The sequence below is a fragment of the Mus caroli genome, unplaced genomic scaffold, assembly GCF_978045245.1.
Source record: "Mus caroli unplaced genomic scaffold, Mus_caroli_1 scaffold_13, whole genome shotgun sequence".
NCBI lineage: Eukaryota > Metazoa > Chordata > Mammalia > Rodentia > Muridae > Mus > Mus caroli.
Window position 1 is genome coordinate 20,576,347 of NW_028227268.1, and position 124,891 is coordinate 20,701,237.

Here is a 124,891-nt window from a genome sequence, read left to right on the forward strand (position 1 = left end):
GATCTGGGGCTCAATATGCATAGTTCATTTTATGAGGTATTCACCAGAGAAGACTGCTTGAACAAGGGTTTATGCCAATAGAAAGTCTTTATTAAGCAGGCCAGAAACTACACAGGGTGTTCAGGATCCCAGTGTAGCCCCCAGCCTTTTTCTGGGTGTGCTTTTAAGCACAAAAACCACGTGCTGGGTTGGCATACTTCAATTAACAAGAACAGTTAGCCAGAAGCAAAACTACAGAAGCCAAAAAGCAAGGTTAGTACATTTAGAGACTACAGATTTTGATGGATTAGGCCTTTGTTTTAGATTAGGCAACTGAGGCAGTCGATGAGCTGAGTTTTACAGCCCAAATGGTACTTTCATCATGGAGTCAGTCTGGGGGCCTTCTACGGCCTGGTACCCTGTTATGGTCCATACTGACTTTAAACTTGAAATCCTCCTGCCTCAGCATCTTGAGTGCTGGGATTATAAGCGTGAGTCATTACTCCCCGATTTTGTTTTGTTTTGTTTGTTTGTTTGAGGCAAGAATTCTCTGTGTAGCCCTGGCTCTCCTGGAACGCAGAGACCCATCTGTGTCTGCCTCCAAATGCTGGGATTAACCAGTGTGTCACCATGCCAGGCCCTGGATTTGTTTTGTCTTTCTCTTATCTATATGTATTATTTGTTTGGGGTGGTTTGTTTGTTTGTTGCATGGTTCTCTGTCTCTCTGTCTCTCTGTCTCTCTGTCTCTCTCTCTGTGTGTGTGTGTGTGTGTGTGTGTGTGTGACTGAGGATCCAATCTACCACTCTACAGTCTGTCTAGCATCGCGGTCTTAACTTTATCAAAAGTCACAGGCCGGTGCTGGAGAGATGGCTCAGCATTAAGAACACTGACTGCTCTCCTGAAGGTCCTGAGTTCGAATACCAGCAACCACATGGTGGCTCACAACCATTCGTAACAAGATCTAACCTGATGCCTTCTTCTGGTGTGTCTGAAGACAGCTTCAGTGTACTTATAATAAATAAATAAATAAATAAATAAATAAATAAATCTTTAAGAAAGAAAGAAAGTAAGTCACAGGCCACACTATTGGTCAGACCCACATGATTCCTTGGTCTTCTTAGGATGGACTCCAAATTAAAAGAGAGGTGAAAATCTCCCTAGTTCAGGGATGGTTAGGATGGTCTTCCTAAGTGGAGGTGATGTATCAGACAAGGACACAGTGACAGAGCAGCAGGCTTGAGAGGTTTTTGTTGTTGTTGTTTTGTTTTGTTTTTCGAGACAGGGTTTCTCTGTGTAGCCCTGGCTGTCCTGGAACTCACTCTGTAGACCAGGCTGGCCTCGAACTCAGAACTCTGCATGCCTCTGCCTCCCAAGTGCTGGGATTAAAGGCGTGCACCACCACTGCCTGGCTTGAGAGGTCTTAAGAGCCTCAAGTCAAGGGACCCCCCCCAATAGCCTTTCATGCACCAGGGCTCATCAGCCCCAATACCTTTTACCTCTACCTGGCCCCAGTTCTGCCTTGTAGGAAGTTCAGCACCAGACCTTGAATCCTAATTCTGTGTTTAGATGTATTTTTTGTGGTCCTTTAAATTCTATGCCTGGGGACTAAAGAGATGGCTCAGCGGTTAAGAGTATGTACTGTGGGGCTGAAGAGATGTTTCCAACTGTTAAGAGCGCTATAAAACCTTTAAACATAAAATAAAATTTTACAAAATCTACAAAACCTGTCTTCCTTTTATTCCCAAGAGCATTCGATTTTCATTTGGGAGACCTTGGGTCAAGCTCTGGCTGCGTTTCTGTGTCATGGGGACCAGGTGTCTGAGAGCCTTTAAGAGGTTCATAGTAGTAAGTAGGCTTGGAGCCCCACCTCTAACTGTCAGCTGCCTTGCTATGTAATCTTGGTAGAATTATTTCTCTGTTTTCCTAGGTTTCTTCTCATGCAAACCTGGGAGGCCAGACTAACCGGCTCTAGGATTAGCCCAGTGTTCTGTTTCCCGGAGCACCAACCAGTTTCCAATCTCCTAGCCTGCCTTTAAGCAGTTGGAGCTGTCCCTGGTGCTGAACTTTTGAGTGTTGCGCGCCTGGGTTAAGTTCTGTTCCCAACAGATCCGAGCTGTTCTCAACGCACCTAGAGCCTGCTGGGACCAGAACACCACAGAAGCTCAAGAAGCTGGGTGAGGAGGACGCATCAATGAATAAATCACTTGCCATGCAAGCATGAGGACCGAAGTTCAATTCCTCAACCTACATCTGTTTATCTAAATCTCTGGGGCAAGAGATAAGATGCTCTGAAGAGACCCCCTCTTTCTCCCCACAGTGCTTAAGGTCAACCTGTGGTCACATGTATCACCTAAACATAGTTTTTAGGAAAGTGTATTGTTGTTTTAAAAATGTATCCTAGTTCTCCAGGAATAAGCTTAAAAACCTTTGTTTTCGGGAGCTAGAGAGGTCTTAAGAGCCTCAAGTCAAGGGACCCTCTCCCCCCAATAGCCTTTCATGCACTAGGGCTCATCAGCCCCAATACCTTTTACCCAATACCTTAACCATGGCTAGAGCCATGGTTAAGAACACTGGCTGCTCTTACAGGTGACCCAGGTTCAATCTTCAACACTAATATATACACAGTTCACAACTGTCTATAACTTGGGGCTGGAGAGATGGCTCAGAGGTTAAGAGAGCTGGCTGCTCTTCCAGAGGTCCTGAGTTCAATTCCCAGTAACTTCATGGGGGCTCATAACCATCTATAATGAGATTTTGGTACCCTCTTCTGGGCTGCAGGCATACATGCAGGAAGAACGATAAGTCTTTTTTTTTTTTTTTTTTTTTTTTTTTTTGTCCTGGGGAATCCAACGCCTTCTTCTGGCTTCCTAGGACACCAGGCATGCATGTATGCACAAGCATGCAGACAAGACACCCGTATATGGCCAGACAGTGGTGGCACTTGGGAGGCAGAGGCAGGCGGATTTCTGAGTTTGAGACTAGCCTGGTCTACAAAGTGAGTTCCAGGATAGCCAAGCCTACACAAAGAGACCCTGTCTCAAAAACAAACAAAAACAATTAAGCCATACCCATATTACACACATTTAAGAAATATTGTGCTTATTTTTAGGATTCATGTGTGTGGCATGTATATGACACAGAACACATGTGGAGGTCAAAGGACATCTTAAGGGAGTCAGGTCTCCTCTCTCTCATCTTGTGGGTCCCCAGGATCAAATTCAGCTTGTCAGGCTTGACAGTAAGTGACATTATTCCCTGAATTATCTTGCCAGTCCTACCAAAGGTATTAAAAGGCTACATATTTCTGTTGGATTTTAATATTTCTATATCGGCTTTATCTCTTTGTGTTTTCCCAGACAGGGTTTCTCTGTGTGTAGCCTGGTTGTCATTGAACTCACTTTATAGATTAGGCTGGTCTCAAACTCACAGAGATCCACCAGCCTCTGCCTCCCAAATGCTGAGATCAAAGGCATATGCCACTACCACTAACCCAGCTTTATCTTCTTAATATTTTCTTTGGGTATATTTTCTTCAGCACATTACTCTTTCAAGCTTTCTGTATTCTGTTTTGGTAAAGATCCTACAGCTGGATTTTATGCTTGTGTGCATTTGCACATGCAGGTGTGTGTGCAGGTGTGTGTGTAGGTGTGCATGCAGGTGTGTGTGCAGGTGCACATGCAGGTGTGTATGCAGGTGTGTGTGTGCAGGTGTGTGTGCAGGTGTGCATGCAGGTGTATGTGCATTTGCACATGCAAGTGTGCGTGCAGGTGTGTGTGCAGGTGCACATGCAGGTGCGTGTGCAGGTGTGCATGTATGTAGAGGACAAAGGTTAGTCCTGGATGTTGTCAGGCACCATCCATCTTGCTATTTTTGTTGTTGTTTTAACTTTTTATTGATTCTTTGGTTTTTTTTTTTTTGTTTTTTGTTTTTTTTTTTTTTGGTTTTTCGAGGCAGGGTTTCTCTGTGTAGCCTTGGCTGTCCTGGAACTCACTCTGTAGACCAGGCTGGCCTCGAACTCAGAAATCCGCCTGCCTCTTATTGATTCTTTGTGAATTTCACTTCATGCACTCCAATCCCACTCTATTTCCCCACCCCTCCATATCAGCCCTCTGCCCTTAAAGCCTTCCCTAAAAGAAAAAAAAAATATCTTACCACAAAAGCTATGGTGATTTCCCTCCTTCTTCCCACCTCGCTTAAGGCCAGCCTGTGTCACATATATCACCCAAATATAAAGAGATTTTAGAAAATGTATTATTGTTTTAAAAATGTATTCTATTTCTCCAGGAATAAACTTAAAACCCTTTGTTTTAGGGGGCTGCACAGCTCTTCTCGCAAATGATCATTGCAGGGAGTTATTTGTCTGCCTCTGGCTTCTGTTACACTATCAATATTGGATCCTCACCAGGTCTCATCTTGGGTATCCTGTTGTTGCCCTGTGTAGTGGAGATCTTGCAGCTTTGGTTCTGCAGGGGTAGGTGTTGGGGTGGACCTGGGTCTGGGTGGTAGCTGAGTTGGCCAGCCCGCCAGCTCCCCCAGTGGGCGGTAGATCTGTGGTAACCTGACTACTAGCATGCAAAGCACCAATGACAAGTCTCATTTTCATCTTTTATATCCTGTCACTTTAAAGCACCTAGTCATGAAGATGGCTCCCCTGGGTGCTGGAGGAGGAATTATCACCCTTGTACTCAAGTACAAAGATTCAGTAAGACAAAGCACAGCTGAGCTGGGGCAGCTCTTCCACCTTCTCACAGTGTTCCACTTTGAAGGCAGACATCTTCCAGACATACCAGCATCCTTTACAGGGCAGGCTCTGAGACACTGAGAGGCCTGTTTAAATTCCCTCAGCTTAGCTGGGCAATGGTGGCGCATGCCTTTAATCCTAGCACTCGGGAGGCAGAGGCAGGCGGATTTCTGAGTTTGAGGCCAGCCTGGTCTACAGAGTGAGTTCCAGGACAGCCAGGGCTACACAGAGAAACCCTGTCTCGAAAAACCAAAAAAATAAAAAGAGGGAAAAAGAAAGAGGTGAATGGTCTTGAATGATACCTAAGATTGATACCATACACACACATATACAAACACACACACACACACACACATACATACACACATACATACACACACACATACACACATACGATGAATACATTAAGTATGTTAAAAAATAATATGGTCCTGGAGTGGTAGGTAGGGAACATCTTTAACCCTAATACTTGGGAGGCAGAGGCAAGTGGATCTCTGAGTTTGAGGCCAGCCCGGTCTACAGAGTGAGTTCCAGGACAGCCAGGGCTATATACAGAGAAACCCTGTCTCAAAAAAGAAAAAAAAAGGTCCCTCAGCTTAGTCAATGACACAACCAGGGTTAAACTTGTGTCTGACACTAAAACTCCAGCTGATCCCACTACAGATGCCTGGAGTTGCCAGGCTATCTCATCCCCACCCTCTACAGAGAAGCTCAGCTGGGTCACACACATACCACTCGCAGAGGGAACTATTTGTGCTCTCTATCCAGTAATAATCCATGTGTGGACAGAAGAGATGATTTGTTCATTTAAAAGGGATATTAGAGTGAAGCTTAGTTGCGCTTTGTATTTTCCTTCATCTTGACTCAATACAAATGGTTCCTGGAAGGACAGGGAGAGACACGACCCAGGAGAGTGCTCGGAAAGATAATTCCAAACAGCTTGTAAGGAGGGGAAGGGCCATCAGATGGTCAGGTGCTGCTGCCAGAAACCCCTTGGCCTGTCTCTTGGCAGACACTAGAAGAGAACAATGTATAAGTTTTATTGCCAAATTGTCTCTGGGGCCCACTGAGACCCCAAGCTGAGGAGAGACTGTCTCTTCTTGCTCCTCTGGACTCTGGAGGACCTACAGGGGCTCCCCATGAGCCTTGGTAAGAATGGCCTCCACTTCCCATACTGCAGGGGGGCTGCCCAGTTGTCCTGGCAGTGGCCACAGTGGCCACATTGTGAGGTGGTCCGGGTAACAGGCAGGTGTGATCGGAGTGGGAGGTGACAGAAGCGTTTGGGTGCAGGGGCATCATTTTGGGCTTTGCCTGCTCTCACACCCTGCTGGGATTTTCTTTTACCACACCATCATGGGTAGTGCCTACCACTGGGAGGCCCGGCGTCGGCAGATGGCATTGGAACGGAGGAAGGCGCTGATGGCACAGCAGCAACAAGAGCAGGTGCAGGAGAGGGGCTTGGTCCATCATGGTCCACCATGGGGCATCAGGGAGTGGGGAAGGATGAAGGACTCCCTAGGAGTGGATCACTAGCTTGTGAATGTTGTCTGCTGGGGTAGGAGGCAAGCTAGTTCAGTTTTGCGAGAGGTCTCCCACTCTTTTGCCTGGATTGACTAGGAACTTCTGGGCTCAGCCTCCAGTGACTGGTTCAGGGTAGTGTGTGTATAGGGCCGGAAAGTTGTGCTGTCTGATAGTGTAGCCCTCAGCCTGTATGCTGCTGAGTCTGCAGTGTGGCTAGTGGGGCTGAGGTTTATGTAAGCTTAACTCGTGTGTAAAATAAGAGCACCCAATTTACATATTGGGAAATGTTTCTAAGCATTTTTTTTTGGCATAACTTGAGTGACTTTTTCTTTTTTTTTTTTTAAAGATTTATTTATTGATTATATGTAAGTACACTGTAGCTGTCTTCAGACACTCCAGAAGAGGGAGTCAGATCTCATTACGGATGGTTGTGAGCCACCATGTGGTTGCTGGGATTTGAACTCCGGATTTTCGGAAGAGCAGTCGGGTGCTCTTACCCACTGAGCCATCTCACCAGCCCTTGAGTGACTTTTTCAACTGTATCTTCTTGGGGAGAGGAGCAAGGTCTCACTGTGTAGTCCTTTGTAGACCAGGCTAACCAAATTTCCCAACTCCAAGTTCTGGGATTGCAGGCATGTGCTATCATGTCTGGCAGATAAAAAGTTTTTTGTTTTTGTTTTCTTGAACCTCAGGTTTTTTTTTTTTAATGAAATGTTTTCTCTCTCTCTTTTTAAAGACTTATTTATTTTATGCATATGAGCACATCACCATTACTCTCTTCTGGAGTCAGTGCTCTTAACCGCTGAGCCATCTCTCCAGCCCGAACCTCAGTTTGTTTGTTTGTTTGTTTAAAGATTTATTTTATGGATATGAGTACACACTGTGGCTGTACAGACAGTTGTGAGCCTTCATCTGGTTGTTTGGTGTGGGGTTGTCGGTGTAAGGGAAGAGGGGGGGAGGGAGAGAGCCCATGTCCAGCCAGAGTTTCTGTGCTCTGGGCAGGCAGGCGCAGGAGGACTGCCGGATGCTTTCCACTCAGCCCCAGGTGGGCATCTGGCTGTGTAAAGCCACTGACCCCACATGGCAGGGGTGGGGGGTGGACAAGGAGCAGCCCCCATACTAGCTGCCCGCCCGGGGCAACACTCTCGCCCCGGAGATACGGGAGAGAGGGCAGAGGCAGAGAGGTTCCCACGCAGGTAAGAGTTTTTAGTCCGTCTGTGGCTGGAGTGTAGGAAGGCCTTCTGACAGGAGATTGTTAGGCACGGCTCATTAGGAGAAAGCCTATCCCATCATCCAAGCACAGCGGGCCTTGATGAACAGAGACAGTCTATGGTTTTAGAGCTTTATTGTAGAAAGGCAGGGGGAAAGAGAAAAGGTAGAAGAGAGAGAGAGAGACTGGCCATGGGCAAGAGGAGAGAAGGGGGAAAAGGAGAGAGAAAAGAAAGGCTAGAGTAAGAGGGAGAGAGTAAGGAAAGTAAAAGCTTAAGAGATCGAGGAGGGGGCTGGTGAGATGGCTCAGTGGATAAGAGCACCCTACTGCTCTTCCAAAGGTCGAGAGTTCAAATCCCAGCAACCACATGGTGGCTAACAACCATCCGTAACGAGATCTGGCGCCCTCTCTGGAGTGTCTGAAGACAGCTACAGTGTACTTACATATAATAAATAAATAAATCTTTAAAAAAAGAAAAAGAGATCGAGGAGGGACCAAGCAGCCCCTCTTATAGTGGGCTTGTTATCTTGCTGTTGCTAGGTAACTGGGAGGAGTCTAGCCTGAAGGTCAGAAGCTTGGGACATTGTGTACCTGACTGAAAGCCATGCTTCTCCTGTGGGGGCTGCGGGGGCAGTAACTTCGACAGGAGCCAGGGGTCTAGGAGACATGAGGGAATGCCTTCTGTCCCATGTAGGTGGGAATTACCAGTCATCAGGTTCTACCTGGGTTCAGACCTCAACTTGACTGGAGACAAGACTGTCTGTGTAAAGCCCAATGCCCACAGTTTGGGAATTGAATTTAGAACATCTGCTCACTCTGGTCAACCCCGCTTGCTCAGTCCCAGCTTTCTCCATCCCAAAGATTTATTTATTACTATACACATAAGTACACTGTAGCTGTCTTCAGACACACCAGAAGAGGGTGTCAGATCTCATTATGGGTGGTTGTGAGCCATCATGTGGTTGCTGGGATTTGAACTCAGGACCTTCGAAAGAGTAGTCAGTGCTCTTACCTGCTGAGCCATCTCACCAGCTTTTTGTTTGTTTGTTTGTTTGTTTTTTCGAGACAGGGTTTCTCTGTCCTGGAACTCTGTAGACCAGGCTGGCCTCGAACTCAGAAATCTGCCTGCCTCTGTCTCCTAAGTGCTGGGATTAAAGGCGTGTGCCACCACACCTGGCACTCACCAACTTTTTTATGTGAAAACAGTTTTGAGTGAATTTCACCACATAGCCTTAGTTGGCCTGGAGTTTACTATGTAGACTAGACCAGACTTGAACTCATTGAGATCCACCTCCCTCTGCTTGAGTCCTGGGATTAAAGATGTATTGCACCATGCCTGATAATGTATATATTGAAGATTTTTGTTTTGTTTTCATGTGTGCTTATGTACAATGTACATACTTGGTACTGGAGGAGGATGTTGGATCCCAAGACTGGTGTCATGGTTGTGAGCTGTCATACGGTGTTGGGAATTGAACCTTAGCCCCATGGGAGAGCAGCCAGTGCTCTTAACCACCGATTCATCTCTCCAGTCCCCCAGATTTACTTTTTATATGTTTGCCTGTGCGTGTGTGTGCTTGCACACCCCTAAGAGGACAAAAGAAGGTGTCAGATTCCTGGAAGCTGGAGTTTACTATGTAGACAGCTGTGAGCTGTCTGATATGGGTGCTGGACTTAATGTGGGTCCTGGAAACTGAATACGGCTCCCCTGAAAGGACAGCAAACATTCTTCACTGAGGAGCCATCTCTAAGCCCTGAGCTCAGATGCTTCTAATAAAAACTCAGTGTACTCCTGACTGGAGAGATGACTCAGAGGTCCACAGGCACCTGCACAATACATGCAACATACTCCCCCCTCCCACATACATACAGTTAAAAATAATAAAAAGCAGGAGCTGGAGAGCGAGAGCATGGTGGGGAAGAACACTGGCTACTCTTTCTTTCAGAGGACTCAGGTTTGATTCTTAGCACCCAAAGGCTAACCTTTAGCTTGTGGCAATCCTCCTGACTTTACCTTCCAAGTTCTGGGGTAGTAAGTGTGTGCCACCGCATCCAGAAAACCCGTTTTCATATACTTAGTGAACTCTGGCAATGGAATTACAGGCAGTTGTGAACTGCTAATGTGGGTGGTGGGAACTCAGGTCCTCTGAAAGAGGAATGTATGTGCTCCTAACTATGGAGCCGTCACTCCAGCCCCAGGAACTGCTCTTTATCCCTCAGCCTCTAGTTCAAAGGATAGAGACAGACTTCTGGCAGTTTACACTTCTCCCTTGCTCCACTGCCCAGTTTATCTTGTAGGTGAGTGATTAGGTGAGGAGAGATGATGTCAACTGCTGGTTTTTTGTTTTTTTTTTTTTGCTAGAATGCAAAAAAGCAGGAAGAGAAGAAACAGCATTTTGAGAAAACATCTCAGCCACACCAAGATTCAAAAGGACCCCAACAGGACTCAAAGGAACCCCAACAGGATTCAAAAGGACCCCAACAGGACTCAAAAGGACCCCAACAGGACTCAAAAGGACCCCAACAGGATTCAAAAGGGCCACCACCTGCACAGCCAGAACAACAAGCACAGCCACAGGAGAAGGCACAAGGACAGCCACAGCCGCCTGGGCCAAAGTCACAAAAGGAGCAAGACCCACCTACACAGAGCATCTTCAAGGATAGTCTCCAGAAGGACACTCAAAGGCAAGGACTACAGACTAAACCAGCCGGAGCTCAACAAGATGGCCAGCAATCCTGTAAAGTGTGCGATAAACCCCCCATCCTTCCAGGCCGCTGTAAGTGTGCCAGCTGCGAGGGCAGGAGGTGAGGGGGCCCCTTACACGCACCCCAGTCCTGTAGTTTAGAAGTTCTCTTGGTCCCTGTCCTGTCCAATCTTTCCTGGCACCCTTGTCCTCTAACAGCCTTAAGTGTCCTCCTTCTGAATAGATTTCCTCCAACCTAAGTTAGTAAAGAAAGAATAGAGTGATTGGGTAGGTGTCGGCCATTTTTCTAGGGCATGGCAGAGAAGGTGGGGAATGTTGTAGGTTATCGGCAGATAAAATTTGATCCCTATAATGTCTGGAACAGGGAACCACAGAATGCCTTCCTAGTGGAGATTCTGTGCCTAGCCACAGGAAGGGCCTATTCCTCCCCCCAGCCTCCTCAGCGACTGCCAGTTGAGTGACTTGTGCTTTGTCTTATCAGGTATCACGAATGCTTGCCAGTCTAGCTCTTCTAAATATTCCCGACTCACGGTGAGAGGTAAAGGGGCTCTGGCTAAGTGTTGAGTGCAGGTCCTCCTGTGCCTGTGGAAGCCAAGGGGGATTTCTTAGCATAGGTCCAGGGAGAGAACTGGAATCATTTCAAAGTCACTTCTGGGTTTTGTTTTGAAATTATTTTTGTAGTACAGGGAATTGAACCCAGGGCCTTGTGCATACTAGTCAAATGCTTAGCCCTGAGCTATTGTCCCTATCTGCTCTACCCTTCTTAAAAAAAATTATTTTACTTAAAAAAAAAAAGTAGTTACCTAGGTGTTTTTCCACATGGGTGGGTATCTGAGGAGGCCAGAAGACAGCAGGAGATTCCCTAGAGCTGGAATTAGTTGTGTAGTTGTAGTTGTGAGCTGTCTGGTGTGAGTGTTGGAAATAGCAAGCCCCGCCCCCCCCCCCTTTTTTTTCTTTTTCAAGACAAGGTCTCTGTGTAGTTTTGGCTGTCCAGGGACTCATAGAGCAGCCTGGCCTTGAACTCATAGATATCTGCCTGCCTCAGCCTCTGTTGTGCTGGGACTAAAGGCGCATCCTACCTACCTACCACTTGGCCTGTGAGCTCCAGCCTCCTACTTTTTTTAGTTTGAGGCAGGATCTTATTATGTCTCCTGGGCTCGCTTTGAACTCACTCAGTACCTCAAGCAAGTCTTGAACTTGAGATCTTCTTAATTCAGCTTCCCAAGTAGCCAAGATTACAGGCTTGAGCCATCAGGCCAGACTACCAGCTGGTAACTCCTAACCACTGTATGAAATGGGAGGACTGACCGGGGCACAGGTCCCGAGGGAGGGCAAGGCCACCCGTGCCGGTTCTCAGCAGTGTAGGCTGAAGAGCAGCAGCTGCTCTGTTTTATTTCACACGTTGATATTTTACCATTATCTCAAAGCAGCAGCACATCCAGAAACAACTGACTCGTTTTGCTTCCTGTCTTTTTTTTTTTTTTTTTTTTTTTAGTCAACTAATTACATCCAGCAGTGGTGATCCAGAGATGGACTCCAAGACCTGATGAAAGTGAAAATAAAAACAAAACCCAAAAATCAACCAAACAAAAAACCCAAGCACCACCAAACAAACAAAAAAACCAGACAGCAACCACACTTTCTTTCCACCCAGCAATCTTTCAAATCCAAAAAGCCAGCTGCATTTGGAAAGGAGGCTAGCTGGAATTAAAATGTAATTCCTGGAAAGAACCAAGAGACTGGTTAATGAGGAGGAGGGAGGAGGGCGGAAAGACCCACAGTAGAGGTGAAGGATGGGAGAGCAAGCCCATGCTGTATGTGGCCAAGCCTAGGGAGAACATGGTCTTGAGCCCCCACCCCCATGCCCACCCCAAGCTTGCCCTTCTTACAACTATGACCACTGTTCCTTATTGGGATGATAGGCTTCATGGCTTGTAAATGAGCATCGCTTCTTGAGATACAGCCTGAGAAGGGAGGGGCTGCAATACACTAGAGCAGCTGAAGAATCAGGGGTTGGGGGTCTTACACAGTTCCACGCCCATACTAGGTATTGAGCTGTTAAAACAGGGGAGGCAGGAGGGGACTGAGAGAATCCAAAAGAGAGATGTTGCAGCAATGGGCTCAGGACACGTGGCCCTGGAAAGGAGAAGAGCTTGCCTGCTAAAGTTCTCAAGCTTTTTTCTTCCTAGGTGTCACACCTTTCACTTAGCAGAGGGCCAGGAGGTTCCCAGTCCAAGCTGGAAGAGGAGGCAGGGCTGGAGACCCTCAGTATCAGTCTCCAGGAACACACAAATCCTATGAAGGCCTTTCTGCTCCAATTCTGAGAAAGCCTCCCTCAGTCACAATGATGTGGGGGAACCAATGGGTCATTTCGCATTAACACGGAGTCATCAGCTCAGGGTCAGGAGCTTTGCGTTGGGGTAGTCTAGGGATGATACCTGAATGGTTATCAGTGGGACAGTGTAGAGGCTGGCTTGGAAGTAGAATAGTAATCAAATGTATCTAGGGATACAAAACGGGAGAGAGCAAGCCTTGTGGATAATCACTCAGAAGCCAGAGAAGTAGAACATGATTCGAAAGGCTTGGAAGCCTGTGTGCCTATCAGAACAGAAAAGTCTGTAGCCTGAGGAGGTAGCCAGTTGGTAAAGTTCTCTCATCTTGCACGTACCAAGGCCTTAGTTTCATCCTCAGAACCCAGGTGTACTGGCTGGTATCGTACGTCAACTTGACACATGCTAGAGTCATCACAGAGAAAGGAGCCTCAGTTGAGGAAATGCCTCCATGAGATCCAACAGTTGGCCTTTTTTTAAAATTAGTGATCACTGGGAGAAGGCCCAGCTCGAGGTGGGTGTTACCATCCCTGGGCTGGTGGTCCCGGGCTTTGTAAGAAAGCAGGTTGAGCAAGCCAGGAAAGCAAGCCAGTAATCAGCTGCACCTCACCACCCCGACATATGGCCTCTGCATCAGCCCCGCTTCCAAGTTCTCATCCTGTCTGAGTTCCTGTCTTGACTTCCTCCAAAGATGGACTGTGATCTCGAAGTGTAAGCTAAATAAACCCTTTTCTCCTCAACTTGCTTTTTGGTCATGATGGTTTTTTTTTGTTGTTGTTTGTTTTGTTTGTTTGTTTTGTTTTTCGAGACAGGGTTTCTCTGTATAGCCCTGGCTGTCCTGGAACTCACTTTGTAGACCAGGCTGGCCTCGAACTCAGAAATCCGCCTGCCTCTGCCTCCCAATTAAAGGCGTGCACCACCACGCCTGGCTAGGTCATGGTGTTTTTGCTGTAGGAATAAAAACCCTAACTAAATCATATAAGAAAAGCTGGCACAGTGGCACATGCTCGAGATCCCAGCACTTGGGAGTTGGATACAGCTAGCTTCCCTGGAACATGACTTTTCTTCTTAAGGATAGTGTCTAGTACAGGGACACACACCTTTAATCCCAGCCCTTGGGAGGCAGCAGCAGTCAGGGCTATACAGTGAGACTCTGTCTCAAAATAAAACACAGTAAAAAGAAAGGAAAAAAAAAAAGCAATACCCAAAGAACACCCAAGAAAGTGCTCTGACCTCCACACACATGTGCACAAGCATGCACACACACAGATTCTTCGTGAGATGTTGGTACACCAGCTCCCCTTATTTTTCTGTCCAGGAATGCCCCTTTTCCTTTGGCACGGCTAAAGAACAATTTATTGTTAGAAATCTTTTACATTCGATGCTTTATACACTCTAATCTCAGCTTGACTTCCCTGGGTCTCCTTTTCTTTGTACACCTTAGCCCTGGCTACCCAGGAGGGAAAGCTTGGTGCAGACTTCCTCCCCATCTGTGTAGCCCCAGGCTAGTTACCCAGCTCAGTTACCACCCTTTCCTTGCATTCTTCTTACTGCAAATTCAGTTTTCCCCAACCACACCGCCCTTCGCCTTTGCACCTGTCTGGAGGGCAGACGCTAGCTAGCTTTAGAGAACACATGTTTCTGCTCTCCTGCAACACAGACATCGTATCTCCACCTGAAGTCCAGTAGAAAACTGGGGGTTACCTGTGGTTTGGCGTCAGTGTAGTGACAGGCAAGGGAGGAAATTCTGGTGAATCTGTCACTCTTCAGTCACATCCCAGAGGACAGCAGAGGGTGGGCTTGATGCAGAGAATCCATGAGAGCCCCACAGCTTTGGCCTGGTATCAATAGCTTATGTCCTTCATGCTTTCTGAACACTGCCCCTGGGCCTGCTCTACTGCCTGTCTTACCTGTGTCCACTCACATGGGCTCTGGATGGTGGGCTTAGAAACTTTTCTTTAATAAATATCTTTGCAACTGGCTCTGCCTTTGCTCTAGGGTACACCCGATGGCTTCTCCTCAGCTCCTCGGCTTCTGCTGTGAAGAAAGCGTTGGAGCTAGACTATCGAGAAGAGTTTAGATGGTGTAAATCTCCCTTCCTGGAAGCCAGGGATAGTATCCCGAACCAGGAAGGATGAGGGGACCTTATTGTCTACCATTTACTGAGAGAAGTAGTCTATTACCATCATTATCACATGATCAAAGCAGACAGCACAGGAGAACATTTATAGTCACCCAAGAAGACTTTGGAAACAGCACTGGATATCCCCAAAGCCACTTATTACTGGGAGGAAAACTTGAAAAAGATTCATCCATGCTGCAAAGTCTAGATAAAACTACAGCGTTTTCTTCATTGCGATTGAAGATCCACCCTTGGCGGAGCTGGGTAACCAACATGCTCAGTCCCAAGACAATGCCAAGGTAGACCTTCCTCCACACACAGACCATGGGTAAGATCCATCAGAAATGACTCCGGGGGGGGGGGGGGGGAGTCTGAGGACTCAGGGACTATGAATTGTTACAGAAGCTCCGTGTGCTGAGGGTGTTAGGGGGAGGCAGAGCCCAAAGCAGGACTTTTCCTTCAACAAAGTCACTACAGTCTTTCCTTGAGCTCCATGGAGCTGAGCTGCAGATCAGCTTGCAGGTGCCTGGAGTCCAGGGGCAGCAGACAGATCAGGCTGGGCGGGGCAGCTCCAGGGGCAGGGACATGTTTTCTCTGCAGTCTACATATTCAAAGCTCTGGAAGGGCAGCTGTTGTGGATGGCTTAGGAAGGAGCAGGTCAGAGAACCCCTGGAGAGGAAGCAGGGCTTGTGGTAAAATCTGGGAGGGAAAAGGACAGCTTTGGCCTTGGCTCTACTGTGTGTGTGAGGCTGTCTCCCTAAGGACCTCCCTCCCAGTTCCTTCGGCTACCTGCTCTGCCAAGATACTGAGGCAGCTGCCCGACCTGTGTTCCCGAAGCTCCAGACAGGGCGCATAAGCAAGACCTGTGTAGGATAAGATCTGGAACAAGCCCTAATCTCTGGAGCTAACAAAGACTCATGATATCAGCTACCAGCGCTCTTTCTTTACTCTGTGAATTATGGCTAAGTCGAGACTGAAGTGGGAGTGGGGACACAGGAGTTCCACGCCATACTTACTGGATATTCAAAAAGAATATGGTGGACTCTGATTTTCGGCCATGTACAGATTTTGCTGAGAGAGAGAGAACATTGAACTTTGTTTTACAGTGAGCAGGTGTTCAGGAAACTCCAAGGAGACTTACAAGTCACAAGGCACAGTTTTCTTGCCTCCCATCAGGAGCCTCTAAGATGTCCCTAACTCTTATTCTCTAGGATGAACCTGGTCACCTGGCCATCCACGTTATTGGCCCAAGCACACGCTGACCTCTTCTTGGCAGAAAACTAGGTATTTTTCTTCCACAGAGATTCAAGGAGTCCGATTCCCATAAAGATTAACAAAATTGCACCCTGTTATTCTAATCTAGGCCCAACAGCAAGAGGCTGTGGACTTTTACCCTTGCATATTGCAGTCCTACCCACAAGAGGGCAGGCTTGAGGCGGGTCCCTGAGTCTGAAGCAACCAGGAAACCAGTAATCAGAAAGTGGATACTTTTAAAATTTAAAAATACATTTGGTTGCTGGGCAGTGGTGGCTTGCACCTTTAATCCAACCATTTGGAAGGCAGAAGCAGGTGGATCTCTGAGTTCGAGGCTAGCCTGGTCTACAGAGCAAGTTCCAGGACAGCCAGGGCTACCCAGAGCAACACTGTCTCAAAAAGCAAGAATCATTGAGTGTAGGCACACTTGAGTAATGGTAAATGTCTGGATATCAAAGGACGACTTGTGGGAGTGGGTTCTCTTTCTCTTCCTATCATGCAAGACTGGAAGATTAAACTCAGGTTATGGTGGCAAACACCTTTACCTCACCAGCCCTTCAGTGACTAGGTAACTGGGTAAGGAGAGAGGAGACCAAAGGGCACTCACTATGTGTTTTCATCCGAAATCCTGCTGGCAACTTCGTAAGGCATCTGTCAAGCAGAGGGGCACAAGATTAGCTGTACCTCAGGCTGGCCCCTCTCCGTCACCACATTACATGCCTGTGTAGAGGGCTGGCCAGGAAGAGGGGCGTTACCTGCTCACTGGCCAACGGGCCGACGTGCAGGTGGAGGCTGCTGGTGACCTGGCCTACCACAGAGGCCTGGTGGAGCACCTCGGCTGTCAGCTGTGTCACTGTGATGGGATAGAAGTTGCTGTTGAAGATGTTCAGGACATTCTGGAGGTGACAGCAAGGAAAAGCGTAATTTTAACTTTTTTTTCAAAACTTATTTTTAATGATGTTTTTATTTATTTATTTATTATTCTATCTAAGTACACTGTAGCTGTCTTCAGATGCGCCAGAAGAGGGCGTCAGATCTCATTAAGGATGGTTGTGAGCCACCATGGGATTGCTGGAATTTGAACTCAGGACCTTCGGAAGAGCAGTCAGTGCTCTTAACCACTGAGCCATATCTCCAGCCCTTAATGATGGTTCTTAAAACACGTTAACCTCCCTTGTAGCCCACTATCCACCAGAAGTAGTGGAAAACAAAGGATATGGGGGATGTGGACCAGTTTAGAAAGGCTCTTTGGAGCAACTCCCATCTGTGCTGTCTGGAAATCAGCAGTTCAGTGCATAGGTCAGCAGCGGCAGCTCTATCTACTGGCAAACACTTCACGGATACACTAGCAGTCCAGTTCAGTAGTCAGGTTAGCAACAGCGGTGACATGATGACCTCGCAGAGACAGCCAGGACTCAGCCTCAGCTCAAGCTCTGCTGTGCCTCTCTCAGGGAAGTGAAGATCAACGAAGACTTGTGACTCACAAGCATTACACAACTAGCTGTACCAGCAAGCCTAGCTCAGCCTCCACACCTCTGTCCAGTCCTATTTATACCCTCCAAACATCACGTGTCCTCCACATGCCTTGCCTCAGCACGTGCAGTCAATCAGTGAGTCATCAGAAGTGGCTAGAGCCTGGCGTGGTGGCGCACGCCTTTAATCCCAGCACTCGGGAGGCAGAGGCAGGCGGATTTCTGAGTTCGAGGCCAGCCTGGTCTACAAAGTGAGTTCCAGGACAGCCAGAGCTACACAGAGAAACCCTGTCTCGAAAAACCACAAAAAAAAAAAAAAAAAAAAAAAAAAAAAAGAAGTGGCTAGAAATGGCAGCACACCAGCACAAGGGTTTTTCTGGGTATTTCTCTCTCTGTCTGTCTCTCTCTCTCTCTGTCTCTCTCTCTCTCTGTTTCTCTCTGTCTCTCTCTGTCTTTTTCTGAGACAGGGTTTCTCTGTATAGCCCTGGCTGTCCTGGAACTCATTTTGTAGACCAAGCTGGCCTCGAACTCAGAAATCCGCCTGCCCCTGCCTCCCAAGTGCTGGGATTAAAGGCTTGCGCCACCACCACCTGGCTTTGGTGTTTCTCTTTATAGCGTCCTGAAAAACACAGCTCAACTATGCAAGGTAGACCAACACATGCGTGTTACATGTTAGCCAAGTATCCTTCATACCCATCCTTTCATGTGCTTGCTTTAGCAGAACATCTTCTCTCCCGTGTCCACTTTAAGGAAATGTTCCTTTGCGCGTTTGTCCCAACATAACATCATCCAACCGACTTTCCACTTCAGGAAAGAAACGGTGACGATGGAGATCACAAGCAGCTGCATCAGCCTGGCTCTTTGGCCTGAGTCCCATCCCACCCTTTTGGGCCTCAGGTTCAAAGGACTCTGAAGGCTCTTAATGGCAGGGGTCACCTTTAAGGGTTCTGTGGTGCACCCCTACAGTCCCAGTCAGTCTGGAGGCTGAGATCACTTGAGCTTAGGAATTTAAGACCCAACTTGAATCTACCCATCAAAGCTGCTGGCTCAGGATCCGTGTGTGTGTGTGTGTGTGTGTGTGTGTGTGTGTGTTTCAAGGCAAGGTTTCTCTGTGTAGCCCTGACTGTCCTGGAACTGACTCTTGTAGACTAGGCTGGCCTTGAACTCACAGAGATCTGTCTGCCCCTGTCTCCTGAGTGATGGGATTAAAGATGTATGCCACCACCACCTGGCCAGGCTGTTTTTTTTTTTAAAGATTTATTTTTATGTGCACTCGAGTTTTGGCTGCATGCATTTCTGTGTGAGGATGTCAAATCACTCGGAACTGGATTACAGGCAGTGTGAGCTGCCGTATGGGTGCTGGGAACTGAACCTGGGTCCTCTGGAAGAACAGCCAGAGGTCTTAACTGCTAAACCATTTCTCTAGCCTTCCAATATCCAGTTTTACCCTATTCTGTTTCTCTCCATTTTTTTCTCCTAGACATCCCCAGGACTGATCTGGTCCAGATTCTGACCTTCCACGATTCGGAGTCCCAATTCCATACAATCTACTACGGAGCTCATGTTGCCTCAGAATCGTCTGCATACCACGAGGTCCTTGGTATCTACCCCTTAGGCTACATGGTGGTGCTTTGGAGAAGAACGTAGGGGTGAAATGAGGAGCGGCTACCACGTACCGTTGTGTTGAGCCATACATGAGTGTCTTCAAAGGTTACTGTGGAGGAGTTGAGGCCGACAGGACGCACAGCAATGGGTCGGGGATACAGGAAAAAGATGGTAAGGAAGAAAATCAGCAGGCAGATGGCCACCGACAGGAACACAAAGAGCTTCCTGCATGAAAGAAAGCAGGAAGAGAGAAATCTCAACACCAAAGAAACCCGGAGGGGACTCAGACCCCCAGACATGTTCTCTTTCACATCATCTGGCAACTGCACACTTAGCCCTCTAGCTGTGGTTCAGAACAGGATTGGAAGGCAGGCAACCTGGCTTTCACCCCAACTCTCTATCCCCATTGACATAATGCCGAGCGACACTATCTAACCTCTTCAAAAGCTCAGGATGTCTGTAAGTGGAGATAACTGTATTTCATAGAATTTCCTATGGTCCACAGAGAAAAAAACAACTGTTCCTGGCACACAACAACGTCTCAACGAGTGCTATGATCACTACTAGAAACCAGTCCACGATTATTTGAGAGCTCTGAGTTTTAATATTTAACTAAAGCCAATTCTTTGAATGGGATACCACTTACCCATGCTAATCAATCAGAGATATGAATTAAAAGAGACAGGACTCAGCATTTTATGAGGGGCACTGCTTGTTTCTAATTTTATCACAGAGGGACACTTGTGGGAGTTAGTTTGCTCTTACCATGTGAGGCCTGGAGTTTGAACTCAGGTCATAGACTAGGGAGCAAGCACCTCGACCTGCTGAGCCATCTCTTGGGAGATGTACTTTTAGTACAGTGGCTGGGGTGGAGGCTGGGCAACAGCTCTCAGGTAGAAGCTGAGGGTCTTTGGAGGAGGTTACGGGGATCTATGGTAAATGGATGCTGACCACATAAAGGTTCATGGGCACCACACTGAAGCCCAGGGCTGCTTCTGAGGTTCTAAAGTGGTCCAGAACAGAGATCTGAACAGCTTGTTTTCAATCTCTCCTAGGAAGAAACATAAACTGCAAAAGCAAAAGTATGGGCAACCAGGGCGATTTATTCTCTCTTGGAAGGACTTGTACAGCCATGAAATGGCCTTAGCTATACCTTAGCTATGATCCATGTTGCCTTATATTTTGTTATATTTTGACTGACATATAAGTGTACATATTTATAGGGCATGATATTTTAACATATGTCACCTACATTATGAAACAAAGTTAATTAGCAAAACTATGGCATTGGCTTTTTATTGCTAAAGATCAAACCCAGGGCCTCGTGCATGCTGGCTAAGCAAACACACTATCAGTGAGCTACAATCCCACCCGCTAATACTACCATTCTTAAACAAACAATCCTTGGAAACATGAATGGAGTGTAAGTTTGAGCACAGTGAGACTCGGGCTTCTAGAGGAAAACAAACAAACAAACAAACCGGGAGATCAAAAGAGGGGAGACAGGGGCTGGTGAGATGGCTCAGCAGGTAAGAGCACCCGACTGCTCTTCCGAAGGTCCTGAGTTCAAATCTCAGCAACCACATGGTGCCTTACAACCATCTCGTAATGAGATCTGATACCCTCTTCTGGTGCGTCTGAAGACAGCTACAGTGTACTTACATAGAATAAATAAATAAATCTTAAAAAAAAAAAAGAGGGGGGACAAGTAAGGCAGCCCCTAAGGGATGTATGAAGCTCACGTGCGTCTGGGCTTCAGCCTTTGGTCTCCATAAGGGATGAGGGCTACCAGCTGCTTCTCTTGCTCTGCAGAGGGAGAGGGAGAGGGAAAGAGAGAGAGAGAGAGAGAATGAGAATGTCAAGGAGTAACCATGACAAACATTTCCTATGCCAGCCTCCCTCAAGCGCCCCTCCACTCCATCTTGCAGTGCCAGGAGCACGCTGCCTCTGTCCCATGGCAGGATTGGGAACACTGTCAAAACTGAAGTTGACAGCCCAGCTTTCAGCTCGGAGAGGAATGGGGACTTCCATAACCAGATATGAGACACACTGAGTCACTAAAAAGTCAGAGGTGGCCCTGTTCCTTTGGAGAGGTCTTTTTTTTTTTTTTTTTTTTTTTTTTTTTTTTGAGACAGGGTTTCTCTGTGTAGCCCTGGCTGTCCTGGAACTCACTTTGTAGACCAGGCTGGCCTTGAACTCAGAAATCCACCTGCCCCCGTCTCCGGAGTGCTGGGATTAAAGGTGTGCACCACCACGCCTGGCTTGAAAAGGTCATTTTTAACTTCCCAAATCCCAAGACACTGGCTTGAGGAACAGACAGACATGAAACTTTCCTCTAGGAGCTGGGGAATAGAACCACAGCAGGACCTGGGTACTTCTTGGCCAGCCTGAGAATGCATACGGAGGAGAGGTCTACCTACTCCAGGAGATGCAGAGGGGCAGATCTGGATCGACCCCTGGTTTCTAGAGTGTTTCCAGAGCCTTGGGCTACTCACCTTGTGGGATCTCCCCATTGCCTTGGCAGGTAGGACAAGTCACAAAGCTGGAACTAGCAGCCTTTTCATAAGGCATACAGGAGTGTGCTGGCTTGCTGCTACCAGTGCTGAAGTAGTTGGCAGCCTGGCTGGCCATGGCTGGGTTATCAGGTAGGATAGGCTTGTACTCATCCTTCCGAGAGGTGAGCTGGGAGACTGTCTTACCCATAGTCCAGTGGAATTTTTCACTAATGAGAAATAAAACAAGGTTCAGAGCTATTAACCTGTTAGCACTGATGTGAGGGTTTAAGTTTTTAAGATTGGCAAGAAGCCCTACCATTATCTAAGAAGCTTTTGCTTAGGGAAGAACGGTTTGGGAGGTGCCCTGGAACTCTTTTTTTTTTTTTTAAGTAAGAGTTCAATTCAGAGGAAATCAAAGAAAAGCAGAAGTTATTCCACTTTAAGAGATTTCTGCAAGTGAATGTAGAATTTTTTTTTTTTTAACCAGGAAAAGCTGAGCTGTCCTTTATATTAAAGACAGGGAACCTAAGTAGGACTAGGAGCGGGAAGCACAGCTTCCTACTATGGAAGGGTCCTTTTGTCTTTTCTAATCAAGTGGTTACTCTGTAGAAATCCCAGAGCAGACAGGCCTGAAATCTGATTGGGAGTGTAGAAGGCAGGCATCTTTATATTCCGGAGTTTGGCTGGAATTTAAGAGGTCAGAGCTGCGCACGCCTTTAATCCCAGCACTCGGGAGGCAGAGGCAAGCAGATTTCTGAGTTCGAGGCCAGCCTGGTCTACAGAGTGAGTTCCAGGACAGCCAGGGCTATACAGAGAAACCCTGTCTCGAAAAAACAAACAAACAAACAAAACAAAACAAAAAAAAAACAACAAATAAAAAAAGAGCTGTGGGGCTGGTGAGATGGCTCAGTGGGTAAGAGCACCCGACTGCTCTTCCGAAGGTCCAGAGTTCTAATCCCAGCAACCACATGGTGGCTCACAACCATCCGTAACGAGATCTGGCACCCTCTTCTGGAGTGTCTGAAGACAGCTACAGTGTACTTACATGTAATAAATAAATAAATCTTAAAAAAAAAAAAAAAAAAAAAAGAGCTGTGGCTAAGAAACCCTGTGAAACTGGACTGGGAAGGAGCCTAGATCCTGTTCATTGCTCTCTGGGACCTCGGAGTCTGTTCTTCCTAAGGCAAAGTCAAGGCCAAGTCTGAACTTTCCCCCAATCCCTGAGTAGTGGCTTGAATGACGCAGTAACTCCTTAGGATACTCACATCTTCCTGGGCTAAAATAAAGACCCTTACTCACCTGGTTTAGGTCTGGGATTCCAGGCTCTGCTCAGCGCCAAGATTGGGTTTTCTGGAATGCTCCTTTGGGGAGAAGGGCCTCTAGGGTAGGGTGGAGGTGAACAGCTCAATTCAGCAGAGACCTGAGAGAGTCAATGTGCTGAAAGTGGGGAGCAGGGAGGGTCAAGTCCTCTCTACTAGGGGACTCTGCTATGGTGGGCAAGGTACGAAAAGGTAGGATTTCATCGAGGAAGGATTTTAAATCCCACCTCACTGGCCGTTAGTCAAATTTGGGCACTACGCGTTGGGCGCTGAGTAAGCCCAAACGTCTCTGAATTCTTGCTTTGAAAAGGGTAAAGAAATGGGGTCCCGGGGACGCCTTACCAGGTGACAACGCCCTCAGTAAAATCGAAACTGCGGGAGCTGCACATTTAACACAAGCTCGGAGTCCAAGCCGGGCTCGGCCCCGCCCCTCGCTCCCGCCCCGCCCCGCCCTCTCCTCCAGAGCGGCCACTGGAAGACACTTCCGGCTCTGCGAGTCTCACAGGACAAATGTTGCTATCGCCAGGACCAAACTAGTTCAGGTACGAGTTTCAAAGTTCACGTATTCACAATTCTTTTTTTTTTTTTCTTTCAAGATTTATTTATTTATTATATGTAAGTACACTGTAGCTGTCTTCAGACACTCCAGAAGAGAGAGTCAGTTCTCTTTATGGATGGTTGTGAGCCACCATGTGGTTGCTGGGATTTGAACTCCGGACCTTCGGAAGAACAGTCGGGTGTTCTTACCCACTGAGCCATCTCACCAGCCCCTTCACAATTCTTTTAAGTGGCTATGTGCAAGTACAACGGAACGAAAAACTGGACCCAGATGGACAGGTCCCTCCAAATCTACCCAATTACCGACATCATGCGGCTCTGCCTCTACCCCAAACCCCAGGAAGGCATTTTAAACAATAAACAGCTTGGTTGGCTTGCAGTTTGAATTGTGGTTTATTTAGAAGCATTCAAGAGTTAGATTGTAAATAAACATATTATGAGTAATTAAAATCGCCATTTATTATAAATACCAACTAAGTTAAATAATACTATTTTAACTATCCCCTTTGAGCTGGAGTTCAGATACCTTTTCTCAAACATGAATAAAATCTTTAGTGTTGTGTTGCCTCTTCTTTCACCATCTGGACCCAAAGCTCCCCTTTTAAACTAAATGAGACCTAGAACTCTGACAGGACCTTCTTCCCATCTAGTCTAACGGTAAACTAACCTTTCTGTGGGTTAGCCCCAAAGCACTACTTCCTGTTCTCGGCTTTCTAGGGCTGGACACCTCAAAAGGGGATTACACACATTCGGAAAGTCACCAGCATTTCTGTGTCCCCTCCCCCACACCCGACCTTACTGAGTATTTGCACATGCTTGTTCTCCTGATCTGCTGTGACAGTCGGTAAAAGGATGCCTACTAACTTTCCCTTTCTGTAACAGGTGCCCCCCCTTATAGGATTAGCAAAATATTTCACACTATCCAGGATTTTCCTTAAATAAAATTTATGCAAAATTACTTTGACAGACACTGCTCAATGGGTGCTATGGGTTAACCTGCATGCCTCCTGTCCTTCCAGGTTCCTGCCAGGCCTTCTGAAAGCAAAGTGTTCCTCATTTCTAAGTCTTTGAGGAATATGACTTTCTTGATCTGCTGTCTTTATGTAGCTATGAGGCTTGCGATTGGTTATAGAAATTAGGTGAATAATTCTTGAAAACATTCAAGGTTAATCTTTAAAAAACAGAAAAACCAAACTAATATTTAACAGCCCATTAAAAACATCCACATGAACCAAAGGAAAATACTCAACTTCAATACAAGCAGAAGGAAAAGCGATCTAAGGAAGTCCAAGTTACACGCTTCCACAGACTACAGCGGCGAGAGTTCTGTCCAGGTGAGTTGAAAACTGTCTTCCTACCATTCATCCCATTTCTACAGTGAAAATTTAAGTTCTGGCCTTTGATTTGCTCCAAAAAATACTGTAACAGGTACTGTTTTGACAATTCAGAGACATAGATTCATCAGATTAAAAAGCAAGCAAGGGCTTCCACCCACACTCAATGACAGCAGAGAGACCACCTCTGAGCGGCAGGCAGTTATTTAATACAAGGTCAGTCCTCAATAGCGGTGGCTGTACCAGTCGTTGTTATTCACTTGAAGGAGCTCTGTCACAACCTGCAGGATATTGTAATTGTGTTTTCTCAGCAGCCTTAGGTTCAGCTGCCTGTCGCAGAATCCCATTTCAAAGAGATGGGCCATCAGGGCTGCGGTCTGATCTTCAGAAACGACGGGCTGTGCAGAGACAAGGAGACATTTTTCTGAATAATTTGCTTCTTTGCAAATCTGTATTACACTGTCATCCTAGTCTTTCCTCCTTATTCAAAGTGTTGGGTAATTAGATGCAAGGGCACAACTTTCCTGTTTCCCTAACAAGTCACTGGGGTTGAGAGTGCTTCTGACTTGTGTGTGCGTAACTGAAGGAGAGGGTGACAGGAGGAGGATGCTTCAGAGGACCTTCTGAAAGCAGCATGCTCAGGCACAGTGGCTCATACCTGTGATTCCTGCTTGGAGGAAGGACATAGGTTTGGCATGAGCCTGGGCTACAGAATGAGCCCTTGTATCCAAAACCCCAAACAAACAAAATCACCCATTCTTCAGCCAAGTAAAAACTGAAGAGCAAGCTGACGAGAAGCCTCAAAGACTTTAACATAAAATAGTGGTAATGAGCAAATATGAGCAAGAGAGACTTCCTGAGGATGGCTTGAGACAGAACCTCACCAGATATGCAAGTAAGATGGGCGTAGACTTGTGAAATTATATTTTGGGCAGTCTTTTTGACTTTTTACTCTCAAAACAGAAGTGATCTTATTAAGAGGAAGCTAACACCCATTTACAGAAACAACCCCCCCCACCCCCAAACTCACAGAGATCTATCTGCCTCCCAAGTGCTGAGATTAAAGGATGTTACCATCATGTCCGGCACATGTTCTTCTCTTTACCATTACTACCTCAGAAATCTTTCCTCTCATCTGTACTGATAACATGTTTCACTGCTAGGCTTGCCAACCTCAAGTCTCTTTTATTTTATTTATTTATTTATTTATTTTTTTTTTTGGTTTTTCGAGACAGGGTTTCTCTTTATAGCTCTGGCTGTCCTGGAGCTCACTTTGTAGACCAGGCTGGCCTCGAACTCAGAAATCCGCCTGCCTCTGCCTCCCGAGTGCTGGGATTAAAGGCGTGCGCCACCACGCCCGGCTTCAAGTCTCTTTTATAAACACCACCTTCTGCCTAGTGTAGACATGTAGACTAATATTTACCTTCCTTCCCCCACGTAGCTAGCAAGGCATACTTGAATTGTCAAATTCCTCACCATTAGGTCACAGCTCTCTGCAGCATTTAGCACTGTCTACTGACCTCTTATAAACCTCCCCAAGTTCCAGCAGTGGCCCTGTTTCTTCTAAGTTCTGTTTTAGTAGAATCCTGTTGCTTTGATACTTAAAAGGCTGCTTCTGCCTTTTATTTTTCCTGGATAATCTTATCCAATCACACAGCTCCAGCTAGAACCTGTATGTAAATGACTCTCAAACTTCAGCCTCAGGTCAAAACTGTCCTCTGTAATGGAGGCGCACACAGCCAACTGTATGCTGCATGATTTCACTTTTAATCTGGATAAGTTGTAAACTCAACATTAAGAAAACTGGCAAGTAATAAACTTGTTTTACTTGGGGGTGTATTTATTATGCTTTTTTTTTTTTTTTTTAATTTTTTTGAGACAGGGTTTCTCTGTGTAGTCCTGGCTGTCCTGAAACTCACCCTGTAGACCAGACTGGCCTTGAACTCAGAAATTCGCCTGCCCCTGCCTCCCAGGTGCTGGGACTAAAGGTGTGTGCCACCACGCCCAGCTAAGAGAGGAGGAGATTTTCAATAAGGATACAGGGGAAATGAGTGGTGGGATTAAACATTCCTAGCCAAAATGAGGAGCTCAGGACAAGTTTATTCAGTCCATTAACGGCTTTAGCCAGTAGCCAGCCCGGTTTGTTTGTTTCTTTTTTTTCTTTCTTCCTTCTTTTTTTCGAGACAGGGTTTCTCTGTGTAGCCCTGGCTGTCCTGGAACTCACTCTGGAGACCAGGCTGGCCTTGAACTCAGAAATCCGTCTGCCTCTGCCTCCCAAGTGCTGGGATTAAAGGCTTGCGCCACCACGCCCGGCTTATTATGCATTTTATTTTATGTTTGTGTGTGGGGTGCTCATGTGAATGCCAGAGGACAACTTGAAAGTCAGTTCTCTCCTTCCAGGGATCGGAACTCCAGGTGTCAAGGCTTGGCAGCAAGCACCTTTATTCACTGTCCTACTTCCTTCTTGTAATGCTTGATGAGAGTACCTAGGCTAAAGCCTGAGATATATCCTTGCATTCCTTTGGTAAATCGCCAGCAGGTCTTCATACTCCTATCTCTCTTATGTTAATGGAGGTGTAGAGCCACATGCCTTTAATCCCAGCTCTCAGAAGCAGATGAATTTGTAAGTTTAAGGCTAGCCTGGTCTACAGTGACAGCCAGAGATATGTAGAGACTCTGTTCCAAAAGCAAACAAACCCATAACAACACAACAACCCTCCCCTTCTATGTCTTCAAATAAAACCCCCGCACTTAGAGTTGGTCTTTTCTCTCCTCTTTAGATCAAATCCATCACCCACTCACTTACAACTCTTACTAGCCAGCTACACTATTCTCTTTCAAAGGAGAAGACAAGACCTGTAACTGAACCTAGGGTGCTAAGCAAGAGTTCTACTGTTACTAAACTACATTTGTACCTTTTTATGGTTTTATATTCTCAAATTTTATTTTGAAAAAAGGTTTTACTATGTAGCCCAGGCTGGCCTTGAACTTGCAAGTTTTCTGCTTCCTGAGCAGCTGGGAATATAGGTGAGAGCTACCATATCCAGCATTACTTTTCTGGGGTACACTTGCTTTGTGCTTCAGATACTAACTCCCAAGAAGCCTTAGTCCCAATAGGTGGAGATGCACTAGCACAATGTCCTATCCTGTACTGGAAATGTATATACTCTGCCAATTCCCTACAGCTGTTTGACAGGAATGTGTGTCTTATCATCCCGTAGTATGTCCACTACGTTGTTGTAGAACAGCAACTCTGTACATGCAGTAGGTCTTCAACAAATCTTAGGTTCTTTTCCTGTTTTCCCCAGAGTAGCTTAATTAATTAAAATGATAGGAAACGGCAGGCAGGCTGTGTGTTCATTAAAGAGAATGTCTACACATAGTCCATGCCATGTTAATTGCCAATCCAGACAGAAGGACACTGCCATTTGCACTGGTGCCTTGGGGGCTGAAGTTAAGGAAAAGAAACCACACACTGACCTGTGCAGTGACTGGTGGCCCAGAAAACAGGGCCTTGTACGCAGAGGCAGCAACAGACAAAGCCCCCTTCACCAGTCCTCCAGCAATGCTGCTCCCATTGTGGTGCCTACAGAGGAAAACCAAATTATCTCCCCTAATAAAACATGACCTTAAAAGATAATGTGGGTGATAATCTTGAGATGAAAAATAAGGTATCCTTAAGAGAGAAAAAAAAATCAGATGTAAAAAGAGAGAATGAACTGTTTTCATAGCTACAGATCTTGGTTTGCTGCAGGGCTCTGGCTCGGCTGGCAGAAGACCTGAGTACTGCAGGAAACGCACAGCCCTAGTTACCACGCCAGCTGAAAATTAATGTGGTCATGGGCACACCTGGATATCAGCCATCTGTCTGTACATCTCAGAGAAAACCTGGTGAAGGAAATGTGATTTTTCTGGATTCTGATCTGAGACGGCAGGGACCAGAGAGGCAGCGGTATGTAAGAAAAACAGCTAGATGCACCTGGGGCTTGGCCTGCCTGTCGTCTTGGGCATTACAGGTGAGGTGGATTTTAGGGTAATCCCTAAAAGTGACACACTTCAGCATAAGCTTTAGCTCTCTGTCGGTGGTGCTCATAAGTGTCAGAAGTAAGAACAAGGAGGAATGAGGGTGCTCCTTCCTGTGCTCGAAAGGTGCTCATTTAAGGTGCTCGCCACCTGCTCTCAGAGGCTCATTCAAGCAGAAGCAATGCTGGGATGTCTTCCTGTTTCTCAAGAAGAGACTTCACAAGGTCTTTACCTTGAGTGGTCACAGCTCCTCTGTCTGCTGTTTGCGAGTCCTGTTGAGCCTCTGGGCTCTAAAAGCAAAAGAGCTGTTGGTTAGCTGTAGCACCCACAAGCTATTATCAAGGCAGGCGGCAAGTTAATGGGGGTGTCTGAAGTTTTTTTCTTCTTTCTTTACCTCTTTTAAGTTTTAGAAAGGTCTGTGGCTGATTTAAGTCACAGAGAAAGGCAAATTGTCTAGAAATGCTGGAGACATCATCGAGTAGAAAAATAACTCTCTAATCCTGTAACCCTGATGTGTTAGTTCGCAGAGTTTTAGGTTGGGCATTTTTTGTAGAGGAAGTGACTTTGAGTGGGGAACCTCCTGACTCCTTCACAGTTCTACAGTCCTGAGACCTCTAAGAAGGGCACAGTCCTGAAGGCATCACAAACCAGCTGAGCTGCCGCATTAGTCTGTGAGGAAAAGCAAAACTGGAGCTGGAGCCCAGGCTGGCTTGCTTCCAAGGCTGCGCTCTTCCCACCACAGTACAGTGCCCACCTCTGCAAGATCTGCAGACAGAGTGGAAACCCAAGCCGGGTGTGGTGGCTCACGCCTTTAATCCCAGCACTCAGGAGGCAGAGGCAGGCAGATTTCTGAGTTCGAAGCCAGCCTGGTCTACAGAGTGAGTTCCAGGACAGCCAGGGCTATACAGAGAAACCCTGTCTCAAAAAACAAAAAACAAGCAAACAAACAAAAAAGAATGGAAACCCAGAGCATGAGGGAGGCGTACAGAAAGAAGGAAAGGCCAAGTCTCTGAACAAGGCCACGGGTCTCAGAAACAGAGAGCCTCTTCATACCTAGTGTCCACTGGAAAGGAGCAAGGGAGACAGGTGAAGATCAAGCCTGGCTTACCTCCTCTGATGTCATCAGGGACTGGGGGGACTTCGTGCATGGTAGCTGGTGAATCCACTCCTGGTGAATCCACTCCTGATGACTCACACTGTCCACAAGGGGCGCTCCTTTAGAAAGAGAGAACAGTGAAGGTGAGCTGAAGAGCAGCCACAAGCACTAGGAGAGTGCAGCAGCGTGGCTGCTGATCCCATCATGTGTGAATCTGGAAGTGTGACAGTCAGAAGGACTGAGTTCCACTCTCCGATGTCCTTTTTAGCCACAATCCAGCTAGAGAAACTGGCGTCATTCAAGTCACCTCTCCCTTCCTGAGCACTATGTATTATATTTAGGGCTCCCGCATTTTCTATAGGAAGAGGAGAGACAATGACCCAGCTCCAGTAGACGTGGTATTAAGTTACTTAATACATACCCTAACTGCTGAGCAGGCCCTCACACTCACCAAGCAATGCTCTCATTGGAGCTGACAAATCCTCACCTACATTAAGTTACTTAATACATACCCTAACTGCTGAGCAGGCCCTCACACTCACCAAGCAATGCTCTCATTGGAGCTGACAAATCCTCACCTACATTAAGTTACTTAATACATACCCTAACTGCTGAGCAGGCCCTCACACTCACCAAGCAATGCTCTCCCTTGGAGCTGACAAATCCTCACCTACATTAAGTTACTTAATACATACCCTAACTGCTGAACAGGCCCTCACACTCACCAAGCAATGCTCTCCCTTGGAGCTGACAAATCCTCACCTACATTAAGTTACTTAATACATACCCTAACTGCTGAGCAGGCCCTCACACTCACCAAGCAATGCTCTCCCTTGGAGCTGACAAATCCTCACCTACATTAAGTTACTTAATACATACCCTAACTGCTGAGCAGGCCCTCACACTCACCAAGCAATGCTCTCCCTTGGAGCTGACAAATCCTCACCTACATTAAGTTACTTAATACATACCCTAACTGCTGAGCAGGCCCTCACACTCACCAAGCAATGCTCTCATTGGAGCTGACAAATCCTCACCTACATTAAGTTACTTAATACATACCCTAACTGCTGAGCAGGCCCTCACACTCACCAAGCAATGCTCTCCCTTGGAGCTGACAAATCCTCACCTACATTAAGTTACTTAATACATACCCTAACTGCTGAGCAGGCCCTCACACTCACCAAGCAATGCTCTCCCTGGAGCTGACAAATCCTCACCTACATTTTTGTTACAGTCACTCAACTTAAGAATCAAAACATAAAGGGATCATCCAGAGATGTTTGTATTTAAAGATTTTTCTCTTAGTTATAAAAAAGTCAGTAGACAGTCTATGTTCAGGGAAGTAAGGGTAACTAAAACAAACATTTGTTTAAATCTCAAATTTACAAGTGCTGAGAAATCTGAGTATAATTTTTATTCACCTAAGTTTAGATTATAGAAAAGGAAGGGCTGGTGAGATGGTTCAGTGGGTAAGAGCACCCGACTGCTCTTCCAAAGGTCCAGAGTTCAAATCCCAGCAACCACATGGTGGCTCACAACCATCTGCAACGAGATCTGGCGCCCTCTTCTGGAGTGTCTGAAGACAGCTACAGTGTACTTACATGTAATAAATAAATCTTTTTTTTTTTTTTTTTTTTAAAGATTTATTTATTTATTGTATGTAAGTAAACTGTAGCTGTCTTCAGACATTCCAGAAGAGGGCATCAGATCTCATTATGGATGGTTGTGAGCCACCATGTGGTTGCTGGGATTTGAACTCTGGACCTTTGGAAGAGCAGTCGGGTGCTCTTACCCACTGAGCCATCTCACCAGCCCTAAATAAATCTTTAAAAAAAAAAAAAAAAAAAAGAAAAGGAAGGTTTGGAGATGAAGCTGGTCATTCCAGCTCGGAGAACAGGGGGGCTGAGGTGCTGAGCAGTACCTGGACAATGCTGCTGGAAGTCCTGCCACCTCGGGGACTAGAGGCACCGTGTCCAGAGGCTGTGAGGTTGTGAGGATGTCGCTGATGCTCTGCTCCTGTGGCTGGCTCTCCCTCTCTGGGAGTCTCTCTCTAGCCTCAGTTGGTTCCTGCCCAGACTCGATCCCAGGTTCACCTTCAGCCCCTCGCTCCAGGCCTGGCTGGGAGAGCGCAGAGCTGTACATGGAGTCCCCCAGGGGGCGGCTGGTATCAAAGCACTCAGGAAGGATGATGATATAATCTTCAGAGGAAGCAGAAGACTGACTTTGAACTTCTTCATCTTGGACTTCCTCCTCTTCCTCAACGACTTCTTCCTCAACAATGTGGACAATCTCCTCCCTCTCATCTCCACGCGGTCCTTCTTCAGGCAAGGCAAATTTCACTAAGGGATAAAAGTAACCACTGTGAGGGAAGAGGTCGCACAACAGGCACAGTGGAAAGAACCAGAGGAATGGGCTGTTTCTGAAGCCATGACTGTATTCTGTCTCAAGGCGATGCCAAAACAAATAGATGGGAAGTCAATAGAAACAGGTGTGTGGGCTCAAACAGCCAGGCTTCCAATGAGCACTGTGAATCCTACTGTCCTTTTTTCTTTTTATTGTGGAAGTTAAGACTGAGATAAAGCTCCATCAGAACTGATAAGCTATGGAGACTATGAGATGGCTCAGCGGTTAAGAGCACTGACTGCTCTTCTATAAAGGTCATGAGTTCAAATCCCAGCAACCACATGGTAGCTCACAACAACCCGTAATGAGATCTGACGCCCTCTTCTGGTGCATCTGGGGACAGCTACAGTGTACTTATTTATAATAATAAATAAATCTTTAAATTAAAAAAACACAACTCGTAGGCTAGCTATCAGTGCCAGAAAAAGGACTCGAGGTAAGCACTTCATGTTGTCTGCTCCTTAGAGAAGTGATGCAGTCGGATGAGAACACTGGTAAATCTTAGGAGTGGGTAGAAAGGCCTCAAGATCCTATCAGAGCAGTAACTGTGAATAACTGGTTTATCCTTCCACACCTTTCTTCTATTTGTATGTACAAAAAAAAGCATTCATGTGCATGTTCACTTTAAGCAAAAACAGGAAAATCACGTTTAAAGGTATATGCAGGTCAAATTTCATTCTTTTTTTTTTTTTTTTTTTTGGTTTTTACGAGACAGGGTTTCTCTGTATAGCCCTGGCTGTCCTGGAGCTCACTTTGTAGACCAGGCTGGCCTCGAACTCAGAAATCCGCCTGCCTCTGCCTCCCGAGTGCTGGGATTAAAGGCGTGCGCCACCACGCCCGGCTCATTCTTTTTTTGTATGTTGTGATATATACTGATTATACCAGAATGTGTGCATGTAGGTCAGATGAGGACACCAAGTGTCTTCCTCAGGGCTCTCCCTGAACTTAAAGTTGACCATTTTGGCTAAGCTGGCTGGCAGTGAGCTCTGGGGATCTACTTGTCTCAGTTCCCTGATGCTGGGGTTACAGGCAGATAGGGCTGTGTTTGGCTTTTAGCTGGGTAATGAGGATTGAAACTCAGGTCTCGTTTACAGAGTAAGGGCTCTTCCCAAGCCCTCAAATTTGGTATTATTATGATGCAATAGAAACTGAATTTTTTTGGATAGTTATTGAGACGTATGGAACTGGCTCTACCAATTTGATACAGTCTGTTCTGAAGGTCTTGTGCATGTTAGTGCACAAGTGTGCAGGTAGATAAGTGAGACTGCCTGAAGACCAGAGAGGAGGCCAACACTGGGTGTAGTTCCCTAGAAGCCATTCCCACATCTTTTGTTTGAAATGGTGTTTCACTACATAGTTGGCCTCAAACTTAAGAGAAGATGTGCCTACACCTGCACCCGGAATTCTGGGATTAAAGGCATTTGTAAATGTCTGTCCATCTACCTTACTTTTGAGACAGGGTCTGCCACAACACCTGAGGTTTTACTGAGTGCTGGACATGGAGCTGAGCTCCCCGAGCTTGTAAGACAAGTTCTCTATCCACAGCCACTCTCCAGAACCGCAAAGGGGTTTTTATGGTAGAATTTAATGCTGGGGACAGGCTGGCATTCTTGTGTTATCTCCCACTTTTCAGATTGCTGCCCTTGGGAGAAAGGAGAAGACTCAGCTGCCAATGGAAGCTTTTGCTGAGGCATCCTGTCAACTTACAGGAAGAATCCTTTCTGCAGAATCCAGGCAGCACAAGTGGCTGCTGTCCCTCAGTGGAATACAGCTGTAATTCCCCTGAGAGAGGACAGAAACGAGTTAGGGTGGCTTCTTTGTTCTCGGTGCTCTAGTAAGCATGGTCAAAAGCCCACCAAGATCAACCTCCCTCCCTCCTCAGCAAGGAATCTAGGGACACTCACTCTGTGGGGACCTCTGCCTGCAAGGAGGGTTGTGGTCTGGAGCAGCATCCAAGGTAAGGGATCGAATTACAGTCTCACATACAAATTGGGTCCCACTCAGGTCTTCTTCTGTTTCTTCGACCGAAGCAGGGGTCTCAGCTTTCCTCTTTGCTGATACAGTGGAATCTGAAAGACATACAAAGCCTGCCTGTACTTAGTGTCTGAAGAGCTGAGAGCTCTCACCAGTCAGTGCATCCTAAGCCTGGGTGGGGGAAGAGCTGCTCCTGCTGTCATGAGACGTAGAGAGTGAGGGATGCCATGGGACATCGATTTGCTGAGGTAGAGGTAATGAGGAATGGACATGTGAGGAGAGGTGGATGGAAAGGGAAGGCACGTGCTTTACAGATATTTAACCCCTTACCAGGAGGTGCTTTAAATCCCGCCCCTTCACTCTCTTCCTGTATCTGCCCCAAGCCTGGCTTCTCTATTAAAGGACTGTCATGTGGCAGAGGAGACATGCAGGGAGTCATATCTGGAGAATGAAGACAGGAAAACCATCAACCGAGAGAAAGCATGACATCATAAACAATCAAGTGTCCAGAAGCAGCAGTTTGTAGGTTTCTTGCTTCCTGCAGGGTTAAAATAAACCCAAATATGCTCCACCACCTGTCATGTCATCAAGAACTTTTCTAGCTCACCAGGAATGCAACTAGCTCTGGCTGATCAAAGCTGAGTCACAAACAAGTAAATGGCCTAGAAGGTCAAAGCCAATATACAAAACTATGAAGAAAGGAACAAAGGGAGGGAATGAAGAAGGGGTCCCTTTACAGTACGGCAGCCCTTACACACGTGTACTGTGGCACTGACAGACGACAGGGAAAGGAAGAGATGGACTATGGGTACAACTTCACTGTCACAGCATGGGAGGGATCCTCATCCTCTAGCACTGCACAGCAGACCCAGAAGAGACCGTGTAATGCCAACACCTAAACAAGATGAATGAAGTGACAGTCTTACCCACAGGGGTGTTGTGTGGCACTCTCTCCAATTCTTGGACAATGTTTATATCCAGCAGCTCAAAGGACAGCAGGTCCTAGAAAAAAGAGATGGCCAAATAAAGGTGTCTGCAGCACAAGTGGGAGCCATGCTCTTTCCTGAATGGACCTTCAGGTCTCCTGGACATTGCCTGGATTCAATTCTATTTAAATTCATGGCCCCCCTCAACCAAGTGACTAGAAGAGGTAAAAAGGAACATGGTGTTCTCAAACTCTAACTGGCAGGGGGAGAAGAGACAGTGGCCAGGTGAGTGAAGCAGGCTAGGCTTACAAGACCACTGGAGGGAAGCCGTGGGGAAGCACAAGCCTGAGCTTCACACTCAGGAGCAAACAGTTTAGAAACTTGCTCCACGAACCATCTCATCCTCATGAGATACTGGATCCAGCCTGCCCATCTCTAACTCCCCAGGGCCATGAAGGCTACAGCACCTTCTCAGTAACAAGGTGAAAGCTCGTTTGTCAGTACTCACTCTCTCTGCCCTTGTCCCTCCGAGCTCCAACTGCTTACCTGGGCAGTCAGGAGGTCCACAGATGGAATGTACAGCTCCCTCTCACTGGCAGCGCATCTTGTCTTCTGTGAGGCACTGGCTCCTGTCCCTTCTGTCTGCTTTGTCACCTCACCCAATGGAATCTCTTCTTCAGCTAGAAGAAAAGCTTCCTATAGGGACAAATAATTGGGATATATTTTACGACCTTGACAGAGCTCAAGCACCAGGCTGACAAGGTCTCCCCTAAAATAAAAACACAGCAGAACCTCTACATTTACATTTTTTATTTTATTTAGGACGTCTAGAAAAGCTGCAGAAACAGTAAAGAGTTCACATACTGTTCCTTCACCTACCATCCTCTATAACCTAATGAAAGTACAGTTAGCCCAAACCAGGAAATTAACACTGGTTAGCTCTAAGTTCAAACAGTGGAGTCTGTTCCACTAACAAAAAAGCAACAACAGACTGCAGCAGGCAACAGGCAGATGAAGATGTCTTTGGGCTCAGGGATACTCTAGGAGATGAGTGTTAAGGAGAAACGCTACCAGGAGTTTAGTAGCAGGCCAGGTTGCCTTTCTTTTTGAGCCAGGGTTCCTCTGTATAGCCCTGGCTGTCCTGAAACTCACTTTGTAGACCAGGCTGGCCTCGAACTCAGAAATCCACCTGCCTCTGCCTCCCAAGTGCTGGGATTAAAGGCGTGCACCACCACACCCAGCCAGGTTACCCTTCTTTTCCTGGTGCAGCAAGCACCATTACAGACAAAAGTCCTCTGGGATTGCCTGCACCGGCAAGTAGATCTCTTTGAGTTTGAGGCCTGGTCAATAGACTGAGTTCTAGGACAGCCAGAGCTACAGAGAAACCTTGTCTTGGAAAGGAAGGCAGACAGGCAGGCAGGCAGGCAGGCAGGCAAAGAAAAGGCTTAGCCTTAGCTTCTCTAGAAGCAATGCATTACTAAACAATGAATGTTTCTCAGGCGTAGCCTTACATGAGATCCTTAGGTCTGGTCCCTTCCTCTTTCTCTTGCCATCTTGGCCTAAGTGTGTTTTCTGGTTTGTTTGTTTTTGCTACACTGTATGTTGTCAGTCCAGTCTAGAGGCCTGAAAGCACTGGATCTGCCTAATCACAGATAGGAACTTCTGAAACTGCCACCCAAATGACCCTCTCTCTTCAGAAGTTAACTATACTATATTCTGACACACTGATGGGAATTCAGAAACAGTAAACTGTTGGGAAATCTGCAAGAATAACAAGCTACCAGTGAGTTCTTTTACGATCAGGTCCCTCTCTCAGTCCCTAGCAAGAGCTAATCTTTTTTTTTTTTTTTTTTTTCAAGATTTATTTATTTATTATATGTAAGTACACTGTAGCTGTCTTCAGACACTCCAGAAGAGGGCGCCAGATCTTGTTACGGATGGTTGTGAGCCACCATGTGGTTGCTGGGATTTGAACTCTGGACCTTTGGAAGAGCAGTCGGGTGCTCTTACCCACTGAGTCATCTCACCAGCCCCACAAGAGCTAATCTTGAGCCTGCAATATTCTTGCTTCAGCCTCCGAAGTGCAATGGACTACAATATAAGCACGAGTCACAAGCCTGACATTCCTATGACTGAGGAAATAACCTAGGCCTGGGCCAATGGCCAAAGTGCTCACCTCTTGCTCACAGGAGAAATCGTCAGCTTTGCTTGAGCTAATCCTGTCCCTTTCAACATTATCAGGGCTCTCAGAGGAAGGAAAAGGATCCACTATGATACTGCACCAAACCCGAGGCCCAAACTGCTGGCCTTTGTGAGAGAGACGCCAGTGTGAAGTGTATGTCCCCTCCAAGGTTGGAGCGATGAACTCCACAGACACGACCCCAACGTGGCCAGCCTTCAAGCAGGGAACCAAAACATCTTTCTTCTCTGTAGAAGCCAGAGTCAAGTTTCCCCACATGAACTTGAGCTGAAAGGAACAGGAGGATGCTTGTCAGGTGTGCCCTCTGCTATTGCACATCCCCGTCTTAACCCTCAGAAGGAAAACGTACCTTTGTGTCTGTGTTCCACTTCACATTCCCCGTGTTTTTCATCCTCCAGTGTTTAATAAACCTGGTTCCTGGCTGAAGATGAGTCCCATCAGGCAAATTCTCATCCACAAATGCTGCGCTGAGTGTTGGCATAACTGGGGCACAGGGCTGCAAAGGAAGCCTGGACAGATATGCAGATGCTTAGTCACTGGCTACTGGTGTGATGGCCTCCAAACATGCCACACTGTGACTACAGAGAAGGGTGTACTAATCCACTTGACTTAAATACGAACACTATTTAGGTTGAGCCTGTGAGAAGGCTCAGCCGGGAAAGGTGCTTGCCATGCAAGCTCAGAGACCTAAAATCAATCCTCAGAAGGCATAAAGATCGAAGAAGAGAACAGATCTCACCAGCATGTCAAGGCACACATGCCCAGACACACACACACACACACACACACACACACACACACACACACACACGATCAAATTCCAGGCCATAAAACAAAGAAACGCTGCCTAATATAGGGTAATTACAAGTGTTCATAAATATAACTGGAGACTTGCTTCTTGGTTTCAACCCTGCCAGACTGCCTCCAGAAAAGTCTGAATTATCCCTGTTCTAAGCCTTGTTAGTTCTTGCTTTCTGAATGAGGCATCAAAGCTGAGTGTCTAAAATAACTCCTGAACCAGCTTGGAAGACAATGGGAAACTTAAAACAGTGGGTGCTAGGAGACACACAGGTAAACAAAGGGTGTTCACATTCCTGTATCAGAGAGCTGGATGGGAAGCCACACCCCTGCCCTGGCCTTGCACTTACATCAGGGTGTTAGACTGCAGCAAGCTCTCAGGTCGGCCCAAAGGGGACTTGGGACTCTGAAGTCCATGGATTGAATTCCACAAATGAATCTTCCTGTGGAGTTTAAGCTGCTTTTTAAGCTCCTTGACCTCTGCCTTCCGCTGTTTCTTCTCAGCCCGCAACCTTTGCTTTTCTGCTTTCACAAAGTTCTTGTCCACCTGTTTTTGGAGCCTGTGGGATAATGAATGAATGCCTTGAAACATTTGGCACTGCATTCATGTCAACAATGCATCTAGTTTCTTTCTTTTTTCTTTTCTTTTTTTTTTTAAAGATTTTATTTATTTATGTTATGTGAGTACATTGTTGCTGCCTTTAGACACACCAGAAGAGGGCATCAGATCCCATTACAGAAAGTTGTGAGCCACCATGTGGTTGCCAGGAATTGAACTTAGGACCTTTGGAAGAGCAGTGAGTACTCTTAACATCTGAGCCATCTCTCCAGCCCAGCATCTAGTTTCTTAATTTCTTTCATACTTATCATTTCCATTTGATGAGTCTCAGACAACTGTTTCATTACACATCAATTGAGAAGGAACAAGAAGAAGGAGATGATCAATAATTTTGTGACACTATATACTACCATTGCACTTTTCTTTTGCTATGAGACTGACTCACTACATAGCTTAGCCTGGGCTAAAACTCAGGATGGTTGTGAGTGCTGGGGATTATATCTGATTTTTTTTTCTCTTGAGATAAGGTTTCTTTTTGTGTCCTGGAACTTGCTCTGCAGAACAGGTTGGCCTCGAACTCACAGAGACCTGGCTGCCTCTGTCTTGTGAGTGCTAGGATTAAAGGCATCTTGCCAGATTTTTAAGATAGATTTATTTATTTTTAATTCATGTGTATGAGTGTACATGTGTGCCTGATGCTCACAAAAGCCAGAAACGTGTGTCAGATCGCCTGGAAATGGAGTTACAGACTGTTGTGAGCTGCCAAAGTAGATGTTGGGAAGTGAACCAAGGTCCTTGGTAAAAGCAGACCGTGCTCTTACCATGAGATATCTCTTCAGCCCACTCAGATATTTTCAACAATAGTGTCAGCAGAGTCAAGAAGCCAAATAAATGAGCAGCCACAAGCGTATGGCTTTACCTGACTTGTTCCAAAGCAGCAGGCAGACGAGGAGCGGAATACTTTGAGTAAAAAAATGGCTCAGAGGATATCACAACAGGTCTCCGCAGCTTTAACAAAACATGGTTAGTGTCATGGGCGTATGGTCCAGCTTCACAATCTTCACAAATGTTGTAGGACGGGCATAGGCTGTGTGAAAAGACCAACATAGTATGCAGCTATGCAGCAAGCTATGCAGCAAGAAGTCCCTGAAGTAGAGGGCAATGAACCAGCTTAAGCTTTATACTGGCTCCATTACCAGCTGGATGGTAACTTTCAATTGCCACTTGCGATGCCAAGGTTTAAGTTCTTCATTGTAAAATGAGAAAAGTAACTCCCACTAACACCTAGTTCCACGAAATAGTTTACAGAAACAAGTAAGATACAAGAACATTTTGAACGGGGCAAGGGTGGGGAGGGCTATCTATCCTTAGTGACCTAATTTTGACGGAGGGAACTTAATTTGCCTGATTCTGTTAACCCAAATGCGTATATGAATAGCACTCTCAATAGTTCCTGCTATTATCCTGTGCTTGTAAATCAAAGCTACATTACCTATGCTGGAGAAAGAAGATGTACAGCTTCCCCTAAACTTCCCAGAATGCTTGTTGTCCGCTGCCCCTGCCCAGGAACTGCTTACCTACACTGGTAGCGCACACCAACGATCCTCTTCTGGCAGTGGCTACAAGCAATATGCCAGCTGAACTGGTTCTCTGGCAAAAACAGGGCTTCCTCTGAAATAGGCATTGAGACTTCTGTGGGGGAGGAACTCAAGAGTGGCTTCTGGAGCACAAGCTTCTCCTGCAACCTCTGTTCAAGTTTCTCCACCGTTTCCTTAACCACTTGTTCTCTGAACTACAATGCAGAACACAAGGTAGGAAAACTCAGTTCCAGCACCAGGAAAAGTGAGAAGAAATAGCTCTGGTTCCCTGGTTCTGGTGTTAACTCAAGAACATGGCTCATGGCTGCTGGAGGAATGCACAGAAATGTAACAGGCCCCTTCCTCTCAGGGAAGCTGATTCTTCCTTGAGACAATGCTGTTACTGTGTCCTTTTGAAGCACAGACATCTGTCTGTCTCCCTCACATCCTTAGAACTGGATCATCAACTTTTATGATGCTTCAGGCAGGTTAGAACTTCCTCCACTACATCTGCTTTATGTCAGAAGTCATAGCTGCCACTCCCCTGCACCAGAGGCTGCAGCCATCTGGGTTCACCTTTCTACCTGTGCCAACAGTGCTGCTAACACCCAGGTCAGAGAGGACACTCACCATCTCCAGGTAGCTTGTAAACCAATCTGGGGGCTTGTCTTGCGGCTGGTCTGTGTCACAAGGAGCAGAGGAACATGGCTGGGAGAAAACACAAGAGAAGTTACTTTTTCTAAATTTTTCTAAAATGTATTATTTCTTTAATCAAATGTCAAAAGCATGTGACATGTGTAGGTTTTGTTTTGTTTTGTTTTTTTTGTGAAAGAACACAAATCAAAATGTCTATTCTAGTTTCTTCCCTTTCTCTTGAAGTAAATCAAGGCTGCTAGTTTCAAAAACAATCAAATCTTTATACGTGAGTGTGCAGTGTGTGCATATGGAGGCTGCAAAACCTTAAGTGTTATTCCCCAGGCACCTTTTTAAAACAAATCTTTCTGAGGCAGACTCATTCACTGGCCTGGTACAGCCAACTAGGCTTTAAGTCCCAAGGATCCTCCTATCTCTGCTTCTTCAGTCCTGAGATTACACATGTATGACACATGGCTTTTATGTGAGTTTAGGCACATATGTGGCAATCAGAGGACAGCATTGGGTGTTGGTTCTTGCCTTCCACCTTGTGTGCAACAGAGCCCTTTTCTACTGTTTACTACTGCACACGCCACGGTAGCTGGCAGGTCAGCTTTCAGAGATCCTCCTGTCTCTCTTTCCATCTTGCCATAGGAGCACTGGGATTACAGACACATCAGGGTTACAACATGCCACTATGCCTGTGAATTGCGGGGATTTGAACTCATGTACTCATGCTTGCACAACAGCTCTTTCCCCAGTAAGTCATCTTTCCAGCTTTTTGCTTTTTTAACATGGGTTCTGGGGATCAAACTCACAGTCTTGTGCTTTCAAAGCTATTTCCCCAGCCTCTTTGCCCAAATCTTTGATGACCATTCGAATGTTATAGGAGAGACAATGAGATGTAAGGTTAGAGTTGGTCAGATAGGCCCATCCTCTTCATACCTCTGGCATAGGCTCCTCTGTGGTCTTCATATCTGATCCCAAGACTCTCACCAGTGAAGAATAATGTGCAAGTGGCTTCTTCCCTGTCCTGGCAGCTGCTTGGTTTTCTACTACATTTTTGGGGAGTGCTTCATTTACAACATGGTACCCTTCGTGGACTTGCATCTGTAGTTGATTTCCTTGCTTAATGTTAGCCATCTAAAAGTGTGTTACAAGAGCATGTTACAAAATAAAAATACATTGTGACTTGGGAGGCAGAGGCAGGCGGATTTCTGAGTTCGAGGCCAGCCTGGTCTACAAAGTGAGCTCCAGGACAGCCAGGGCTATACAGAGAAACCCTGTCTTGAAAAACCATAAAAAAATAAAATAAAATAAAAAATAAAAAATTGTGATTTTCCTTTTCCAAATGAAATGTCAAAGCACCAAAATACAGAAGTATAGTTAACTATTTTTGTTTGCATTTCTTTTTTTTTTTTAATTTATTATTATACATAAGTAGCTGTCTTTGGATGCACCGGGCATCAGATCTCATTACATGTGGCTGTGAACCACCATGTGGTTGCTAGGATTTGAACTCAGGACCTTTGGAAGAACAGTCAATATTCTTACCCGCTGAGCCATCTCACCAGGCCTTGTTTGCATTTCTAAGTGAACAGGCTAGGCATGCTTAATTAAACTTAATCTTTGAGGTAATAACATGATGCCACAAGGTAAAAATTAGCACCTGGCATTTTATGACCAGCAGTAACCAAAATACTGTATACTAAGGATACTATAGAAAATTACCTTTAGGCTATATAAAGTGTATATGAAACAAATAAATTTCAAATTTAGCCTTGAGACCCATTCCTAAGACATCTCATTATGAATGTACAAATATCCCCAAATCAAAAAAAAATTTTTTTTTAAGATTTATTTATTTATTATATATAAGTACACTGCAGCTGTCTTCAGACACTCCAGAAGAGGGCGCCAGATCTCGTTACGGATGGTTGTGAGCCACCATGTGGTTGCTGGGATTTGAACTCCGGACCTTCGGAAGAGCAGTCGGGTGCTCTTACCCACTGAGCCATCTCACCAGCCCCCCCCAAATCAAATTTAATCAATTTAAAAAATTGAAGCATATCTGGTTCCAAGCATTTTTTTTTTTTTTTTTTTTTGGTTTTTCAAGACAGGGTTTCTCTGTGTAGCCCTGGCTGTCCTGGAACTCACTTTGTAGACCAGGCTGGCCTCGAACTCAGAAATCCGCCTGCCTCTGCCTCCCGAGTGTTTTTTTTTTTTTTTTTTTCCCAAGCATTTTAGATAAAGATAGTTAACTTCTACATTAATATCTAGCCTGATGTTTATCAAGAATATTAACTACAAATGGCTTTAAGTTAAAATTTGAAGAAATTTTTAGGTGAGATTTTGCCATCTACTGGGCTCTTCTTAAATTATTTTGTTTTCTGTTTTGACATGGGGTCACCTGGGTTGTCCTGGCTGGCATCCAGGTAAAAATCTTCCTGCTTCACCCTCTGAGGTGTATATTACCCGTTAACTGCCTGCTCTGTAAGACATTAACTCTAATTTCAACTTTCTAAAAAACAAAGTTAATTCCAGCCTGATACTAATCATGGCTACTTAAAGCTTTTCCCTATAGCTAAGCATTTACTTTTCCCTTAACCTGGGGTCTTAGGAAGCTCAAATAGTCGTATCTTTGTGAAGAACATCTTCCTAATAAAGTATTATGGAAACTCCAATAAGCTGTTTGGTTTTCATGAAGGTATATAAATGTTTAAGAAGCCGGGCGTGGTGGCGCACGCCTTTAATTCCAGCACTCAGGAGGCAGAGGCAGGCGGATTTCTGAGTTCGAGGCCAGCCTGGTCTACAGAGTGAGTTCCAGGACAGCCAGGGCTACACAGAGAAACCCTGTCTCGAAAAACCAAACCAAAAAATAAATAAATAAATAAATAAAATGTTTAAGAAAAATTAGGGACTGAATAGCTAAGAGTCTGCCTCTCTGTCTTGTAACTGCTTTCCTTGACCTATGGCCTTGAGATTCCTCTTAGGATAGGATACTGAGCACTTGTATAGCATGCATGAGGGGCTGAGCGCATCATTGCAAAAGAGGAAAAAAAATCACCTAAAATTTCCTGTACACAATATATTTTATTTGAAATTGGGTTTTATTATGTTGCCCAGGTTATCCCTAAACTAGGCTCAAACAATCCTCCTGCCATTTCTTTTTTTGCCATTTTTTTTTTGTTTGTTTTTGAGAAACAATCTTATTACACAACCTAATCTGTCCTTGAACTCAATGATCCAGGCACTTTGGCCTCCAGAGTGATGGAATCACAGAAGTGAACGTCCAGGGCTGTTGCTGCTTTCTTTTTTCCTCTTTATTTTATTATGTATGAGTGTTCTATCTGCATGTACACCGAATGCCACAAGAGGGCATCAGATCCCATTACAGATGGTTGTGAGCCAAGCCATCATGTGGTTATGTGGTGGCTGGGAATTGAACTTTGAACCTATAAGATCAGCTAGTACTCTTAACCCCTGAGGCTTCTTTTTAAGATGGTGGCATTAAGTCCCACAATGAGATGACACATCGCCTCGAACTGTAGTAGGAACTGCCTGCTGCTGAGTCATTTGCCCTACTTACCATAGACTCTCTAACTAACGGGAGTCATTCTATTCTTAGTACTTTCCAGGGGAGTTTAGTTTCAATAAGTATTTTTCAAATTACTTGAAAATAATATGAAGTAAACATTACCTTAAGTGCTTCTTCATATTCGCCTAAAGGGACAAAAACAAAAGTCATTTTTTTTTTGACTAGTTTTACAAATTACACTAAATATCATATGCCCTACTGTTTTTTGTTTTTTGAGGGTGTGGAAGAGTCTAGCTATGTAGCTCAGGATAATGTCAAACTTACAATCCTTTGTGTGTTGGGATTACAGAAGAGTCATACCATACTTGGCTAATCCTATAGTTCCATTGTAAAACAAAGACTATAGTTAATAATGATGTATTGTATTGAAGAATCTTGCTATAGATCACAGCTACTTTTACCCTGAAGTGGCAGAGGCAGGGTGTAGGGTGGCAACTGTGAGATGATACATAGTTTATCCCCCCGCCCAAGTAACCTTTTAAAGCCACCTATATATTTTGTATCAATGTTAAACTCCTTAAAATATATATAAAATTCATTTTTAAAATCCTATTCAAATTCCTAGAATCTTCATATATGGACTCCCTTATTATTAAATGGTGCTCTTCCTTCTGGTCATAACAAGATTTCATTCCTGACCTCTTCCCCTATAGCTATGACAACCAGAGCAGAGTGTTAGCCAGGACTCTGGCAATGGAGCTATTGTTACTCCACTGGGGTGTTAGAAGACCCTTGCCTGAGATTCCACTCCTTTCTCTAGCTGCAAGAGGTCTTGAGAGATGATAGCCTATTTATAGAATTGAAGGATGGCTAAAAGCAGGTCTCTACGATACAGTAAGATTGCAAACCACGATGGGGTGGGACCTTGCAGTGACCTAGCTGTTTGTGTCCTCCCACACTCTTGTACATAACTCTGCTCTGCAAGAAAGCCCAACAGACTCACTGCTTCCAAGTTGGACTTTGGTGAGATTATACTTTGATCTGTTGTTGGTGCCCACCTGGGGTGGCATCTCCTCTGGAAAAGTTATTGCAACGCAATCCAGTGCCAAGAGAAGCTATTACAAAGCAGCTTCCTCTCAAGTCCCTCTGTGCTGTGCTAGCACAAAATATCAACCCAAATCTTCTGACTATGCTTTGTGAAGCCTAAGATTCAGTGAACTTCCTGGACTGTGTTGAGACTATCATTTTACCTGGTTCACATAAGGATGTGGGGACTACAATATGGACTACAACCAACTGCCTGATAAACACGGACATGACTTGCCTGTGCATTGATATTCACATAGATGCCAGGTCAAAACCAAATGCAATACCAGCAGAATGAGTTGCATGTGACAAACTAGCAGTGTATCATTCTCAGAAGATCAGCATCTTAAATATCATGTTGGATAAGACCTGTTCTTTTTTTTTTTTTTTAAAGATTTTTTATTTATTTATTATATGTAAGTACACTGTAACTGTCTTCAGACACCCTAGAAGAGGGCGCCAGATCTCATTATGGATGGTTGTGAGCCATCATGTGGTTGCCGGGAATTGAACTCAGGACCTTCAGAAGAGCAGTCAGTGCGCGTAACCCCTGAGCCATCTCTCCAGCCCCATAAGACCTGTTCTTATGACCCATACAAATGTACTATCTTCTATTAAAAACATTGGATTACAATAAAAGTCCCCTATGAGGCTGAGGATGTAGCTGAGCTGGTAGAGTGCTTGCCTAGAAAGCACCAGGCACTAAGTCTGATTCCCAGTACTGCATATTGTGGGGGTGGAGGCATAAGCCTGTAATCCAGTACTCAGGAGGTGGAGGTTCAAGGTCATCCTAGGCTACACACTGAGTTAGAAGAAAGCCGAAGATACCCTGAGACCCTTCCTCAGTAAGAAAAAAAAGAATCTCCTACAAAACTAATGCCACAGATGATGACTGGGTACAACCTGGGTTTACAGTATACCAAATTCTATTCTAAAACGTATGTTAGAGCAAAGCATGGTTTAAACGGAAACATCTCAATGGACAGATTAATTTGTTTGAAACAGGGTTTCACTATGAAGTCCAGAGTGCCTTTAAACCAAGGGTCCTCCTTGCCTCAGCCTCCTCAGTACTGGACTTAAATATAGATACTCACTCCCATGTCAGGCAAATAAATATTAAGTAAAGCTAACAAGATTTTTCCCAGGAACTTACCTTGACTATTGATGGATATCTATGAAGAGAAGAAAAGCAACAGTGAGTTCTAAGTCTCATCACCCGCGCATTTTGTTAACTAGGACCGGTCTCACAGCAAACTCCCAGGTCAGGTGGTCAGTATTCCTACTATGCTTAAATAATGTGCTCTATTTTATCTTAGTGGTATTAACACGTAGCATAGTGTAGGGCTAGGAGCCCAGGATCTGGACCCCTACTTCAGTACTTTTGTGCCTTTGGGCAAGCTTTCTAATCTCTCAGAACTTCTGCTTCCTTAAGGGAAAATAAAGATGACAACATACCAGATAGACAGTACTGCTAGTCTAGTCCACTTTAACCACTTCATAAAGGGTTCCCATTTAGCTCCACCATCATCATAGACTAAATGTCAAGTCTTGCTATAATTTTAGGTTCTTTCTCTGATAGTCTCCATTTTTCTCAACTCCAGCTCAGATGCCCATAGTTAAATTATTGTTGCTGTTTCTCTGTGTAGCCCTGGCTGTCCTGGAACTTGTTCTGTAGACCAGGCTAGCCTCAGAGATCCAGCTACCTCTGCCTCCCTGCCCATAGTCTTCATGAAGTATGCAACTATCAAATACATTTAAACAACTAGGCAAATGAGATAAAACTATTATGAACTTTTTTCTTTCCTTCCCCCCACCTCCCTATGGGTCTCTGAGACAGTCTTTTGTTCTAAAGCCCAGGTTGGCTTAAACTTCACAAGTACTGGAAAGACAGGTGTAAGCCATTAAAATGGGCTTTATTCTGAACTTTTAGCTCCTTAGCACTTTAGAAAAGTTCCCTGTTCTAAATCTCTAATAATGGAGTTCAGATACTTTACCTCCTCGTTCTCCTCATCCAGGTATTTTATTTGGATAGTATTCAGATCAAATGAAACTTTTACCTGCAAATGAAACAATTGGTTCAGTGTATCTCACTATGTAAGATTAATCCTTTTGACTTTCTTTTATGGAATATGAACTTTCCAAACATTACATGCATTAGCAGTGATGGTGGGGCTGGAGAGTACTCTGCCTAAGCCACCAGTAGTGTGGCGAGACTTGTGGGCCTTTCTAAGACTACTCTTGCAGCCTGCAGACAGCAGCCCATGAATCTCCAACTTACATATTGAGGCAAAACCTCTTGAACCAAGAGCTCCCAATCTTGCTCCCAGGATGCTCTCTATGGGCTTCCTAAGCAATTACAGACAGGCCATAACACACACATTTGTATGGGTGCTGGGAATCCAAACACTGGTGCTCACACCTGTGTGGCAAGGGCTTAACCCAAGGAGCCCTCTCCCTGGCCCCTTATGTTCATTTTTTTCTGTGATGCTGGGGATTCAATGCAGAGCTTTGGAAATGCTAACTGAGCCCTTCACCAAGGTACATAACACCTTAATATAGCTTTAAAAAATAACTTAAAACAGACTAAGAGAAAACACCTGTAAGTGGTAACAGATAAAGGGGTAAAACTTAGCCGGGCGTGGTGGCGCACGCCTTTAATCCCAGCACTCGGGAGGCAGAGGCAGGCGGATTTCTGAGTTCGAGGCCAGCCTGGTCTACAAAGTGAGTTCCAGGACAGCCAAGGCTACACAGAGAAACCCTGTCTCGAAAAACCAAAAAAAAAAAAAAAAAAAAAAAAAAAAAAAAAAAAAAAGGGGTAAAACTTGCAACATACACACACACACACACACACACACTCTCATGAAAACTGATAGCAGGAGGAATAATCCAGTGCAGCTGTGCACATCCTTAAGCTTTTACCCCCAGCATGCAGGAGGCAGAGGCAGGTGGATGTCTGTGTGTGTGTGAGGCCAGCCTGGTCTACATAGTAAGTTCCAGAACAGCCAGAGAGACTTACAAAAATCAACAAAAACCTAACAGAGTAATACAAGTAAAAATGTGCACAAAATATACAGAAGAGGAAATAGGAATGCCTAATAAATAGATATAAACATATTCAACTTTACTGCTAGCCAAACAGTCTAAACAGAGACACATCTGACACATTATTAAGATGGTAAACACTTTTTTTTTTTTTTTTTTTTTTTGAGACATGGCTGTTTCTCTGTTCAACAGCTCTGGCTGACCTGGAATTCACTTTGTAGATCAGGCTGAGTTTAGACTCACAGAGACATGCCTGCCTCTGTCTCCTAAATACTGGGACTAGAGGTGTGCACCACCACACCTGGTGATGAATATTTTTTGAAGTTGTAATATTCAGTGTTGTCAAAGATTCAGGGCAAGGAACAAAGCTTAGTGGCAGAATGTTTGTCCAGCATGTAGAAGGTCCAACATTTGACCTCCAGCACCACAAAATAAAAAACAAAACACCCTTCAAGGCATTGAGTCATTGTTTCTGTGCATTGGTATAATTATTCTGTGGACCACTTGGCACTATCTATGAAAATGCTTTTCATTTGATGCATTTGAGTGTTTTGCCTTCACATATGCCTGTGCATCACATGAATGCGCTGCCTGCAAAGGAAAGAGGAGGATGGCTGACGTTCTGAGACTGCAGTTACAGACAGCGAGTGGTGAGCTGCCACCTGGATGCTGGAAATCCAACTGGGTCCTCTGGAAGAGCTGCCAGTGTTCTTAATCACTGGGCCATCTCTCCACTCCCTATCTGTCACACACACACACACACAAACCTTTGGATAGACTCTACTCTATAGAACCACACATAAGTTACTCATACTGAGATGTAGGTCCTGTCTATTTTATAATGGGAAAAGAAAGAAAACCTTGGTGGGGAAATCAGTAAGTAATGGTTCCATCCACAGCGTCCAGCAATACTAAGAACACTGTGTACTCACAGCTTTAAAAGACTAAGATTTCTGTGTCTCCTGAAGAGGAACTACAGCTACAACATACTGTTGGGCAAGAAAGGCAAGATGCAGAACACTGCTTCTGTACAACCCTACCAGAGAACCGCACGAACATGGAAATGTGGGAAGGTCCTCGGGCTGTTTTCTCTGGTTATTTAAAGAAGACGTGAACTGCACATGTTCCGGGCTGGAGAGATGGCTCAGTGGTTAAGAGCACTGACTGCTCTTCCAGAGGTCCTGAGTTCAATTCTCAACAACCACGTGGTGGCTAACAACGATTTTCAATGAAATCTGATGCCCTCTTCTGGTGTGTCTGAAGACAGCGACAGTGTACTCACATACATAAAATAAATCTTAAAAAAAAAAAAAAAATTCCAGCCAGGCAGTAGTGGTGCACACCTTTAATCCCAGCACTTCGGAGGCAGAGGCAGGTGGATTTCTGAGTTCTAGGACAGCCTGGTCTACAGAGTGAGTTCCAGGACAGCCAGGGCTATACAGAGAAAAAAAAACAACAAAAAAAAAAAAACCAAAAAAAACAAAAAAAAATTTTTTTTCCAATTAAAAAAAAAAAGGGCAAGCTGCCAACTCACCCAACAGCTGCTAGAGAAAGAAAGAAATCTGGTGCTCAGATCATTTAACAGGACCCCACTGCTTCCTCAATAGCCACCTGCCTAGGGCAGGATGGAGAGAAATTGCTGGAAGACAGGGAACTAGACTGTAACACACTGGAAGGCCCCTTTCCTAAATGTCCTTCCTGTTGAAGTTACCCACATAGATAAACCAGGTAAAGACATATTTGTAACCAAAAATGGTTACATTAAACACAGATGCCCTAGTAGTAAAACATTGACCAGGGCAACCCACAAACCAGAAGAGTACAAAGGGCAAAGCAAGATGAAAGACACGAAACCAAAGCACAGAACAGAGGCGCTGCTGCATGGGCACCCATGGGAGTTGCTGCATTGCTTTCTGCCAGCTCTGAGACAGCCAACCTTTGACCCAGCAATAAAGCAACTGGCCAGTCTTGCAAAACCCAAATCCCATCCTCGTCAGGTAACAAACACAGCAGTGCGTCTGCTCTCCAGTCAGACAACACCCGCTACGGCCTGGCTGCAGGGAAGGCCAGCCTCATTTATCCCCAGAATGTCTCCAAACCCTAATTCACTGAAAATATCATTTTACCTCATACAAGAGAGAACCAACTCCCAAAATTGTCCCAGATTTTTGCTCTCTCAAAAAAATTAATATATGTAATTTTAAAAATGTTTAAAGGAACATAATTGCTTCTCCCCTTTCTCCTTGTACATATTCTCTACTAATACCAAATCCCTGTAAAAAATGACTTTCCAAAAGGTCCAGAAATGGATAAATTGCTCAAAATAGCTACATTTTGAAAAATATCTGTGTATAAACCACTGAGAAACAGAACAAAGTGGTACTTACCATAGCTTCAACATCAGCCCAGGTTGTATTTTCTGGATCCGAAACCAGAAAGCTTTGAGTTTCATTTTTAAAAGTCACATTTAGAGTAACCTGTGGTTCCATGCTGTCAGGCTGGAGCTGAGAGGATAGGTAGATGAAAGGAAGAGGAAGGGATTAAAAACCCACCCAGAGGCTTCAGCTCTGATATATAAGTTAGACTTGGAAGATCATAGTGAATAAGAGAGACAATGTCCCCATGATGACATTACTACCTAGTAATGTGTTTTCTACCAAATCTCACTGTTACACAGGATTTTTCCTTCTCAAAAATAAAGACACTAATGCTCAAACTACTGCTATAAAGATTTGCACTTATGTTACAGTTACCACTTATATAGAACTAGTATGTTAGAGAGAAAAGCCAAGTTGGGCACACACCTGTAGTCCCAGTTACTCAGAAGTTGATGCAGGATGGTAATGGAAGTCCAAGAGTTCTAGGTCAGCCTAGGAAACAATGAGATCCTATCTTTAGGATTAAAGAGGTGGGGTGTGGGGAGAGTAAATGGCTGTTGAAAGAGTTTAAATTTTATCCACATCAACAAAAAGTCCCTTAACATGTTTTAGGTCTCTAAGATTTTCACTGCCTATTTCAGTGCTTGGATAGTTGAGCATCTGTAGCATAATCCAGCAAGGTGGATTAACAGACAAGGGCTCTGCCTTGGGGAGTACAAATAGAAGGAATTTCCAATTTTAGGTAAGGAGTTCAAGAATAGCCTGGGTTACGGAATGAACACTGTCTCCAGAAAATAAGCAAGCAAACAAAACACCAAAATAAAGCAACAACAACAACAACCCACCAAAACCTCTTACAATCACTTATGGGAATCTTTAAAGGTGTTTAAAAGTGAGGAAAGGAACTTGCTGAGTCCTTTTGGACCTATCAGCTTCCACAATATCCAACTGGGAGCTAATTTAGTTATCCAGTATTCCTTCCTTTCAGCTGTGTGGGTGGGGGGCTGCAAATGGAATACAGATGTCTAGATGATAGGGAATCACTCTACCACTAAGCTACAACCTTGCCCCATGACAATGTCTCTCTTGACAAAATATTCATCCTTTCATTCTTAAATATTTATGAGAAAAAAATGTAAAACCCATCATTATCACACCTAAGAAGCTGGCAATTCTTTAATCAATTATCTACTATTAAAGTCGGTTTGACTGTAATGAAGGACTTTGCTTATTGATGAGCTGTGACTTTAGGGGGGAAAGGTAGTTTAAGTTGTTTAACGCTACAAGTAAACTCACTGGCATTAAAAAAAAAAAAGTCACCTCTTAAAATATTCAGCACATTTTTCAATCTGCATCTAGAAAGGACCAGATTCTGCTCCACACACATGAGGCAAACAAGATTAAGCCCTAGACGTTTCCAATGTCACAGGAAGGGAGGCCATGGGATGGGAAGACTCAGGGTTCCAGACACAGTTCCACCACAGACTAGTCATCGAGCTGTGAGAAACACTATCTCTGAGCTTCAACTGTTTAATCTATAAAAACAATACTATTTTGATGACCTTAACAGTGTTACCAAAGGAATTTAATAAAATTATGGCCTAGGAGATTGGGAATAAGGCCGAACCAGTCAATTATGTGCAAAGCTGTGGGGTTCATTTCTAGCACCACAAAGTGTGTAAATTCTTATCAACAGAAACAATTCTTTATTTCCCTAAGATAGCTTTTAGTTTATTATTTACTAATTTTTGAAGGAGACATACTCTCACTCCGCAGCCCATGCTGGCCTGGCAATTGCTATAGATTTGCCTGCTTCTGCCTTCAGAGTGTTGTACTATGGATACAACTGTCATTTTAAGAGCCTGTAGGGCTGGAGAGATGGCTCAGCAGTAAGGGCGCTGCCTCCCCCCCACCCCACAAAGAACCCAGTTCAATTCCCAGCACCCGTGCAGCAGCTTCCAACTGTCTGTAATTCCAATTCCAGGGGAATCTAACACCCTCCTATAGACATACAAACAAGCAAAAACACCCACGGTCTCAAAATAAATAATTGAAACAAAAGAACCTTGTATTCTTAATTCTGACTATTTTATATACTCAACTATTCATTTTTTTCCATCACTTGTCTTTATCTAGAGTTGACTTCGCTGCCAAGCTAATGCTAATCTCTAGCACCCACCCTGCTGACAACCAGCAAGCATTTACCTGAAATGCAATTCTTCCTTCTTAGGAGCTGTAAAATTTAAGCAGACGCTCACTCATCAACTCCCCAGCACGTTCAAGTTGGTTGGTTGGTTTGTTTTTTCTTTAAACCAGAAAAACAAAGTGACCAAAATGTAAAAATTCTGAAACACACTCACACTTTCCAACTTCAAGAAATACTCTTCCATCTTTTCTGTCTGGAAGGAAACTAATCCTCCCGTTCTGAAATTACACAAGTGGGAATTAGTTTCCACACTTTGGAGCAACCAGCTGTTCTGCCCATGGGAGAAAACAGGAAATAGGCGGAGTTTAGCTGGCCAATATACAAGTCTTCATAAAGGGCTTACGTGTGAAAATCCTTTCAGCCAGAGCAATCATCTTGAACTTGTGAAAATATCAAAAGTACAGTTAACCACATCTATACCTGAAGGTTTATCTCCAGCAGTCAGGTAGCTGGGCCTAAGCCTGCACTTTCCTAAATGGCACTGTAAACTCATGCCTATTGACTCACGTTCATGTGGCTAAGTCAGCTTTTCCTCACGTGATTATTTTTCAACCCCGACAAATAATTTTAATAAAGCCAACTTGGGAATCTGAACTTCATTTTCTATTCCAGAAGCTGGCACAAGCAACCTGAGCTTTAAAATGTGTCATCTGAAAGGTGGGTGTTTGACATAACGGGAAAAACGATGCCTAACTTGGAAGGTCCTAGCTCAAGATATCTTCCTTCAATAGAGCCTCAAAAATAGGAAAGGGATAGAAAGAGGAAGATGTATGTCCTTCCTTGTCGCAGACTTGAATCCCAGTCTTCCAGTAATGGTTTCCCGGAACTCCATGTCCCCAGGACAGTGTCACCACCATCGAAGCCCTCTTTTTGTTCTGGGGGGGATCGAGACCTTTTCTTAGCAGAAACTGGCCTTTCTAAGCCATGAACTGTCTCCCTCAGGCAGTATCCACCCCCCCCACTATCGATGACAACCCAAGCGACTCCCTCATCTGGTCACTGAAAAGACTGGCTGCCCCTGAACACGGAAAGTCACTCCTCTTTGCAAGATTTTCCCCTTGAACTTCCCCGAGCACTCTAAGAACGGCGTGTCCCTACTTCTAGGTAACAGTGGTAGCTTCCTTACCAGCTTTCCGCCCACGGGGGGCGCTTGCCAGTGGCCAGTGCAAGGACCGTTCGCGGCCAGCTCGCCTGCTATCCCTGCGGGGTGAATCTAACATGGCGGACAGAGACCGGGCCTAGTCCCATGTTTCCCGGAGTTTTCCACAAGATGATTGGCTCCTTCTATCTGCCCCTCAAAATCACCTCTCTACCGATTGGTCAATGCTGCGTTGGCAAGGGAGGGACAGAAGCTCTCTGAACCGCATAACAATAACAAACACCCAGGCCGAGGGGCGGAACTAGCGCGCAGAAGTCAGCTGGTTGGATTTCCCTTTCCCAAGCCGATTGGCCACCCTCTGCTTTTCCCAGGTCACTGACAGTGGCGGACTAGTTACCCGAGAATCGCGGGGCTGGACGGGAATTGTAGTCTTCCTGGAACCCACAGCTCCTTTTAGTCTATTTTCTGTGCACAAGAAACGAACACAGAACGCTGCGATTCATAGCAGCTAAGCCGCATAACTGCGAGGAGGTCTCCGCTGTACCGACTGGGTTCCTGTGGTACTCGTGCCTGCTTCCGGTGTGGGAAGCTCTTTTCCCGTAAGACTACACTTTCCAAGAGATGCTGTGGAGAAGGCCTTTCGTTCCGCAATGCATGCTGGAATTGGTAGTTCTTCTTACGCAAGTCTCTTATTTACCGAAACTGGAGACTTCCATGGCAGGAAGGCTGAGGGAGGGATGAGACCTCGTTTTGCAACTGCTTTGGGCACTACCTTGCGCTCATATTCCGGCCTCAGGGAGCGATTCCCACCCTTTGTACAGAACTACTGTGACGTAATAAGCAGGCGTAGATGCGAAGGGGCTGCCTAAGAGAAACCTCAAAATTCTTTCTCTTCCGTCTCTTTCTAGTGACGACATACAGGAAAAAAAAAGACTAGGTAGCCAATCGCAAACCCAGAAACAGTTTCACCCCCCGCCCCCAACTCGCTCCTCCCTTCCCTTCCGCTGACGTGTCTGGATCTTGTGTTCCGAAAGGCTAGCGCTAGGCGCCAAGCGGCCGGTTTCCTTGGCGACGGAGAGCGCGGGAATTTTAGATAGATTGTAATTGCGGCTGCGCGGCCGCTGCCCGTGCAGCCAGAGGACCCAGCACCTTTCTGGGGGCTGCTCCGGCATTTAGGCCTCGGCGCTCGGAAGTACGGATCTTTTTTCTCGTAGAAAAGGTGAGACAGCCCTGAGGAACAGAGAGGGTACCCCGGAATATTCATATGAAAGACAGGAAGCTGCTGGTGGAGACGGGTGTTTACTGATTAGGAAAGTGCCTGGGGCGGAACCAAAGGGTCCCAGAGGTTTTCAAACAGGACTCCTGGGAAGGGTGCAGTTTGTGCATTCCCGGGGGCAGCTGTGAGGAAGAGGGCAAAGGATCTACGAGGGGGAGGCCTGGCAGTAATGGTATCTTGAAGGTTGAATACGGATGCGGGCTAAAGGATGAGAGGTAAAGGCGGGCAGAAGTGTGGCAGGGAAGAGGGGGAAAAACGGAGTTTGTGGAGGGAAACTCCTGAAGAACTAGACCCGTGTACATTTCACAGAAGGTTCTAGAAGGGAAGTACATAAAGGAATGGCAATAGTAATGAATGCTGTTGGCAGAGAAGACGTGTTTAAAGAGAGCCTTAACAGGGAAACATCCAGAAGAGGTAGGGCTTCAGCAGTTTTTAAGTGTTCCTTTTGGCGACTTTTAAAATAATATGTGTGCTTCTTTTTTGTTTGGTTGGTTAGCGTTTATATTGTTGGTGGTTTGGTTTGGTTTTGGCTTTTGTGTAGCCTTGCCTGTCCTGGAACTAGGTCTGTAGACCCGGCTGGCCTCGAATTCACAGAGATCCACCTGCCTCTGCCTCCTGAATGCTGGGTTGTTGATTAGTTTTGAGGCAGAGTCTAGTCTCATTTATATTAGCTCTGGCTGGCTTGGAGCTGTGTATAATAGAACAGGTTGGTCTTGAACACTCCTCCACCTGCCCCTGTCTCTGGGGAGGAGGGGATCAAAGGGTACCCACTACCATGCTCAGCTTAGAGTTTTTGAGACAGGGTCTTCTGTAATTGGGTTGTGTAGCTCTAGGTGACCTTGAACTCTATCCTCCTGCCTGTACTTCCTGAATGCTGAAAGTACAGGTTGAAACCACCATATATGATCTTTTGGCCTCCCAAAACTAGCCCAAAATGACTGCTGAGCTTCTGAGTCCAAGCCAGCTCCTCCTTCAACTTCTCCAGGCCCTGAAACTATAGGTATGACACCACTGGTTTTGATTCTAAGCAAAAGAACACCAGACTCTGGGGAAAGTTCATCTATACCACTTCTGTCCAGTCACTCCATTGTAGCTTTTTTGTTTTTTTTGGTTTTTTTTCCCCTTGAAGAAAGGAAGTGACCCAAGGAAGGCTTTAGAGGCTACATATCAAAGAGTAGAGAATTTAGATTGCTAGCTACAAAGAACAACTGCTAAGAATTTTATTTATCCATTTATTTATTGGTGTTTGTTTGTTTTGTTTTGATACAGGGTTTTTCTATATAGCCCTGGCTGTCCTGGAACTCACTCTGTAGTCCAGGCTGTCCTGGAACTCAGAAATCCACCTGCCTTTGACTCTCAGTGCTGGGATCAAGTATATGTGCCACCACTGCCTGGAGAAATTTTTATTTTTTAAAGATTCATTTTTTATTATCTTTAATTATGTGTATGTGTGTGCAGAGGTTCTGACCTGGATCTAGCGTTCCAGACATCTGACATGGGTGATGAGAAGAGGCACATATTTTTAACCACTGAACCATCTCTCCAGACCCTGAGTTTTTTGTTTTTTAAGATTTATTTATTTATTTTATGTGAGTACATTGTTGCTGTCTTCAGACACACCAGAAGAGGGCATCTAAGTTCATTACAGATGGTTGTAAGCCATCATATGGTTACTGGGATTTGAACTCAGGAAGAACAGTCAGTGCTCTTAACTGCCGAGTCATCTCTCCAGCCCCCGGATTGTTTGTTTTTTTTAAATTTATTTATTATTATATGTAAGTACACTGTAACTGTCTTCAGACACCCCAGAAGAGGGCATCAGATCTCATTATGGATGGTTGTGAGCCATCATGTGGTTGCTGGGATTTGAACTTGGGACCTGTGGAAGAGTAGTCAGTGCTCTTAACCGCTGAGCCATCTCTCCAGCCCGGTTTTGGGGTTTTTAAAAGAATTTTATTTATTTATTTATTTTATTTATGTGAGTACATTATCACTGTCTTCGGACATGCTAGAAAAGGGCGTCAGATCCAATTACAGATGGTTGTGAGCCACCATGTGGGAGCTGGGAATTGAACCTTTGGAAGAGCAGTGAGTGTTCTTAACTGCTGAGCCATCTCATTAGCCCCTTTTTTTTTTTTTTTTTTTTTTTAGTGAAGTTTTTTCATCAACTCTGTTGTTGGTATAATTCTAAAGCACTCCAAATTTCAGTTTTTCTTATTTAGAAATGACAAGCCTGGTGCAGTAGTTTAAACCTGTACTCAGGGGCTGGTGAGATGGTCCAGAGTTCAAATCCCAGCAACCACATGGTGGCTCACAACCATCCGTAATGAGATCTGGCGCCCTCTTCTGGAGTGTCTGAAGACAGCTACAGTGTACTTACGTATAATAAATAAATCTAAAAAAAAAAACAAAAAAAAACCCTGTACTCAGAAGGCTGAGGCAGGGTGATTGCTTCAAGTTGGAGGCTAATCTGGGCTGCATAATTATTTCCAGATGTGTGTGGGCTGCAGAGTGAGAACTCCTCCAAAAAGCGTGGATGGGGGTGACTTACCTTCAGTAATTCCAGCACTAAGTGGGTGGAGGCAGGAGGATCAGAGGTTTAAGACTAGCCTTGAGTACATAAGGTACAAAGCCAGTGTGGGTTACATGACGTCTCAAAAAGGGAAAGAATGTTGGTAAGGAAAGCTACTGTATTTAAAAGCTTTTTAATGTAGTTTAATTGCATGTGTTTTAAAATTTGTGTTAAAAGTTCACTGGAACTGGAAGAAATGGATTTATCTGCCGCTCGAATTCAAGAAGTACAAAGTGTCCTTCATGCTATGCAGAAAATCTTAGAGTGTCCAATCTGGTAAGTCAAGAGTTTGCTCAGCTGAAATTCTTCATGTGATTACCTTTCATGCAAACGAGTAGAAGAGGCTTAAGAGAGTAGAGAAAAACACTCTATATTAAAAGGATTTTGTATTTTTCATCACTGAAGAGTTTTAAAAATACAGAAAGGTGGTCTTCACCCTGCCACCCCTCCACCCTGTCCAGGCAAAGCCTGACTTGCTGTGTTCTTCCTCAGGGCAGGATTCTGGCTTTTTCTCCAGGGGTGGGACCAGCCTGATCTCTTAGAATTAATGACTCTGGTAATTAGCATCAGAATAACAATAGCATGCTTGGGGTTTGTGAGGGCCTTTGTCAACCTTTGAGGGCCAAAACCTGTCCTGTAAATTTACATGAGAATGCCCCTGTCCTCAAAGCTTTTAGAAAGTCCTGTGTGGAATGAGGTTTGAAATTTCTCTTTCTATGAAATTAATTGAGGCCTGATCTTTTGATCTATTCAGTCCTTTCCACTTTCCTGCTTTTTGTTTTTGTTTTTGGTTGGGGGTTACACTAGATTTGATTAGACCAAATCAGTCTCAAACTCACCATCTTGCCCAGGCTGGCTTTGAACTCAGATCCTCCTGCTTCAGCCTCTTGGGTGCTAGGGTTCTAGGCATATACACTACCACACCTGGCTAAAAGAGTGAGTTTTGACCAGTGTTTATCTGTGTAAGCATAACTCTTACCTCCAAGATAGGAAATGTTTCCATTACCCTAGAAAATTCTCTTGTGTTCTCAGTGAGTTCTTCTCAGGCCTACTAGGACCTGTGGAAATGAGGTTTTAGTGTGTGATTTTGTGATTTTTTAGAATTTTGTGCACTAGGGCTCAGAATGTAGCTAGTATAATGGCTTAGCTAGCACACCGGGAGCCCTTGGTTCAGTTTTCATCACTGTATAGTTGGACCTAGTGGCTGACATCTATAATCCCACCAGAAGAGTGAGACTTGAGGAGCGGGAATCAGGTCATCTCTGACTGTGAGGCTAGCCTGGGCTACAGATGACCCTGATTCTTTTTGCTTGGAAGTAGAGAAACTTGATGAATAGCTTTAGGCTCCAAGTTCAGTTTTCAGCCCCAAAGATAGATGATAAAGAAATGGATACTCGGGGAAAATGAATCCTCTGGCATAAGGAATGTTAAAAATCCAAGGCAAGGGCTGGAGAATGCTCTTCCAGAGGATTTGAGCTCAATTCCCAGCACCCACATGGCAGCTTACAACTCTGTAACTTCAAGATCTGACATCCTCACACAGACATGCATGCATCGGATCGCATTACAGATGGTGGTGAGCCACTATGTGGTTGCTGGGAATTGAACTCAGGACCTCTGGAAGAGCAGCCAGGACTCTTAACCACTGAGCCATCTCTGCAGCCTCCTAAACCAACTTCTTAGACATGGATCCTTTAATTTTTTTTCTATCATTCTTTACTATATGACATACTGTGTAATTTAGTCATCTTCCTTCCTTCCCCAGAGAACATAAATTCCTTTGGGACAGAAGTTTATATTATCTGTAGTAATTAGTATCTAAGATATAGTAGACATTCAATAAACTAAGTAAGTTGGGGTTTTTTCATGAGCCACCATGTGGTTGCTGGGAATTGAACTCAGGATCTCTGGGAGAGCAGTTAGTGCTCTTAATCTCTGAGCATACTTCCCCCCCTCTTTTAAATCTTTTTAATTTTTTAGTTTTTTATTTATTCTTTTTCAAGACAGTCTTCCTGTGTAGTTCTGACTGACCTAGGACTCACCATGTATGCCAAGCTGGCCTTGAACTCACAGATATCCTCCTGTCTCTGCCTCCAAAGTGCTAGAATTAATAACATGTACTGTCATACCCTACTTAAATTTGAAATTAGTTCTTAAAAACTTTTTTAAAATTTTATTTATTTATTATATGTAAGTACACTGTCTTCAGACACACCAGAAGAGGGCGTCAGATCTCATTACAGATGGGTGTGAGCCACTGTGTGGTTGCTGGGATTTGAACTCAGGACCTTCAGAAGAACAGTCCCTTAACCAAGAGTCAGTGCTCTTAACCTCTGAGCCATCTCTCCAGCCCCTGAAATTAGTTCTTAATACTTTATATATTTATTTTAGTGCTGGGGGTTAACTTGGGGACTCGTTGCTATGTTGTTGTGTTGTTTTGTTTTTGTTTTTTTCTGTACAGGGTTTCAGTATGTAACCCTAGCTGTCCTGGAAATCACTGTGTAGACCAGACTGACCTCAAACTCACTGAGATCTGTCTGCTTTTTACTGGGATTAAAGGCATGTGCCACTGTGCCCAGCTTTTAAATATTCTTTAATAATACGGTATTAGAGCACAGCATTTAGAAGTTGGGGGCTGGAGAGATAGATGTCTCGGTGGGAAAACTTTTACCATGAGAGCATGAGGACCAAAGTTTGGATCCCCAGCACCCCCTAAATGCTAGACTGGCAATGACAGCTCTAGGTTCAAGTGAAAGGCCCATCTCAATGCTTAGGGTGGAAAGCAAGGAGGGCATCAGTCTGGAACCTCCACAAGTATGCACATACACCAACATGTCAAAAAATATCTTTTTAATTAATCAGTTAGGGTGCTTGTTTGTTTAGGGGGGTTGTGTTTTGTGGTTTTTGTTTTTGTTTAGCTTCGATGGATAAATGCAACTAAATTTGCCTCTATGCTTCATGGGGTTGTTATTTATGTTCAGAGTCAAGTTAATAAGGTTTAGGTAGATGTGTGTGCTTCCAGAGACAAGATTTCAAAGTGCCAGCCACTCTACAGCATTGCAGCTAAAGAAAAACAAGTCCTAGTGAGATTTACAACCAAGTCTAAGAAATATCAAAGCCACAGAGGCAGAAATAACACTTCAAGAGAAAGATGGGCTGTGAGAAGCCTAAGCTACTGAGGATAATTATAAACAGTGATCAAAAAGTCTTCAGTAACGTGCCATTTGGGTCCATTTATTTTACATTCCCGTGGGACTCAGTCATAAAAGTGTAATGTACTTTCTCATTCTGGCAAATTAAACCATCAGTTAAAAATTCAGGCCGGGCGGTGGTGGCGCATGCCTTTAATCCCAGCACTTGGGAGGCAGAGGCAGGTAGATTTCTGAGTTTGAGGCCAGCCTGCTGGTCTGCAAAGTGAGTTCCAGGACAGCCAGGGCTACACAGAGAAACCCTGTCTTGAAAACCAAAAAAAAAAAAAAAAATCAGATACATGGGCTGGTGAGATGGCTCAGTGTGCCGACTGCTCTTCCGAAGGTCCCGAGTTCAAATCCCAGCAACCACATGGTGGCTCACAACCATCTGTAACAAAATATGATGCCCTCTTCTGGAGTATCTGAGGACAGCTACGGTGTACTTACATATAATAAATAAATAAAATAAAATAAAATAATTCAGATACATACAAACTAAAGATGCAAGGAAGAAAGTTACTGCTAAATTTTCAGTTGTTCAATGTTCCTGGCCTCTTAGTGCACTTTCTTGTTCTCCTTGAAACGGGGTCTCAAAGGTCTCAGTCGCCCTATCTCAGCCTCGTAATGCTAGAATTATGGGTGTGCATTTGCAAGCTTTAGGCTTGCTTTTTGTTTTGAGATGGGGTCTCACTGTGTAAACCAGGCTAGCCTCTACTGCTCAGAGGCCCACTCCTCTGCCTCCTAGTGTTGGGATTAAAGGTATATGCCACCATACCAGATTTGCTTTTAATAATTTTAAAACTAGTTGTTTTTAAAGCTTAAGATCATTTATATAGAATGTTCTATAGTGGGATGTTCAACCTATGTGTGTGTGAGTGTGTGTGTTTGATTTGTTTTGTTTTCCAGTTCTTGGGATTGAACTGAGGGCCTTTTCATGGTCGGCTGCCTTACACCTACAGTCCCAACCTACCTGGGTGAATTTTAGTTATGTGAACCTTCTTCCTCTGTATAGGAAGAAGGAATAGGAAACGAATCCTATAGGCACACTCTCCTTCTGAGTTACACGCACAGCCCATGCAGTTAGTTCTTAATGATAACTGATTAGAACTAAAAACTGTTACTTGGAGCTTTTATCGCAGCTATTGGGAGACAGATCCAAGGAGATTTCTGAATTGGAGGTCAGCCTGGTTTATGTAGCAAATTTCTGGACAGCCAGGGCTACATAGACACCCTGTCTAAAACCAAAATAAAAATAAATAAATAAATCTACCTACCCACCTAGAAAAAAAATAAAACAAAAGTTGTTCTTCCCATCAGCCTCCCAAGTATCTGGAACAACCAATATGCACTACTATACCTGACTCTGTGGCAGGTCCTTATGGTGTTTGTTAATCCTTGATGTGTGTGTATCGGGTGGGGGAAGTTGTTTTGTTTTGCTTTTTGCTTGTTTGTTTGTTCCCCCCACCCCACCCCACCCCCACAGGATTTCTCTTCCTGTAGCCCTAGCTGTCTTGGAACTAGCCCTGTAGACCAGATTGACCTTGAACTCACAGATCTACCTGCTTCTGCCTGTTTGTTGGTGTTAAAAGCCTAGGTCATGACTGGCTGGCTGGCTCTTTTTACCTTTTTAAATGTGACTGTAACATTTTTTAAGTGCTGAAATGGGTACCTAGTAGTTCTGGGTTTTTTTTGTTTTGTTTTGTTTCCCCCCCCCCAAATCTAAATCTAAATGCTGTTCCCAGTGATTCATCCTGTTAAAACTCAAAAGTACAGATACGCAGTAGGCTGAAAATACTGTGTGGCACGAAAAGTGTCTAAAACATTTGAATTTTGTAGTAAACATTTACTCTTATCAGAAGCTAGAAGAGAAACATTTTAATTTTTTTTTTTTCCGATTTTCATTCCTATTCATCTCCAAGCTCTTTCTACAACAGTCACTACCTTTTTACATATGGGAGTTTTCATCTGTTCAGAGTTGGTGTTTACAGTGTGTTTATATAGCTTGGATCATAATTACCATACTGAAATATAATTATTTCAGAATTGAGTCAGTGGTGAGAATGAAAGCCATCTGGTATCATGACTCAATCCAATTTCTCTTTTACAAAGAACTTCCTTTGGTGTCTAGCCTGTCTCAGAAGCAGTAGCAGAGCAGCCTCCTCTGTGGACATTGTATTCTCACAGTGACCCCACAAGACTGCCAAGGGGGACTAAGGTTCAGGTAGAAAGCTTGGCTCAGGTTGTTCTGCTCCAGCCTTTAGGCTTAGTCAGGTGTGGTCGTTGCCCTCTGCATCGTCAGGACCCCATCCTATTACCACAAGCCCTACATTACTAAGCCCCTTTGGGCAGGCTCTTCCCTCCCAGCCTTTCCTGTGATCCTGTTCTACATGTAACAAAGGGACTGTGTTTCTCTCATACTAGCAAGTCATCTCTTTAGTGTCTTACATGGCCCTTACCACTAGAACTCAGTGTCTGTATCTCACACAGAATAAAGTACAGACAATAGACGAGTTTCCTGCCTGGCTGGGCTCCCAGCTACCTCTGTCCTCTACTGCAGGCCTCCATGATGCCCTCTCAGCAGAGTGGCTGGCATGTGCTACCACCAGGCACGGTCCTGCTCAGCTTCACTTCTCTGCTGTCTCTGCTCCTTCTCCAGTGATTGCAGTTTGTCCCTTATGACTCAGCTGTCCTCTGACGTCACTTCCTTGTTTGTGTATTTTTTGTGCCGTTCTATATAGACCTGCTCATGTGCACTGCGCTGTGTCCTTTTGTCCTATTTAGATTTTCCTTCTAGCACATTTCTTCCTTCTGGATGATAAGTTTGTGCAGCTCGTTTTCCTATTTTATTTGTGCAAATGCTTGAACTTGTCCTACTCAGTTTTAAAAAGTCAATCCCAATCCATGCCAACACAGCGCTGTGAGGTGGGCTGTTAAGATGTCTCAGCAGGTAAAGGCACTTACCACCTGATGGCCTGAGTTTGATCCTTAGGACGCACAGATTGTTCTCTGGCTTCCACATGTGCACCATGGCAAGTGCACACACTCACATATCGCCCAGTACATACACAGTACATAAGTACATTTTTTTAAGTACTGCGAGGCAATCGAAAATATATACACTAGGCTTCACATAACCATGGCTAGGGTACATACACTCCAAGATCTCTAAAGGGTGTCTTGTAACCTCAGATAATACTGAACCCTGCATACACTATGGTGTTTTTCCACTCCCCCCTCTCAGTGCATACCTACCTTTGATGAACTTTTACCTTTTCATTTAAAGGAGCATTTTATGCCCTTGCTGTGGTATGTCTAAATTGCCAGCTTGATATAGTGGCATATACCTAGAATACCAGGATTTCAGAACTGAGTTATGAGTTCAAAGCCAGCCTGAGTTACATAGTGACACAGAATCGGTGGAGTGGGGTGACAGGCATCATTGCTTGTTAGCTCTGGGGCCATAGTAAGTCAATTTAATGTTACTGGAACACAGACACTTTTATAGCCTAGCACCCGATTTCATGGCAAACTTCTACTGATCTGTTAGCAGTTATGAGTACAGCCTGGATATACTGGACTAAAGCAGAGCTAGGCTGGGTTTAGTACCCAGTAACACACAAAGGTATTTAACACTGTACAAAGGGATGATGATTCAGATTCTGGGGGGATGGAGCAATACTGACTAAAAATCTTCTACATTTAAAAACTCATGGATGTGCCAGTGGGATGGCTCACAAGCCTGGTGACCTTAGTTGGTAACACTCATAGCTGAGCAGTGGTGGCACACGCCTTTAATCCCAGCATGTGGGAGGCAGAGGCAGGTAGATTTCTGAGTTCGAGACCAGCCTGGTCTACAGAGTGAGTTCCAGGACAGTCAGGTCTACAGAGTGAAGCCCTGTCTCGAAAAAAGAGGAAAAAAACAAAACACTCATAAAGGTGCTAAGAGGACTAACTTCACTTGGTTGTTCCCTGTCTTAGTCAGAGTGTCTATTCCTGTACAAACATCATGACCAAGAAGCAAGTTGGGGAGGAAAAGGTTTATTCAGCTTACACTTTCTACATTGCTGTTCATCACCAAAGGAAGTCAGGGCTGGAAGCAGGAGCTGATGCAGAGGCCATGGAGGGATGTTTCTTACTGGCTTGTTTGCTTACTCTGGCTTGCTCAGCTTGCTTTCTTATAGAACCCAAGACTACCAGATCAGAGATAGTACCACCCACAAGGGGCCCTCCACCCTTGATCACTAATTGAGAAAATGCCTTACAGCTGGATTTCATGGAGGCATTTCCTCACCTGAATGTCCTTTCTCTCTGATAACTCCAGTTTGTGTCAAGTTGACAGTAAACCAGCCAGTACACTCCCCGACCTCTACTTATGTACTCACACACAATTAAAAGGCAAGCAAGTAAAAACTTACAATGGATTGGAGAGGTGACTTAGTGGTTAAAAGCACTTGCTGCTCTTTCAGAGACGCAGGTTCAGTTTCTAGCACCTTCATCAGGTTGCTCACAACAGCCTGTAGTTTCAGGGAATCTGACACCCTCTTCTGGCACCCAAGGACATTGCATAAATGTGCCCACATATACCCACAGGCACACGTCCTCACAAAAGTCAGTCTTTTTCTTTTCTTTTCTTTTTTAAATTATAACTAAGGGAAAGCTTGCTATAAAGCAAACCTTTCAGGGGACTGGATTGATGACTCACCAGTTAAGAGCACTGAATGCTTTTCCAAAAGGTCCTGAGTTCAAAATCCCAGCAACCACATGGTAGCTCACAAGCATCCGTAACAAGATCTGATGCCCTCTTCTGGTGAAGACAGCGACAGTGTACTTACATACAATAAAATAAATAAATCTTAAAAAAAAAAAAAAAAAGCAAACCTTTCTGTCTTTTTTTTTTTTTTTAAGGGTTTTGTGTGTGTGACTGTCCATATCAAGGTATGTCACATGTGTTTAGGTTCCTAGATAGCCCAGGAAAATGTATCAGGTCCTCTAGAGCTATAGCTCCTGACAGTTGTGAGCTACGTGATGCGGGTGCTGGGGACTGGTCAGGTCCTCTGCAGGACTAGCAAATGCTCTTGACTGCTGAGCCATCTCCCATCTTTTCAGCCACTGGTTTGACTGGGGGTGGAGGGTTCAAGGGTGGCCTTGAACTTTCAGTATGTCCAGGATGACCCAAATTCATTCAAATTCATTCTCCTGCTTCTATTTTTCAAGTTCTGGAATTGTGGGACTACACTACCACACTAAGGACAATTTGTGTGTGTGTGTGTGTGTTTGTAGAGTCTAGTTAAGATTCAGGATATGCGTTGGAAATGATGCCTGACAGAGTGAAAATAACCAATGTGAAAGAAGTATCAGTTGTCAAGCCAGGGCCTTGAACTTGGTTGGGAGGTGCTCTGCTGTTGAGCCTCATTCCCAACTTAATCTTATAGATGCTGGCAGTAATCCAGAGCATTGAGGAGACCGGTATTTCTGTCTGCTTTCTGAGTGCCTGATGAACGGATCTTTTGTTTTGTTTCCTTTGAGGCAGGGTCTCAGTGTGGAAGCCTGACAGGTCTTGAACTCTCAGAATCCACCTGCTTCCTTTCTGCCTCTCCAGGGGTGGAGGCACCAGCACACCCACAGGATCAAATTTTCTCCTCTGCAATTTGTTCCTAGCAGGGCAGACCTTTGATACTGAATTATTCTAAAATAGTGGTTCTGTTGGAGTTCGCCAAAAGACCCTTACTCACAAGAACCACAAAGACTGCCGCCATCGCTGCAACCCACATGAGGATTTTTATTGATCCAACATGTTGGGGACTTCCCTCCCAGCACGCAGGCCAGAGGAGAGACCCAGAACAAAGAGAGAACACACTTTTTATACCTTTGTAAGGGGCAGATTTGAGCAACAGAGTTTCATTGGTGTAGCAAGTAACCCTTTCAGGCATTGGTTGGTTTGTATGGTGACTAAGTAACCGTTTGGCCTACTGACTCACTTTGCTTGCCCCCATGGTGGGTTATTATGATTTGGTCAGCAAAGCAGTAATTCAGTTTGAACTTATGGATCAGCTATTAACGCCACAGCTCTTAACGTTAGGGGAACTCTCACAACAAGGTCAGGGTGGTTTTTGGTCTTTGTCAGAATGCAATGTGGGGCGGGGGGTGGGGGCAGGAGAATTGCTAATCTTATTATGGTTATTTCTCTGAGGACAGCTAATATTGTTTTGGCAGCTTGTAGGCTCAGTCATTTTGACTGCTAAAACTGTTTTTACATTTGTTTAGTCAGCCAGCTTCCTTATCTGGCTCTGCACTTGGCCTGCTAGTACAGTTTGGAAAGCCCTTTTCGAAGGGGGAAGGTACTGGGTGGTCTTAAATTCATTTTGAATATTACAGTTATCAACCTTCCTAATGCTTTGACCTTTAATACAATTCCTAATGTTGGGGATGACCCTCAACCATAAAATTATTTTTGTTGCTAACTTATGATTATAATTTTTCTACTGTCGTGAGTTGTAAATATCTGCGTTATCTGTGTTTTCCAATGGTCTAAGGTTTATTCAACCCCCAAAGAGGTCACGACCCACACAGGTTGTGAACCACTGTCCTAAATCTATATCCAGGCTCAGGTACAGCAACTTAAAGCTGAACCTCTTTAACCAAAAACAAGTGTTTGTTTGTGTATAAACAACTACTAAGCCACACTTATTCTTCCTTTCTAGTTTGGAACTGATCAAAGAACCTGTTTCCACAAAATGTGACCACATATTTTGCAAGTAAGTGAATGATTTTGTAGATCCATTAGTAGCTTTTGCACGTGTTCTTCACTGCACAGCATTTGTTTCTTCAGTTAAATGACGAGAAAACTAGTCTTGTTTCCTCAGGGAACACCTAGGAATTCCTCATGTATATTGGCTGTAGCCATCGTTCTTGATAAAGTTGTCACATAGTTTATCTGTGCATAAGAAATGATATAGCCGCCGGGCGTGCTGGTGCACGCCATTAATCCCAGCAATCGGGAGGCAGAGGCAGGTGGCTTTCTGAGTTCGAGGCCAGCCTGGTCTACAGAGTGAGTTCTAGGACAGCCAGGGCTATACAGGGAAACCCTGTCTCGAAAAACAAAAACAAACAAAATCACATAGCCATGTTGTACGAGGTTCTGTTGGATTTTGGTGTCCAAGGGTGAATGTAGGTTGAAAGCAGTTGTGAAATGAGCAGCTCCGTTTCAGCCATCACCCCCTTCTTGTCTCCGTTCACTCCTAAGTGACCGTGCGCTCTTCCTGAGTAGGAGGTGCAGTGTGTGAGTTTTGTGGTGTTGATGAAAACAGGGATCTGAACAATATATATTTATTTTACAATTCATTCATATCAGTAATTCCAGTCACATGTAGCCCTCCATATCTAGAGATTATATATTGGCTGAATGAATCACCCATGGGTTGAAAATATCCTGGAAATCAGGAAACAAATTGCATCTACATTGAACATACACAAACCTTTTCTCCTTTTCATTTTTCCCTAAAGTATATAAAATCATAGCCATGTATCATTTAATTTACAAATAAATTTCTATTTACGTGTGTATCTTTGCTTATGTGAATGTATGCATGTATGTGTTGGATCTCCAGGAGCTGGCGTTACAGGTAGTTGTAAGCTGTCCAGTGTGGATGCTGGGAAGCAAGCTCGGGTCGGCTGCCAGAGCAGCAAGTCCTTGTAACCACTGAGCCATCTTTCCAGCCCTGGATCATTTATATTTTATTACATTACCTATTCTAAGTAAACTATGTATCTTTTTATGTAAGGAACTTGAGTATCCAAAGATTTTGGTATCCATGAGACCTATCTCACCCATTCTGAGGGAAGGCTGATAAGAATCTTGGTCTTTTTTGTTGTTTAAACAGTTTCTGATATTATAGTTCTAGCAGTCTATGAAATTCAAAATGAATCTTAGGGTTAGCCTGCAACTGTTGACAGAGATGCTTCACAGGGGTGCTTTGTTATGTTTTCCTTTTTTTTTTTTCTTCTTTTGTTTTTTCAACTGTGTGTCCCTGAGTAGATTTGAGCTCGATATGTAGACCAGATGGGCTCTGAGCTTCCTGTGGTCCTCCTGCGTCTACTTCCCAAATACTGACGATACAGGTGTGCGCCACAGCATCTAGCCTTTGAGTGAGGGCATCTAAATCAGTCATGATAGCTTACACCTTGTCTTAGTTACTGTGGCTGGGATAAAACACTGTAACCAAGAGAGATTATAGAAGGAAGCGTTTAACTGTGGCTTACAGTTCCAAATGGACGCCGGGATCACAGCAGGGGCCTGGCAGGGGGTGTGACTGGCATGGTGCTAGAACAGTAGAGCTCACATCCTGACCCAGGAAGCAAGAATAATGGAAATAGTAATTTTTGTTATTGTTATTTAACAACTTTCTGGCCGTCTGGCTTCTACATGTTAAACTATATATTGTGTAGGAACAGTTTCTTTTTTCGATTTTATTTTTCATCATGTGCACTCATGTGGGTCATGTCAGAGCATGTGTATATGAGTGTAGATGCCCATGGAGGCCAGAGGAAGGTGTTGGATTCCCTGGAGTAGGAGTTCCAAGCATTTTTGAGCTATCTGTGGGTGCTGAGAACTGAACTCGGGTCCTTTATAACAGCAATCCAAGCCCTTAACTGCTGAGCCATATTTCTAGTCCTCTTAATGGCATTTTGGGACATGATGGGAACATTCTAAGATAGGGCTAATTTGAGGTAATAGTCTACTGGGTTCTGTCTTGTTCATGGTTCTTTACCCCTCCTCTGTTTTCCTCCCCTCCACTGTCTCTGTGTTGTCCCCTCTACAATTCCACCGTCCCTGTTGCCTTGATATTTCTACCTTGCCTCTGGCCCAGAGCACTGGAGCCAGCCAGCTATGAACTAAAATTGTAAGCGAAAACATTTACTCCCAGGAGTGAGAGTTACAGACTCCATGTGCCCATGTGTTCCATATTTACTGTACCTTAGTTCAGGCTGACACATTGCAAGTGCTCAGGAGGCGCATCTGTCTGGGAGCTGTTTTACCAGATAGTGCAATTCTTAAAGCTTACTCCTCAGGGAGTTTATGGGTCAGTAGCAACAGCATCCTGTAAGAGCTTGCTGTTCTCTTAGCCCTATCCAACACTACTGAATAAAGCATTTAAAGATAAGGAATTTAAAAAGAGGGAAATATATGTTAAGAGACTTGGCCATACACTACATTTGTCTCCTGGTTCACTATTATCACTAACTTTTCAATTTCTTTCATCTTTCTTGGTTTTCATTAATGTTGGTATCTGCTTTTTATTCCCTGCCCTATCATGTCCGTTAAAATAGCAAGGATTTTCCTTTGCTTTGGCACTTACTCTATCTGGAGTGGTACCAGTTATGAGTTAGTTGTGTGCCTGAGTCACATCGTTAATTATCACCACTGAATCTCTACTGCTTGTCCATGATCCATTCCAGTTCCTTTTTGTGTGTGGAGTGACTTTTGGGTTGAGGAAATGACTCAGTTGCCAAAGTATGCACCATACAAAACTAAGGTCTTTATGTGCCCAGGACCCAGAGCTAAGCATGGCTGTGTGTGCCTGGAATCCCAGGGCTGGGGAAGGAGAGATAGGAGGGTCCCTGGGCTTGCTAGCTAGTTATTATAGCCAAATCAACAAGCCCCGGGTGCAGTCAGAGATCCTGTCTCAAAAAATAAAGTGGAGAATGATTGGATTAAGAGCCCTGGCTATCACTGAGTGTGGTGGCCTGCACTTTAATCTCAGAATTTGGGAGGCAAAGGCAGGTGGATCTCAGAGTTTGAGGTCAACCTGGTCTACTAAGTGAGTCCAGAATAGCCAGGGCTACACAGAAAAACCTTGTCTCAAAAAAAAAAAGAAAAAAAAAGCAACCAAACAAAAAAAGAGTCTTAGCCATCCTGGGACTCATTCTCTAGATCAGGCTGGCTTTGAATTCAAAGAACCTTTACAAATGCTAACCACACATGTAGCTTCACAACAAGATTATCTTTTCTTTTATCTCAGTCTCTCTCTCCCTCTCCCTTCCTCCCCCCCCCCCACCCCCGCCCCTTCTCTCTCTCTTAATAGAGTTTCTCTGTGTAGAACCTTGTCTGTCCTGGAACTTACTTTGTAGACCAAGCTGGCCTTGAACTCAGAGAAATCCACCTGCCCCTGCCTCCCGAGTGCTGGGATTAAAGGCGTGCGCACCGTGCCAGAGTAGAATGATATGATTTTAGTTACTGTGGATCTGTAGTGAGATGCAGAGTTTTTGTTTACTTGGTCCAAAAAAACAAACCTGGGGTTTATGTATACTAGACAAGCACTTTATCTCTAATACATACACACATACACAACACACACACACAGGCACATACTGGCACGCATGTTTATATATGTATGTGTGTGTGTGTGTGTATATATACATATATATATATATATATATATATATATATATATATATATATATGTATCTGGCACCTGGTCCTGAGCCTTTAAACTAATATAACCATTTTATATTAACTACTTAAGCATTTATATCTGATTATGCAGCATGAAGTAATTATGAATATATCATTAAATATGCTGCATTAATTTTTTTAGTGTTTTACTTGATCATAACAGTAAGTCATATGCAGGTAAGTGCAATTTTCATAGGTCATTTCTTATATCATTTGATTTTTCTGCTTATGCAGCATCTAAAAATAATTACTGAACAATCATTGGTTGTAATTTACCTGCCATTACTCTTTAAATGACTCTTAAAGGCATTCATGGCTATTGCCTTTTGAGTGTTCTTTCTATAAAAGAAAAAAAAAGTAACTTAAATTGGTTTTCTTTCTTCCTCTCTTTCTAATTTATAGATTTTGTATGCTGAAACTTCTTAACCAGAAGAAAGGGCCTTCACAATGTCCTTTGTGTAAGAATGAGATAACCAAAAGGTACATAATTTCTGTACTCATGGGTGGTTGGAAGCAACATGGCAGGAAAAGGTAGAAATTAATATGTAAGTAATATTTCTATGAAACCATTCACCAATAGAAAAATATACTAATGTGTTTGGGGACTAGAGGTGCTTACTAAGTAGACACAAGGCCTCTGACTTCGCTTGACAGTACCACATAAATCAGGCATCTTGCCTGACGTGGCTGAGCAGGTAAAGTTGCTGTCAAGCTGAAGACCTGAGTTTGGTTCCCAAGACCCATGATGGAAGGTGAGAACTGACTCTTCAGCCTGTCCTCTAGCCTCCAAGCATGAACTCTGGCATACACGCACTCTTTCTCTAATCAATCCATTAATTACTTGTTTTTTGTTTGGGTTTTTTTTTTTTTTTTTTTAATTTAAGAATAAGGGCTGGAGAGTTGACTCAGAGATTAAGGGTGTTTGTAGTTTATGACTGTCTATGAAGTTATTTCCTTGGAAGTTTTTATGAGACATCTGCTGTCAACGTCTTACCACCTTTTGCCTTGTTCTCCCACCCACATGCTAGTCAGCCCCCATCCTGCTTAGCTCCCAACCGCAGTGTGCTCAGGTGCGATGGCCATAGATAACACACTCAGTCTCTCAGATGGAGCTGCACTTAGGTCAGCCGTACATCGCCTACCACGGTTAGTTCTGTTAGGGCACATGCTTTATCTCTTTCAGTCAGTCCTGTTTTGCCAGTGTTTAGATCATAATAGGCTGTCAGATATTTTTAAAAGAAAAATTAATTATATTCTTCCTAAGCCTAAGTCTCTCTTCAGATTTTGGTGTCTATTTTCAAAATGACAAAATTACTATTTGATGGAAGTCCGAGGAGAAGTGCTGGCAGTAAGGGTTGGGTTGGGATGTTAAGGATCAATCGTACATTCTTTCTGATGTTGATTTATATCTACTCTGTATTCAGGGTAGAATTTTGTGGCAGGGATGGGTTAAGACAAGGTCTCTCAGCCGGGCGTGGTGGCGCACGCCTTTAATCCCAGCACTTGGGAGGCAGAGGCAGGCGGATTTCTGAGTTCGAGGCCAGCCTGGTCTACAAAGTGAGTTCCAGGACAGCCAGGGCTATACAGAGAAACCCTGTCTCGAAAAACCAAAAAAAAAAAAAAAAAAAAAAAAGACAAGGTCTCTCTTTGGACTGGAAATGACCATGACTAACCTCAAACTAGAGATCCTCCTGCTTCTGCAGAGACACAGGAGTGTGCTACTCTGCTGGTTTTTTGGTTTGTTTGGAGCAGTGTCGTGTAGTCCAGCTTGGTCTTGAGTCTATTCCTCTATCTCTGTCTCCTTCCTGCATACTGGGGTCACAGGCAGACACAGCCATGCTACGCTCAGGACTATTCTGTTAGGGAATTTAAGGCTTTTACCAAAGTATTTTAAAAATCTGTATAGTCAAAAAGAGAATGAAAACATACAGACACCCCAAATCAAAGCCAAATAAATATACTCATGAAGTTTATTGTCATGTCACTGATTCAGTGATTATAATGTGATATCACTAGTAGGACTGGGTTTGTACTGTGCTGGGGATCAAATGACTAGTTCTCTGGAGTTGTGCTTTCTGATTTCAGGAGCCTACAAGGAAGCACAAGGTTTAGTCAGCTTGTTGAAGAGCTGCTGAAAATCATGGCTGCTTTTGAGCTTGACACGGGAATGCAGGGTAAGTGTCGTACATCCTGAGGCAGTGCTCGAGGGGCTGGCCTAAAACCTGAGTGCATTTGAAGCTGTTGTATGTGAATAGGTGATAAGACTGGTCTGGTTACATTATGTTTTACTTATTGTACTTATTTATTGGGAGGCCCGGAGCACAGGCTGGGACAGATGTGTCTGTTTGTATGGAACCCAGAGGTCATCTGCAGGGATTGCTCCTCATTATTTTTTGAGACAAGGTTTCTCAGGGATTGAACTGATAGAGTTAGTGTTGGCGCTGTGGCCTTTCCTCACTTTTCTTCCACCTTTACATGGTGTTAAACCTGAAAATTGTGAGGGAAAAGACCAAATCCATGATTGTCTAATTAGAGCTCGCTTTATCCCAATACTAGATAGGACAGTGGACACTGGCCAGGTACATACCTGGGCTTCCCAGAGGATGGCATTGAATTCTGTTAGTCAGGTACTCATACAGACAGAACACACAGGCTATATACTTCCCGCCTGCCTATCAAGCTTGTCCTCTGTAGTTGGGACAGCCAATCTTACAGCTCCCAGCATTCCAGGAAGTTCTCTGTCCTTGGGCAGGTGGGGCTTACAGGTTAACTTTAGCCCTCACCCATCATTTACGATCAAACTCAGGTCCTCACGCCAGGGCAAGCACTTGTACCTGCTGAGCTAGCTTGTCAGCCTGCGGTTTTAAACAACTCCTATTAGTCTTGCATTTTATACGTCAATCTTAAAGTGTTTTTCTGTTTGCTTGTTTTTGTTTGTTTGTTTTTGAGATAGTTCCTGGCTATCTTAGAACTCTCTGTAGACAAGGCTGACCTTGAACTCAGAGGTCTGCCTGCCTCTGCTTCCTAAGTGCTAGGATTAAAAGGTATGTGCCGGGCTGGAGAGATGGCTCAGTGGTTAAGAGCACTGACCGCTCTTCAATAGGTTCTGAGTTCAATTCCCAGCAACCACATGGTGGCTCACAACCATCTGTAATGGGATCTGATGCCCTCTTCTGGTGCTTCTGGTGTGTCTGAAGACAGCTACAGTGTACTTACATAAATCTTTAGAAAAAAAAAAAAAAAAGGTATGTGCCACTACCACCTTGCCTAGCATGTATATCTCAATGTTTCTGAAATTGGGAGCATTTTAGAGAAATGTGGTAAATTTTTTAGTGAGCAAGTTTATTAGTTTTTAGGTATTTCAGAGGTAATAAAAATAACTTAGTAGTCTTTGAATTTCTAAACAGGACTTTTAAAACAATTATAGTTAGTTAGAGCTGGAGAGATAGCTCAACATCTCAAAATGTGTAACCGCTCTTCTTAACAGAGGGCCCAGGCTCATCTCTCATCAGCCATAGCAGGTGGCTTACAACTTTAGGGCTACAAAGCCTTCTGACTTCTGCAGGCATCTAGACACATGTACTCCACATAAAGTCATGCTCACATACACATAGTTAAAATTTAAACATAGGCAAGTATGATGGCAGACACCTTGAATCGAGCACTCAGAAAGGCAGGTGGATCTTGGAGTTCAAAGCTATCAAATGCCAGACTAAAGAAGGCTATACAGAACCTACCTTTAAAAAAAAAAAAAGCCAAAGAATATTAAATATACCCATAATGCATTATTTTTGTTTGCTTGTTTTTTGAGACAGAGTTTCTCTGTGTAGGTCTGGCTGTCCTTGAACTCAGACACCCTCCTGCTTCTGCCTCTTCTGCTGACGCCACCACCACTAGGCTTTTTCCCCCATTCTTATACAGCAAACACAGCATTCTTTTTGGATACTTAGTGAAGATTAATTTAATGTCTTTTTCTAACTGAAACATGCCCCTTTTTGTTTAACAGTTACAAATGGTTTTAGTTTTTCAAAAAAGAAAAATAATTCTTGTGAGCGTTTGAATGAGGAGGAGTCTATCATCCAGAGCGTGGGCTACCGGAACCGTGTCAGAAGACTTCCCCAGGTCGAACCTGGAAATGCCACCTTGGTAAAGCTGCTTTCCACGTTTTTTTCTGCCTTAGTGAGTTAGTGAGTGTGTGGATTTATATGAGAACTTAGTAGAGAGAGGATGGTGAGTGTACATTTAGTGGCTGGACAAGTGTTCTAATAAGTAAGAATTAAGTTCAGAAAGTCGGGGCATCCGGTGTGATCAACAGGCCCTCTATAGGCCCTTTGCCTGCTTTGCAACTTCATCAGCTCTGATGCAGGTCTGAAATGGACACAGTATCCCTCAGCTTTTGTAAGCAAATTGTTTGCAAATTGCTTCAAGTTAACCAGTGTAAGAATAAAGAAAGTACAATGACTTGCTCTGCTCCAGTGGATGGTGGACATCATGAAAATACACCTTCTAAGTATTCTTAGAATGCTGGGATTTTATGGCTGTCCGTCTTTTTTAAAGTGCTTTTATTTAAATATTTTAGATTTTTTTATCATTAATTATGTATGTGGTGGGGGTTGTGCATGTGACTATAGATGCTTTGTAGTCTAGAAGAGGCTATCAGAGCCACTCTACCTAAGGTTACATGTAGCTGTGAGCTGTTCAATGTTGCTACTAGAAACCTCTGTAGGAACAATTCATGCTCTTAACCTCTAAGCCGCTTAGCGAGGTTCATGGCTTTCAGTCAGTATGTAATGCAGTCCATGTGCTTACATACACTAATGCGCTGTGACATTTTCAAGTGACATTGTTCATAGTTCTTTCCCTCTGTTCCCGCCCTTGCTACCTCTGTGCCTCCTTTGTAGCCTCCCCCTCAGATTCTTCCTCTTATCATTTACCCTTCTCAAAAATACATTTTATGTTGCCAGCCTTCTAATGATTATAATTAGTTTTGGAAAAATAAATCTGAAAGAATATTCCACAAAGTAAACCTTAGGCACTCTTTACTGTTTGACAGAAGGACAGCCTCAGTGTCCAGGTGTCTAACCTTGGCATCGTGAGATCAGTGAAGAAAAACAGGCAGACCCAACCTCGAAAGAAATCTGTCTACATTGAACTAGGTAAGGGGCTCAGGTTTTATTAAGTTGGAAATGATACTTGCTAGATTGTTTGGCTTAGAGTTTTTATCATAGATGTATATATGTTGCATGGAGTTTTGGTAAGTGAAGATGAAATATTTTTATGGGTTCTATCATAAATTATAGATTTTGTAAAAGTTAAAACTTCACATCTTGAAGAATCTTACTTTATAAAAGGAACAAAAGGAAAAATGTCTGGTTATGGGTTTAAGTGAATTTTAGGAAAAAATGTAAAGTCATAATAGAAAAAAAATATGTTTGGTTGCCATAGAATTTAGAAGGATCTAGGATAAATTCTACAAGCTCTGTGTTCAATCTCAAGGTGGCCAAAAAGACTGAGCGCTCAGACGGGCTTCTCTATCTTAGCACATTTGTCATTCCAGCATCTAAGAGGCCCAGCATCTAAGAGGCTAAAGTAGGAGAATCCTCAGTGAGTTTGAGGTCAACCAGGGATACACAGAGGACCCTAGCTCAAAATCATCATCATCACCACCACCACCACCACCACCATCACCGTAATAGTAAATAATCAAATTGGGAAGAATGGTGGTGTTTTGAGTTCCTGGCACCACCATTTGTCTCCGTCAATAGCAGATCTTGTTTTGTAAAAATATTCTAGACACTGGGGAGGTATCTTAGTTGGTGAGGTACTTGTCACCTAAATTCAATGCCTACAATCTACAGGGTGGAAGGAGGAGAACCAGCTCCAACAAGCTGTTCTCTGACATCCGCACTGCACGTGCATGCACATACGAGTGATGATGGATTAATGGAGGAGTGCAGATGTGATCGGCTAATACTCAGGAGCACTTGGTTATAGTACAGGGGCTATTGTAGTTTTTTATACCTTATCTAAAATGTCAGTCCTGAGGTGATGAGAAAATTAACTCAAAAGAGGTTAAGAATTTGGACATAGGGGCTGGTGAGATGACTCAGTGGGTTAGAGCACCCGACTGCTCTTCCAAAGGTCCAGAGTTCAAATCCCAGCAACCACATGGTGGCTCACAACCATCCGTAACGAGATCTGGCGCCCTCTTCTGGAGTGTCTGAAGACAGCTACAGTGTACTTACATATAATAAATAAATAAATCTTTAAAAAAAAAAAAAAAAAAAGAATTTGGACATAGGAAGCTGGCCTTGGGGCCTGTGCTTTCGGCCACTTCTCTGTATTGCCCCACGTGTCTGTACCTGCCACATAGTGGGTATTAATTATAAATATAATTAATATTTCTGGATGAACTATTGTATATTTTACAGAAAGCAGGGGTTTTTTTGGTTTTGGTTTTTTGGTTTTGGTTTGTTTTTGTTTTGTTTGACCCTTAAAAACCTTGACTGATTTTTAGGTTTATTTTCTTTGTTTTTCTCTAGACTCTGACTCTTCTGAAGAGACAGTAACTAAGCCAGGTGATTGCAGGTGAGTCAAAGAGAGCCTTTGTCTGTGAAGCTATTGTCATATCTAATTAGTATTGAGGAGCCTAGATTTAGATCATAGTATTAGAAAAAACCTTAAGGACCATTTAGTTTTATCTACTTTATTTTCTGGGAAATTTTTTTTTGTTTGTTGGATACTTTTTTTGTTTGTTTGTTGGGGTTTTTTTATTATTTATTTACTTTATGTATATGAGTACACTTCTGTCTTCAGACACACCAGAAGAGGACATCAGACCCCAGTGCAGATGGTTGTGAGCCACCATGTGGTTGCTGGGAATTTAACTCAGGACCTCTGGAAGAGCAGTCAGTGTTCTTAACCACTGAGCCATCTCTCCAGCCCTGAATACTTTTTTAATGCCAAACGAGTTTTAGATAACAGTGGAAGTCAGCATGCACTTGTTTCTGCCAGATCGTTGTTCTCTGAGTTTCTCATATATGGTAATAATTATTTATTTTGGGGTGGGGTTTTTCTATAGAGCCCTGGCTGTCCAGGAACTCACTATGTAGACCTCTAAGTCTCAGATATCGTCTGCTGCTTTTCAAGTCACCAAAGGCATCCACCACTATGCCTGACCCAAACATCTTTTTTTTAAAAAAGATTTATTTAGTTTAGTTTATGTATATGAGTACACTGTAGCTGTTCAGATGGTTGTGAGCCTTTCATGTGGTTGTTGGGAATTGAATTTAGGACCTCTGCTCTCTCTGCTTGGCCTCGCTCGCTCAGTCCTTGCACACTTTAGCCCAAAAATTTGTTTATTATTATACATTACACTGTAGCTATCTTCAGATGCACCAGAAGAGGGCGTCTGATCTCATTACAGGTGCTTGTGAGCCACCATGTGCTTGCTGGGATCAAACCCAGGTCCTCTGGGAAATTAACCCATGCTCTTAACCCTGAACCATTTCTTCATTACTCCAAGGTGTTGGACCATCCACTGAGTGTGCTTATAGGTTGCGCTAAGGCCCCACAACCTTGAAGGAAACTCTCTCCCTCAGAATCTACATCTCCTTAGTTAGGGGTGTGGCTCATGACCCCTCCCCTCTCTGTGCTAGAATGTTGATAGGCTTGATCATGTACAGATGTTGTGTAAACCAAAATTGCTTTGAGCTCATGTACAGTGCCTCTGTCATGTTCAATAGACACTGTTTTGCTCTGGTCTTTCCAACTTCTGGTTCTTAGAATCTTTTAACCCCTTCTTTATCAATGGTCTGTGAGCATGCTTGCAAGAGTATGTGAGTGTGTGTGTCTGTGTGTATATGTATGTGTCTGTGTGTGTGTTTGCATATCTAGAAAGCAACATTCTACACTACTCTGACCTTAGTGACTGTCCTTGGAGAACAGATGTCAGAAGGTGAGTCAGTCAGCTCAGTTGTTCCAGCCCTACCTAGAGACACTAACATAATTGATCTTGATATTTGACTGAGCATAGAATTTCTTATTAGGAGTTGTCTTTTCCCCTTTAGTGTGAGAGACCGGGAATTGTTACAGACCGCCCCTCAAGAAGCCGGAGATGAAGGCAAGGTGCGCTCTGCAGGAGAGGGTAAGTCAGGCCTTCCTGACATAGTGACACTAAGGGGCAGTGCGGTGGGTGATGCTGTTCCATTATTCCAATCATCTGAAGGCCATTTGCCAAATTTATTTATCATTTATCATTCACACCATCTTTTTAAAGAATTAAAATGTCGGGGGTTGGAGAGATGGCTCAGTGGTTAAGAGCACTGACTCCATTTCCAGAGGTCCTGAGTTCAATTCCCAGCAACCACATGGTGGTTCATGACTGTCTGTAACGGGGTCCAATGCCCTCTTCTAGTGTGTCATATATAAAATAAATAAATCTTTTTTTAAGGAATTATAATGCCATTGTTTTTTCTTGAGCTACCATCGTGAGATAGTGAGTAGTACTAGACTGGGGTGGTTAGAGTAGTATCGTGTGTAACTAAAGCTGCCAGTGATTTTTTTTTTTAGAGTCCTATGTAACCCAGAGCAATTTATCCATACTTTTGTTTAAGCCTTCCAAGCTGGAACTAATCTGCTTTTATTTCAATCTTAAGAGACTATGGGGGCTGGTGAGATGGCTCAGAGGTTAGGAGCACTGACTGCTCTTCCGAAGGTCCTGAGTTCAAATCCCACAACCACATGGTGGCTCACAACGATCCATAATGAAATCTGACATCCTCTTCTGGAGTGACTGAAGACAGTTACAGTGTACTCACATATAATTAATAAGTAAATCTTTAAAAAAAAAATGAAAGAGACTAGGGAAATAAGATATGTGCTCTAATTCCTGTGTTTGAGAAAATATCAGAATCTGCATAATAGGATTGTATGAGCTAGATCTTCAGTATATTTGGTAGTTTATGATGTTAGCTCCTCTAAAGAAGTCAGTGGAAACCAGTTAGTGGTGATGGAAGCCTTTAATCCCAGCACTTTGGAGGCACAGGCAGGTGAATCTCTGTGAGTTTGAAGCTAGCCTGGGCTCATAGAGTTCTCAGGCAGACAGGGCTACACAGAGAAACCCTACCTCCAACAAACAGAAATAAAAAAACGCCAGTGTGCTGGGTCTGGAGAACTGGCAAAGCAGTTAAGAGAACTTGTTCCTCTTGCAGAAGACCTGGGTTTGATTCCCAATACCCACACTGGGTAGTTTGCAAGCATCCAAAACTCGAGTTCCAGGGGATCTGCAGCCCTCTTTTCTCTTCTTTGAGCACCAGGCATGCCTGTAGTGCACATACTTGGATGTAAGCCAAAACACATAGACCCTTAATTTTTTTTTTAAGAACATCTAAAATTTAAAAAATAAATAAATAAGGTTAGTGGATTGGTTTCTATTCCCCAGTTGTATCTGGTATGTAGTTTCTCATGATAATTCCATTTTTAAGAACCTTCTTATTTTGTGTATTTCAGCTGCTTGTGAGTTTTCTGAGGGCATAAGAAACATTGAACATCATCAATGCAGTGATGATTTGAACCCTACTGAGAATCATGCAACTGAAAGGCATCCAGAAAAATGTCAGAGTATTTCTGTTTCAAACGTGCGTGTGGAGCCATGTGGCACAGATGCTCATGCCAGCTCATTACAGCCTGAGACCAGCAGTTTATTGCTCATTGAAGACAGAATGAATGCAGAAAAGGCTGAATTCTGTAATAAAAGCAAACAGCCTGGCATAGCAGTGAGCCAGCAGAGCAGATGGGCGGCAAGTAAAGAAACATGTAACGACAGGCAGGTTCCCAGCACTGGGGAAAAGGTGGGTCCAAATGCTGACTCCCTCAGTGATAGAAAGAAGTGGACTCACCCGCAAAGTCTGTGCCCTGAGAATTCTGGACCTGCCACCGATGTTTCTTGGATAACACTAAATAGCAGCATTCAGAAAGTTAATGAGTGGTTTTCCAGAACTGGTGAAATGTTAACTTCTGACAGCGCATCTGCTGGGAGGCACGAGTCAAATGCTGAAGCAGCTGTTGTGTTGGAAGTTTCAAATGAAGTGGATGGGGGTTTCAGTTCTTCAAGGAAAACAGACTTAGCAGCCCCCGACCCCCATCATACTTTAATGTGTAAAAGTGGAAGAGACTTCTCCAAACCAGTAGAGAATAATATCAATGATAAAATATTTGGGAAATCCTATCAGAGAAAGGGAAGCCGCCCTCACCTGAACCATGTGACTGAAATTATAGGCACATTTATTACAGAGCCACAGATAACACAAGAGCAGCCCTTCACAAATAAATTAAAACGTAAAAGACGTACATCCCTTCAGCCTGAGGACTTCATCAAGAAAGCAGATTCAGCAGGTGTTCAGAGGACTCCCGACAACACAAATCAGGGAGCTGGCCCAATGGAGCCACATGAGCAAGCAGTGAGTACTACCAGTAACTGTCAGGAGAACACAATAGAAGGTAGTAATCTCCAGAAAGAGAGAAACGCCTGTCCAACGGAATCATTGAGAAAGGAGCCTGCTTCCACAGCAGGAGCCAAATCTAAAAGCAACAGTGTAAGTGATTTGGAGGTAGAATTAAATGTCCGCAGTTCAAAAGCACCTAAGAAAAATAGGCTGAGGAAGAAGTCTTCTACCAGGTGTGTTCTTCCACTTGAACCAATCAGTAGAAATCCAAGCCCACCTACTTGTGCTGAACTTGAGATCGATAGTTGTGGTAGCACTGAAGAAACAAAGAAAAACAGTTCCAACCAACAGCCAGCCAGGCACCTTAGAGAGCCTCAACTCATCGAAGACACTGAACCTGCAGCGGATGCCAAGAAGAACGAGCCAAATGAACACATAAGGAAGAGACGTGCCAGCGATGCTTTCCCAGAAGAGAAATTAATGAACAAAGCTGGTTTATTAACTAGCTGTTCAAGTCCTCGAAAATCTCAAGGGCCTGTCAATCCCAACCCTCAGAAAACAGGAACAGAGCAAGTTGAAACACGCCAAATACCTGACAGTGCCAAAGAACTCAGGGATCAGGTCCTGAGAGGAGAGCCCAGTGGCAAAACCACTGACCGATCTGAGGAGAGCACCAGCGTGTCCTTGGTACCTGACACTGACTACGACACTCAGAACAGTGTCTCCGTCCTGGAAGCTAACACTGTCAGATATGCAAGAACAGGATCCGCTCAGTGTATGACTCAGTTTGTAGCAAGCGAGAACCCCAAAGAACTCGTCCATGGCTCTAACAATGCTGGGAGTGGCACAGAGTGTCTCAAGCCCCCCTTGAGACACGAGCTTAACCACAGTCAGGAGAAAGTAGAAATGGAAGACAGTGAACTTGATACTCAGTATTTGCAGAATACATTTCAAGTTTCAAAGCGTCAGTCATTTGCTTTATTTTCAAAACCTAGAAGTCCCCAAAAGGACTGTGCGAGTCCAAAGGTGACAGCTAAAGGTAAACAAAAAGAACGTCAGGGACAGGAAGAGTTTGAAATCAGTCACGTACAGGCAGTTGCAGCCACGGTGGGCTTACCTGTGCCCTGTCAGGAAGGTAAGCTAGCTGCTGATACAATGTGTGATAGAGGTTCTAGGCTTTGCCCATCATCTCATTACAGAAGCGGGGAGAATGGACTCAGCGCCACAGGTAAATCGGGAATTTCACAAAACTCACATTTTAAACAATCAGTTTCTCCCACCAGGTCATCTATAAAAATTGACAATAGAAAACCTCTGACAGAGGGACGATTTGAGAAACATACATCATCAACTGAAAAGGCGGTGGGAAATGAGAACATTCTTCAGAGTACAGTGCACACAATTAGCCTGAATAACAGAGGAAATGCTTGTCAAGAAGCCAGCTCAGGCAGTATTCATGAAGTATGTTCCACTGGTGACTCCTTCCCGGGACAGCTAGGTAGAAACAGAGGGCCTAAGGTAAACACCGTGCTTCTATTAGATAGTACGCAGCCTGGTGTCTGTCAGCAAAGTGTTCCTGTAAGTGATAAGTATCTTGAAATAAAAAAGCAGGAGGGTGAGGCTGTCTGTGCAGACTTTTCTCCGTGTCTATTCTCAGACCATCTTGAGCAATCTATGAGAAGTGGTAAGGTTTTTCAGGTTTGCTCTGAGACACCTGATGACCTGCTAGATGATGTTGAAATACAGGGACATACTAGCTTTGGTGAAGGTGACGTAATGGAGAGATCTGCTGTCTTTAACGGAAGCATCCTAAGAAGAGAGTCCAGTAGGAGCCCTAGTCCTGTAACCCATGCATCGAAGTCTCGGAGTCTCCCCAGAGCATCTAGGAAACTAGAATCCTCAGAAGAGAGCGACTCCACTGAGGATGAAGATCTCCCCTGCTTCCAACACTTACTGAGCAGAATAAGCAACACACCTGAACTGAACAGATGCAGCAGTGCTGTGACACAGCCTATGCCGGAGAAAGCGGAGGGGACCCAAGCACCATGGAAGGGTAGCATCAGTGACTGCAATAATGAGGTGATTGTGATAGAGGCATCTCAGGAGCATCAGCTGAGTGAGGATCCAAGATGCTCTGGCAGCATGTTCTCTTCACAGCACAGTGCTGCCCAAGGGTCAACTGCAATTGCAAACTCCCAGGATCCCAATTTTAATCCACCTTCCAAACCGAGGAGTCACCAGTCTGGGAATGAGGAAGCTTTCCTAAGTGACAAGGAATTGATTTCAGATAACGAGGAAATGGCAACTTGCCTAGAAGAGGATAATGACCAAGAAGAGGATAGTATAGTCCCAGACTCAGGTAGTTTTGTTGGTTTATCTGCCCCAGTCTACAGACGTGGACTGAACATACACTGTCGAATCTCCTCCTTGGGGCTGGAGAGATCTCGGGTGGTTAAGAGTAGGTCCTTTGGGGTTGGGGGAAGGCTGGAGAGATGGCTCAGCTGGTAAGAGCACTGGCTGCTCTTTCAGAGGATGTAGGTTCAATTCCTAGCCTCCATGTGGCAGCTCACATTTTCTTGGTCACTTCAATTCCAGGGGAATCCATTACCCTCACACTTATACATGCAGGGAAAACATAAATGCACATTAAAAAAATAAAGCAGGTGCTCTATTTAAGCCGAAGTTGAGTTCCCAGCGCCCATTTCAGGTGACTCCCTGTAGCTCCCAGGGTCTGGGATCTAATGCTTCTGGCTCCCCCCGTGTCTGCTGCCTTCATATATAAGTAGCCCACACAGACATATACATAATTAAAAATGAAGTATTTTAATGCCATCATGCAGCCAGAATGCCTGGAAGCATGAACTTGAGAAACTAATTTTCAGACTTGCTTCTACTTTTTATTGCAGAATTTTTCTGATTTGATTGGGGTCTGTTTTTGGTTTTGGCTTTAGACAGTTTGTCTATGTAGCTCTGACTAGCCTAGAACAGAGATCTGCCAGCCTCTGCCTCCCAAAATCTGGGATTAAATACATTCATTACCTCACCCAGCCTGTTGTGGGAGTTCTGAAAGGAAGTCCAGTGTCCCAAATGTAGTCAATTATGTGACATGAGGGAGAAGTAGAAGAGCACAAGGGGAGGATCGGGCACTGAGGCTACAGGGTTCATGGTCCAGTTTTACATCTGAGTCTCTGATTGTGTTGTCATTTTATGTGAAGAGGCGTCCGGATACGAGAGTGAAACAAACCTTTCTGAAGACTGCTCGCAGGGAGATATTTTAACCACTCAGGTAAGAAGCAGGCACGCGTTTGTGATGTCCTCTGGATAGTGTAAACCTACATTCTCATACATACATGGTCCTTTGTTCCCTCAAGGGAGACTTCTAAAGCATCTGGGTGGAACTCGCTACCTTTTAACTGTAGAACCCCAGCCAGATCTGAAAATCCTACTTACCTTATAGCAAAATTATATGAAAGCACTATTGTATCAAAGGGATATGTTTATTTTCTGAACCAAACTGAAGCCTACAGGATTCTTTCCACTAGAGGCCATCTTACCTTTCACTGTATTATTTCTTTTAATTTTTGCCTTTTATTATCTAGTTGCTTGTTATTATCTTTCACTTGGAAACGAATGCCCATGGTGTTCATTCCTGCACCTGGTAACTTCCACAGATGACGTGAGTGCTCCTGCACTCGAGGCAGGACAGGCTCTTGGGATAAACATTCCCACAGCCAGAACCTAGGTCTATTGCCTAACTTTCTTTTTGTTTAAAAAAAAAGTCCTAAACTTGCATTTCAAACCTTAGATTTGCCTAGGTATTTCTTTCCTGTGTTTATCTTTCACTATCTGGGCAACTTCTGAGGGTTCCCCACCCTGTATTCCTCTACAGAGTCCTGGGCAGAGTGTGCAGCAAGTCTGGAGCAAGTATTGGTCAGAGCTCTCTGTGCCTGACCATGTGATCTCAGTTAATTGGCTTATTTTCTCTGAATTAAAATAGCGATACTTTTTTTTTTTTTTTTTTTTTTTTGGTTTTTTGAGACAGGGTTTCTCTGTATAGCTCTGGCTGTCCTGGAACTCACTCTGTAGACCAGGCTGGCCTCGAACTCAGAAATCCGAATCCGCCTGCCTCTGCCTCCCGAGTGCTGGGATGTGCGCCACCACGCCCAGCTTCTTTTTTTTTAACTATATATTTGTATGTATGTATGTGGATATGCCACCAGGTGGAGGTCAGGTGACACAATCTGTGCGTCAGCACTGAGGATCAAATCAGGTCCTCTTGTGGTGGCAAGTGAGCCCACTCACTGGTCCCGTGGTGTGGTTTGGATCATCTTGCTATAGCTTTTGTTTCTCTTAAAGCATAAATGTGCTTTTAGCTGCAGCATATGAGTGACTTTTCTTCCTCTTCTTTTTTTTTTTTTAAAGATTTTATTTTATTATATGTAAGTACACTATAGCTGTCTTCAGCTGCTCCAGAAGAGGGAGTCAGATCACATTACAGATGATTGTGAGCCACCATGTGGTTGTTGGGATTTGAACTCAGGACCTCTGGAGGAACAGTCAGTGCTCTTAACTGCTAAGCCATCTCTCCAGCCGTCTTCTCTTCTTAAAAAGTACTAAACTAAATGAAACTGGGAATTCTTAGTATTCCTAAGGTCACTTTGTTGTCACCAAAGGCAGCATCCCCTGTTGGTTCCAGCACCCCAGTAGCAGAGGCAGGTGGATCTCTGAGTTCTGGGCCAGGCTGGTTTACATGGTGAATGCCAGGCCAGCCAGGGCTACAAAGTGGCACCTTGTCTTAACAAAATAAGACAAAAATTGATTAAAAGACTTAAATTTTCTAATGGTCCTTTCTGGATTTATTTGGGGCTCTGTCAATATGTCTGTCACCTAATTCTGTCCCTTAGCTGCTTGTTTTTTAAGTTTCAGCTTTTTATTCCATCTGTCTTAGCCATACTGTATTAAATCTGACATTCAATACACTACTGTGTTGTTTCTTGGGTCTCTGATCCTATTCCCAGAAAGATGTTCATTATTTGATCAGTACTCATTTTTTTTAAATGTTTTTATATCAAGTATCTATTCAAAACAGGTAGCTTTGATGTTGAGTAGCACAGACAAGCAAAATGATTGCAATGGGACCTTCCCTATGTTCATGTAGAACTGAGGGGTAAGAGATGATGCAGAGTGCCTTATGTGGAATCACTGATATACTTTTTGATGCTCATGGTGTGTGTGTGTGCAGTGAAGGTGCAAGATTGTCTCCTCCCACCCACCACATAGGACCTAAGGATTAACCTCTTGTCATGAGGCTTGGTGGCAAGCACCTTTTCCCACTGAACCATCTTGCCAACCCCCCCCCCCCCATTTTATAACCCAAAGATTTAATTCATTTGTCCATTTTCATATTAAACACTGGCTGAGAAGTTCCTCTGGGATGGGCAGTGGTATGGGACTTAGTGTTGCATACCTTGCACACCCATGACCTTGGCATTCCCAGTGTGAGGGAAGCTTAGTCAGGAGAATCTCAACTTTGAAGCTAGCCGAGGATACATAGACCAGTCTTCAAAACAAAAAGAACACAAAATAAACAAGGATTCCTCCCATCGGGGACGTTGTGTGTTCCCCTGAATGTAGTGATGCTTTGGCAGCCTGAGCCACGTAATGAGGCACACTGCTGTCCTGATAGACAGTTATTGCTGGGCTTTGAAAGATTAGAAACGTTTACCAAATGGGAAAAGAGGGGATGTGGGAACTGAGGCAAAGATACAGATGGCCTGAATGCATAGGGACCGCCACTGAGCAGTCTAGTGTCTCTAGAAAGCTGGGCTGATGGGAAATGCTGGGCGTCAATAACAGATAGGGTCAAGGTGTCCTCAGACTTTGGAATGGTTTATCTAGGAATCTGAACTTTGACTTGAGGGCAGTAATGACGAAGTTCTTTAGCGCTTAAAAATACTAGCTAATTAACTGAGCCGTGTTATGTCATTTGAGGCCCTTTTGGAAAAAGGAGTCTTGATGTAAAGAGATATACATGGTAACCTGTCTGGCTTTGTCCTCCCTGGTGCATTTGAGCACCTATACCTATAGTAGAATTTGTCTAAGCTGTACATTCCTTCCTGTAGGAAAAGCCACTGCAGTAGTGGTCCGATTACTTTTCTTTCTGATTTTCTGGTATGTTTACTGGCCATGTGGAAGTTAGATGGCGTAGTTGTGAGTGTTATTAATTCAGCTTTTAAACAATTGGTCTGATATCTGTGTGGGGCCTTGGCTAGGATTTGATCAGTGATGTCGGTACTCAAGGGTACCACGTGGTGGCATTGGTGGCACTACAGATGTTGGCAGCAATACAGTCTCAGTAGCAGTGGGAACCTTTGTAAAGCTCAAAATAACATTCTATTTGTTTTTTTCATCATAAAATTCTCCTGGGAACTATGAATTTATCATAGCTATAGGAAGAATATGGCTTGATTTTAGTGGAAAGCAAAGTCACTTTCAAGGGTCAAAAGAAAGAGAAGGTGAAACAGATTTTGTTCCCCTCCAGCAGCTGAAAACCTACCGTCGGCATTTCTTCTAAAAGTGATGAAGAGACATACATATTGGGAAATTCTTTATATGTCCACATTCTTTGCTTGTCAAATACCTTAGACTTGCTAGATTGTCTGTGACAGGATCTCACTGTGTAGTCTTGGCTATCCTGGAACTCACTATGTAGACCAGGATGGCCTCAACTCAACTACTGCTATTAAAGCTATTATGCTTAACTGAAATTACTCTTGTTTTTTTTGTTTTATGTTGTTGTTGTTGTTTGGTTTTTTGTTTGTTTTGTTTTGTTTTCTGTTTTCAAGACAAGGTTTCTCTGTGTAACAACTCTGGCTGTTCTAGAACTCACTTTGTAGACCACTTTGCAGTCTGGCCTTGCACTCACAGAGATCTACCTGCTGCCTCTACCTCCCAAGTGCTGGGATTAAAGGTAGCTAGGTAGGTTACTTCTTAAGGTGGATCAGTAAACGGTAAGAGCCTATGGGAAAGAAGAGTTCATTAATTGAATTGAAAACAGTAACTTGGGCTGGAGAGATGGCTCAGCGGTTAAGATTACTGACTGGTTTTCCAAAGGTTCAAGTCCCTGCAACGACATGGTGGCTCACAGCCATCTGTAATGGAATCTGAAATAACTTTTTAAAAAAAGAAAAGAAAAAGAAAACAGCAACTTGTTATAGGCTTTCTAGAACATCATAGGAAATTATTCAACACTGAATCCATATAAAAACTAAATTTACTTGGATCTAAGCACAGTGATGCATCTTTTCACTCAGCTACAAATACATTTTTAAACTTTAAAAATAATAATAATAAATAGATAAATGGGGCTGAAGAAGGGACTCAGTGGTTAACAGGCCACTCAGTACAGAGGACCTGGATTCAGCTCCAGCTGATGGCTTCAATGCCCTTCTGTGACCTCTGAGAGCATGGGGCATGCACATGCAGATAAATCATTCATAAACCTGAATTTTTTTTAAAAAAAAAAATTTTATCTAGACATTTTGTGGACTAATTACATGTCTTATCTCACAGTAGCGAGTCTTTAGAACACACTTTATATAGTTTGTGAACAGATTCTTGTGAATTTTAAGCTTAAAGTACTGTTATTACCCCAGTCTGTCCCCCATCTTTAATAGAAAATGAGGAGCTACAGTGAAGCAGATCTATCTGGAAGAGCTAGAGGGTGCACTCTCCTCCAACATCATTTTCAAACAATTTCAAGGTCATTAACCACATGAGTATGGTTGGATTAAAGGGTATTCAGCCAGAACTCATATAATTCCATATTAGGTGATCTCAGCTCCCATGCTAAAATTAATTGGTGTGACATATTCTTACTTCGTGGCACAGCTCTCAGAGTATGTAACTTTCTTGGTGTTCTTGCTTGGTTTTGCAGCAGCGAGCGACCATGAAGTATAACCTGATAAAGCTGCAGCAGGAAATGGCTCACCTGGAAGCTGTGCTGGAGCAGCGTGGGAACCAGCCTTCTGGCCACTCCCCTTCCCTCCTAGCAGACCCTTGTGCCCTGGAAGACCTGCCAGATCTGGAACCAAACATGTCAGGAGCAGGTGTGTAGTGCTGAACAAATGCCAGTGTTGCAAGCAAACTTCTTCCCTCCCTCGACCCTCTGTTTCCTTTGAAGAGTGAGGACTGAGTTCCAACATTGTGTGCTCTTTGCTCAATGCAGATTTACTGAGTTGCTCCACGAGTAACTTGGGAACCTTAGACCTAGTCCCTGCTCACGAGAGCTGTACCACTGAGAATCTTTTTTTTTTTTTTTTTTTTTTTTTTTCGAGACAGGGTTTCTCTGTGTAGCCCTGGCTGTCCCGGCACTAACTTTGTAGACCAGGCTGGCCTTGAACTCAGAAATCCGCCTGCCTCTGCCTCCCGAGTGCTGGGATTAAAGGCGTGCGCCACCACGCCTGGCAGGGAATTTTTTTTTTTTTTTTTAAAGATTTATTTATTATAAATAAGTACACTGTAGCTGTCTTCAGATGCACCAGAAGAGGGCGTCTAATCTCATTAAGGATGGTTTTGAGGCACCATGTGGTTGCTGGGATTTGAACTCAGGACCTTCAGAAGAGCAGTCAGTGCTCTTAACCACTGAGCTATCTCGCCAGCCCCTGGCAGGGAATCTTAATTCATGTTCTTCTCTGGGTGTTTACAAGGAGATGCTATGGACCCCATAGGAAATAGAAATAGTTCTTGCACTTCCTTGTTGGAGAGTGGTAATGGGTAGCCCCATCATTTCAGAAAGCCATGTGAAAATAAGAGCCATTCAGATGAAATCCTTACAGTGATAGAGCACAAAGTGAAGACCTGCTTCCTGGGTTTTCTGATTTATAAGACGGGACCTTTGGTTTCAGGAGCTGCACCTTGTGTTTTCAAGTAGAAAGTGGGCTTTGGTGGTCATGTTGGTAATCTCAGCACTTGGGGTGTGGAGGCAGAGGGATCAGGAGTAAAGGAAGTTTTCATTTAGAGAATCCTCGTGTGCAGCAGGCCACCCACAGGAGGAGTTGGTGCTTAGGAACAGATGAGGGTAGTGAGCCTTCACGGAGTTTCTTCACTGAAGTCCTACATGACTTGCTGCTCAAGTTCCTCCTGCAACCCTTCCTGTACGGTCCCCTGGACCCTGAGGCCCTCCTTTGACTATTAGGGACTCAAGTCTGTTTATTATTCAGTCCAGTGACCTTGGTCTCCACACGTGCCTTGTCATATTTCCCATGCTCAGAAAGAAACAGTAGCTCATGCAAGGGAAGCTGGGCACTGCTGCTGTAGCACTGCTCGTAAGGTTCGCTCCTTGAATACTTTCTTTGTAAGCGCATCTTCATTTTGTTCATCACCAGATAATGAAGCCCAGAGTCCCATCCCCTATACAGTAATCTCTGGGTACTGTCACTGTCGTTACTGTGAAAATAGACAGGACTTTCAGTGCTCCTGCACAATTAAGACTTGTTAGTGTCTGGCTTTGAATATCTGCCTAAACCTACTACCTCATATTTGGCATACACGATAGGGGGTTGGTTGAAGGTTTGTGTTTTGTTTTTAGCTCCCACTGAATGTCTCCCGATAAAGTGTTCCTTTGTGGCTCATTTCTAAAATACTTGACTGTCGTGAGCAACTCTAGATTTGAGCCTTTCTTACCTTAGGCTGATGTATTAAGAGAAACTCAGTTTCTTTTCCCTTTTAAAAGAAAGGCCTGACAGCACACACCTTTAATCCCGGCACTCAGAGAGGCAGGTGCAAGAGGATCTCTATGAGTTAAGGCCACCCTGGTCTACATAGCAAGCTCTAGGACTATATAGAGATACCCTATCTCCACAAACAAAAAGATTTTTTAATATACATAGACTTAAGCACTAGGGTTAATAAGGATTACAGAAACGTACAACTACTGTGTGGGCCTGACAGTTACCTGCAACCCCAGCCTAAGAAGGCAGAGACAGGGACCCCCAGATCAAGCTGGCTCGGGAGACTTGCCAAACAGCAAACTGGGGTTGAGTGAGAGACCCGACCTCAATGACTAAAGTCAAATAGCCATGGAGAGGGCCAGAGAGATGGCTCAGCAGTTAAGAGCATTTGCTGTTCTTCCAGAGGACCGAGATTCAATTCCCAGCACTCACATGGCAGCTCACAACTGACTGTAACTATTAATGGATAGAAGATACTTACTTTTCGATTGTTTTTGATGTTTAACTATTTCTTCTGCTGTGCATAGTAGCATTTGCCTCTTTAATTTCCAGCCCTTGGGAGGCAGAGGCAAGTGGATCTATGTGAGGTCCATGCCAGCCTGGTCTACAGAGTGAGTTCATGTCTTCCTTTTTAAGCCATTTCTCAAAGGGAATAGCACCTGCCAGAGCCTTAACCTTGAGTCTGTTATGATTTTCCCTTTCCTGTGCCTTTCATTATTATTTCCTATTGTCCTAGATTTCTTATCCAGTATCACGAGGTAGGTGCATCCCTGTGTGCGTGTTCCCAGTAATTGAAAGTGTGAGGCAAATGTCATCTCATCTGACTCTGCTCTGCACCACCCACCCACCACCTCCACCCCCACCTTCTCCTCCCATTAAAGCTCCAGCAGGCCTGGTGCCATCCTTATGAGCTCGGTGCTTCTGGCACTTTTGCTTTCCTGGTAGCAGAGATTTTGGCATAGGTCAGTTTGCTTCCAAGATACGAATACATTATATATTTTTGCTTTCTTATCATTATTTAGTACTAGCTGGTGCTATCCTTTGTCTGCTGAACTATTCATATCTAAAATTCTGTCTAATATCTTTGTTTAAATACCAGCTTTGGGACTTGGGGCGTACTTCAATTGGTAGGGTGCCTGGCTAACAGTGAAGTGAAGGAGTTGGTATCTAGTACATAGAATCAGATGTGATCATACAGCTGGGATCCTGCAGCGGTGGCGGCTGGCGATCAGGAGTTCAGTATCCTCCTTGGCTGTGCATTCTACCACTGCCATCCGTGCTGGCACACGCTGGTAAAACTCTGAGAAGATGACAGTCCTGTTAAGATGAGTTTGGTCGTCATAGATTGCTGCATTTAAAAAAAATCAATATCCTCACCTGAATTAAGACCATCAGAACAAATAAGTAAAATAGATTTTTCTCATTCCATTTAAAGCAGTTTTAACTTCAAAGAACATTAATGAGAATCCTGTAAGCCAAAATCTGAAGAGCGCTTGTGATGACAAATTCCAACCACAACATCGGGAGGGTCCCACCGGTGGAGATGACGAGTCAGGGATGGGAAGGTAAGAGACGTCAGTCTGCGGCATCCGGGTGACATCTTTGTTACACTGAACTCCTGCTAACTTTCCTCCTATCCCTGAGCTGTGGCCGTGACTCAGTCAGTCATGTGATTTCTATGCAAACATGGGGCCCTGAGTTCAGATCCCTTGAACCCATCTAAAAGTTACCTATAACTCTGAGCTCAGGTTCCTGGGTGGGGCCGAGGCTGAGGCAGGCAGATTCTGTGTGCAGTAAGCTTAGAGTCGGTGAGAGATGGGCATATAGCCATATAGAATCCCAATGGGTAGACTTCCTCTAGCCTCCACATGCAACCCAACCATGCAAGCATATGCACACACGCATGTGCAACCACAGCAGGTACCTACACCATAAAAAAAAAAAAAAACTGCAAGAAGCAGTAACACAAGCCTGTAATGGCAACTCTGGGGATACGAAGATGGAAGCTCTGTTGGTTTTGTTGGCCAGCCTGTTTATCCAAATTGGTTAGCTTGAAAGAGACCCTGCCTCGAAAATAAGGTAGAGAAGAATCAAGTTGGATTCTCAGTGTCGGATTGTGCCTTCTTCCTGCTCCCTTATGCAGGTAATGTTTCTCCCATCCTTCCTGGGTTTGTTTTTTGTTTCTTTTTTGTTGTTTTGTTGAGGGGTTATGTTGGTTGGTTGGTTGGTTTGAGACAGGGTCACCCTAGATGGTCTGGAACTTTCTGTAGACCAACCTGGACTCAAACTTGGAGCAGTCCTTCTTCCACCTTCAGAATACTAGATGTACACAATTACAGACCCTTAGTGACCCTAGGTCACGTTCCTTTGTCGATTTGGATATAGGCTTTGTTGGGTATGTACAGGCCTAAGCTACAACCCGAAAAAAGGGAACTTAGCTCTACCTTTGCCGTTTAGAAGTTGGAATGTAATGTAACTGAACTGAAACAGAAGCCTGCCGGCTGATGGCAGGCTCCAGGCAGACCTTGCTCTGATTGAAATTTTTAACTCCCTAGAAAAAGTGTGTCTGTTAATTTACTCTGGGAAATATTCAAAATATCATTCCAGGATATATATTTAAATCACCATTGCTAAAATCTATACAGGAGGAAAAAAACAAAAAACAAAAGACTGTCAAGTTACAATTCTGAGTTCAGGAATTCGGGGAATGCACCATCTCAGCTGGCTTTTATTTTCAGAACTACTTAACACCTATCAGGACAGACGTCTTCACCACTCCAAGCAACAAAAGAACTCTTGTTTTCTCAATTGCTGTTATGTCTATATATCCCTTGGGAATAGTGACAGGTCGTCGGTAATCTAACAATGCTCTCTTTCCCTTTCCTTGTACTTAACAGAGGACGTCTTAAGGCTATGGTACTAGCATTGTGAGTGTGACCAAATAAGTAAAGTCAGCTTCCTTGGGCACTAAAGCTATGTTTAGTAGGCCTTCCCATGTGCTAGGCAAGTGCTTTAGCTCTGAGATATGTGCTTATTTAAGAGTTGACTTTTGATTTTGTTGTTTTTAATTTATTTGTGTATGTATTTGGAGACAGGATCTCAGGTAGCCCAGGCTGGCTTTGAACTTACCATGTAGCCAAGGGGGTCTTCAGCCTTTACCTTGGGAGGTAGACTCTGAGTCATGTGCTACTATTCCTGACTTTTATTTTATTTTGTATATGTGAGTGGTTTGCTCAAAAGTGTGTCTGAAGCCGGGCGTGGTGGCGCACGCCTTTAATCCCAGCACTCGGGAGGCAGAGGCAGGCGGATTTCTGAGTTCGAGGCCAGCCTGGTCTACAAAGTGAGTTCCAGGACAGCCCGGGCTATACAGAGAAACCCTGTCTCGTAAAACCAAAAAAAAAAAAAAAAAAAAAGTGTGTCTGTATCATGTGCATCCTGGAGCTGGAATGTTGGACAGTTGTGAACTACCATGTGTTTGCTAGGACTTAACCCAGGTCCTCTCCAAGAAGGAAAAGAATGTGCTGTTAACTATTAAGCCATTTCTCCAGCCCAGCCTCTTGTTTTTGGACATCTTAAGGGCAGGGAATAAAAGTGATACTCTAAATTCTTCCAAAATTAGGTAGAAAGAAAGTATAGAGAAGTCAACATAGCTCAGTTTTCTATCTCCATAAGAGGCCTCACATGCATTTGGACTCAAGGGGAATATGGAATATGAATTAGCAATAGCAATAATGGCAAAAGAAAAAAAATGCTGACATTCTTTTCAACAGCTCCAAGATCAGCCTCAGGCCTCGGGGTCTCAGACCAGCCCTGAAGGGGGTTGTCATATGTCAGCAGTGGCGTGTTAGGCAGTATGAATCAAGGCTTTTTTTTTTTTTTTTTTTTGCTGGTCATCCCCTATTTCCCTGGCAGTCGGATGTTCTAGTCATATGCTGGCTGCTGAGGGGGCGTGATCAGGCCTTTCTTTTGTTTTGGTTGTTTGGTTTTGGTTTTGGTTTTGGTTTTCGAGACAGGGTTTCCCTGTATAGCCCTGGTTGTCCTGGAACTCACTCTGTAGACCAGGCTGGCCTCGATCTCAGAAATCTGCCTGCCTCTGCCTCCTGAGTGCTGGGATTAAAGGCGTGCGCCACCACGCCCGGCTGATCAGGCCTTTCTGAGCTGGAGCTGATGGTTTCCTCTTTCCTCCCTCTCTCCAGGCCTTCCCCTTTTCAATCTCTGTTGGCAGGCAGTAGGGGTTCTGCACATGGCCGCTCTAGGTGTCTTCAAAAGAGAAGGTCCCCCTCTCAGGAGGAGCTCCTCCAGCCTGCTGGATCAGAGACATCATCTGAGCCACACAATTCCACAGGGCGGTCTTGCCTGCCAAGGCAAGATCTAGGTAATGCTCCATCTTTTTTAATGGAAAGACTTTTTGTTTCACTGTCTGCTGTTGTAGTAAGTCTTCAAATGCACTGGATTATGGATGTTTGTTATCATAAGGTAAGTGCACCTTTGAAAAATACCTGGAGTTGCCGTCTGAGTTGTAAGTCTGACCACGGTGGATTACCAATAATTGACTATCGTAGACTCTGTCATCGAAATGTTTGGCTTCATCTGTTAGAATCTTAAGACCCAGAATAAAGTTAGAAGTCTGTCCTTTGTCACATCCCAAAGTGAGCTATCTTTAATAAATATAAATGACTGTCTTCTATGCTTCATAAATCACATAAAATGATATATTTTATTAATTGTAAATAAGAGTTTTTGTTAGTAAAGAAAGGTTTTAATTACTCATCAAAATGCATTATCATAAAAACACTATTTGGCATCAGATGAGGTGTCTGGCTGTGTTCTTACCTAGCTTGCTTTTTTGTTTAAGATGTACTTACTTTTATGCTGTGTACATGGGAATTTTCCCGCGTGTGTGTCTGTACACTGCATGTGTACCTGGCGCCTGTTGAGGCCAGAGGCGGGTGTTTCGATCAGTGACATTTTCCTAAATTTACTGTTCTTAACATGATTAGTTAGCACCTGTTAAGTGAAAAATGTAATGGTTTATTTATGATTTTAACCTTCTTTTACTTCCTCATGAAAATCTTGTATACTGTCTGCCCCCAAATTGGACAATACAGTAAATAAGAGTATTTAAAATCACCTCTTCTCCTGTCCAGTTATGAATAATAAAATATTGCTATTTTTGGCTGGTCATGGTGGCCCATGCCTATTAGCCCCAGTACCTGATTGGCAGAGGCAGGAGGATCTCTGTGAGTTTGAGGCCATTCTGGTCTACATAGTGAGCTCCAGGGCACATAATGAGACCCTCTACCAAAATAATAGTAATAATAGAAATAATTCCTGTTTCTTTAGATATTTTACTGTTTTATTTTTTAAATATAGTTCTATATTTATATATTTATAAATATAATCTATCGGGACACGTCTGTGGCCTCAGTTAATTGAGTAGCTGATGTAGGAGGATTGCTTCACCTACAGTTCAAGACCACTGTCATCAGTGACACTGTACAGACCCTATTTCAACTAATCAATTAAAATTTAAAAATGGTTTTAAACTTGTTTTGTAGCCCAGGTAAGCCTTGAACTTGTGATTCTCCTGCTTCAGCCTTGAGTAGCAGGGGTTATAGGCCTATGCTACCAGGCCTGACTACAGTAAATATTTCTGGACTGGCAAGATGGCTTATCAGATAAGAGCACTTGTCACCACATCTGATGACAGGGTAGAAGGAGAGAGCCAACCCTTTGCATATAATGCCATATTATTCCTTTTAGATTTATTTATTTCATGTATGAGGGTGCACTGTCCCTGTCTTCAGACACACCAGAAGATTGCATCAGATCCCCATTACAGATGATTGTGAGCCACCATGTGGTTGCCGGGAATCGAACTCAGGACCTTCGGAAGAGCAGTCAGTGCTCTTAACCACTGAGCCACCTCTCCAGCCTATGCTACTCTTTAGAGAAGTTATGGTACCATGCTTTCACCAATGTATTTTCTTCTTCTTAACATAACTTAATGAGTCTTTTTCTTCACAGAAACTAGAAACTTCAATTCAACATTTACTGGCACTTAAGTTGAGTTTGTCTTCCTTGCAGAAGGAACCCCATACCTGGAATCTGGAATCAGCCTTTTCTCTAGTAGAGACCCCGAGTCTGAGTCCCCTAAAGAGCCAGCCCACATTGGCACCACACCAGCTTCAACCTCTGCACTGAAAATATCCCAAGGTCAAGTTGCTGAGTCTTTCAGGAGTGCAGCTGCTGCTGGTGCTGATAAAGCAGTGGCAGGAATTGTGAGCAAGATAAAGCCGGAATTGACATCTTCAGAAGAAAGAGCGGATAGAGACATAGCCATGGTGGTGTCAGGCTTGACCCCCAACGAAGTAGTGAGTGTGTCCTCTTTACCTCTCTGACTGTGGCTTGACTTTGGCTGCCAGGTATTAGTATAAGTAGTGGCAATGGATAACCTGTAGGACGAAGGTTATTTGAGGAAATACTTGGTGAATACTAGGCACCTTGTGAGGTATGATAGAGATTTTGAATGTATTGGAATTTCCCCCTGTTTTTTTTCAAACAAAACAAACAAAAAACAATAACTGAGTAACTAGGTAGAGTAGCTCTCTTCAGTAGGCATTGTCTTCCCCTCAGTTCACATCAAGTAAACTTGTCCTCACGACTAACTCAGTGTAAGCCTGCTCCACAGCACTGCCAGACAGCAGCATTTCTCCAGGGCGTGTCTTTATCTTGGCTGGGAACAGCCTGTCTGTCCTTTCTGCCCTGCAATACTTACCCCCTTGCTTATTAGGGCTTGGGCACCTCGGGCCCTTGTGCACCTCCAGAGATGGAAATTGTTTTATACTCACTATAAACATTAAGCCCACTGAACCCATTTTTCTCTTTAAGCTGCTTGTAGATTTTAACAATTCTGGGGAATTTATTTCTCCTATAGTTAACTGTTACGGTAATATATAATAACATGTCAGACCATCGATTGGATTTAATAGTAGATGCCATTTATTACACACTGAGAGGCAATATTAAGCAATAAGCTCTTACTTAATAGAGCCTTCATAGGCGTGGCTCCATTCCCCATCCTAACAGCTCTCCAGGTAGTATGACTCAGCATAGATTCTCGATGGCCCCACGTGTCCCGCCATTGCAAAGACAAGGCAAGCTTTGCTGCCCTGACAGATGCAGTGTATCCATACAAGATGATAACTTGATGTTGTCACTTCACGGTCCCATGCTCCAGCCGCGGCTCCTCTGGAAAGTCTTACCGTGCTTGTTCGAATAGCTCCTGGTGGACTTCCTCGCACACAGAGAATTCCCCTTCATTCATTGAAATCTTTTGTTTGTTTTGTTGTTGTTGTTGTTTTGGTTTTTTGAGACAGGGTTTCTCTGTGTAGCCCTGGCTGTCCTGGAACTCACTTTGTAGACCAGGCTGGCTTCGAACTCAGAAATCTGCCTGCCTCTGCCTCCCGAGTGCTGGGATTAAAGGCGTGTGCCACCACTGCCCACTCATTGAAATCTTTTATTACCTTAATCCTTTGTCTTTGAGTTCAGCTTTTTAGAGATAGCTAGAGTGGTCTAATCATTTCGCCTTGGGCAATTCTGAGCTGCAGATTAAACTATAAGTGCTTGGGTACATGTTTTCTTTAAACAAGCAAAGAAGAAAACTTATAGCTCTATTCAGACTTGCCGAAGTGTGTTAAATTTATGATGAAAGCCACGGACTATATTACACATGATTAATTCGGAAGCCCATATTAAGATGATCTTTTCAGCAGTTGCCTGTCTAACTGAACCCTGTTTTAAAGCTGGGATTTCAGCAATTAACCAGTTCAGAATTGCTAATGATACTGGCAGAGGGCAACAGCAAAAGTTGGAGAAGGGTAGCATTGGCTTCGCCAGCCTGCTGCTCTCCAGTGCTCAGTGGCAGTGTGGAGTGAGGCAGCACGGCTGGCTTCCATTGCAGTGCTGAGGGGCACATAAACCTTGACGTGGGTGGGGAAGGCTAGGAAATGAGGCTTCTTGGTAAGCAAGCTTATTTACCAAACAGTAGCTACCAGTTATTTCCACTGTGCCCATAATAGATATGGTTCATTTCTATTACTGCCTATTGATTTTTATTTGCTTGATAGATAATAGCTAAGGGACTCTAGATTTCTTTTGGGAAGAATGAGTCTCTTCCAATATTTTTTCTTAAGAGAGAATTGATATTTTTTGTACTGAATCTACAAATACCTTTGCTTGAGTGCTTTGTAACTATCAGAGTTGAATCTTGACTTTAAGCTATGTATTATCTACCACAGAACTTTCTATATAAGGCTGGTTACAACTCAGTTTGAGATGTAGACTTATAAATTAGAGTATAATAGGCTGTCATTCTGTAAAGAAACTCAAGAGAATCAGGCTATATGATCTTTGGTTATAATTCCATGGCTTCTCGTACTATATAGAACTACATTAGAAAGTTTCTCTGAATTATACATGGTTTTGGGGGTTTTGTTTGTTTGAAGGCGAGGCATTGTTTACTTGTGTGAGACAAGATCTCACTATGTAGTCTTGGCTGGACTAGAACTCAGTATGTAGACTAGGATGGCCTTGAACTCATGGAACTTATTCTCAAGTACCATGCCTGACTGATTTACACATACTTATATTGTCAATTTTTTGAGACTTCAGGCATGTTATATGTTTAAAAGCCAGGATGGGGTAAGCCCGCCAACCTGGGTTCAATCCCCAAAATGCAAATGAAAACAGAAGGAGAGAAGCTATTCTACAACCCTGTCCTTTGGCGCCTACACATGCACACTGAAGAACAAGCACACACAATCAACATTTAAACATTTTAAGAGATGTGCCTTTTATGAGAATGGAGACTCAGAATCAGAGTAACTAATACTTTAAGCTGTGTAGCAGAATTAACAGCATAATTCAATGTTTGATTTTTGTTTCAGATGATTGTGCGAAAGTTTGCTGAAAAATACCGCCTCACGTTAACTGACGCTATCACTGAGGAGACTACACATGTAATTATAAAAACAGGTACACTACAAACTTTTACAAGCTACACTGTATTTACATCATAAGCTATATGAAGAGCTATGTCAATCAAGTTGAGCATCCCTAACCCAAAAGTTCAAAATCCTCAACTATTTGAATGTAGACAACATCGGAAATGGAGAGCTCCACTTCTCGTGAAATTGTTCATAGCCAGGATGTGGGCATGGGCAGCATGTTGTGTACCGTTGCCTTCAGGTGTGCAGATGAAGCTGAGGGGAAGGGTGCCACTTAATTGACATGCAGAAGGCCCTGGGTCCGCAGTTCTCACCTGTGGGTTCTGACCCTTTGGTGAGGTTGAACAACCCTTTCATGGGGGTCACCTAAGAACGTGTGAATGCAGGTGCTTACATTATGATTCATAACAATAGCAAGATTACAATTATGAAGTTTTGGTTGGGGGGACTCACCACAATGTGAAGAGCTAGATTAAAAGGTTGCAGCATTAGGAAGGTTAGGACCACTGCTCTAGGTACTGTCTCAGCACCATAAGTAAGAAATGACCCTCAGATTGGCTGTGGAGACTCACACCTGTGATCTCAACCTTCAGGAGACTGAAGCAGGAAATAAATGAAGCAACAGCAACAAAACTTGGATTTGTGCTATGCATGGAAGATGTCTCAATATATATGCAGTTTTGCTAAAAATACTCTTGGGCCTAGCGTTCCAGAGTACTAAGCCTATCTTTGTTTAAGCAAGCCATTCATTCATTGCTTTATAAAGGTGGCCATTTTGTTTGACCTACTAATTTGGGTTAAAATTTGGGGAGTGCAAAAAAGAGTTCAAAAAACAAAAAAACAAAAAACAAAAAACAAAAAAAAAGTCAGCCGGGCGTGGTGGCGCACGCCTTTAATCCCAGCACTTGGGAGGCAGAGGCAGGCGGATTTCTGAGTTCGAGGCCAGCCTGGTCTACAAAGTGAGCTCCAGGACAGCCAGGGCTACACAGAGAAACCCTGTCTCGAAAAACCAAAAAAAAAAAAAAAAAAAAAAAAAAATTTGGGGAGTGGCCAGGCAAAGTGCTGAACCACTTCCTGTCTACCTGCTTGGAGTTCAGTGCGTATAGAACAGACCAAATCATGGGAGAGCAAGAGAGGCAGAGAAGAATTAAGTCTTCTCTGGAACTCTGGAGACTAGCTAGCTACGTGGCCTCTGGCCTGAGTGTGGCCGAGTAAGTCCTCTAACCTTAATGTGGAAAGGGGAAAGAGTGGAGCCACTCACTTGTGTGCTTTCTCCTCGGTTAGTAGTCTTAATTGTGCTTGTATAAGATAGCTCTGGGAGCTTTCACTGACTGTAAGTCTGAGTGAACAGTAGACATTGCAGGCTGCTTCTCTGCACTAACCCAAGCCTGATACGTGGAGCAGGTGAAGCCTTTGAATATTGTGGAGTGATAATCTAGGTGACATCCATGTGCTGGGCACAGTGCTTTTCAGAGTGGCAACTAATAAGCTCAGAGAGCACTGAAGACAGATGGAGGAAAGAACTCAGTGTAGTCCAGGGCTCAAGCAGTGGCTCGGTGGACCCAGGTTTGACATGGCAGCTCACAGCCATCTATAACTCTTGTTCTGGGGGATCCAGGGTACCTGTGACTTTAGGCTCCAGGCCTGCATGTGACATGTAGACATACATGCAAGCAAAACATACATAAAGTAAATATAAAACAAGTGATTTTTAGTAAAAGTGATGTTTGACAAAGTAAAGGAATGAGACTGAAGGGGCCAAGATATCCATCTTTAAGCATCTGAAAAATTGTCAGGCTTCAGAAATTTAAAAACAAAAAAAAAAAAAGCCACTATTCCTGGGGATGTAGGAAGTATAACTTATGGCTACACTCTAAAACCTGGCTAACAGACTCGGTTTTCTGGTGTACTCGTGCCCCTTCTGGGGTATTTCTGCCCACAGGGCTCTAGGCTTTTCCAAGGGGCCCAAGGCTCTTTGACTCTTTGCCTTAAGAACACTAAAATCTAGGTTCCTCCTTCAGTGGATCGTACCAGGGGGCAGTGCTCATTAGAATAGGTGCCAGGACAAGCTGTGGCAAGCTAAGTACTATTGAAGAGGGGAATGGCATTGAATTTTCGTACATTTTAAGCAGCAAGTTTAGATGAAAGGTGATAAAGGCTGAAAAGGGAGCTTTAAAATACAAATTAAACCTAAAGTAACTCTTTAAACTCAAAAGCAATACATTTGTTGCTTTGTGAACTAAAATCAGCTTTTATAGCATTTGAACAAAAAGCTTCAAAAAATTATGAGTAATTCTGTGAGGCAAAATGGCCACTTCTACTTGCAGATGGCCTGCTGGGCTTGGGCTTCAGTTGAATACTTTTCTCCTGTTTAAATGGTTTTTTTCTGTTTGCTTAGTTCTTCAAAGGGGCCTTTGAAACACTAGGCGATAAACAGATTCTTCAGCCACTGCTTATTGAAATACAAAAAAGGGATAGCTATAACAAGACTTTTCCTGTCCCTCTCAGGAATACGGGGGGTAAGGGTCCCCTGGGTAGAAATTGCCTGGGTGAACTTCTGTCACGTCGGCATTTCTGATTTAGGATCTTTTCTCAAATGTTGGACTTCAGCACTATTTTCTTCTCTCACATATCGCTGTCTGATAAAATAGATCTCGGTCCATATCAGTCACCACTACAGCGTGGGTAATCAACGGGATCGAACTCTTCAGCTAACCTTGGCATCTCAAAGCTGAGGCCAGTGATCCTCTGATCTTAACATGGCGTCTGCTTCTTCCAAACTTGTAAACCCCACACCTGGTTGTCTGTCATCAGAGGTGAATCACCATTCCAGACTGATCTTGAGCTAGGGCTGGGAATCCAGCTTTTCAGGGGCAGCGCCTCTTATTCTCTCTTCCTCAGCCTTTGGGTGTTTTTCATTTTTGCAGATGCTGAGTTTGTGTGTGAGCGGACACTGAAATATTTTCTGGGCATTGCAGGAGGAAAGTGGATAGTTAGCTATTCGTGTGAGTACACTGTGGTGGAGGGGAGGGGTCGTGTCTCTGCTGCTCCCTTTAGCACCTCAGAGCTGCATTTTACACCTAACATTAACATGTGAGGTTTCTGCTGATGCCAACTCTGAGCACCAAAGGGTCTCTAGTGGCATCACAAAACTAGCTTTGTCTCTAGGTGCGTGTCGCTTTGTTCAGATCCACTGGCATTGCTGAGAAAATGATTTCTTTCATAACTAGTAGGGCCTGATCTCCTCTGAGCAGAGTTAGCATATGAACAAGGATTCACTTAATAGTCGGTGGGAACCCATGCACAGCAGCACTTTTATAATGTGTACACTAGGTAGCAGCTGTCTCAAGCCACGAGCCCTGTGAATCGCTGAGCTTCCCACCTCCACAAAAGGGACGTGTTTTTCTGTTCTCTGTGACTTACCTTTTCTGTATTCTCTTCAGGGGTGGTCCGGTCTATCCAAGAAAGAAAACTTCTGAATGTGGTAGGTACCTGATACGAACTAATCTGGGACACCTCGTATGGGTGTTGGTGTGTCAGGTGGAGGAGGGTGTGGATCTACTTTCTTCCTTCAATTCACATCTCTTCCTCAACAAGGGGACCATCAGGAGTGATGCAGAACAGGCCAGGAAATGCCATATTCTTATGCGTTCTAGGTTTTAAAGGAAAGTCTTTTCTTTGGAGAAAGAATTTTACAGATTAAAGATTCGTAGGAACAAATAATGAACCACCTCCAGGAACAGGTGGGTGATTGATGCACCTCTGTGAGCCTGGCACATGGCAAGAGCCTGTCTTTGGGTTGATTGGTTCAGTTTGTTGTTGTTTGTTTTTTGTTTTTTTGTTTGTTTGTTTTGATACAAAGTTTCTCTGTGTAGCCCTGGCTGTTCTGGAACTCACTCTGTAGACCAGGCTGGCCTCAAACTCAGAGATCCGCCTGCCTCAGCTTCCCGAGTGCTGGGATTACAGCTTGCACCTGGTTTAAGAGCCTGCCTTTTCTTTCTTTCTTTCTTTCTTTCTTTCTTTCTTTCTTTCTTTCTTTCTTTCTTTCTTTCTTTCTATCAGAAACAGGCTCCACAGTAATATAATGATAATTATTATCATTGTTGTTATTATTTGAGTTTCATGTATCTCAGAATGGCTTAGAACTCCTGATCCTCCTGTATCTGTCTCCTGAGTGCTGGGATTATAAGATTTTAGGTATGTTCCACCCTGCTAAGATTCTCCTGATTCCTTTATACACCTTTGTAGGAAACTTGCTATTCACCATTGTTAAAGAAAAAGACTTTGGGTAGGGATGTGACTTGGTTTGTGCTTGTCTTTGAGGCCCTGGGTTTGAGCTATGTAGCCCCTCACAAATAATGTGTTACACAAGCTTGTTATTAGGCTCCGAGGCAGTGGGAGAAGGTCATTAATCCTGAAACTATATGGGTTCAAAGCCAACACAAGCTGCTTGAGAGCCTGTCTCAGAAAATAATTAATATGCTAATATATCTGTTTATAAGTTAGTTTCCTTCCTAGAAACGCTGCTTTTTCTAATACTAAGAAGAGTGTGAGGTAAATCTGGTAAGCACGTAGGAGGAAGAATAAGTTTAGAACAGCCAAGAGCTGATGACAAGAGATCACACAAAACAAAATCAGTGGAATCTGTTTAAAACTGTGTATTATGTACTATCCTGATTTTAATTTCACTTAAGGACCATTTATTGGGAGCCTACTAATTGTCAGTTAGGAGGAATAACAGTAAACAAGAATGACCAATTCCCTGTTCTGGAAATGATGTATGGAGAGATATACAATAAACAAGAGGCCAAGCGAAGTCTTTTGTTATTTGTGACCTAAATAACAAGAAAGAATTGTCTTTGAAAAATATAGAGAATACTTATAGGTAACAACAGAAAGCATAAAGATTTGGATGTAGGAGTGAGTTTGGCTTACTAAAGAAAAATCTAGCTGGGAAGTGGTGGTGCACGCCTTTAATCCCAGCATTTGGAAGGCAGAGGCAGGCAGATTTCTAAGTTCGAGGACAGCCAGGGCTACACAGAGAAACCCTGTCTCAAAAAACCAAAAAAAAAAAAAAAAAAAAGACCATTGTAGTTGAATACGGGGAATTAGTTTAGGGAGGGACCAGAGGTGAGATAAGGGAAAGGAGTCAGCCAAGGGCCAAGGCAGGTCAGATTTTGTGTTAACCACAGTCATAATTTCAGTTTTATTTTTAGGATAATATGGAGCATGGATATAGACTCTCTTTTGGGGATCGTTTGAGTTTTTAGTGTGGGGAGGTATGTGACTTGGCACATGTGTGGAGGTCAGAGGACAACTGGTAAGCACCAGATGTTGGTTCTCTTCTACCATGTGGAGGCTGAGATCAAAGGCAGCAAGATCAAACTTGCCGTCAAATTTGGCAGCAAGAGCTTTGCCCACTGAATGAGATACCCCTACCTTTGCCGTTCCTGCTTCTCAAACACTTAGAGCCTTAGTTTCACTCCCAAAGGCTTTCAAGCATTCTTCCTGAAAACTTCCACCTCCCAAAATAGTTACTATGAAAAAAATCTGAGTTTCTTTAGAATGGGGTGTGTGTGTGTGTGTGTGTGTGTACACAAGAGAGAGAGAGAGAACCCATCAGAGACAACTTTGTAGACCCTCCTACCTTTATATGGCTCTGTGGTAGACTCCGGTTGTCAGGCTTCATAGCGGGCACCTTTACCTACTGAGCCATCCATCCCACTGGCCCCATCTTATCATTGTGACCTATCTAACTGTAAATCTCTCAACAGAACTCTGAAAAACCCTAATTTCTTCAGATGACAAAATACAGTTGATTTAAGTGACCAAGAATCCTCCAGTTATCCTCTCACAATGTTGGCAGTTTAATGTAAATGCTAAGTGAATATTTTGAGAAGATACAAATGTTAGAAATTAAAATGCATTTTTAAAAAATCAAGTCCCTAATCCCAGCAATCAGGAGGCAGAGGCAGGTGAATTTCTGAGTTTGAGGACAGCCAGGGCTACACAGAGAAACCCTGTCTCAAAAACCAAAAAAAAAAAAAAATCAAGTCCCGGTGGGATGAAAGCCAACTGATAGTTTCAACAAAGATTCTCTTTGGGGATGTTGGGATAGCTTAGGTGAAGGTACCAGCTGCCCTGACCATTGGAATGCAGACCTCAGGACCCACATGGAGATGGAGAGAACCAACCTCAGCAAATTGTTCTCTTAACTTCTACATGTGCGCCACACAGTAAATAAATAAATAAAATGGTTGCTGTAATAAATTAACTTTAGCAGCTGAGATCCCGGTTGTCTTAGTCAGGGTTTCTTTTCTTTTTTTTTTTTTTAAGATTTATTTATTGATTATATGTAAGTACACTGTAGCTGTCTTCAGACACTCCAGAAGAGGGAGTCAGATCTCATTACGGATGGTTGTTAGCCACCATGTGGTTGCTGGGATTTGAACTCCGGACCTTTGGAAGAGCAGTCGGGTTGCTCTTTCCCACTGAGCCATCTCACCAGCCCTAGTCAGGGTTTCTATTCCTGCACAAACATCATGACCAAGAAGCAGTTGGGGAGGATAGGGTTTATTCAGCTTACACTTCCACGCTGCTGTTCATCACCAAAGGAAGTCAGGACTGGAACTCAAGCAGATCAGGAAGCAGGAGCTGTTGCAGAGGCCATGGAGGGATGTTCCTTACTGGCTTGCTTCCCCTGGCTTGCTCAGCCTGCTCTCTTATAGAACCAAGACTACCAGCCCAGAGATGGTCCCACCCACAATGGGCCCTCCTCCTTGATCACTAATTGAGAAAATGCCTTACAGCTGGATCTCATGGAGGCATTTCCTCAACTGAAGCTCTTTTCTCTGTGATAACTCCAGCTGTGTCAAATTGACACAAAACCAGCCAGTACACCGGTCATTACATCTAGTCCACAAAGTAATTTCCTTACTTTTGGTCAAAACTTGTGATTCTGAATACCTAAAGTAGATTTGCTGGCTTTACTTCAGATGAACGTGGGCGCGTGCTCTCTTTCTCTCTCCCTCTCTCTCTCTCTCTCTCATTATTTGAATGATCTTTTTGTGTATGTATACATGGGTGTTTTGCCTGCATGCATGTCTGTGTGAAGATGATGGATTCCCTGGAACTGGACACAGCTCACAGACAGTTGCAAGCTGCCATGTGGGTGCTGGGAATTGAACCTGGGTCCTCTGGAAGAGCACTCAGTAGTAGTTAAGTGGACTTGCTACTCTGTCAAGGAACCAGGGTTTTATTCCAGCAGCCTCATGGATTCTCACAGCTAATTTTTAACTCCAGTTCCAGGACATGTATATGGTACAAGTAACATACATTTAGGCAAAATACTCATATACGTAAATTAAAAAGAATGAATGTTTAAAATATATTTTCTAAGACAAGGTCTTACCTGGGTTTGGTGGCATGTCTCTTTAATCTCAGCTCTTGGGAGGAGGCAGGGTCAGGCAGATTTCTGAATCCCAGGCCAGCCAGGCTCCACGGTCTTGTCTCCAAAAAATAACAAAGACAAGGTTTCATCATCGCTGGCCTGGACATGAGTGCAGTGCCTTAATGCTTCATGCCTGAGCCGTCACCCACCCCAGTAATCACAGAGGTTTGTGTTTGGTTTCAGCATGAATTTGAAGTCAAAGGAGATGTTGTGACTGGAAGAAATCACCAAGGTCCAAGGCGATCCAGAGAATCCCGGGAAAAGGTAAAGTCCCTCTTTATGTGACAGAACCCCAGCCTAAGGCTCTGCAGCCAGTTGCTATGGTGAGGTTAGTGTTTACCTGGTAAGGCACGTGGCATGATTGCTATCAGACCACTGGCAGGGCAGTGGAGACAGGTTATTGTTTTGTTTTGTTTTCTAGCCCAAGAAGGCAAATGGAGTACTTGTGTGCCCCATAAGAAAGAGAACATTAGGCTGAGGGTGCAGTTGTAGTTTGGTTCCAGTCTGAGGTTTAGATCCTAGCTGATGGTGACAGAGCTTGGACCCCGGAGATGGGAAGCCTTTTGTGCTTCCTGCACCACGGTGTCTTTTCTCTAAGCATCACATGAGTGCTGGGTGAGCAGGGTGGTCCAGCCTGTGTGCACAGAAAGTGGTCCACAGTTTTACAACACTGTGATATGTGTGCTGTTATTACCTCTATTTGATGTTATTTCTTTACATGAGAAAATTGAGGGCTGGTCACTTAAGTTCCCCAGCATCACATAACTATGGAGGTGTAGAAGGGGTGGAGCCTGTACACCTGCGCTGCAAGTCTAAATTCACAAGTGTCTTGGCTTCGCAGGAGCAAAACAGATTCTCCCTGCAACTTTGCAAGTAAGAGTAGGACACTCGATGGCTTTCCCCAGCGTGTTATAGCAGATGGTGCAGCCGGAAAGCCATCTTCCTTGCAGGAAGAAGTCTTCCCAAGATTTCGCACCTGCCTGGCAGGCCTGAGCCAGCTGCCGTCTCAGTTACTGGATAAGTGCTTGTGTTCCCAGGCTGCTTTTCTTTTTCAAGTGTGCACCAGCAGGTGTTTCAGAACATTCCCACACGGAGGGAGCACCTTCTGTTCCTTCATAGAAACCTGAGAGGAGACCAGTAGAGGGTGTTTTTCTAAGGAGAACTGCTCTGGACAGGACCACAAATCAAGCCTGGAGTTCTGAGCCCTGGGATCAGCCCATCCTCTCTCTGAGCCTATCAGATCCCTGTTCCAGATGCCAAGAACAGCTGCCCACCCTGCTTCCACTTCTCCTTGTTCCTCAAGGAGTTTTCTAGGAGCCGACCCTTTGTTCCTATGCACAATTAGCAGTGGGTCCCTTCTCCCTCCAGATCCCTCAGGATCTCTCTCACATTCAGAACAGCACTGGTGGAAATCGCTGGGGCGAAATAGTGACATTCAGAAGATACTAAGATGTCACTACAGTATTTCACAAAGAAATCTATTTGCAGAGGTGAGCTTCAGATTTCTTATCTCACCACTAGACACTGTCATCAGTAAGCGTCAACCTGGATATGAAGAGCCTTCTCAAGGCAGCATTTGTCTCCAACTGGCTGCCTGAGGGAACTTGTAGCATTTCTGAGCATTAGGTCCTGTCAACACGTTGGGGATCTGTTTTATTCGTACAGATTGGGAGAACGGCAGAGGTTCCAGAACTGCCATTCCCAACAATAACTGATTTGCCCGCTGCTCCTTTCTCCTGCCTGCAGTGTAGGATGAAGTCACTTCCAATGGAGCTATCTGTGTGCTTTTAGCCCCACGATCTTCTATCTCAGCCTCTGTGCCTAGGTGATTTTTAGACCCAGACAAATTTTGTGTTAGTGTCATTAAAGGGTAGGAAGATGGTCATAAAAAAGGGTCACTCAAATGATCTATGAAAGTCCTAGGTCTGATGGCACTCCTGTGATACTAACACTCAAGGCTAAAGCAGGAAGAATGCTAGCTTGAAAGCCTTTCAAGAAATCATGCCCGTGTACACATAAGAATTTATTTTTCTGAGCTGGGCGTGGTGGCGCACGCCTTTAATCCCAGCACTTGGGAGGCAGAGGCAGGCGGATTTCTGAGTTCAAGGCCAGCCTGGTCTACAGAGCGAGTTCCAGGACAGCCAGAACTACACAGAGAAACCCTGTCTCAAAAAACAAAAAAAAAAAAAAAAAAAAGGAATTTATTTTTCTTTCTTTCTTCCTTTCTTTTGTTTTTTTCTTTTGTTTCCAGGTTCAAATCCTAGCACCCACATGGCAGCTCATAACTTTCTATAACTCGAAGATCTGATACTCTTACATAAAGACATTCATGCAGGCAAAGCACCAATACACATAACATAAAGGTAAATAAGAAATTAAGGCAGGGGCCAGGCGGTGGTGGCGCACGCCTTTAATCCCGGCAGAGGCAGGTGGATTTCTGAGTTCGAGCCCAGCCTGGTCTGCAAAGTGAGTTATAGCTACCGCCACGGCTACACAGAGAAACCCTGTCTCAAAAAAACTAAATTAATTAATTAATTAAAATTAAAATAAACAAATTAATTAAGGGAGAGTACAGAGATGGCTTAGCAATTAAGAGCACCCGCAGGTGGATTTCTGAGTTTGAGGCCAGCCTGGTCTACAGAGTGAGTTCCAGGACAGCCAGGGCTACACAGAGAAACCCTGTCTCAAAAAAAAAAAAAAAAAAAAAAAAGCACCGGCAAGTCTTGTAGAGGTCCTGAGTTCAATCCCCAGCACCCACATAGTGACTCACAACCATCTGTATTGGGATCTGATGCCCTTTCTTCTGGTGTGCATGAAGATAGCACACCACATACATAAAATTAATAAAAATATTTTTTAAAAAGAAAAGGGAAGTTGAGAAATACAGTTTCTCGCTCACACCATATTTCAGATGTTCAACAACCACATGTAGCCTCCAGCCTTACGAGACCAGCTACGGGACATTTCCAGGATCACAGAAAGTCCTTCAGGCAGCACTGAGGAGCACTGTAATTACCTTGTTCCCTTAGGAGCGTGCATGCTCTGTGTGTGAAACGAGCATGTTCACAGAGCAGGCGCTTGCTGGCGGGGTAACAAGCCTGAGTGGTCCTCTCACTTCAGCCAGAGAGCTCTGCATTTCTTCCTGTTAAACATAAAGAAGGACGGGGTGGGGGTATTGTGTGTTCGTTGTCTCTACTTTTGTTTTCCCCATCTCTGACCAGAGTCATCAGCATGAGCCTGGGCCGGACTAATAACAAGGTGGGAAGTGAATGACTACAGAGACCAGAGAGATGACTCAGGCCTTGGCACCTGGAAATCTGACTCCTTCTGGCCTCCACTGGCTCTTGACATATATGACATATATGCTTTTTTTCTTTTTAATGACTCTAGAATGTAGATCAATTGAATACAAATTTCAATAAAATATAAAATCAGTTCAGAATCTTGAACTGATTGTCTCTGGGAAGGAGGACAAACTGTCAACTGATAGTCTCTCCATTGTGCATGGAGAGTGTCTGTATTTCTTATAAAAACCCACACTCTGGTGGTGCTATTCCCAGCATTTGTTAGATGGAAGCAGGAGGGGCAGGGGTTCAAGGCCAACCTACATTACATTATAAGTTTTGAGGCCACTTGGCCTATGTAAGATCTTGTCTCACAAAAAGGGGAGACTGGAGGGGTAGCTCATTGGTTAGTGCTTGCTGCTCATTCAGAAGACCTTTCTTTGATTCCCAGAATCCACATTGGCCAATTCACAGCTGCCAATAAACTCGGCTCCAGAACATGTGGTGCATTCCTCATTCCTCCAACCTCCTTAGACACCTGCATACATGTGCTTTATCTTCTCTTTTCTTGTTCTCTCTCTCTCTCTCTCTCTCTCTCTCATACACACTTAAAAATTACAACTGTTTCTCTCCACCCCATCACTTACTCTCCTCTCTTTGCAGCTCTTCAAGGGCCTACAGGTCTATTGTTGTGAGCCCTTCACCAACATGCCCAAAGGTAAGACCCTGGGAGTCTGCAGCGTATTACAGACAGCATCGACCTACATGGAAGCTCCTCGAATGGGTTAAATGATCCAGTGCAAGACTGCTGTGGTTCTGGGCTCATATATCAAAGGCCCTGTCCTTGTATAGATGTGGTTAGTTCCTTTCAAAGTGAAGGTCCCTCATCTTTTTTCTCTGCTTCCCTTCACCTCCTGGGGCTGGAATTGTGTGACTTAGGAGAGGGGAGCCTAGGAGCAGTGGTTCTCATATTTATTTCCTCATGCTTTGGTGACCTTCTCTCCCAACCATAAAATTATTTCGCTGCTACTTCATAACTGATTTTGCTAGTGTTATGAGTCATAATGTAAATATCCAGTGTGCAGGATATTTGATGTAGGACCCCCCCCCCAAGAGGTCGTGACCCACAGGTTGAGAACCATTGCACTGTGTCTAGCCACAGCCAGGGACCTTGGCAGTGCCACTTCGTTTCCTTCTGTACTGGTTACTGATTGCATTTTTAGAAGGTTTCAAGTGTCACTCAATGTTTTATGTGTTTAGACTTTAATATAATGAAAGCCAGGGACGCTAGTGAGTATCGCTGCAGGAGGGGTTAAGTCAGTAGCCTCAGTTCAGGCAGCACCTCTACAGTTCCCGGGAATGAGCAGATGTTCCTTCAAGAACAGTAGGAGGATGCTTTGAGCATCTCCAAAGAAGCCTAGAAGGTTGGTCAGTCAGTGCTGCTGATTCTGAGGCCCAACTTCCTATGAGATTCATCCCCTAGATGTGTGGATCCTAGCTCACATGTGATCTTTCCTAATGACATGCTGGATCTCTGGCCAGGGTGACCTGTATCTTTTTCCCACTGGATAAAATATCTTCCGGTCTTTGACATTTAGAATAATTACCATCAAGAAAGGTGCTCTCAAGGGCCATGATTGTCAGTTACCAATAGCAAACTAGAATGTAGCAGCAAAGGAAAAAGACTGGGTTTTTCACATAGTGTCTAACAATTGAGCAAATTATTAGAAATTCAGTCCTCTTTTTCAACATGTTTCATTTGGAAGACCATGAGGCCTTCCTTATCTACCACGTGGCTTCATGGAGACTAATAACCAAAAGTAGCAGCAGCTACACCAGCGGCAGATTGACTTAAGTCATACTGATTTTAGGGTTTTTCTATCCTTCAAAAAAAAAACACAGCTCCCTGAGGTTAAACAAAAAACAAAAAGACTGAGGTTTGCTCCAGGGGAGACTGTAGAGGGCACCGGGAGTAGATGTGGGTCTCTATGGTGATTTTACATCTGTGCTGTGTAGATGAGCTGGAGAGGATGCTGCAGCTGTGTGGGGCTTCCGTGGTGAAGGAGCTTCCATCGCTCACCCATGACACAGTGAGTATCACAGTGGGGCCTTAAGGAGAGGAAAACACTGTCCTTCCATTAAACAAGTCCCCCAAAGTATCCCAGAGGGCTTTCTCTACCCTTGGCACTGTAGCAGAAGACCCGTCTGTGAGTAAAGGCTTGGGAACTGTAAGCATTGAATGTATCGAAGGAGGTCTTTTCCTTCTAACCCTTTTAACCGTGTAAAAGTGGACATGACTTTCCCAGAAGCCCTGCTTTGGCACTAAATGCTTTTTCCTTTCTGGGTACGCAGGGTGCTCATGCAGTTGTGATCGTGCAGCCAAGCGCCTGGACAGAAGACAGCAACTGCCCGGGTAAAGTTTCTCCATGTGCTGTACTCTTAGATCATGTGAGGTCCTGTTGGGTGGGTTTGATTCCCGACTAGTTAGTTAGCTGGTTATTACCTGACTAATACAATTCTCGCTGCTTTTCTTGTTTGGGGTTTTTTGTTTGGTTGGTTGTTTTGTTGTTGTTGTTTTTGGTTTGGTTTGATTTTGAGACAAGGTCATGTCTTAGAACGCAGAGATCCACCAGCCTCTGCTTCCTGAGTACTGTCACCATGAGTGGCCTGTTTGTTGTCTTGGGTTTTGGTTGGCCTGCTATGTAATACATCCTGGTCTCAAATAGTTGGTGATCTTTCTGCCTCAGCCTTGAAAGTGCTGAGATTATAGGGGTGCCCCAACTGCACTCAATGTTTCTATGAGATTTGTTGATTGTTTTGAGGTTTTGGTTTTTCTGAGACAGGGTTTCTCTGTGTAGCCCTGACTGTCCTGGAACTCACTGTGTAGACCAAGTTGGCCTCAAACTTACTGATTCATATGCCTCTTCCTCCTGATTGCTGGGATCAAAGGCATGTGCGACCACTACCCAGCTTTCAGCTTTTTTTTTTTTTTTTTTTTTTTTTTTTTTGGTTTTTCGAGACAGGGTTTCTCTGTGTAGCCCTGGCTGTCCTGGAAATCACTCTGTAGACCAGGCTGGCCTCGAACTCAGAAATCCACCTGCCTCTGCCTCCCGAGTGCTGGGATTAAAGGCGTGCGCCACTACCGCCCGGCTCAGCCTATTTTTAATGTTTGCATGAATGAACAACTAAAATGTCTATTAAAAGATCTTTATGATGGGGCTGGAGAGATGGCTCAGTGGTCAAGAGCACTGACTGCTCTTCAGAGGTCCTGGGTTCAATTCCCAGCAACCACATGGTGGCTCACAACTGTCTATAACTCCAAGATCTGACACTCATACAGACAGACATACATGCAGGCAAAACACCAATGCGTGTAAAATAAAAATAAGTAAATTTAAAAGAGAAGGCAGGCTGGAGAGATGGGTCCGTGGTTAAGAGCATTAGCTGCTCTTCCAGAGGACCGGGGTTTAATCTCTAGCTAGTATATAGCAACTCACAACTGTCTGTAATTCTAGTTCCAGGGATCCAATGCCCTGAAACAGATATACATACAGACAAAACACTGATGTACATAAAATGGGTAAATAATTTAAAAAAGAGAAAAAGAAAATCTTCAGTATGTGTGTGTATATATGTGTGTGCATGCCTGTTTGTTTACTTTTAAGTGTATATTTGTAGAAATTAAAAAATAAATTGAAGGAGTTGATAGTCTGAGTCCACTGTGTGAATGGATCCTAGGGGTCGACTCAGATCGTCAGGCTCTACAAGGGTCTTTACCACTGAACTGTCTTTCTGATGCTTTTGTTGTTTTGTATTATAAAAGTACTGTATGAGACCAGATGTGCTGGTACACACTGTTAATCTCAGCATTTGGGAGAACAGTTGGATCTCTGCCAGCTTAAGTGCAGTCTGCTCTACAGGTCAAGTTCAAGGTCTACCAGAGCTATAAAGTAATACACGCTTGGATGTGTGTACATACATGTACATTTACACACAAGTGATCATGTTTATGATATTTTGTCTTTTCACTTAAGATATTCCTCCACACCATCTGCTCTCTCGTGGCTTTTCCTAAAACAGGTTGAAGTTCGTATTATTTTAGTCTGGGCTTTTACCACGCTTGTTCCATTGGCTTTTGAATAAGGTCCTAACGTGTTATTTCTGAGTACCTGCTTAGCCCTAAGAACTTATATACTCAGATCTTAGAATGGGTTGGTTGGAGTCTCGTCTAGAAGGATGACTTAACACCAGTCTCTGCTTGTTTCTGTCTGCAGATATTGGGCAGCTGTGCAAGGCACGTCTAGTGATGTGGGACTGGGTGTTGGACAGTCTATCCAGCTACCGGTGTCGGGATCTGGATGCCTACCTGGTACAGAATATCACCTGTGTCCCTGACAGTAGTGAGCCACAAGACTCCAATGATTAAGAAATGGTCTTCCATGCCCGGGGAGCACCTCTCAGTCTTTGGTGCTTCCACACCCTACTTACTAAGTATTTTTCATGCATCAGCCTGGAAAAACCAGCTTCTACCTATGTGAGGGTGGGTGCCTTAAAGGTTTTCTAACCAAGTCCCCCTTTGAAATCTGTCTTGAACACAAAAAGTTTTCACCTGAGAAAACTTTATCCCACCAATTGAGCAAGATGCTAATCTGTTGCATATCGTTCTTAGACAGTAGAGTGGCTTGGCTGATCTGAGCTGGGCATGGTGGTACTTGCCTATAATCACAGCATTTAGTGGAAAGAGATGGGCATGTCGTGAGTTCAAGGCCAGCCTGGGCTGTATATGACTGAAGAACAAATAGCTAGTGGTCCTGATTTGTTCCTTATAAAATTGCATGTTCATAAAGGCCAAGAGTCAAGTCCTTCAAGGAGATGACTTCAGATCTGTGGTTTGACTTAAAATCAGTGCTCCTCAAGGCTCCAGGTTTAGTAGCCAGCACCAAACAACACCCAGAATAGGGTTTGTGCAGGACACTGAGGAAATTCAGAGGCAGATTATGTGTTTGATGTGAATGTGAGGTTTTTCAAGTGCCAGTGTCAAGGAGAGCCTTCTAACTCCCCATAACTTATGAGCAATGTATCTGTTGTAGCAGCTCTAAGTAGCCCGTTCTGATATGAATATTTCATGTCTGTACAATGACGGGCTCCACCAGGGAAGGAGTTGTCGCTTTCTTTGAAGTAATTTCTTCCCTTTTGCTCCCTGTTGCTGAACCATACTACTTCATAAATAATTTTGCTTGCTGAAGGAAGAGAACATATTTTTCATGAACTCATAATCTTGGACTGTTTATAGATATTGGGGGGAGTAGGTCTTCTCTGGCCCCCCAGTATGCAAGGGCAATGGAGACCTGATTATATAAAGTATGTTTATAAATGCTGTGCTGTTAATACTGCAAATAAACTAAATAGCGAACATTTCGACAAAGAATGACTGATTGGGGGCCTGGTGAGATGGTTCATTGGATCCTGCTGCCACAACTGACAGCCAGAGTTCAACTAACCCCTGGGATCCACATGGTAGAAAGAGAGCCGACTCCTGCAAGATGTCTCTGACTTCCACACATACGCCATGGCCTGTGTGCTCATACACTTAACAAGGGTGTGACTCTTGCATGTCCAAGGAGCCCACATGTTTCAGGTTTCATGAAACCAAGAGCAAGGTAGCAGCAGGCCTCTGTCTGCCCTGAGGATGAACCTGCTTTAAATTCTTTCAAGTTAGCTGGGCAGTGATGGCCCACAGCTTTAATCCCAGCACTCAAGAGTCAGAGGCAGGCGGATTTCTGAGTTCGAGGCCAGCCTGGTCTACAAAGTAAGTGCCAGGACAGCCAGGGCTACACAGAGAAACCCTGTCTCGAAAAACCAAAAAAAAAAAAAAAAAAAGAGTCAGAGGCAGGCAGATCTCTGAGTTCAAGGATATCCAGGGCTATACAGAGAAATCCTGTCTTGGGAGTAGATTTCCTTCAAGTTAGGCCAGACAAGATGGTGCACACTTTTAATGCCAGCACTGAGGAGGCAAAAGCAGGTGGAAGTCTGTGAGTATAGAGCCAACCTGTCTACATAGGGAGTTCTAGGCCAGCCAAAGCTACATAATGAGTCCCTGTCTCATAAGTAAATAAGTAAATTCATATTGACTGAATTGCTCCTTGTGATTTGGAACTGAGACCTCAGTCCTTGTTGATTGTTGGCGAGTGGGTTCCACCTCTACTGCCTCTCGTCTTCCAAGCTGGTTTTCTCCACTGCATCTACGTCCGGCTGCTCTGTCTCCCTAACCCTTTGGAGGCACTTCTATTGTAGGGACTTAAGCAATTAGGTTGCTCTCACTGGATGGTTCATGGTGTTCTCCTGTCTCAAGGCCCATCATGGCAGTTACAGATCCCCTCACAGTGGGGTCTGGATTAGTGTTGGGTTGAACTGAGGCAACTGTCAAGGGATGACAGGGTCTTTTTTTTTTTGGTTTTTTTTTTTTTTTTTTTTTTTTTTTTGGTTTTTCGAGACAGGGTTTCTCTGTGTAGCCCTGGCTGTCCTGGCACTCACTTTGTAGACCAGGCTGGCCTCGAACTCAGAAATCCACCTGCCTCTGCCTCCCGAGTGCTGGGATTAAAGGCGTGCGCCACCACGCCCGGCGGATGACAGGGTCTTATGTACCCCTGGCTAGTCTGGAACCTCCTACACTGAGAGGCTGACCTCAGACACAGAGATTCACCTGCCTCTGCCTCCTGAATACTAAGATTACAGCAGTGTGCTGCCACCGACCTGTACATCCTATCTTAATCCTTTTGCTATTCAGAGAATAGAATCCCCTTCAAGACAAAGATGAAATCATCACACATCAGTAATGATGGGGTAGAAAAATGGAGCAAAGCACACTCACTCTATTCTGTCTCAGTCTTCATCACTTAATTTGAAAAATGGAAATAAATTTCTTATTTATGAGGTTTTTCCATAGCTGTCAAATGACTGAAGAAAGCTGGCCTGCCTTCTGGCTCATCCTTCATTCCACTTACATCAGTCATGACCCCAGGAAAGAAAGCAATTTAGGTTTAGAGCTTTACAAAAAGGCTTCCTTCACTGGCCATGGTGGGCAGTCAACAAAGGCAACCTGCCTGGCCAACTTCTCGTCATGGCCCTCACTCCTACTCATTCAATCTCCCAGCTTGTTTCTTCAACTATCAAAATATACTGGTTCAGATTGGGAGGTGGAAGTTGAGAGGTGGAAGCTGGGAGATCCATTCCTGGTAGAAGAGAAGAGAGAGAGAGAAATGCTTTCCAATTCAGCCTCATCCGAGCAGGGCCTCCCAGACCTGTTACTTTGGTAAGTACTTATCGAGGAATTGATGTGTCTCATTGTTAGTGGTTATCTTAGTTTGGGTTTTGTTGCTGTGAAGAGACACCATTCCCACAACAACTCTTATAGAGGAAAACACTGAATTGGGGCTGGCTTACAGTTTCAGAGATCCAGTCTATTATGATGGAAGCCTGGTAGTGTGCAGCCAGACAAGGCACCTAGAGGAGCTGAGGGTTTTACACCCTGATCCGAAGGCAGCAGATGGGGACTGTCCTGGGAATTGGGCAGAGCTTGATCATAGCAGACCTCAAAGCCCACCCCTACAGTGATACATTTCCTCCAGCTAGGCCATATCTTCTAATAAGTGCCACTCCCTGTGAGCCAAAGTCTTATTTCCAGGAACCAATCATGGTTTGTGCAACATGCTGTTGTTCATAAACACTGATAAAACCATGCCAGGCATCAAGAACATCCCTGCCTTTGTGGGATCCTGGGTAAAAGCAGATTTAACTGAAATAAACTTAAAAGTCATGTAATTGTCTCAGTCTCTGCACATGTACACCCCATCTGATTGGAGCTCTTGTGTGCCTTTTCTAGAAGTCCACTTCTGTCCCTGCCCTCTGATGTTTGCCCTAGTTTAAAGGTTCTATCTGGAAAAAAAAAAAGTTGTGATGATGGTGTGAATCTTGGACCTTTGACCTCTGATTCCCTCCCACTCTCCCATCCTGCAATCTCTAACCCCTCTCTGGGCAAAGCAACACTTTCAAACTGGTTCCTAGATTGCCTGTTTATCTCATTCTGCAAAGAAGCTGGAAAGGGAAGAGGATTATCAGGCAGGCAGGCAGGCGTAGGGAGGGGGTTCAGAGAAGGGCTCTGGCTGATTATCTCCCTCCTAAAAAATGTAACCAGAATCCACAAAGTATGGGCACAAAAAACATGCAGGAGAAAAAGAAAGGCATCAGTGTTGGGACGGTTGGAGCGGAAGGAGCCAGGATGCCCAGAATGTAGCCTGTAAAGGCTGCTGGGAGCTGATAAGGACAGCCTGGGAGACAATCAGCACCAGAAAGGGCAGAGTGAGAGGGACTGCAGATGTGCCCAAGGAAACCCGGACAGAGGGAGGCAGCTACTCGACAAATGTGGGGCTCACTCACAGATGGCTTAAACTGACTGAAATTGAGGCCTCTGCATCCTGCTTCAGAGATGCCTGGCTCCTGCAAACAGCCTAAAAATCTACTAAAACAAGGGAACATCAAAGGGGTGCATCGGAATATGGAAAGTTTTTGTTTTGTTTTAATAGTCCAAATCAGGAATATTTTTTGTAAATTTATTTATTTATATTATGTAAGTACACTGTAGCTGTCTTCAGACACCCCAGAAGAGGGCATCAGATCTTGTTATGGATGGTTGTGAGCCACCATGTGGTTGCTAGGATTTGAACTCAGGACCTCTGGAAGAGCAATCAGTGCTCTTAACTGCTGAGCCATCTCTCTAACCCCGGCATGTGGAAGGTTAAACAGAACTGGAAATGGTTTCTACAAATATCACTCACGCCTTGAGGAATCTAAGCTAGTCCTCTGCAAGGTAGTGCACACCTATTATCAGAAACTGAGGCACGATCGGCTATGCTTCCGCTGAGAGTGAGGGATGTAGCGCACATTTCCAGGGGCAGAGACAGAAGGCTCACTATCTCATGCCTTGTTTGAGCTACAGAAGATCCTATCTCCAAAAAAAAAAAAAACAAGAAACTGAGCTGGTGAAATGACTCAGCAGGTGAACATGTTTGTCTCCAAGCCAGATCACCTGAGTTCAATCCCCAAACCCACAGCGTGGAAGGAGATGGGACACCTGACTCCAACAGGTTGTCTTTGGCCCGGCAGTGGTGGCGCACGCCTTTATTTCTGAGTTCGAGGCCAGCCTGGTCTACAGAGTGAGTTCCAGGACAGCCAGGGCTACACAGAGAAACCCTGTCTCCAAAAAAAAAAAAAAAGGTTGTCTTCTGATCACTCGAGCCCTAAGGCCCACTTGTGTGCATGTACAGACACAAAACAAGTAGAAACAACTGATTCTGGAACAGTATCTTCAGTGTTGCAGAGTCCCTAGCGTGGCTGATGGGTGTATAACCTTTGAATGCCTGGTTTTAGAGACCAAAAGCATATGACATGTGCCTTAGTAGCATGGTTTCAAAGCATGTCCCCTTGATGGAGGCCTTGGTGTGGAGCGACGCCCTTCTAGATTCGTAGACCTGCCCTACACCCACTGAACCCGCAACTGGCAGATAGGGCCCACCCAGTGACCTGGAACACTAAAGCAGACTCAAGTCTAAGAACCGTAAGTGAGATAGGGGGAGTAAGATCCTGTAAAATGTTCCTGTATCTCCTTTTGTCTCCAAGAAAGGTAAATCTTTGAGCCCGAAAAGAATAAACAAGGTTGGGGGGCTTGTAAGAGGTTCTTATCTCCAAGGTTGCAGCAGTTGCCTTGGGTTAACTCCACAATGGCCCTTTAAAAATTAAACAAAGCCAAGGACAAAGATTATATTAGCAACCTAGGAACAGAAGGGCCAGACTAGTTAAAAAAAAAAAGAAAAAGAAAAAAAACAGCTAGATGTTTAGGGTTTTTATTAATATTTAAATCGCAGCAGTGAAACCACAGCTGCAGCCTTTGACTCCTGCATAGAGATATGCAAATGTGGCTTTCAAAAGCCGGGCAATTTCACACAGCCCTCAAGGTAACAAGAACAAATAAAACAAATGATTTTGTAATTTATCTCTATTGACTGATGGAGTGCAAGGCCCCACAGCCCTGAGAGGGGAGCAGAGAAAGGCTGCCTAGAGGGAGAATGCAAACAGCCCCATAGTAGACTGGTCACAGAGAAGACCCAAGCAGAACAGGGGGCTTCTGGGAAGAAGAGATGACTAAAGAGAGCCAGCCTTGGGTTCTGTGAACCACTTGATCCTGCCAGTTCCTGAGCAACAGCCATAAGCATCCATTACTATTGTTTGCCACACGCCACAGTGCCATGCATCCTTCCCTACTGACAAATAAAATGAAGTTTTGAGGGGTCCAGTTACTTGCCCTAGGTCACACTAAGGAAAAAAAAGTGACAGAGCTCAGATTCAAAGGTGTGTCAGGCTAAACAGCCCGTACATTTTCCAGTGCCTTTCTCTGGGGACCACCAGAGAACAATAAGGTTAGTGATCAAAGCCAGGTGTGGTGGCCCATGCCTTTAATCCCAGCATTCAAGAAGCAGAAACAGACCTCATAGAGGATCTCTGTAAATTCAAGGCCAGCCTGGTCTACAGAGGGAGTTCCAGGAGCTGGCTGGACAGAAAAACCCTGTCTCAAACAAAATTAGCGATTGAGGCTATCCTATAGTTGTGAAAGCAGGTAATAGGTCCTTCTGGCCTTCAGGTTGCTTACCATCCAGAGGAGACAAGCCATAGAAGCATTCTAGTTCAGGGGTTCTTTGGAAATGATGTGGTGGGCCCAGGACTCAGAAAGACTTATAAGAGAGAAATCTCAGCTTAGGATTTAGGCACCATTCAGCCAAGTTAAGAAGCCAAGGGACTGGCGAGATGGCTTAGCGGTTAAGAGCACTGACTGATCTTCCAGAGGTCCTGAGTTCAAATCCCAGCAACCACAGGGTGGCTCACAACCATGCATAATGAGATCTGATACCCTCTTCTGGGGTGTCTGAAGATAGCTACAGTGTACTTACATATAATAAATAAATAAAGAGTTTCTGGAAGGGCCCAATGAAATCCCTCAGGCTATGGAATTAGAGCCTGAAGCACTAATGTAGAGGAGACGTGACAGAAATGTCTTTGGCCATTTCCCCGTTTTCTGAACACTTACATCTTAAAGCCAACTCTTTAATGTGTCATCCAGTGATCCTTTTCAGATGCCTGGCTCAGTATCTGCAGGAACTCATAGACTTTACTCAAGCTATACTGAATACTGATCTACTACCTCTGCGAGGCCCAAGTCTTATTCCACCCATCCTTCACCAAGCCTTTCCCCTGATTTCCCAGACAAGAACCACTCCCCAGTTATAGTACCCATCCTGGGACTGGAGAGATGGCTCCGTGGTTAAGAGCACTGTCTGCTCTTCCAGAGGACTCAGGTTCAATTCCCAGCACTCACCTGGCAGCTCCCAACTGTAACTTCAGTTCGAAGAAAAGAGATCTGATGTTCTCTTTTTGGCCTCTACTAAATCCACATGGTGCAACTAATAAATATGCAAGCAAAACACCCATACAATAATTTAAAAAAAAAAAAAAAAAAAAAAGCTTAGAATACCCACTCTGCTTCGTTTGTATTTGACTTTGTTTCTTATATAGCCCTACCCAGCCTGGTACTCACTTATATAGAGCAGGTTGGCCTCAAATTGAATTCAGAGATCACCTGCCCCTGCCTCCTACATGCTGGAATTGAAAGCATGAGCCACCCCACCCAGCCATTGGTTTGTTTAATGTAGTTAAACTTTATCATTCTTAATACCCTGTATGTGTGTGTGTATATGAGTGGGAATTACAGGCAGTCGTGAGCTGCTTAGCCATCGGTGTTGGGAACTGTACTTGAATCTTCTATAGGAGCAGGAGCCTTAGTCACCACTGAGCCCATCTCTCCAGCCCAGTTTGTGTCATTTGCTTTTTGTTTTGTTCTGGGTTTGGCGACAGGATTTCATGTAACCCAGGCTGATGTCAAACCCACTGAGACCAAGAGTGACCTTAAATTCCTGAGCCTCCTGCCTCTACCTCCAAAGTACTAGACAGTAACGTTTTCTTCTGTCAGTGGCCATGTATACATATGTCTACCTCCTGTTTTCCGTTTGCTTAGAAGGTGCTTATGCTCTCGGATGGGTTGGTTAGTGATTGGTTTCTTTGTTTTCATCGTTATTATTACACAGTTTGCCCTGGCAGCTGCCTTGTTAAGCATCCAATGAATATTTACTAAATGACTTACATGGGACCCATGAAGTCAAGTGTGTATCCTGCCATTAGCCCTACCTTTCAGAACATCGGAAAGCAAGCTACATATTGCCCCTCAACAGGCCGATTCCCTCCTAGCCATTTACTCAACAATCTGAGGCATCTACATGGCTAACTCCCTTTCTGGGACTTCTTTGATTCTCCTTTGCCCATCATAAGCAAGCCTATCCTTTTGTCATCAGTCAGAACGGTGACACCTTCCCATCGGCCTGCCCTGCTCACCAGAGAGCCTGCTGCTGCCCTGACCCGTGGAAATAATTACAACATTCCTAGGAATGCCTTTGCAAGTTCAAAGCACTAGCCCTGCCATTATCTCTCCTCACTAGGGCAACAGTTGCTTCATAGATAAGGCAGAAGAAATCCAGGCGCTTGTCACAGGTCACTTTATGAGTTGGTGGCAAAACTGGACCCAGCCAGCTCAGGAGTGTCCCTATTCATTAGGGCACAGATAGAATACATTCATTAAGTTGTCTGGCCCATGTCTGGGGAAGGGAGCTTTGGATGGAATCTGGAGGCTGGTGAAGGTCAAGGAAAGTTTGCAACTCAAGACTTTTCCCTTGGTGGAATCCCTGCTACTACCATGAGTTAATGCCAGCACTGCTTTTCCCTTGGTGGAATCCCTGCTACTACCATGAGTTAATTCCAGCACTGCTTTTGGCAGGGAAAAGGTATGTGTTCCTGTGTGTGCATGTGGAGGCCACAGGTCAACTTCAGGTGGCCTTTCTCAGAAGCCAAACATCTTGGCTTGTTGTTTCTGGTTTGGTTTGGTTAGGTTGAGACAGGGCCTCACTCCTTGGCTGGCTGGCCTGGAATCCATCATGCAGACCAGGTTGGCCTAGAAATGACACAGATCTGCCTGCCTCTGCCTCACAAGTGCTGGGATTAAAGGTGTGTATCACCATACCTGATGGACACCTCTTTTTATGACAGGGTCTCTCACTTGGGACCTTTAGACCTGCCAGTATGCCCCACAATTTCTCTTTGTACCAACACACACACATGGCTTTTTCATGACTACTGG

General features: G+C 44.2%; 4 protein-coding genes across 16 annotated transcripts; 2 read left to right on the forward strand and 2 right to left on the reverse strand.

Annotated features, from left to right (window-relative positions):
• Positions 1-6,016: 6,016 nt before the first annotated feature.
• Positions 6,017-11,714, forward strand: Ccdc200 (coiled-coil domain containing 200). 3 transcript variants are annotated; one of them, XM_021178192.2, is made up of 4 exons: positions 6,017-6,164; positions 9,815-10,229; positions 10,639-10,695; positions 11,653-11,714. In XM_021178192.2, exons 1-4 carry the CDS (start codon positions 6,075-6,077, stop codon positions 11,658-11,660), a joined length of 570 nt encoding a protein of 189 aa, XP_021033851.1. In that variant the 5' UTR covers positions 6,017-6,074; the 3' UTR covers positions 11,661-11,714. The 3 variants fall into 3 exon arrangements, with proteins under 3 accessions (XP_021033851.1, XP_021033850.1, XP_021033852.1); XM_021178191.2 differs by having other exon boundaries at positions 10,639-10,688; XM_021178193.3 differs by lacking the exon at positions 10,639-10,695 and having other exon boundaries at positions 11,653-11,708.
• Positions 11,715-14,698: 2,984 nt separating this feature from the next.
• Tmem106a (transmembrane protein 106A) lies at positions 14,699-23,168 on the reverse strand. Its single transcript, XM_085829549.1, is given in 10 exon segments — positions 14,699-15,278; positions 15,626-15,636; positions 15,638-15,680; positions 16,471-16,514; positions 16,619-16,759; positions 19,012-19,165; positions 20,683-20,746; positions 21,436-21,662; positions 22,735-22,855; positions 23,097-23,168. Coding segments are annotated over 8 exon segments (783 nt in total). The 5' UTR covers positions 21,644-21,662; positions 22,735-22,855; positions 23,097-23,168; the 3' UTR covers positions 14,699-15,160.
• Positions 23,169-23,686: 518 nt separating this feature from the next.
• Positions 23,687-54,985, reverse strand: Nbr1 (NBR1 autophagy cargo receptor). Of its 11 annotated transcripts, none has more exons than XM_021178338.3 (24): positions 54,585-54,985; positions 53,088-53,187; positions 51,309-51,374; positions 50,892-51,008; positions 47,457-47,519; positions 46,616-46,634; positions 44,539-44,561; positions 41,784-41,981; positions 40,836-40,913; positions 40,206-40,420; positions 39,548-39,715; positions 38,420-38,629; positions 37,621-37,780; positions 37,248-37,538; positions 35,618-35,767; positions 35,072-35,147; positions 34,476-34,586; positions 34,076-34,258; positions 33,879-33,953; positions 31,690-32,107; positions 29,778-29,884; positions 28,902-28,959; positions 28,127-28,232; positions 23,687-25,044 (listed from the first exon to the last, which is right to left on the reverse strand). In XM_021178338.3, exons 4-24 carry the CDS (start codon positions 50,991-50,993, stop codon positions 24,871-24,873), a joined length of 2,985 nt encoding a protein of 994 aa, XP_021033997.1. In that variant the 5' UTR covers positions 50,994-51,008; positions 51,309-51,374; positions 53,088-53,187; positions 54,585-54,985; the 3' UTR covers positions 23,687-24,870. The 11 variants fall into 11 exon arrangements, with proteins under 11 accessions (XP_021033997.1, XP_021033999.1, XP_021033994.1 ...); XM_021178340.3 differs by lacking the exon at positions 54,585-54,985 and adding an exon at positions 54,215-54,355 and having other exon boundaries at positions 34,076-34,240; XM_021178335.3 differs by lacking the exon at positions 54,585-54,985 and adding an exon at positions 54,215-54,355.
• Positions 54,986-55,628: 643 nt separating this feature from the next.
• Positions 55,629-116,989, forward strand: Brca1 (BRCA1 DNA repair associated). The gene is made up of 23 exons (XM_085829552.1): positions 55,629-55,678; positions 58,213-58,311; positions 67,928-67,981; positions 72,082-72,159; positions 73,765-73,853; positions 75,686-75,825; positions 76,733-76,835; positions 78,222-78,267; positions 79,749-79,825; positions 81,190-84,483; positions 85,340-85,410; positions 90,061-90,232; positions 93,291-93,420; positions 96,052-96,230; positions 97,943-98,229; positions 100,804-100,891; positions 103,791-103,868; positions 104,307-104,347; positions 108,497-108,577; positions 112,261-112,315; positions 113,614-113,687; positions 113,950-114,010; positions 115,872-116,989. Exons 2-23 carry the CDS (start codon positions 58,232-58,234, stop codon positions 116,021-116,023), a joined length of 5,430 nt encoding a protein of 1,809 aa, XP_085685678.1. The 5' UTR covers positions 55,629-55,678; positions 58,213-58,231; the 3' UTR covers positions 116,024-116,989.
• The last annotated feature ends 7,902 nt before the right edge of the window (positions 116,990-124,891 follow it).

What these genes read in the sequence shown, in the direction of transcription:
- Ccdc200 (XM_021178191.2), top strand. Translation starts at nt 6,075, where the DNA reads ATGGGTAGTGCCTACCACTGGGAGGCCCGGCGTCGGCAGATGGCATTG. An exon ending in CACAGCAGCAACAAGAGCAG is followed by an intron (nt 6,165 to 9,814) that starts GTGCAGGAGAGG and finishes TTTTTTTGCTAG; the next exon opens with AATGCAAAAAAGCAGGAAGA. An exon ending in CTAAATATTCCCGACTCACG is followed by an intron (nt 10,689 to 11,652) that starts GTGAGAGGTAAA and finishes TTTTTTTTTTAG; the next exon opens with TCAACTAATTACATCCAGCA.
- Nbr1 (XM_021178339.3), bottom strand. Translation starts at nt 50,993, where the DNA reads ATGGAACCACAGGTTACTCTAAATGTGACTTTTAAAAATGAAACTCAA. An exon ending in CTGCAGTCTAACACCCTGAT is followed by an intron (nt 37,781 to 38,419) that starts GTAAGTGCAAGG and finishes ATATCTGTCCAG; the next exon opens with GCTTCCTTTGCAGCCCTGTG. An exon ending in TGGACCTCCTGACTGCCCAG is followed by an intron (nt 35,148 to 35,617) that starts GTAAGCAGTTGG and finishes TCTTTTTTCTAG; the next exon opens with GACCTGCTGTCCTTTGAGCT.
- Brca1 (XM_085829552.1), top strand. Translation starts at nt 58,232, where the DNA reads ATGGATTTATCTGCCGCTCGAATTCAAGAAGTACAAAGTGTCCTTCAT. An exon ending in GGTGCGCTCTGCAGGAGAGG is followed by an intron (nt 79,826 to 81,189) that starts GTAAGTCAGGCC and finishes TGTGTATTTCAG; the next exon opens with CTGCTTGTGAGTTTTCTGAG. An exon ending in TAGTATAGTCCCAGACTCAG is followed by an intron (nt 84,484 to 85,339) that starts GTAGTTTTGTTG and finishes TTTTATGTGAAG; the next exon opens with AGGCGTCCGGATACGAGAGT.